Source organism: Hippopotamus amphibius, chromosome 8 (assembly GCF_030028045.1).
Source record: "Hippopotamus amphibius kiboko isolate mHipAmp2 chromosome 8, mHipAmp2.hap2, whole genome shotgun sequence".
Lineage (NCBI taxonomy): Eukaryota > Metazoa > Chordata > Mammalia > Artiodactyla > Hippopotamidae > Hippopotamus > Hippopotamus amphibius.
In genome coordinates, this window is record NC_080193.1 from 140,929,295 (window position 1) to 141,073,473 (window position 144,179).

The 144,179-nt window shown below is 35.5% G+C and overlaps 1 protein-coding gene across 6 annotated transcripts; it reads right to left on the minus strand.

Annotated features, from left to right (window-relative positions):
• Positions 1–21,320: 21,320 nt before the first annotated feature.
• LOC130858752 (sodium channel protein type 1 subunit alpha) lies at positions 21,321–105,028 on the minus strand. 6 transcript variants are annotated; one of them, XM_057745718.1, is made up of 26 exons: positions 104,765–105,028; positions 91,703–91,821; positions 89,755–89,844; positions 88,120–88,248; positions 86,313–86,404; positions 85,023–85,292; positions 82,122–82,185; positions 81,450–81,591; positions 80,572–80,778; positions 78,745–79,026; positions 77,576–77,780; positions 76,037–76,183; positions 74,982–75,220; positions 71,943–72,116; positions 70,086–70,442; positions 68,399–68,881; positions 48,573–48,693; positions 46,581–46,735; positions 44,616–44,789; positions 41,584–41,706; positions 33,838–34,119; positions 31,177–31,230; positions 29,513–29,650; positions 26,600–26,704; positions 24,764–25,034; positions 21,321–22,498 (listed from the first exon to the last, which is right to left on the minus strand). In XM_057745718.1, exons 1-26 carry the CDS (start codon positions 105,026–105,028, stop codon positions 21,321–21,323), a joined length of 5,865 nt encoding a protein of 1,954 aa, XP_057601701.1. The 6 variants fall into 6 exon arrangements, with proteins under 6 accessions (XP_057601701.1, XP_057601700.1, XP_057601698.1 ...); XM_057745717.1 differs by having other exon boundaries at positions 76,037–76,169; positions 77,484–77,780; XM_057745715.1 differs by having other exon boundaries at positions 76,037–76,169; positions 77,433–77,780.
• Between the last annotated feature and the right edge of the window lie 39,151 nt (positions 105,029–144,179).

A 144,179-nucleotide genomic window follows, 5' to 3' on the forward strand; every position in this document is an offset into this window, starting at 1 on the left:
TGAGGAAGTGATCTGAGTTCTAACAGTGTGTTACTTAATCATTCATTCCTTCATTCACCAAATGTTTAATGAGTGCTGATGGCAGAGAATAAAATTCTTGTCTTCTCCTGCTAGAATTTAAAGTCTAGTAAAGGTAGACACATTGAATAGATATTCACAAAAGGACATGAACAAATTACGAGTTGTGACAGCTTTAATAGCTGTTTTAGTAAGTGCGATAAACAGATAAATTGTGTGGTCTTTGCCCAAATTTAGGGATTAATAGATCAAGAATAAAATGAAACTCACATCACTTGTTGCAGTCCAGGGAATCCTTCCGACAATTAACTTCTTTTAGACCACTGAATGATATTTTGCTTTTCTTTAAAAATACCTGAGCAGCTCAGATATCTAACGGCTGAGAACCTCTGATAACATGAAATTCGCTCCTCGCTCACCTGAACTAGCAGACGTAACAAATGTTTCTACTTAAATACCATGACAGAGACTTACCAGGAGTTATTTTTTTCTTGATGTTCTTGACTATATCTTGACATTTCATTTATGCAAAAGTAGGAGAGAGAAAACACAGAAAAATACATTTCAAGAGAGTCTGGTATTTTGAAATAGAAACAATGAATTATTTAAATGTTTACAGCTGTGATATACTGAATATCTTGACAAGATGCCATCTGTCTTTCCTTCTACTCCTTTAAAGAATCTTTTTCTGGTTGATAGAATAAGAACAAAGAATAATGATCCCTCCCCCTCTGCCTGATGTGTCATTAAGGCAGACAGTTTATTTCTTTAGATTTTACTCATTTAGGTCCAAGTCACATCTGAAAAATCTTTCCCAATGTTGAATTCATACTGCACATCTTCCTAGACACTCTGTTATTTCTGGATGTGGATAACCAGAGCTCTGTTCTAGTTTTTATCTTGAGGTGGAGAAGAATTAGGTCTTGGCTTTCTAGGTGTCTGATTCTGGAAAACTTTGTTTACGGCAATGCTTCCAAGCAGTCACAAAACTCCTTGGAGGCAATATGTGCTAATGTCAAGTGTTGAATTTGCAAAAATAAAGGAGCCAACAGCAACTTTGTGCCTGCCCAGTAGACTCTGTTATACAGGATGTTATGCTCTAGCATGATCTTCCTTGGGTATGTCAAATGCAATTCTTCTCACTCATCTTCTTTTCTCTGCTTTTTCCCTTGGCTTCTCCCCTCCCTGAATCCATTTTAGCATCTGTGTCTTAACAGCAACCTCTGCTTCACGGGATTGACTCTTCCCAGCTTGTGGTTCCAACAGGCTTGCCCTAAATACCTCTCACTCCACCAGCCTGACTTCTTTATCTGTAATAAATTAGGCCAGAAGCTCATCAGAGCATCACCTCACACTGATTCACGTGACATTCCCTCTACCCGGACAGCACCTCCTCCACCTCCCGGGGGAAAAGAACCCTCCCATTCAGAGGTATGCCTAGAGGCAGAGCTTCTGCTTGCCTTGCTAGCTGAGTCTTTTTGGTTTATTTTCTCACCTCAAAGTATCTAGGTTTTTTCCCTCCTCACAACCATCTCCTGGTTTCGCAGGCACTGGGTCCTCCTCATCAGCCCTACCACTTGTCTGAATTGGCTGAATTAAAATAGCTGGAGCTCATCCCTCAAGATCCCTCCTCATAAATGCATTTGTAACTGGGCTTTAATTTATGGTTGGATATGTTTTCCATGATTTTTTATTTTGAGAATTTTCAAACATACAGGAAAGTTGAACAGCACAATGAACCCCCCTCTCCTCACCACCAGAGAACTTTCTTGAGATGCTGTATCATATTGTCTCCATATTTTCCATTCACCTGATTCTTGTAGATGGCTAGGCTGTTAGTATTTCTGTAGCAGGGTGGAAGCAAAAGCCTTTAGAAATGTGGCCACTAGCCACATGAAGCTGTTTACCTTATGGGTAATTAAAATTAAAAGTTAGATACATCAGTTGCACTAGCCATATTTCAAATGCTCAGTAGCTACATGTGGCTAGTGGTTCCTGGATTGGACAGGACAGATAGAGGACATTTACATCATTTCAGGAAATTTTATTTTATAGCACTTTAAGCTTTGGGGTCTTTTGTAAAGGATTAAGTTCATTAAAGAAGTGAGTCTGGGTTTCTTGGTAGATAGGAGGAGCCAGAGAAGTACCTTGGACGCAAGAGAGGGAAGGGCTCTTTCCAGAAACTGGGACAGGGACCAAAAACAATAGGGTCCTGTGATTTCTAGGGCTCCACCCCCTAATCTGTGACAGTGCACCCAGAAGGAGGCAGAAGTTCAGAAAAATGGTTGCAGGTGTGAGCTGAGTCTGGAATACTAACCTCAGGGATGTAGTTTGGACAATAAGGATGCGATCAGAGGCTGTGATGGACTTCCTGTTTTCTGAACACCATTTAAGCCTCTTGGGTTCCAGTTGAGTCCTAGGAGAGAAAGTTGTAATACTGAGTGAGATTTAATTTCCTGGCAATCCAGTGGGACTGAGGCTCAGCTTTGGATTTTATTAGACTTGAAAGAAGAAGAAGAGGTAGAAATTTCTTGCATATGTAAATTTCAGGATTGAGTTCTAAGCCCACTAAAAAAAATAGTGAAAATAGTGAAAAATATATTATATATATGTGTTACATATCGTATCTATATATATACAATAGGTATAATTTTAAAAAATAGTGTATATGTTTTTGGCCAGTGAGAAACATTGTTGCCCTATGCATAAGACAAGGAATGCTTCAGAACAGTGGTTCTTGAACTTAAGCACGTGTCAGAATCACCTGGAGGCTTTGTTAAAATACAAACTCCTAGGCTGCCACTTGCAGAGGTTCTAGTTCAATGAGGAGGGGAGGCAAAAATATGAATTTCTAACACATTCCCAAGTGATACTGATGCCATTGGTCTGGGGACCATGCTTTGAAAACCACTGCTTTAACAAAAATTTTAAAATATGATATTAAAACTATTTATTGACCAACCTTCCATCATCATTAGGGTATTATAATGGACACAGAGAAAAATCTGGATGCTCTACTAATAGTTGGACATAGTCGAGCATAAAAAGGTTGTATGTGATTTTAAGGTGTCAATAGTAAGAGCTCTTTAGAAAGTCATAGTTTCTATTTAGTCGAAGTGCATCATTCTATATAGTATGGTGGAAAGGGATCAGCAATGAAGGTTAAGACCGAAAAACTAAATGGCTTCTGAGACACAATCAGCTTAGGTCTAGGCAGAACTTTATCCCTAAACTGCTGATTCAAGAGTTGCTCTCAAAAACTGTACCTAACTATAAAAGTCCCTAAAATTCAATAATCCATTTCCAAATTGTAGTTCAGGCAATACCAAGGATACTTGATTTGTGAGGGTAATCCAGATTTAGGTTTTATTTTACAGTTGTGTTAGAGACTGGGATGTGGGCTCCCTGATGAAATACAGCCTCACAGAGCAGAAAGAAATCATCTTCCACAGATTCCTAAGAACCAGGTGACCTTCTGTAATGTGGACATCTTTTCCCCAGACAGTTGTTACACCAAAAAGAATGTGTAGACAGCAGTTATCCCTCCCTATGAGAAATCATTGTATATTGTCTTAAAAACCTAGAAAACTAATGTGAGGTTTATTTGATTCATCATGTTAGTTATGATAGTTCATTGTTTTATGCCACCAGAGATTGGTGTTATTCTCAGAAAAATAGTTTTTTGATACTAGAATGGACCTTGAAAATTCACATCTTCCAAACACTTCATTATGTAAATAAGAATCCAATGTTCAGGAAATTTAAATGATGAGCTTAAGGTGTTATAGTTTTGGGTTTTTCTTTCCTTTAAGAACTTTTATTAAGATAAAATTGACATACAATAAACTGCATGTATTTAAAGTGTACAATTTGATATTTTTTTTCTTATTAGTAATGTATGTATGGCAATCCCTATCTCCCAATTCATCCCATCCCAACCCCCTCGGTTTTCCCCACTTGGTGTCCATATGTGTGTTCTCTATATCTGTGTCTCTATTTCTGCCTTGCAAACTGGTGGATTTGTACCATTTTTCTATATTCCGTATATATGTATTAATATATTAGTTTTTCTCTTTCTAACTCACTTCACTCTGTATAACAGTCTCTAGGTCCATGTCTCTACAAATGTCCCAATTTCGGTCCTTTTTGCAGCTGAGTAATATTCCACTGTATGTATGTACCACATCTTCTTTATCAATTCATCTGTTCATGGACATTTAGGTTGCTTCCATGTCCTGGCTATTATAATTAGTGCTGCAATGAACATTGGAGTGCATGTGTCTTTCTGAATGATGGAGTTCTCTGGGTATATGCCCAGTAGTGGGATTGCTGGGTCATATGGTAACTCTATTTTTACTTTTGCAAGGAACCTCCATACTGTTCTCCACAGTGGCTGTATCAATTTACATTCCCATCAACTGTGCAAGAGGGTTCCCTTTTCTCCACACCCTCTCCAGCATTTATTGTTTGTAGATTTTCTGATGATGCCTGTTCTAACTGACAACTCATTGTAGTTTTAATTTGCATTTTTCTAATAATTAGTGATGTTGAGCAGCTTTTCATGTGCCTCTTGGCCATCTGTATGTCTTCTTTGGAGAAATGCCTGCTTAGGTCTTCTGCCCATTTTTTATTGGGTTGTTTGTTTTTTTGATATTGAGCTGGATAAACTGTTTATATATTTTGGAGATTATTCCTTTGTCTGTTAATTCGTTTGCAAATATTTTCTCCCATTTTGAGGATTGTCTTTTCGTCTTGCTTATAGTTTCCTTTGCTGTGCAGAAGCTTTGAAGTTTCATTAAGTCCCATTTATTTATTTCCATTACTCTAGGAGGTGGGTCAAAAGAAATCTTGCTGTGATTTATGTCCAAGTGTTCTTCCTATGTTTTCCTCTAGGAGTTTTATAGTGTCTGGCCTTACATTGAGGTCTTTAATCCATTCTGAGTTTATTTTTGTGTATGGTGTTAGGGAGTGTTCTAATTTCATTCTTTTCCATGTCGCTGTCCAGTTTTCCCAGCACCACTTATTGAAGAGGCTGCCTTTTCTCCTTTGTATATCCTTGCCTCCTCTGTCATAGATTAGTTGACCATAGTTTATCTCTGGGCTTTCTATCCTGTTCCATTGATCTATATTTCTGTTTTTGTGCCAGTACCATATTGTCTTGATTACTATAGCTTTGTAGTCTAGTCTGAAGTCAGGGAGCCTGAGTCCTCCATCTCTGTTTTTCTTTCTCAAGGTTGCTTTGGCTATTCGGGGTCTTTTGTGTTTCCATACAAATTTTAGGATTTTTTGTTCTAGTTCTGTAAAAAATGCCATTGGTAATTTGATAGGGATTGCATTAAATATGTAGATTGCTTTGGGTAGTATAGTCATTTTCACAATGTTGATTCTTCCAATCTGAGAACACGGTATATCTCTCCATCTGTTTGTGTCATCTTTGATTTCTTTCATTAGTGCCTTATAGTTTTCTGAGTACAGGTCTTTTACCTCCTTAGTTAGGTTTATTCCTAGGCATTTTATTCTTTTTGTTGCAATGGTGAATGGGATTGTTTCCTTAATTTCTCTTTTTGATCTTTCGTTGTTAGTGTATAGAAATGCAAGAGATTTCTGTGTGTTAGTTTTGTATCCTGCAACTTTACCAAATGCATTGATTAGCTCAAATAGTTTTCTGGTGGCATCTTTAGGATTTTCTATGTGTAGTATCATGTCATCTGTGAACAGGGACAGTTTTACTTCTTTTCCAATTTGGATTCCTTTTATTTCTTTTTCTTCTCTGATTGCTGTGGCAAGGACTTCCAAAACTATGTTGAATAGTAGTGGCGACAGTGGACATCCTTGTCTTGTTCCTGATCTTAAAGGGAATGCTTTCAGTTTTTGCACCATTGAGAATGATGTTTGCTGTGGGTTTGTCATATATGGCCTTCATTATGTTGAGGTAGGTTCCCTCTATGCCCACCTTCTGGAGAGTTTTTATCATAAATGGGTGTTGAATTTTGTCAAAAGCTTTTTCTGCATCTATTGATATGATCCTGTGGTTTTTATCCTTCAATTTATTAATATGGTGTATCACATTGATTGATTTGTGTATATTGAAGAATCCTTGCATTCCAGGGATAAACCCCACTTGATCATGCTGTATGATCCTTTGAATGTATTGTTGGATTCTGTTTGCTAGTATTTTGTTGAGGATTTTTGCATCCAAATTCATCAGTGATATTGGTCTGTAATTTTCTTTTTTTGCAGTATCTTTGTCTGGTTTTGGTATCAGGTGATGGTGGCCTGATAGAATGAGTTTGGGAGTGTTCTTTCCTCTGCAACGTTTTGGAAGAGTTTGAGAAGGATGGATGTAAGCTCTCCTCTAAATGTTTGATAAAATTCACCTGTGAAGCCATCTGGTCCTGGACTTTTGTTTGTTGGGAGATTTTTAATCACAGTTTCAATTTCATTACTTGTGATTGGTCTGTTCATATTGTCTATTTCTTCCTGATTCAGTCTTGGAAGGTAATACCTTTCTAAGAATCTGTCCATTTCTTCCAGGTTGTCCATTTTATTGGCATATAGTTGACTACAGTAGTCTCTTATGGTGCTTTTTATTTCTGTATGTCTGTTGTAACTTCTCTTGTTTCTTTTTTAATTTCATTGATTTGAGTTCTCTCCCTCTTTTTCTTGATGAGTCTTGCTAGAGGTTTATCAATTTTATTTATCTTCTCAAAGAACCAGCTTTTAGTTTTATTGATTTTTGCTATTATTTTCTTTGTTTCTATTTCATTTATTTCTACTCTGATCTTTATGATTCCTCTCCGTCTACTAACTTTGGGTTTTGTTTGCCTCTAGTTTCTTTAGCTGTAAAGAAACTAGATTATTTGGGATTTTTCTTTTCTTGAGGTAGGATTGTATTGCTATAAACTTCCCTCTTAAAACTGCTTTTGCTGCATCCCATAGGTTTTGGATCATTGTGTTTTTATTTTCATTTGTCTCTAGGTATTTTTTGATTTCCTCTTTGATTTCTTCAGTGATCTCTTGGTTATTTAGTAGCATATTGTTTACAGTTTTTTTTTCCTGTAATTGATTTCTAATCTCATAGCATTGTGGTTGGAAAAGATGCTTGATATGATTTCAATTTTCTTAAATTTACCAAGGCTTGATTTGTGACCCAAAATGTGATCTATCCTGGAGAATGTTCCATGTGCACTTGAGAAGAATGTGTAATCTGCTGTTTTGGGATGTAATATCCTATAGATACTTATTAAGTCTAGCTGGTCTATTATGTCACTTAAAGGTTGTGTTTCCTTATTAATTTTCTGTCTAGATGATCTGTCCATTGGTGTAAGTGGGGTGTTAAAGTCCCCCACTATTATTGTGTTACTGTCAATATCCTTTCATAGTTGTTAGCATTTGCCTTATGTATTGATGTACTCCTATATTGGGTGCATATATATTTATAATTGTTATCTCCTCTTCTTGGATTGATCCTTCGATCTTTATGTAGTGTCCTTTCTTGTCTCTTGTAACATTTTTTATTTTAAAGTCTATTTTATTGGATATGAGTATTGCTACTCCAGCTTTCTTTTGATTTCCATTTGCATGGAATATCTTTTTCCATCCCCTCACTTTCAGTCTGTATGTGTCCCTAGCTCTGAAGTGGGTCTCTTGTAGACAGCATATATATGGGTCTTGTTTTTGTATCCATTCAGCCAGTCTGTGTCTTTTGGTTGGTGCATTTAGTCCATTTACATTGAAAGTAATTATCGATATGTATGTTCCTATTACCATTTTCTTAATTGTTTTGTTTTTGTTTTTGTAGGTCCTTCTCTTCTCTTATGTTTCTTGCTTAGAGAAGTTCCTTTAGCATTTGTTGTAGGGCTGGTTTGGTGGTGCTGAATTCTCTTAGCTGTTGCTTGTCTGTAAAGCTTTTGATTTCTCCATTGAATCTAAGTGAGATCCTTGCTGAGTAGAATACTCATCACTTGAACTATATCATGCCACTCCCTTCTGGCTTGCAGAGTTTCTGCTTAGAAGTCAGCTGTTAACCTTATGGGAGGTCCCTTGTATGTTATTTGTCATTTTTCCCTTGTTGATTTTAATAATTTGTCTTTAATTTTTGTGAATTTGACTACTATGTGTCTTGGCATGTTTCTCCTTAGGTTTTTCCTGCCTGGCACTGTCTGTGTTCCTGGACTTGGGTGGCTATTTCCTTTCCCATGTTAGGGAAGTTTTCGACTATAATCTCTTCCAATATTTTCTCAGGTCCTTTCTCTCTCTCTTCTCCTTCTGGGACCCCTATAATGCGAATGTTGGTGCGTTTAACATTGTCCCAGAGCTCTCTTAGGCTGTCTTATTCTTTTCATTCTTTTTTCTTTATTCTTTTCCACATCAGTGATTTTCACCATTCTGTCTTCCAGGTCACTTACTCGCCCCTCTGCCTCAGTTAATCTGCTATTGGTTCCTTCTAGTGTATTTTTTATTTCAGTTATTGTGTTGCTTATCTCAGTGTGTTTGTTCTTTAATTCTCCTAGGTCTTTGTTAAACTCTTCTTGCATCTTTTTGATCTTTACATCCAGTCTTTTTTCAAAGTCCTGGATCATCTTCACCATCATTATTCTGAATTCTTTTTCCAGAAAGGTGCCTATCTCCACTTCATTTAGTTGTTTTTCTGGGATTTTATCTTCTCCCTTCATCTGGTACAAAGTCCTCTGCCTTTTCATTTTCTCTACCTTTCTGTGGCTGTGTTTTTCAGTTCCACAGAACAAAATACTGGTGATACTGCTTGATACTGCTTGATACTACTGTCTGCCCTCTTGTGGAGGAAGCTATCTAGGAGGCTTGTTGGTGCTTCCTAATGCGAGGGACTGATGGTGGGTAGGGCTGGGTGGGTGGAGCTCAGTAAAACTTTTATCTGCTTTTCTGCCAATGGGTGGGGCTGTGTTCCCACTCTGTTGGTTGTTTGGCCTGAGGCTCCCCAGCACTGGAGCTTACAGGCTCTTTGGTGGGGCTAATTGTGGAGGGATTCTGGGAGGGCGCATGCCAGTGAGCACTTCCCAGAACCCCTGCTACCAGTGTTCCTGTTCCCACATGAGCCACAGTTGCCCCCCCACCTCTGCAGGCAACCCTCCAACACCAGTAGGTAAGTCTGGTTCAGTCTCCTATGGGGTTATGGCTCCTTCCCCCCCAGTCCTGGTGAGCACATTATTTTTTGTATGCTCTCCAAGAGTGGAGTCTCTGTTTCCCCCAGTCCTGTGGAGGTCCTGATATCAAATCCTGCTGGCTTTCAAAGTCTGAGTCTCTGGGGTTCCCCCCCCACCCCCATTGCCGGACCCCCAGGTTGGGAATCCTGACGTGGAGCTCAGAACCCTCACTTTAGTGGGTGGACTTCTGTGGTATAACTGTTCTCCAGTTTGCGAGTTGCCCACCCAGCATTTATGGGACTTGATTTTAATGCGATTGAGCCCCTCCTACCATCTCATTGCAGCTTCTCCTTTTTCTCTGGATATAGGGTGTCTTTTTTGGTGTGAGTTCCAGTGTCTTTCTGCCGATGATTGTTGAGCAGTTAGTTGTAATTCCAGTACTCTTGAAAGAGGGAGTGAGCGCATGTCCTCCTACTCTGCCATCTTGAAACATCTCAAGGTGTTATACTTTTTACAACAGTATTTGGTCTTCTGGAAGAGCAATCAAGAAACAGTAGCTTAGGAAGTCTGAAAGGTTAAGTAAATATTTTTAATCTAATGTTACATGTAGTAATAACTCAGGAAAAAATATAAACCAACAACAGTTGTTTTGGGGCTTTTATTTCCTACTACATAAATTTTGTGGTCTTGACTTTGTTACAATAATCATGTTTTCCTATTTTAGTAAAAATGGAGATAATTCCTGTCTTAGAAATAAATGCTGGATTCTCCTTCAATATTTTAAAATAACTTTCTTGCTGAATGAGATAGCTTCTTTTAAGTATAATTGCTCAAAGATAATTTAAATTACATTCTTTATTTCACATTCATAGGATATGTAAGAATTGAATAGCATTGGATGGGCTAATAATATTTGCTATACCTCCTCATTTTAATTCTCAAGTAGTCTTTGTTTTTGAATAATTCCCTCTCTAGAGGCCTGCTGGAGGGGAAAGGGATTCTAGGGAAGCTCTTGCTATCCCTAGAATAATAATATATGAATAATAACATGATGTCATGCAGCTCCCACCATCTGAAATATGATATTGCTGTACATGCTGATTGTGTTGAGTTCACTGAAAAATAAAATGTATTATTGGCTTTCTGTGGTTGATCCTAAATTTCAAGATATCATGAAGGATGGTTTCAGTGCAGTTTGCAATATCTATTCAAGTTGCTAGGTTATTCATTTATTCAACTTTTAAAAAGTGCAGTGCAGGCAGTGTTCTACCATGTAGGATGGGCACGTTTCCTCCCCTTACAGATGTTATGGTTGCAGAATTATTTGGCCTAAAAGCTATGTTAAGAGATGAAAAATTAAAGAGTATCCTCTGGTGACCCCTGCTTCAAGGAGAAGCACCTACACTTAACCCAACTGTCTAATATAAAAATGGAAAATGTGAATACCTTTGACCTAGAAAATCCAGTTTCAAGAATTTATCCAATACAAATATTCATAAATTTCAGAAAAATATAAGAACAAAGATATTCATTACAGCCTTGCTAGCTAAAGAGCAAAACTGGAAAAATCTAAATGTCCATCAATAAGTGATGTTTAAATCTATAGAATGAATGTTACACATTATTTACAAAGAATGAGGTAGATTTCTATGTGTCAAGTGGAAATATATCTAAGCCCTATTAATTGCAAGGTCAAGTGTAGAATGACATAAAAATATTTTATTATTTATAATAACAGACGTTTTCATATGTATAAAACAATGCCTGGACAGTTACTTAGGAAATTGTTCTAAAAGGAGAGTGGGATAATAGTATTTTATACCTTTCTGTAATATTTTAATTTTTTTCCCCTCAAATAATAGGTAATGTTTTGCAGCCTAACCAAAAAGTAACAGCAAACTTCAATGAAGTACCTATGGGTACTTGTCCCATTCCCTATCATAACCTTTTAATTCTCATGTGAATCCTAAGATGCCATTTGGGTGGATAAAGGGGTTCCACAGCCTTGAAATACTAAAATGGTTATTGGCCTAGAAATTAATCTTTTCCTCTGTGATCTCTCTTGGTGTTGGTAGTTTACATCAATAAATGACAAGTTGTTCAGGTTATTCTGCACAAAAGTGCCAGTTGAAATCCATTTATTGAATCCTTTGTCCCAGCACAGGGCTGTTTTCCCTGGAGGAAAAAAGGGAACTTTTCCCTGATTTTTTTAAAGGTCTGTATGAGCTAATTGTGTCCCTGATGTTAGAACTCATTTTCTTTTAGTAAATCTAAATCATGTAGACTGAAGCATAAGCTGTTTTATTCTCTTTATTCAGCTCATATTGCTGGGAAGTCTTTGGTTACATAATGATATCATACTGAATCAAACTCTGTAACTTAGGGATGCTACTTGGTGATATGCCCATTCTGACTTTTGAGTATTTTATTAAGTATGATAATCAACTAATGATGAGTTCCTGAAGGGCTTGAACATTACCAGGCTACCAACCACTAAGACAGGGTTTCCCAGACTTGATGATTATAAGACCCTCCTGGGGAGCTTGCTATAGCTTTCTTCTACCGCACTCTAACAGTACAACTCAATAGACATTTTTAGCCCCTTGTATGGTGATTCTAATTTAATTTGAGATGAGTCTTGGAACTTTATTTGTAACTATTGCCCTGGTAGGCTTTTAGAATTAGAAGTTTTTTGTTTGTTTGTTTTAGTTTATTTTAATGTAAATTAATTTAATTTTCATGCTCTAAGATTATTGAAAGGTAAAAGAGGTTATCTAATAGGCCCAGAGACTTGGAGCCCAGCACATTGAAGTTATCTTCATATTGGTTTGGGCATTTAAGGCATAGTCCAGACAGAATGCCATGGAAATGTCAAGATTTTGCTGTGGGGAAAGAGCTGTATCATAAAGTTCTAAGACATACTTGGTTAGTTTCAGACTAAATTTCACGCAGTTAACTGCCTAAGGAGTTTCATTTTAGCAAATCATAACAGGAAACCTCTGCTGTATTTGAATGAAGTCCTTCCTCCTATCCTTGTCTCTGAAAGAATTATGTCTACATACTTTAACCATCCTCCATAATCCTATTATCCACCTCCTTGCATATTTATAAGACCACAGTCTTAGAGTCACTGTGTTTAGCTCTAGCATTACACCTACTGACGATATCAGTCAGCATAACTCAATAGACATTTTTCCTGAGGTGGGGAAAATGGCTCTGCTTATGACTGAGGTTGATCAAAGGCACAATCTGTTTGCCTTTAGAAATGTGTGTTTTCTGTGACTACAAGAAATACTGCTGAACAAGACGTTTCTTCACCATCCTGGATGAACAATGCACATTAATAATGCAGATAAGAGTCAGGCCAAGTGATATTGAAGAGAAAACAGGGTCCAAAGCCCTAGTTCCTTTCAGAGGAACACAATTTAAATGGCGAGCTCAATAGTGCCATCATAGCAAAGAGCTAGGTGAGTATTATATAATCCTTAAGTTTTAAAGAATCAAAAATCAATGTATGGACTTTATACCTTGGAAATATTTATATATATACATAACTATACATATACCCACACTTATATCTATATCTAGTTCTTTATAGGTAACAGACAGTTCGTATATGTGCTCTTATGGATGTAATATATGTCCACTTAGATATTTATTACATATATCCAGTATTACGATAATATACCATGGTCAATTTTCATTTGTAACTTTTGTGATGTTTTATTATTTTATATCTCTTGCATTTAATGACAGCCCTCTCATAGAGTATATAAGTAAGGGGTAAAAGACCTTAGATGGGTAAATGACTCTTTTAAAAATAGAAATATTTAGACCAATGCTAAAAATTAACTAATTTGCCCTTTTACTAAATATCTAGGGAACACTTTCTCTGTACAAAGTACAATAGAGGACACAGTAGTATTTAAGGCCAGTTTCTGTCAATCATACACTTTCTGGTGTGTGTGTTCTTGTGGCAAAAATTGGAGGAGGAGGGTGATGCGAGGAAGAAAACTGTATATTTAAACCACTGCATGACAGTTTAAGTGCCGTATAAATGGAATATAGTGATGATTCTATGTCCTGCTTTGCCTAGGAGAGTCCTTGTTTATGCCTGTTGCTTTATCATAATTATTAGTAGTCTCTTACTTCACTCTCAAAACTGTCCCGGTGTGAACTTATACATCAAAAATCCCATAAAAGTTCGCAGGAGAGAAAATTCTCTTCCAGTAATAAGATATAAGGAAAGTGTCACTGAATCCTGAAGAATGGGTTTGATTTCAGAGGTAGAAAGACAGATGAGGAAGTAATCAAGGCTTATGTCTCATCATTGCTTGCCTGTATTCTTCCAGTAACTTCTCAAATTATGACCCTGCTTTCCGTTTCCTTTTCCTTAAAGTCAGAATCTGCTCTACCATCTTCACTTCTACCTTTACTTCTTTTACAAATGTCATAAAGGTTCTTCATCACCATTATGTTATGTGATAAGCCCCACCGTGCACTTAGAGCCCTCCCTTATCTAACCCCTCTTGCCTCTCTGTCACTATCGATACCATTTTTCACTTTAGCAATATCGAACTATTGTGAATGCTCTGAACATGCCATCCTGTTTCTGATTTTCATGTGTGTCTTTGGGCATCATCATCATCACTTATACAGTAATTACCATGGACTTGGAACTGTTGATCTGAAAGCTCTACTTATATTAACTCATTTAGTCCCCATACAAAATATATTACCATTTTACAGATGACAAACTTGAGGCAAAGAGAAGCTAAGAGACTTTTCAAAGTTGTTTAGTAAGCAGTATAGTTGCTATTTGAATCCAGGCAATTTGGCTGCAGAATCTATACTTTTGGTCACTTTTCTATAATATTTCTGCTGTTTGGACTGCCCTACCCCTCTCATTCTTCAAACCCAGATTACAGTTTACAGTGATAATTGTCCCTGTATCCTCTTGTAGAGTTACTAATCCATTCCTCTATGTATTCTGTAATTGGTACTTACTTCTTTTGCTGAGCCTGAAGAATGACCCAAACAATATATTGGGGAAGCAGGTTGACTTCTGGCTAGTTTTGCTGGTGGTTGAGGGGAATAGAACATGGTCAAAATCAGTTTTGGAAGTATGAAGTTGAAGATGATAGTCAAATATGCAAGTAAAAAAAAAAAAAAGACCAATAGAAAGTTGGAATTGCAGTACCAACTCAACAAAAAAGGCTAATGCTGCAGAATAAATCTGAAAGAAGAGGGGAAAATTAATAAACAGTAAAGGCAAAGAATCTAAAATGTAAGAAGAGACCTGGAAGAGTTTAGTTTTAAAGAAGGCAAAGGAAGATGCAGTTCAGCGAAGGAGGTGGTGATGACCATTCATTGTCAAACTCTAAAAGCTACCAAATATGATAAAGACTGAATAAAGATCATTGACTTTGGCCAACTGCAGACTGATGGGAGGAGGTGCCAAATTTGAGAGCATTAAAGAGAGTGAGAAGTTGCTTTGGAAGAATAAGATTCAATGTTGGTTAGATATTTGAATCTATTAGTGTCTCTATTTCAAACAGCTTGAAGAAAAAAGATAAAACCTGTATCTTATTACTCTCCAACAACACACACATACAGACACAGTGTAGCAAGCTTAACACAGGGTAGTGAACTCATGAACTCTTAGCAAGTAAATTGAATTTTCTATAATGACATATTTTTAATGAAAAACTTATACTTCAAAACATAATTGAAATATAATTTCCTATAAATTTACTTTAAGAACTTTCTGGTCTCCATACCATCGTAAGTAAAAGCCACACTCCTGGAAGACAAACAAACAAACAAAATGCTGCAGTTAACAATTAAATAGCTCTGTGAACATCTTGCCCTTCTAAGTAAACATTAAATAGAGAAGGTATAATTCATGATAACCAGAAACAGAGTACATATGACTGCTCCACATGGATAATGTTCTTTGTTCCTATATTCACCTTTTGAAAGTATTTTCCAGTCTTTTTCTCATAATGTTATTGAGAAGGATAATAGCTATCATAGCATTTTGAAAATTCAATGTGCTTGTCAACAAGATTATTCATAGCCAAGTTTTTTCATCAATATCATTGGGACCTATATTTCATTTAATTTTAACCAAGAATGAAAGTGGTGAGTATGGAACCCTGATTTTAGAAGGTAATTTTTAAAAGGAATGAGATAATGGCACAGTGGACAAAGATGCATCAGAGTTGAGCAAAGTTATTTTTTAATATTAGAAAATACAGTTTTGAAAGTACAAAGCTAGACAGAAAGAATCAATCACGAAGGAGAGAATAAAGACAGAAGAGATGGAGAATAACATGGAGCAAGGTATCAGAGTATGTAGAAATGAATGGGGGGAAATGATCTCTGCAAAGATATGAAGGTAGGGAAGGGGGGGGTGAAGGGAAAGGAAGAAAATCAAAGAGGGGACAAGGAAGGAAATGGAAGGGAAGTGGAGGGAAGGAAGACATTTTTCATTGCTGAGGGGAGAAGTTGAGGAAGTTCATGACCATGTCCTCATGTTTCTTGGTGAAATGAGAGGCAGAGTTACCTGCAAATATGAGTGTTATGAGAAGGTAATAAGGGACTTGAGCAACACCAAGTACTCAATTGACATTGCAGATTATCTACTAGTGATGTCAAGAATTCCTTGGTGATACAATACTTGATTGCCTGGAATATTTTTTTCCTCTAGTGCTTTTGGTGCCACAATGATTGAACCAATGTTAACTGGCAACCTTGGAGACTATGCCCATGTCCCAGGAAGGACAGTACTATCAGCTGAACATGATCAAAGCAATAATATTTTTTGATTATGAACATTTTAATAAATTCATAATGCCTCAGAAACATTTATCTTCTTACACAATAAGATGAAATTCTAGTACACATATGATAGAATACACAATTATAGGACAAACTTGCAGACTTTAACATAGTTTGTATAGTTTTAATGTCCGAACCTTTTGGTACATGCATACGAACATACCAACCTGTGAGGTTAAGTAGTGATTGTTTATCCCACTGGTTCCTAGACTCTTGATTTCATGTACCAGTAAAATACAAATGGGAGGACCAACGCAGGGTTGCCAATGTTTAATTTGGCCAAATAAAATATTAAAACAACCCACTATCTCATCATCATTTCAAAAAGAGCATTTTAACATAAAATGCTTTCAGTCCTTGGAAATAAAAAATAAAAAAGGCACGGTTTTACAATAAATTTCTTTAAATTGAATATGTTCAGCTTTATAAATATTTATCACATTATTCTTAATTTCCTAGGTCAACTGTGGCATGTGAAAGCCTTGTCATGTGGGTGCTGGCCTGTGTTTGGGGTGATTGGTTGATACACACGATGTCTGGACCCTAGCTCACATAGCCAGTAAGTCACCTTCTGTTATGATATGGGCAGAATTACCAGCGTTTAGATCACAAGGCTCCAATTTAGATCCATCTAGCTTCAAATACTGGGGTCTTAACCACTATGCCAGAGATCTCTGCTAAAATTTTCTTTTTTTTTTTTTTAAGTAATATAAGGATTATAGTGAAGGTCAAGGAATGTAATCATTTAAGTGTCTCTTCAGAAAGATGACTTCCAGGAAATAAGAATAGTAGTAAAAATACAGTGTTCTCTGAAGTAATTTGAGATAATAGACTTCATTTTAAGGGTAGAATCATAAATTCCAGGACACCAAAAACAGGTAATAAGGTGAATACACACACACACACACACACACACACACACTTCAATAACACAAGACCAACATAAAAAACTTCCCTTCCCCAAAGACACACACACATATCTATATCAATCTTTACATACAGACATACACACATATTTATTTTCCTTTGATCCCACTCAAAAGTGAGCTGCAGACATTATCCCACTCATCCCTAAATACATCAAAGTGTATTTTCTAAGAACAAGGATAATACCTGTAATTATGTAATAACCACATTTAGACTTTATAAAATTAAGGAAGTTAATACTTTTATAATGCTAATAGTTAATCAATGGTCCATATTCAGATTCAGCCAGTTTTCCCAGTAATATGCATAATTATTACTATTTTCCCAGTCCAGTATCTAATCCAGAATCACACATGGTATTTAGTTTTCATAGCTCTTCAACTTCAAGCCATTCCTTAGCCTTTCTTTGTTTTTCATGACATTTTTGAACAGTTCAGTCCAGTTATATCATAGAATGTCCTCAATTTGATTTTCCTTATGATTAAATTCTGGTTATGCCATTTTGACTGGATAGGAGAAGTGATGTGTCTTCTGTAGTAGAATTGTCCCTATAATTGATGATGTTATCTTTGAAGGTAATGTCTGCTAGTTTTCTCCACTGTAAGCTTTCTTACTTTAAAACTTTTTTATTTTTAATACAGAAGAAATACTAATACAGAAGAATTACTTTGAGACAATGTAAATGTCCTATTCCTCATCAAACTTTCACCCATGAGTTTTAGTAGGCATTGATTATTCTTCCATGAATCAATTATTATGTTGGTTACCAAGTGGTAATTTTCTAACTTCATTATTTCTTCTACATGTGTTCATTAACATTCAGCTGTAAGGAAGAGATTTTTCCTTTTATCCACTTACTTATATTAGTATATACTTGTGAATTCTTATTTTATTAAGTGGGTGAAAGCTGTTACTACCAATATTTGCTCTGCAAACTAACACCAAAATGAATATGGTGATTTATATATTTATATTTTGTATTTAGAAAGATATCAGTGAGTACCAGTGTGGATGTGGAATATAAAAACAAAGTCTGTAGGGATTATCCTATAATCCTTATTTTTGTTGGTTCGAAATGGGAAATTCTTTTCACCCACTAACAAATCAGAATTAGCTGTTGTGGTGTTTTAGGGCGATGATTCATGAAGAGACAAGGTCAGGAAGTTGAAGGATGGGAAGAAGCACTGTGTGTGACTGCTCCTCTTCCCGTCAAGGTCACATCCCTCTTTCAGGCTTCATAACTGACGTTGTGCTACTCTGATGACAAGTAAGGACTTCTCTTTCCTCATAAATTTAGATGTTTCTTTAGCTGTCACTTTTACTGTCTGGACCACTCCAGTAGCCTCTCCATGATCTCCGTGAATTCTGTGCTTGACGTCACTGTAGTTTCCCCAGTTCCTGCTTCTCTACCTACCAAAGCTGGTTGGATTAAGCCTCCAAGATGACCGAAGGCAAATCTTTGCCTCGTGCCCACTTTCACGAGATATTTAATCACTGTATCATCCAGGCAGGAGACAGATGGCATGCTAAAATGAGGCAACAGAGAACGTTTTCATGAAGGGGCCATTTAAAAAGTTGTCAACAAGGTAAGGGGAAAGCAACGAGGAATAGAGAAGTCCAGCCACAGGTCTTAAGGAGCAAGGTGGAGAGTGATGACCAGATCCTCAACAAAGTAGCTCGCATCGTAGGCGGGGCTGTCTGACCGGAAGCATGCCTATGTTGCTGAATGCGGCCGTGCCAACGCAGAGCAGCCTAGCACAGAGGACACTGGGAAACAAACACTCATGTTCGGTTCTCCCACTGGTGCTTTCCTGATGCTATTTTCCTGCTGAGGCTTCCCATTGGCCACACTGGGATGGAGAGGGTAAGAGAGCCCATTGATGCAGTTTATAAAATCACCCTGACACACAGCAAGATGGAGGAGCATGAAGAGTGGTTCTGGAGGAGCAAACAAAATACCCACTCACACATGGCAACTTTTAATGTTTTAATACAGTTCTTTGTACCTCAAGTGGCCATCCACCACAGCTCCGGTTCCGACGTCCTTTTTGTCCTCCTGGAGCCACCAACTTAGGCTCTAGCATCAGGGCTTTCTCCTAACAGAGACCACACCCTACCGGTTGTAGCCCTAGCCCTTGGTAGGTCACTCCCCCCAGTCCCATTCCTATCCAGGTCTTCTTGCTGTCAGCTCGGATAGACCTGTGTGTGTGTGTGTGTGTGTGTGTGTGTGTGTGTTTAGCTTCCCTTCTCCCCAAATTTGTAGGATAAAAGCATCTTCATCTTGTTATACAACACCATTAACCAAAAGTAACTGGGCAAACAATAAAATAAAAAATGTAATCTTTATTAGTTTTGCACATTTTTAATGTTGGTTAGCATCATTTAGGGTAACAGTAGCATTTTCCAGCATGCAGTTCACAAATACAGTTTATCTAAGTAGTTTTAAGAAAAAAGAGGTGCCTATAGTTTGCTTCTGTAAGAAACACAAAATGTCCTGATGTAACTGACTACGTAAGTTCACTACCCTCTGTTCTTCTGGAAAAAAAAAATTGTGACACTCACATTATATTTAGAGCAATCTAGAGCAGCATGACTCTAAAGAAATGAAAACATAAATAGAAGTTAGAAAAAAAGGACAAAAATGAAAAATAAGCACTACCTTCAATCAGTTAGTGTAGGCACTACCAAAAATGTAAATAAAAATTTATACCTTTTTTCCAATTGCAAAGCATAATTTGGGTGTAAGTTGTGAACCTATTTTTGCCCCTTAAAATTATGAAATAATCTAAAAGTAGCAAATGTAATAAAAAAGCAGAAATCTACAACTACCCAGGCTTGTTTTCACTTCTTATTTAGCAAATTTCTTCCATGAAAAAGTGCTATGGACAGAAAGTAAGAAAGTGATTGTGTTATCAATCTTAAGATAATTTCCTCTTCATATTTATATACATAATGCTGAAAAATAAAATCAAATGACTTTTTACAGTATTTATATTTGCTTATAAAATTCTAAACACATTTTAACAGGTTAAAGCAGTGGTTTTTTTTTTTTTAAACATGTCTGTACGGTCAGGCTATACACCATATATTACCCACTTAAAATTTAAAAATAACCAAAAAGCTGTTAAAGTGCTGCAAACTATTGCTTAATGACTTAAAGAAATGAGATCTGTTGAACAATTTCTTTGACTTTACCAGTGACATGTGGTTTCTCATAAATGAGATTCTGAGCAAGTGGGAGAAACCAGATACAGCAGCATGGTAATAGAAACATGCATTCCTAGCATTCAAACTATCTATAATGATTCAGAATACATTATATTACCTGTGTAAAGCTTGCACTCTACATTTCTTGTGGTACATATTTGATGCAATAAATACTGTGCTTACGTCATTATTTGTTTCCTCAAACGTGCACCACAGGGTAAAATGACTATTTACATAATAAATAGCATTTCATTAACATATAGATTGTCAACCTTGCTGAGCTGAAGATGGCTAAACAAAGTGCAGGATTAAGCAGAAATTTATAAAGGATTCATTTGGTCAATTCCATCTTTAGGGGGGAAGCGATACTCATTATTCACTTTTTTTAAATACAATAAACAGAAACAAAACACTTATGACTCCAGACATTTGAGTGAAGTTTGCACCTGCTAAGATTTAATGAGCTATCCCCCCAAAATGACATACTTGGTCTAGGGGCTGGATGTGACAAAACAAGATCAGCAAAGCACCTCCAATTATCACCTAATTACCCCCCCAGAAACATGGATGGCATTTAAGAACTCATTGTTTTCCTCGTGACTTTTTTTCATGCATGATCTCTAAGTGTAGCATGCCCTCATGCAAACCATGTCTTTGTGCAGAAGGGAGGGCCGTGTGATCGCCATAACCCCGATGGCATACCCGTTAAAGAAGTCCTTTAGTCTAGTTCCCAACAGGAACCCCATTTACAAAAATAGTCACATATAATAAACAACATATGGACTAAAAAAAAGATGAATCCACTAACAGATTTTGTAAAAATGTGACAAATGTGGCAGTCGAAATGCAAAGAGTGGATACAATTACTACACTAAAGTGTTTCATGTTAAACAACCCCCGAATTATAGGTTGCACCCCTTTGAACTGGTCCCTACAGTCTGAGTAGCCATTTCGTCTCTTGTCTTCAGCAGTGTCAGCTGGTAGTGAGAACAGTAACCTCCTGTCAAGGTCGTCTCCCCTTCACACAGAGTCACAGTTTTCCAACAAGGGGTCACTGTCTGATTGTAGGCACTGACCTTAAATAGATTTGTGTAAAAACAGTCAGTTTGGCATTTACCTCCTAAAGGAGTCCTGTTGACAAAAATACATCACCTTCACAGGCTGTAAACAATTTGTCACCCGGTGATTTTTATTTATTTTTGTTTATTTCCCTTTGGCTTTTTCATCTTTGCCTTCTTGCTCATGTTTTTCCACGATTGGCTTTGTTACCCGATCGTAGGAGGGTGGACAAGCTGCTGTGGACATGGTCAGCTCAGTTTTTTCTGTAACCGAGTTTTCATTTATTCTGTCAATTATCATGTCTTCTTTTACAAGAAGGTTAGCCCCACCTTTGATTTTATTTTTGTTATATGTAAATGAAGCTTGTTTTACAGTTCGCTTTAAAAGGTGGCGCCTATAAGCACGCTGAATAATAACAGCAGACACCTCCTCTTGTTTTCGTTTTAAAGTCGTAGTTATTGGCTGATAGGAGACCTTTGATGGGTTGGACGCCATGAATCGTTCTTCCATCTGTATTCGTAGAGCATCCATCTCTCCACTCTCCCCCAGAACCCGCTTCGTAAAAGCAAATAAGATGTCAAGACAGTGGATTCGGTCACCACTGACCATGGGCAGATCCATGGCAATGAGCTGGAGTTTGTTCGGTTGTGGCAAATTGAGGGGAGGTTCAAGAGCAGCTGCAAACTGAGAGAGTTTTTCAAATTCCATGAACTGGGTGGCATCGGGATCAAACTTCTCCCAAACCTCGTAGAACATCTCAAAGTCATCCTCACTCAGGGGCTCTGCACTTTCTTCAGTAGCAACACTGAAGTTCTCCAGGATGACGGCGATGTACATGTTCACCACGACCAGAAATGATATGATGATGTAACTGACAAAAAAGAAAATCCCAACAGATGGGTTCCCACAGTCTCCCTTCACTGAGCTGCCAGGGTTAACTTTATTAGGGTCACAATCAGGTGGTTTACTGTTGAGAATAGGTGCCAGCAACCCATCCCAGCCGGCAGAGGTGGTAATCTGGAACAGGCAGATCATGCTGTTGCCAAAGGTCTCAAAGTTGAACATGTCATCAATTCCAACCTCCCTCTTGACGTAGGCGAAGTTGGACATCCCGAAGATGGCATAGATGAACATGACCAGGAAGAGCAGGAGGCCGATGTTGAACAACGCAGGAAGGGACATCATCAAGGCAAAGAGCAGCGTGCGGATCCCCTTGGCCCCTTTGATCAGACGCAGGATTCGGCCAATCCTGGCCAGACGGATCACCCGGAACAGGGTAGGGGACACAAAATACTTTTCTATCAACTCCGCCAGAAACATACCTATGGATAAAAGGTGAGAGTATCAACCAGCGAAGAAGCTGTCCTTTAAAATAATACTCAAATTTCTGTTCAGGCTCTCAGGTAAAGTTCAGAATTACTGAAATTCAGTTACCTAATCTTAAAAGTGACATATGTAAACTATATAATTGTATATTATATACTATAAATAAACCTTAATTGGCATTCAGCATGAAATTCAACTCGGTATTTGCTATGGACTAAATTGTGTCTCCTCCACCCCCAAATTTATACATGGAAGCCCTAACCCCCCAAGGTGGTTGGTATTTGGAGACAGAGTCTTTGAGAGACAATTAAGTTTAGATGAGGCTGTGAGGTTGGAGCCCTCGTGATAGGATTAGTGCCCTTATGAGAAAAGACAACAGAAGCCTGCTCTCTCTCCCTGCCACATGAGGACACGGTGAGAAGATAGGAAGAGAGTTCTCCCCAGAAACCCATCATGCTGACACCTTGACTCGGACTTCTAGCCTCCGGAACTGCAAGAAAATAAGTTTCTCTTGTTTAAGCCACCCAGTCCGTGGTAATTATTATGGCAATCCAAGATGACCGTGACAGTAGCCAATTCAATAAAGATTTTACAGTACCTTTTGTCTTTGAGGGATATCTCTAGACTAGTTTTAGCTTACACAAAATCCCAAGACTGAATCCAAAAAAACAAGTAAAACATGCTCAGGTCTGTCTGCAGAGCAGCAGCCAACAGGACACGTACGTGTTGATAAGAACACAGTGAGTCCAATGAAACTGCCAAGGTAGATACCCTCTATTCAGTCCTTCCCCATCTAAGAAATCTTCATGTCTGTAGTTTACAGTGCTATTTTCATCTCTCCATGAACTTGATGCTTCCCTAAGCTTCCACTATAGCATTCTTATATCTGTATATTTACATATGCACTGGTGCAATACTAAAAGAGTTTAAGCTGATGCTCTTTCTGGTGTCCTGTGTCTGACACTGATCTCTCAGCTCTCTTCCTTAAAGCGTCTTTCTCCATTTGCCTTTTAAATAATGAAATAATGATTGCGCTGAAGAGGAATTCAAGAAGCAAGGTATCTTTGAGTTACGCCACCTCATTCTGTAAAGAGTAAGGACCAGACCAATTAAATCAGAATAGTTGGAGGTGCGACCTAGGCGTCGGGTGTTTTTAAAAGTAGCTAAGGTTGAGACATATTTCTGTAGAAGTAAAGAGATTAAGGTGTTTGGGAGTAAGTAAAGACCTTAGCCAAGCCACAAGAGTATGAAGAACCGCCACCCCCACAAAAAAAAAAAAAAAAAAAAAAAGGGAGTAAGCATGTGTGTGTGTGTGTGTGTATGAGAGAGAGAGAGAGGGAAAGAGAGGTGAATACAACTAAGTACCCTACCCACAACTAATTACACTGCAGATTACTGTGGGAATTAAAGGCCACATACAGCATAGGATATGGATATAAGATCAACTTCTTCAGAGGGGGGAATGGCATAAAGATCTGCCCAACAGAGATGCTCCATGTTGGATGGTAAAATACTGACCCAATCATATCATCTGGTTTAGGAAAGAACGAATACTTCAGGCACACAGACAGACTTCTTCACTTCACTGCAGTTGGAGTTGTATCTTTAATGAGATGAGCTACTGCTCATGTGACCTGTTACCATTCCAGGCTTTGAAGTGTATGACTGATGAACTGAGGCTCCATGCCACATCACTTCTTCTGTGCACCGTTACTATAAGTTTCAAGGTAATCTAGAAAGTCTCCCATACGCTGTAGTAAAGAACCTACCATCTGCATTTGCTGACATTCTGTTCTTAGCTTTATTCTTTTTTCACTCTATGCTCTTCCTTATTTGCCACCAGCGTCCACTCCTATCTGCATGCTGATGACTCTGTGTCTGTGTCTCTGATGCACTCTCTCCTAGTACCAGACTAAACTTCTAGTCCTCTTTTCAGCAGAGCCATTTAAATATTGTATAGACTATTCAACCTCCACATGTCAAAAACACTTCAATCTTAGTTAATAGCACATTTCTAGTTCAAATGAATGAGACCTTACTATATTGACAAATAATACACCTCGTCTAAAATGGATAGAAAAGGATACAGTACTGTATGCGTAGTAGGAGCCTCATTTTTAAGAAAGAGAAACACACCTGAATGAAATACAGCAAAATATTCACAGTGGTTTTCTCTGAGCGGTCAGATGACCTCTATTTTAAACTTGATTGTTCTTTTACTTTTTTGGAGCTACACTTGAGAGACTTGAAATCCTTCTTACCTACAATGGAGAGAATGACAACCACAAAATCAAAAATATTCCAGCCTATGGTGAAATAATAGTGGCGGAGAGAGATGAGCTTCAGCACGCACTCTCCCGTGAACAGCACGATGAATACCAGGTTGATGCGCGACAAAATGGTAGTTACGTATTCGCTCTGGTCGTCAGTTTCCACCATCATGGTGACCATGTTGAGACAGATGAGGATCATGATGCTGATGTCAAAAACTTGTCTGGTTACGAAGTCAAAGACCATTCCTTGAAATTTGTTCTGTAGAGAGACAGAAATGCTTGTAGCAACAGAGCAGTTTTCCTGGACGCGTTAGATTCTATGTAAATACTTTCTATACTAATTGGCTGTCTAGGGTGGTACATGGGAACCACTGGCCCTGAATTTTGTAAACAGTGGCTCATAGCATATTAACTTTTAAAATTGAGTTATCTCAATTGCTATTTGCTAATATGTATCCCACAGAATAACAATCCCTTCTCAAAAGGGAATTTCTGATAAGAAACACTGCATGCGCTAGGCTTCTCTGTGAGGCACAAAATGCACTTTAATGTATTAAGATTGTGACAAGTTAAGAAACCTGCTTAATTTTATTGTACTAGAATTTCCCATGATCAGTTGGACCATGCAGCAGTTTCAAAATATAGTATCTATTCACATTCCACTTGCCTTACTCCCAAAGAATTGTTATAGGGAACTTGGGATTTCCATGACACACCTATAACACTATGCATTTAAAGCCCACGTGTGGCAATATTGATGTTCTTCCACCAAACAGTCTTTGTTGACATTGTCACACACAGAATGCTGAATCTACACGGGGATAATCAGACCAGAATGACCTTCCTTAAGCTTTGATGTCAAAAAGTCATGTCCTTTGTCATGGATCTGTGGTTCTGCTCCCCGGTTCTGCTAACTGTCATTCACTGCAGGCCATTGTCTGGCCCATTTCCCTAGGCCACTGGGGAACTTTGAGGATATCTTCTGTCTTACATTTTTCCTACATATAGTTGACTCATTTCTACTTTCAGTGTTCAGGCTTAACAGAGAACAGTATCTGTCTTTCGTCACTCTCAAGAGGGCAAGTGTTGGCTAGCACAATAGGAATATGAATGTTCACTAACATCTTATTTCTCAATGCACCCAACAAGTTGTTTTAAGCTCACAGATCATCATCATAAAAATCAATACGAGATAGGGCTCCTCCATTTCACAGCAATTGTTTTGTTGGTTCATCATGGAAACATGACGTTTGTCATTTATTATCATGAATTGTACTTATTGACTCTGACTTCTGCAGACGTTAGTAATTTCTAACTTTACAACTTCGATATGAATATTAGACACTAGAAGTCTTTCCTTCTCCAAAACACCCAATACCTCTAATGAAAACCAAAATGGAAGTAAGGTGTTATTTCAATCAACATGTCATCAATTTGTTAATCTACCGGAAAACTGCCTGTTTCTTAACCCCATCCAAGATTTACTCCTTTCCTTAACGTTACTCAGCAACTACTCAAGTTATATGATCAAATTTCTTGTTCACATCACATTGCCTATGTGTCCTTTGCCATTTCTTTTGGATTCTAGTTGGGTAATTCTAAATGCCTTGAAGATAACGGTACATTTTCTATTTCTTCTTTTTCCTTTTGGTCTCTCCCTTAAAAATTGTTTTTACCATTACCGTAAAAGGTATGAGTTAATGGTGCTCTAAAAGTGGGAAAAATCTTTGCTGCTGGAAATGTTAGCTGCTATCTCTTCTGTGAGAAAACCCATGCAAGTTTTTGTTTTTGTAATTTTTCCCCATATCATTTGGTATTTCTTACTCCTGGTCGAGGTATAGGCTTTTGAGGCTTTTTCGATCCTAATTTTTTCATTGCATTATAGTATTTCTTCTGTTCTTCTGTCATAAAGATGTCTTGACCTCCAAAGTATAGAAAAGAAAATGCAAAACTGGTTAAAACTGTGTCCCTTTGTACAAATTTTTTTTTTCTTCCTTCCTTCCTTCCTTCCTTCCTTCCTTCCTTCCTTCCTTCCTTCCTTCCTTCCTTTCTTTCTTTCTTTCTTTCTTTCTTTCTTTCTTTCTTTCTTTCTTTCTTTCTTTCTTTCTTTCCTTTCTTTCTTTTCATAACTCAAAGCACTTTTATTGGTGCCTGGAAAGTACAGATAGGGTCGTAGTTCCTATTAGCATCTGTCTCTTAGTAAAGGAAATACTAATACCTCACCATAACCTAGCTTGTTTTAAATTCTGTATATGGAAAAAATCGCTTTCGGCCTCTACCCTATGGGTAACTACATCTATCTATTTGGCCAACATATTTTCCATATACTTGTGTATTTAAGATAAGTCTGTAGAAAATATGGTATATTTCATTACGAATGTATGTTTTACGCAAATGGTTATCATACTGGATATTTATTAATTCAATGTGCATTATTCCTATTAGTATTAGGTTGTGGAGATCTTTGTGTGCTAGTACCTATTGACCTGTTTTTGTTTTTTTTAATTGCTCCTCAACATCCATTATATGGATATAACATATTTAGCTGTTCTTCTACTGAAAGACATCTTGGATGTGTCTGTGGCAAGGGAGACACACTCACAGGCTCCACGATCTCCCTAGTGCAGAGGATCAGTAAATGATGGAGACCAGTTATTTGGTGTTGGAGCAGAGTCTGTACAGTAGAACTTCTGTGATGATGCGAATGTTTTCTATGTATCTCCATATCTGTATGTCATGACGTGTATGTGTCCAGTATGATTGGTAGCCACTAAGCACATGTGGCTCTTGAGCATCTGAGATGTGACTAGTGTAAATTTCAATGGGAACTTGTGACTAGAAGCTTCTATAGTGGGCAGCCTTTGCACACAGATTTTAATGTGAAATTTAAAATAGGAAAGGGACAATTAAAAAAGGAAAGGCAAAATTCAACTAATTAGCATAATTATGCCTGGGATTTTAAATTTGAAAAATTAAAAATAGTTTTTAGATACTATAAACTTATTTATTTCTCACAATCATCCAAAATTGACTTTATTATTTCATTATTATTTTATGGAGGAAAAAAAATCCCAGAAACTGAGAGGTTAACTATTTTACCCAAGACCATAAACTCAGGGAGTGGTACAGTTTGGTTCACTGCAACACTAAGTACTTGGTTCCTTACACTGTACGCACTACCTTTCTGAAGTTAAAGACAATGACTTTCTTATTCATATGCAGCAAAGAGTTAGAGTAGTATATTGCACAATGGTTTAGAGTTACTCATGAAAGGCCACTTTCACTCGGCCAAGAATTAGAGCAAAAAGATACAAAAGAACATGGACAAGTTGGTAGAAGAGTCAGGGGAAAAGTCAGAGGTCATAAATATGGCAAGCATGTGATAGGCCAGTATGTACAGAGGACTGGAACTCAGGCTCTCAAGTGAAACGAAATAGCTTGATAGTGATGACTGAGTAATATGAGTAATAATTGGGATAAGGGACAGAAATGTGCTATCATGAAACAGTCTCATACAATGAAAGCACTCATATAACAAGAAAACAGACTGAGCAAGTGAGATGAAGGATCAGTACACAAAGGAAGGAAAATAAATGGCCAAAAAAGGCCTTGAAAACATATTCAAACCTACTAGTAAGAAAAGACATGAAAATTAAAATTAAATACAATTTTCACTTATCCAATATCAAGTACCAAAAAGCAGAATGTTTGATGCCAGTGAAACAGCGGTGACCTGGGTACATCCATACGCTGTTATTACTAGTATGAGTGGCCATGTTATTTTGGGAAAGCAAAACACTTTACTCTGGGAATTTATCTTAAAGAAATCATTAAAAGCTCAAGTTCTTTTGATACAGAGACTTTTGACCAGGCACTATTTAAGTCATTTCAGATTAGAAACAACCTAAATCATCATTCTATTGGAAAATGGTTAAGAAAATTATGATTTTATATATATATATATATATATATATAAAGAGTTAATAAAATGGGAAAATATTTGTCAAAAAAATTTATAATTATAGATAAAATAATTTCAATAATAAGGATATGTGTAGAAAAAGTCTGAACAGAAAAAAAATGTGAATAGTGGTTACTCTTGATTAATGATATTTCTTTACTTTCTGTGTTTTAGATAGTGTGCATATATATTTGGGATGATAAAATGGCCTTCCTAAGTGATAATAGTTAATAAAGAACTGTTCAATTCAAGGCTGCAGCTGATAGTTTGTAATTAATATCAGGGAGAATGAAGTGGGAATATATAAAAGAAGCCAAAAAAGAATTTAAAAATGTGAAAAGAAACATCAGAAGCAGCTTACCTCTCGTGCCTAATTTATTGCAAAGATTCTAATCGTTTGTGCTGGAAAATGTATTTTAAGGAGGGAAGTTTTAGGATAAAACAACAAGTTGACTCTGGGAAATAGGCATATGCCTGGGTTCTCTTCTAGTTCTTTTTTCAATTATTCTTTTTCAAAAGAGAAAACGTGGTCCCTGAGTATTTTGTCTTTAAAGAGGAGAGAGATTTTGTGAGCCTACACACAGGAATATGGAAAGGTCATTCTTGGTTTTTGATACCATGGAAGACATGGGCAGTGAATGGCAGACGGGAGGATGTAAAAATAGATTTTAATATATAATTCCATTTTTTTAGTGAGTTAAAGTACTCATTTGGTGTTGAAAACCCTTCAAATAATTTATCATCTCAGTGGGAGAGAAAACGTTAGAAATACTTATCTTCTTTTTTTGCTGGTTGAAATTATCTATGATGACACCAATAAACAGGTTCAAGGTGAAGAAGGACCCAAAGATGATGAAAATAACAAAGTAAAGATACATGTACAGACTTTCCTCATACTTAGGCTGGAGTTCCACCTATCAAAAGAGAATATTTTGTAAGATACTACAATACATTTGATGCTGGAAGTCATTGGTGCTTTTTCATGAGAATAGAAAAGAAAAATTTAGTAATTCTTAAGCAGTTACTTTTCTTTATTTCCTCTAAATCAGCTACCTCTAAAAAAAAAATCTCTGAAATTAGCCTTTAGGATAATTTTTTTATGTGAAAAATGGGGGTGTTCTTATATGAAAAACACAGTAGAATGACTTGGAAATGTATTTCTTTCTAACTGTAAATACAACCAATATCTTGCCATTTGGACAGTAGTGTACTAAATTTGGCAATTTTCTAAGGTACTGCATTTTAATAATTTAAAAATTACTAGTGAAAAAATTTTACATCCATAAATATGCATAGACTATGTTTAGAAATAATCATTCCCAGTACATGAATTTATTTAGCAAACAAGAATTGAGTTACTTGTTTAGATGTTTGGCATCCTGCCTATAACATTCATTGAATTTTTCAGATTGAGTAGATATAACTGGACATGCCATTTGCTAAATCCTCAACTGATAATTTAATCTCTAGATTGTACTCATAATAAATAAGCATTTGAGCTTTTACTTAGCACTTAGTAAAGAGGTAAAGGAGTCACTATAGATAGTGCCCTAATAGATTCATGTCCCCTTAAAGATAATAGAGTTAAAAACCAACCAACCACACAAAACCAAATAATAAGTAACCAAGTGAAATAACTCAACTCTAGAGGATATCAGGAATATCCTAAAGCCATTTATGGGAAATGTACATCAAGAAAGATAAAAGTGAGTTTATCAGGTCAGTTTAAAGCTTACAGGGGCAAAGGTCATTCGTCATGATTAGACTAAACAGATGGGACTTCAGAATGGAAAGATAAAGAGAAAATACTAAATTTTACAAATTTTGAAGAGCAGAGTTGGAAAAAGCATGGATTTTAATTCTCTTCTTGAAGCCTGAGAAGGGCTGTTGTACGAGAAATCAAAAGAGTAGGTCTCAGGTGATAGAAACTTAAAGGAAACTGTTGATCACGGAAATGATAATAGTATCTGTAAAGGCTCCAGTAAATTTATGGATGCTATAATCATATAGAAGAATGGATTTTAAAGTGACTATTGCAGAAATCTAAGGCTGCCTAGACAACATCCCTAACTCGTCTAACATGGAAGGTAAACTACTGATGGCAACCATGTATATCTTCACATTTGTTCCAGCATGCCAATATTATTATTGATTATGTAATTGGTAGATAAAAAGGAAACAAAATAGAAAAATAGTTAATAGAAGGATATTTGTTAGTTATTAAATATACACGTGTTACTTTAGTTTGACTTCCATTTTGATATGTCTTAGTAAGATCTTTCTGATAAATATTGGTATACTTGAATATTAACTTGAGTCATACTTTTCCCGTTTTGAAAAATTATTGTAGAATCAGTCCATTTATCCACTATGCTCTGGTAAATTAATTTTAGTGCCTAATCAATATTGTGAAAAGACTCAGGATGTAAAGAATACTTACATTTCTGGAATCAACTGCCGCATACATTATATCCATCCATCCCTTAAATGTGGCCTATTAAAAAGGACACGCATGTTTTACTTTGGAGTAAAATTACTTCAGACCTGATGTTTAATAAACATTCTTACAGATATATCTATTTAAAAGGAACATTTTAAAAAGACATCTCAAAACAAATTTTACATGGATTTTGGACCAACAATATCTCAGTAAGTCTCTTCATTTCTAAACCATATAACAAACAGAATGATCATTTGATATATCCTCCTGCTTGATAACCAACTCACAAATACTTCTTAATTCTTTAGAGTTAATGGAATCACATGATTTAAAGTGCTATCAAGATTTGGTGGAATACTTTTAGAAAGCTTTACAAAGTCAACACATTTGGCAATGTTTGTAGCAGCAAAATAACTACAAGTTAGACTTGATGACCATACACTAAAATCTGTCTACAAGATGATTAAAGTGACTGAAAATTTATGATTTCTCTTGATGGTAACACTCTAAGGATCATACAGGTGTACAAAAAGTCAGTTGCAACTAACATTTTAAGAATTTTGAAGCCACTAACACGTTAAGAATTTTGAAACATCTAGAAATAATCCTATATTCTACTTTCTTCTCTGCAATTTTTTTAAAAAATAATACTCCTTGTTTTTGTTTGTTTTGTTTTGCTTTTGGGGTTTTATTTGGCCACTCACGTGGCATGTGGGAGCTTATTTCCCCGACCAGGGATCGAACCTGCACCCTCTGTGTTGGAAGCACAAAGTCTTAACCACTGGACCACCAGTGAAGTCCCTCTTCTCCATAATTTTTGATGAGAGTGAATTAATTTTGGTAAGAAAAGTGAAAAATAGTACAGTAGACACCTGGTATTCCAAGTGTGATAACTTACAGTAATTTGTTTCTTGTTCTAGGACATGAATTTTGAACCCTATGGGCCTGAGAGGATTATTCCTTAGTGAGCAAGTCTAGCAAAAAGCTTTCAGCATCTGTATATCAACACATCTTTGTTTTTATAACACTACCACTTGTGAAGTGGTAGATGTCATGGGAAGAAAGCCAAGTAAGGGTGCTTGCGATGGCAGTGAAGAGAAAGTAAAGATTCTTAGCTAGAAAATAGAACTTATTTGTGTATCAAAGATGGAAATGTTGAATGTGTCAATGGCTGAGGTCAATGATAGAACAAGTTCATTACACACTAGGTACAGGAACAGAAAAAGTGATTCAAGGAAACATTTCAATGAATTGCTAATCAACAGAGTAATGATTCTGTATAAAGCCAAGTATAAATCAGCACTTTAGTAGCAGAATTTATTTAATGGCCTCATGCATGATCTTTACCCTAGATTTTCAGAATTGTTTAGCATTTCAAGTGATTGCTTGAAATTTTCGACTTTTCTTTCTCAATTTTATGGAGGAAATGATACACAGTAGTGATATTTACAAGTGTGATTATTACTTCAGAGTTAGGATAAGTGCCCAAGGAAATATCATCATGTGTCTACTATAATATTTAAAGAAATCATGTGTCTACTATAAAATTTAAAATATTTGCCAGATTATTAAAATCTCTATTTTAATTGCATGAGCATTCAGAGTAAGTCAGAAACATCTACAAGGGAAATAAGAATTTCTAACAAGAAGCTAGAAAGAACTTGTAAAAGAATCACAAATACTGACACCTCTGAAAGAGATGCAGGAGGATTTTGACCAGTGCAGATTGTTTGCTTGTTTAATTTCCTGGGTGAACAATTGAAAACACAATCCTGGTGAAACAAAATAGATTTCTCCCCTAAAGACGCTGCAGAAACACAGGAAAGAACTTATGCAGCTTTTTTTTTTTTTAAGATGAGTTTTCAGTGCCCAAAATAAAACAGTATTTTTACAATGTTTTTCAAACGATCTGGACTCTGTTTTTATCCAATTCTTTCTTGTGATGCAGCTGCAATCAGAAGCAGCATCAAAGAAAAATGTTTAAGAGGCCACTATCTTTTACGTTTTTGTAAATTGTGAACTGTTTTTCAGTCTTAGAGACCCAGTAGTGGAAACATTAATATTTAGGGAAAAAAAAAGTCTTAAGTAATCGTACCCAAGCCCATTTGGGGTGAGACAACGGCTGCTAGTGTTTCATTTCTGTGTCTGAGTGTTACCTGGTATTATTTCATTTCACTATGAAGATCTAATTCTAAAACCTAAATATCATTCCTCAATCTTCAATCCAAATGATGCAATTCAATAGCAGTTAATTCCCACTAATTTGTTACAATCCAATCATGTGTGTTAAGGGTGTGTGTTTGGGGGGAGGGGTGACCCATCAGTGAAACAAGCTTTCCAATTGCAGTAGGAAAAATAATAGCAAATTTATTGATTTACTAATCAACTTGTTCATATGGGAAGACAGAGTGATATGAGAAGAAAGAAAAGACCTTTGGAAAGAACTAAAATACCTGGCCAATACCAACTATGTCTGCACTGCTTGAATATACTAACATTTCTACCCATCTGGGCTCATGAACTTGTACTAATAAGTCAAAATTAGAAAAAGGGAAATACATTGTAAACCTTCTTCTTAGTAACTAAATAATAGCTGTATGTCATCACTTTGTTATTATTCCAAACAATAAACACATTTCAGAGAAAAGAGTGTTCACTTACAACTTGAAGCAAAGAGAGATACCCAAATCCTACATTATCAAAGTTTACTTTCACATTTTTCCATCGGGCAGTCTCATTTCTTTCTATTAGTATTAGGCAATCAGAATGATTATTCACTTCGCTGATGTCAAACATGTCACCAGTTGTGGTGTTAACACAGTGGTAGAATTTGCCAGCAAACAAATTTACGCCCATGATGCTGAAAATTAGCCAGAATATAAGACAAACCAGAAGCACATTCATGATGGATGGAATTGCTCCTAAAAGGGCATTCACAACCACCTAATACACAAATGGAAAAAAAGAAAAGTCAGAATTCTTGTTGGTTAAAAGAAAAGACATTCCCCTAGTAATCTTTAGTCTTTTTTTTTTTTACTATTAGGACTATTCTAAGAAATGTAAAAGCAAAGTAAAAAAGTCTTAAAATGAAATACATTCCTTCATAAGCAATACATTTAGGGAAATGAATATAGATAATATAACAAAGATAAAAAAGTTTTTAAAAAGAGGGGAGAATGTACTAAAAGATTAAAGGGAAAACAAAATCGAGGAATTTGCTGCCAGATGAAGTCAGAAAATTTGTTTATTAGAAAAAGAGAAGTAAGAAATCCTAACAGAGAAGATTAACTCATTAAAAAAGGTAATATATTAAAGAATGAAACTAAAATACTGGGACAAGAGTTGATTTGACTGATTTATTTTAATAAACTAAAAATTCAGATGTATAAATATAAAAATATTATTAAATACCTAAAATAATTTTGTCCTTCATTATTCATGCATTGCTATGACTAATAATAATTTTGGCATAAGAAGCAAGACAATTTAGCATTATGTATTTCATTAGATCATCACATCGTTTATTTCAAGCTCCAGTCATATCAGTAGTTTCATTTACTGAGTTTAATTTGATAAACTTATTTTAAATGAAACATAGTAGAAATTAGTTTCTTAGGAAAATGAGTAAAGGGGGGATGCCATATTTGGGATAATAGTTCCCTAATCTGATGTGACTACATCAAGTTCTATGCTAAATAATTATCTACATTTTTTTTTAATGGAAGCATTTTTGCCCCTCTGAGTTTTTATATTTAGCAACACTATAGGGGTGACTGTCCTTGCTTCCTTCTCTACAGTTCCCATTGGAGATGCACATGAGTAGCTAAGAGAGAGATAAAGACAGGCCCTGAAATTCTCCTAAGTGGCAGATGATGCCTCAGACTTGAACATTCATAGTGAAGTTGAATTCTACCTGTGTACCTCTATCACTGCCAGTCTGATCCAAAAGAAACAACAGGCATCAAAACAGCCTCTATATGCCATTTGATACCAATGTATTTTTAGAACAAATTTTTTGACTGTCTGAAAACAAGATGAGGCAATTCCTTATGCTTCTGAGCTGTGTTTAAAGTCTGTCAATAATTCTAGGCCTTCTGGAGTTAAAATACCGTGTGATAAGTGGGCCAAAGGAAATGATAAAACCGTTACTGACCAAGAGGGGAATGAGAACGAACAAAAGGAGGTCAGTTGAATTACCTAGGCAGATCCAGATGACGTGAGCAATGCAGCCTAGCAAGCTGACACGGCACCTCACCCTTATCTCACGTGGCCTCTGCATTAATACAACTGAAGGAATAAGTCTTCATTTTATACTCTAAATGTGTGGATATGCTTAGATTTCTTTGGATTCAAGATTTGAAAGCTGAAATCAAGTTATTATTTATTTTCCTCCTTTTCCAAATATTTTGCCTACCATCCAGATTAAAAAGCTGTTATCTATTGTGTATATATAAAGCATATGCTAAAATTCATTTTTTTATTTGTTTGTTGTGTTTTGTTTAACCTACAACACCCAAATTAGCCCATGAGCAGAACACTGGCTACCTATACCTATTTCTTGAATTCTTTTCACATCAATCTGTAGGTCTTACACTTTTTTTCTTCAAAATCGTTTTTTGAAGAAAACCTCTCTCACTTTCCCATTTTCATGATCTCCGTCCTAGTTCTGACATCCATTAATACATACTTGTACCATTTTCAGAGGCTTCCAATTTCCTCCTTCCTTTAATTCAAGTAAGATGAATTAATCTTCTCCAACTCTCATATATGTAATGAGGTGGATAGAACTACAGTCTGTCATACAGAGTGAAGTAAGTCAGAAAGAGAAAGACAAATATTGTATGCTAATTCACATATACGGAATCTAAAAATGGTACTGATGAACTCAGTGACAAGAACAAGGACGCAGATACAGAGAATGGACTGGAGAACTCGAGGTTTAGGAGGGGGCGGGGGGTGAAGGGGAAGCTGAGACGAAGCAAGAGAGTAGCACAGACATATATATACTACCAACTGTAAAATAGATAGTCAGTGGGAAGTTGTATAACAAAGGGAGTCCAACTCGAGAATGGAAGATGCCTTAGAGGACTGGGGCGGGGAGGGTGGGGGGGACTCGAGGTGGGGGGAGTCAAGGAAGGGAGGGAATACGGGGATATGTGTATAAAAACAGATGATTGAACTTGGTGTACCCCCCAAAATAAATAAATAAATAAATGAAATTAAAAAATACTAATAATAGTAAAATGATTTAATGACTTCCCACTGATTATCAAATAGTTTCCTTACCTTGATATTCAAATCACTCCTCAATCTACATTTCTAGTTTTAACTTCCCTAGTTACCTAGCCTTCATGCCAATCCAACTAATGTAATTACCATGTGCTAATAACAGTACCAGAGAACTGAAATGCCATTGCCTTTGAAATTCCTTGTCCATTACCTCCCCTTCTGAAACACTCCTTCTTTTCACAAGCAGTAGTTCAAGCAGCGCTTCTGTCATGGAGCCTCGCTTCACCCCTAGTTTAGCCCCCAAAATAGAGATGAGTGTTTCCTCTTTTGAATTCAAAAATCGGAGTTCCAGCACTGGACAGGACTATAGAGATACTGTACTACTGCATTCTCATTTGGTAAATGAGAAAAATCAGCTAAGCTAGGTTAAGTTCAGGATGTAGACTAGAAATGGTACCCAGTGCTCCCCCAACTCGACCTCACTAATCCTCCTTCAGTCGCTCCTACTTATCTGATACCCAGATTGCTCTGTATTAGAGTTAATTGCATTCCCGTAATCTTGACAGATGGTAGGCTTTTTCTTTTTTTTAATTTAAGACAAAAAATATATATTTGTGAATTCCCCAAGGCTTTGAGTACCTTGAACACAGGACTACAAAAATGGTGATTGAATGAATGAATGAATGAAGTAAAGGTTAGCTTAGCGTTTATTGATCAAAACATAATTTTTAAATGTTAGTTCTGGATATGAGATGAGAATAAAGAGCAGAACACAAATAATTTGGGGTTAGCTAATAAGTCTGAGGGGTTTCCTTTGAAACTGGGGATAGGATTTGCACTAAAAGTAACTCTGTGTAATTCATGATATAAGCAAGTATGCGGCAGCAGTGCCTTTCAAGATATGTTTACAATGTTGGCATACATTTGGCCCAGAGAAAAGGTTCATTTTTATGAAGATAAAAGGATTTACTATACAAAAGTCCATTCATATTTAAAATTTCATTAAATTAGGCAATGAAGGATGAGAGAAAGGACTGTCTTTTCCCAAGAGCCCCAAGCCCTTCCTTGGCTCAGCACAGAGCGAGGTGTATGAACTTCTTTCTGGCTCTAGGGAACTGCAGTAATTGGTTCCCAGGTGGTGAAGGCACTAGGCAGAACTGGACTAAATAAATTGGAAAGAACAGATTGAGGTTTCAGGCTACATAAAAGAAGGTGTCTAAGAAAGGAACTATCTTAATGAATTAATACTAGAGGTTGGGTCTCACAAATGTTTTGCAAACCATCATCAAATAGAGTTTCTGCATTCTAACACAACTCTCTTATAGAAACTCTTTCTGTCTCTTGTTCATTGTCTGCTTTTTAAGTAAACCAACGTGAAATAAGGGATTGACAATTAAATATGCAAATTAATATTGGGAATTTTGATACATGCAGAAATGCCCTCTTCTCTGAATGAATTGTCTTTGAACTTCAAATCAATACTACTCATGGATTCTAATGCTTCATTAATCTAAATACTGAAAACTATGTGAATAAAATTCAAAAGTAGGTAAAGTAGAAATCACACATCTTAAAGTAAGAATCTTTTTTAAATCTAATGTCTCATTTGTGTTGTGGGATTTAATTAAAGTATAATAATTATTTTTGAAAGATATGATATATTAATTATCCAAAGAAAAATTCCATCTTTTTTCTCTCCCTCAAAAGTAAAAACTGTCCTTGTACATTATTCTCAAACCTTAAGAATAAACAAAATGTAGATTCGTTTTTATTTAGGTTTTCACTATATCTTCTAAGATACGAAGAGGTTAGTTGGGAGTGATATATTCTACAAAGTAAGTTTATGCATTTAATTCTATCTTAATACACATAATAAGTGTATTTTATTTTTAGGTGGGTGTTCTAGTCTGTATAATTCAAATAAGTGGATGCTTTCATATTTATTTTTTTTTTAATTTAAAACACAAATCACATGTGCTTACTCAGTTCTATCTTAATATATTTTTGCTTTGTTACATTTTGAAAATAACCCCTATAAACTTACACTTAATACAACAAGAGAATGATCATACAATCAATACCAGTCTTATAAAACCTGAAATATGGCACCCTAGCATCTGCTCACACATATCAACAAGGCAAGGAAACCACTGCTGGTATCTTGATGTCAGTTTTCAGGACCCAGACCAATGTGGAAAATAGCAAGTTTCTTTTAAATGCCTCAAACAGCATCATCACCTTGATATGTTAAAAATTTAACGTAACCATTCTAAACCAGGGTCCCCCACCCTCACCCATCAGATCACCTCCCCATAAATGGATAACTCAGTATACACACATCTAGATCATACTCAGTGAAACTCAATAAAGATATCAGCAGTTGGGGTTCAGATCCACAGAGGGTAAATTCACAAAAGGTATTTTTCTCAAAAGAAAATTTAAGACAATTGAAAATAGGGGATTAGGATGTAAATACTGTATTTTCCTTACTGTGGTGCGATAGTACCCTTCCCAGTCCCTCCCTCATCCCACTACACAACGTCACAGTGAAAGGATGAAAGGAAGCAAAAGGGGTAATACAGTACCCATAACAAAGGGCTGAGGGGCGGAACCAGCGCTCCACCCCATCCAAGTTGGAGCAAGATTATCCTATATAAAATAGAAATATATAGTTTGTTATTAGTTAGAAATCTGATATGACAGAACATTTGGTGTTACTTTTTGTATAGGATGCTCTCTGTCTGTTTCCCTATCAATTAAGACTTGAGTTCTTTTGAACAAGAAGGTATTTAAGATTTCCTAGATACGGAAATTAAAAATACAAAATTAATTTTACTCAAGTTATTCATGACATCAATTCACTCAGTTCAGTTTTACAAGTTGAAAAGTTTGGACTGGAAATTTGAAATACAATAAATGTTTCAAAGCTGTCAGCCAGAAATGTGCATAAAACATGCAAAACAGAAAGGGCAAAATGATGATAATTTATTCCTTACTTTCTAAATTCTTATCAAGCACTGTACAGCATGCTTTATTTGGTAATGTTGCATTAAAGCACATGCTTTGAAAAAGTGACAAAATAAAAATAAAATGAGCCCGATTTACATTTTGACATAGCTATTGTGATTTTATGCTGCTAGGGAAAAGAAAAAAAATGAGAGTTTCTGAATATATTCAAAGCTAACTTCCCAATTAGAATCACGATCATTATTTCCATCCTTACCATCATCCATGATTAGATTTTTTACAAAGTCAAAAACTCCAAATAACAGAAACAAAGAAACAAAAACAGAATCAATAATCAGGTTATTTTGTCTCTACAATGCCAAATACACATTGAAATCATTGGCCATCTTAGGCTGTATAAATGCTGTCATTACGAGGCAAGGACCACATTCATAAATCTGATCATTTAAACGATTAGTTCATCTTCTGTCAGCATTTATAAGGATTTTATTTTTTTAAAACTCCAAGTTCCAAAAATTAGCCTCTCCTTATAATATACAAAGCTTCAGTGATCAAAATTATAGATAAGGTTATTTCTGTAAAAATTAAAGGCCCACAGGGTCAATATTGTTATGGAAATAAGCTGTTAAATACACAAATATCTGGTCATTTGACTCATGGATTTAATGAACTTCCAAAAGGTCAAATTTGAAATAATTATAACAGCTTCAACTGCTTAGCATTGTTCAGATTTCCAAAAACTTTTCAAGCGTTTTACTTTGATTCAGCAGAATCAATCAAATGTTTTCCAAAAAATTGAAAAATGTTTTCAAGTAGACAGTATAAAAATTATGTTTTTCTCCAGAACTGAAATTACCAGTCTAAAACAAAAGTGACATTTTACTTGGAAAATAAACTTAATTTTCACATAGCCTGAAGACAATTTCCAATAACATTTTAGTAAAAATATGAGGATCTCTGTGAGAAATAAAGTAAGACTGTATTATATTGTGTTAAATTGTTTCTAGTGAGGAAACTTTTTTAATATATGTTAGGAAAATTGCAGAAGTCTTCCATTGAAGACTTCATCAGGAAGTCTTAAGTTCTTAAAAAGTGGCATTTATAATAAAATTTATTTTAAAAGAATGCATAAGGCTATCAGCAACCTAGAAAATGCAAGTGTAAGTCTACAATACAGCTTTGCTTCTATAAACATAACTAAACCCTAGGCAGCAAAAGAGCAGTGTTTTTATGTTGGACTCACACCTGGTTCAGCAGCTTTGCTTTGGTAAAAGAAGATTTGATTTTAAAAGAAAGAAACTAAAGTTTTATATTATACATTTTATACATTAATGCTTTATATTTTTAAAAAGGCATGGACAATAACAAGTCAATAATGGTCAAATGTTTAACCTGTCATGAATCATAGGGAATGGCTTAATTTTCCTTAAAAGAATAATATAAAATATTGTGTGACTCTTATAAATGGTATTTAAGTTATGGTTAATTTATGAATCATCTATGGTCATTAGTCAAAATTATATTTTCTGTTCATTATCTTATAAAAGTTTAACTTCATTTTCATGAAAAATTGTGTAGATTTATATATAATCTTTGTTGATACTATTCATATAAATTAAGATTAATGCAGTTACAAATTGACGCTATATTAACATAACTTTTTTAAAAAGTTTACAATTCAGTTAATATTTAATATATTAATATTTAATAACCCTTGCATACATTCAAATAATGCAAATTTTGGCATTGTACAGACAAAATTTTGACAATTTAACAGTTTTTTCCTTTACGCTTATATTTAGGCACATGTATGGTTCATATTATTTTCAATAAAATTCATTAAGTACAGTTTAGACCATCACAAATGAGAAGCACATGACGTAGGATTCACTTTAGTTGATTTTCATCATTACACGTAGTACTGTAATAGTGCATCTGCTTTTTTTGTGTACAGCTTTGTAAGGAAACTCCCGAAATGGATTAGGAAGTAAAGTCATTTTAATGAGCACAGCAGATAAATGATATTATATCATTTCAAGGGAGGCCTAAGTTCTCTTGCATATCACCTAGAAGTAAATATGCAACAGATAAAAGTAGCAATTTTGCAAGGACTTGCCATTCCTTTTGCATGCGTGAGTTTTCCTTTTTTAAAATTTAATTTAATGTAATTGTGGCTAAACAGAGTACTTCAGGTTCTTTCATTGTCCTTACCCTCATGCCTTCAAATCGTGATAAGGCTCTTAGGGGTCTCAGAGCTCTTAGTGTCCTGAGAGATTTGATGGCACCAAGTTCTGAGTAACCCAAGGCGTTTGCTGTTAAACTGACTAATGAGACCTGCAAGCACACAAAAATAAATGAATTAAAAAAAATCATGGTCATTCAATTTGTAGTTACTATGTAATGCAACAATTACAATTTTTTAAAAATTTATTTTATTGAAATATAGTTGACTTACAATGTTGTAGTAATTATAATTTTTGTTTATAATTACTCAGAAGATAAATGTTTATATATTTTTAGTAAACCTTTTAAAATTTTAAGAAAATATTTTTAGTTTGATGCAAAGAAAGCAACTTTCATGATGTGAATTAGAAGCTAGTTGAACAAAAAACATTAAATGTCATGTGACTTATTAATGACTCAATTAGTTAGAAAACCTAAATAAAAATTGATTTTAAAAAGGAAGAAAGTCATGTAGAGAACAAACATATAGATACCAAGGAGGAAAGGGAGGGTGGCATGAGTTGGGAGATTGGGATTGACGTATATACACTATTATGTATAAAATGGGTAACTAATGAGAACCTACTACATAGCACAGGGAACTCTACTCAGTGCTCTGTGGTGACCTAAATGGGAAGGAAATCTAAAAACAGAGGGGCTATACTTATACATATAACTGATTCACTTTGCTGCCCAGCAGAAACTAACACGACATTGTAAAGTAACTAAACTCCAATAAAAATTAATTTAAAAAAAAGGAAGAAATCTAGGTATAGGAAAATATCATTGATTATCCTTCCTTTATTTTATTAAGTGCCTGCTGAATTTAGGGCTTTGCCAATGGCTAGTAGTAAAATATAAAAACTGCTATTGTACCAGAAAGAAAGCAAGAAATTGTGTTGGTATTTTCTACTGAGTATAATTGATACCCTCAGAAATTAATGTGCTATCACATTAACTTTGATGTTGATTTTTTGAAGGTGATTTTTTCACTTCTCTAACGTTTATTCCCATGCAAATAATGTAACTTAAAAGTAATTCTATGATGAAACAAATTTTTTATACTAATTTAGAGCTTCTGCCATGGTACCTGGCCCCAAATGGCCAGTCAATAAATATTTACCAAATAAAGAAATAAACTAACTTCATTTGCATGAAATATGCAAGTAAGACTAAGAAATAAAAATTTTAGATGTCTAATTCTCTACATAAAGACCAAAACTTTATATCCAAACAGAGTTGGAATGTCTTTGATTTGAGAATTGCTAGTATTGGATAGTTCAGAATATACTGGATACTATTTTTGCAAAATTTTTTATGTTTAATTGTATTAAATTTGCTTATACTTAATGTGATTTTTATATTATTTGAGATGGGCTATAATTCCTTTTGTCTTTTTTCAGAGCGATACACTGATTCTTATGAAATAATTAAAATAGAATCTTGAAAAATAATAGCATTGTTATTGCAAAACTATAAAATTCTCTTTAGAAGTATTTTCCTAAAATATTTCGGAAATTGCTATAAAAAACCAACTTGTAATAATAAATAAAATCATCATTTTTCCACTAAAAGTTTCAAACATGGAATAAGCATACTAAAGAAAAGCAAAGCTCAGGAATTTTCAAAAGGATTAAATATTTAGATTTAAAGCCTAGTATGAAAAATTATGAGGAGTTGAAACATGACATAACTGCTAATGCTTGAAATCTCAATATTAGAAATTTTTCTCTTTGTGATATGCTGAAGCAATTATTCTTTTGAGGTTTCTTTTTTTTACTGAGGTATAGTTGATTTATTGTATTATGTTAGTTTCAGGTGTACAACATAGTGGTTCAACATTTTTATAGATTGTACTCCATTTAAAGTAATTATAAAATATTGGCTCTATTCCCTGTGCTGTATAATATATCCCTGTAGCATATTTATTTTATACATAGTAGTTTGTACCTCTTAATCCCCTACCTCTGTTGTGCCCCCTCCCCTTCCCTCTCCACACTTAAACCACTAGTTTGTTCTCTGTATCTGTGAGTCTGTTTCTGTTTTGTTATATTGACTGGTTGGCTTTATTTTTACATTCCAAATATAAGTGATAATATACAGGATTTGTCTTTTACTGTCTGATTCATTTCAGGTCCATCTGTGGTGTTGCATATGGCAAAATTTCATTCTTTTTTTATGGCTGAGTAGTATTCTATTGTAAATATAGATTTAAAAATGGGCAGAACTGAACAGAAATTTTTCCAAGAAGAAAATGCAGATGGCCAATAGGCACATGAAAAGATGCTCAAAATCCTAGGGATATGCAAATCAAAACCACAATGAGATATCACCTCACCATGTGTCAGAATGACTCTCTGCAAAGAGACCACAAATAACAAATATCGGTGAGGATGTAGAGAAAAGGGAACCCTTCTATTCAGTAGGAATATAAATTGGTGCAGCCACTATGGAAAATAGTATGTAGCTTCATCAAAAAGCTAAAAATAGAACTATCATATGATCCAGCAATTCCACTCCTGGGTATATATCCAGTGAAAATAAAAACACTAATTTGAAAAGGTATATGCGCCCCAATGTTCACAGCAGCATTATTTATAAGATACGGAGGCAACCTAAGTGTTCATCAACAGAGGAACTTAAGTCACTTACTCAGTGGCACACAACCAATCAGTGGTGGAGCTGGGATTCAAACTCTATTCTGATTCACAATATAAGTAATTTAAACAACATACCCTATTTCACCACTCTCCCTACAGACTTCTGATATGTTTTTTTTCCCACAGTTTATCCTAGATAACCACCACAAATCCCATCTCCCCCATTCTAAATCAGTAAGATAAGCTAAATTAGCCTATTTCTTACAAAAACTAAACTATTATTCAGTGAATTAGTTTAGTGTCTATTAAGCAGCATATCCTGTCAACAGAGAGATCAAAGAAAGAGTCACTATTTTTGAATTAGTTTCTGGATGAGACAAATTACTTTGAATGGAAGACAAAGGTATGCAGGACACTTACATCAACAATTAAGAAGTCTAGCCAGCACCAGGCATTGGTGAAATATGTCTGATAGCCATATGCCACCCATTTTAGAAGCATTTCCAGAATGAAAATGTAAGTGAAAACCTTGTCAGCGTATTCCAACATCGTCTTGATCGTCTTTCGCTGATCAATATATATATCCTCAAATGCCTATAAAGAAAAGGTATGCATTTTAGCTTTCGGAAACTATTATACTATTACAACTATTATAAGCTATTTTTTCTGGCCACATATAAATATTTTTCCTGATTTTATAAAACCGTGTGTGTGTGTGTGTGTGTAGGCATGTGTGTATAACACTTCACTGGAATAGGAGGGGAGAGGAAGAGCAGTGTGCTGTCTTTTCTTTCTCTCAAAGATCTTATAATGAATCAGGTAAAAGTTATGCTCTCTATTGATTTAACTGGAAGGAATATGTAAAAGCATAACTAATGAATTAATTTGACTTGTTCAGGAAATGGTTCTTGATATCACATCTTGATGCTGCTACCCTAACTTGAAGTTATTTATTCCTTTTGTTTCATATCTTTTGCTTCCTCCTGTTGGTTTTTGTTTTTTTGCTTTTTTTTTTTTTTTTGCCATAGAAAGGAGATTGAAGAATTTAAAAGGCTTATATTTTTCATAATGCAGAAATTGTAATTGATCATCACATTGACTGATTTTACTATATAGTTGAGTTCATTTGTCCCCTTCATCCCCTTTATTTTGTTGATAATTTATATTTCTCAGCAAAGATATGGTGCGACAGGAATGGTAAGATGAAATTACTTCTCATTTAGACTATAGTATGTATTCTTCTAATATGAACCTCACTTGATATTTTATATCTAAGTATATATTCATTTAAATGGTGAAAAACTATTTCTTGTCTAAAGTGGTGTGTAGATAATATTTATTTCATCAGAAAAATATAGGTCTGTGTTAGAATTATACACTTTTAAGTTAAAGAAATCTAAGTAATTGTGTTTCAATCAGACAAGCTCTATCATCTTTCCATCCCTATCTATCTGTCTGTCTGTCTATCTATCTACCTACCTACCTGCCTATCTACATCTATGTTATGGCTTAAGAACCCTATTTGTGTCAGAATTTTTTAAAAATGCTATCTATATGCCATACTTTATATTTTTGTAAGTGATTTTCATATAAATAGAAATTGATTCTGATGAAATGAATACCTTTATATAGAGAGAAACCAATCCTTAAATGATCACTTAGGCACACTGCCCAATATTTATTGTTACCAATATTTATTGTTTTCTAAGTAGCATAAGAACAGTGGACACAATTCAAAAGGGACAGAGAAGTGGTCCCTAAGGATTTATGACTATCCATAAAGAGATAATAATATCATTCATAAACAAAATTCATCAGAACTTAGAAGTTACATATACCAGACCACAGGACTTTACTGTAGTTGCCACGCTTACTTTCTTGTTAAAATATGAGTAATTAAACACTCATGTTCTTTGGTTATAATGAATAAGGCAGAGGGACAAATTTTGGGGGTTACTTAATAATAAGCAAAAATTAATAAATAGCTTGTTAGAAGTGTATATATAGATAATAAAAGTAAATCCAGAACTGCATAGTTATACATTGTCTATAGTCTAGAAGGTGTGAAGTGGGATAATTAAAAATGCACTGGAGATGAGTAGAAGGGTGGGTGGGTGGGTATATGGGTGGATGGGTGAATGGATGGATGGATATAGTGATGTACATATGTTTAAGGAAGAATTCATAAATGGAGGTAACAGTCTGCGGGTTATCAAACAGCGGTGATGGCTGATTCCACGGAAATGGAAATGGATGTAGAATGAGGGTTCAGGAAAAAAAATGCATTGGATAATAAAACAACGTTACAGAAAGGATTAATACGTCATCAGCATTAGGTGATTCTAAAACTTAGTATTATAGCATGTTTGCTTAATATTCACTCACCAGAGCACCACTACTGAGAAGAATCATGAAAACAATGAAGGTCTCAAACCAGTTATGTTCAACTATTCGGAAACATGTTCTTCTCAGGTTCCACCATTGTTTTCCTCTCCCTTCTTCCACACTGATTTGACAACATTTGAATCTTTGTACACAGCCTGCAAGTATAATGTTCAAACAGGAGTAGATAAATAACTTCTGCCACTTCAATGATATGCTTTGGTGTGTCCGGGATTCATCTTCTCATTACTACTGCCATCTCTATCTTGCTAGGATAACTCTCTAAGCCTGGGGTAGTAAGAGTACATCCATTAGCAGAGTGGAGTTGTGAAAATTATTCAGCATATTTAAACGGTTCCCTGGATAATACCTGTTTTTTCTGACCCAACTGCTATTGTCCAAGAAAGAACATTGTAAAGTACAAACACATGTCAAGTAGCTTTGCCTTGTACTACTATATCATCCTATTGTACTCTGTTGAAGTCACTCTAGGAAAGGACTTTAGAGTGAAAATTAATGCTAAATAGAAAACTTCCTTTTTAAAGAGGATGCAGAGTAATAATAAAGTTCTCTCCCAACAATGTTGTTTATTACTGTTTAGGTTCTCTTGTGGTGCTCCTAGAAGAGCTTATATAACTTTCAAGATTGATGTAGTCCACTAAAATGTGATTTGCATGGTCTTGCTTTGATGTGGTGTTGCCTTCCCTATACTGCTTTCACTCACTCTAATAAGAATTAAATCAACAGAAACCATAATGGAAAAGAATATAAAAAGAATATACATATATACATGTGTTTCATCTATATCTGAATCACTTTGCTGTACAACAGAAATTAACACAACATTGTAAATCAGCTATACTCCAATAAAAAAATAAAATACAAAAAAGAACTAAATCAACAGATATTTGTGAGCACTTTTGTAATCACCATAGAGGATATTAAAAAAAAAAAGAAACAGAAAAAGAGAAGAAAGGTAAAAAGGTACAGAACATGGACTTTCCCCCCAAAAACCTACAATCTGGTTTTTAGGAAATGATGTAAACTCGAGAACCCTGCCTCAAGCCAAAAAAAACCCAGGTATGCTTGAAGAAAAGGGAGAAAGGAGAAGGGAAAGAAGGAAAGGAAGGAAAGAAGGGGGGAAGGAAGGGAGGGAAAAAGCCAGTAAAGATACGCACAACAATTCAAAAAAGAAAGAGAAGAACTCCCATAAGATAATATGTGATTAGTTATCAGGTGAATTAAATGAATATCTTTATTTATAGCTGTTCAGAAGAATAAGAATTTTCTTTCACCATGATCAGATGAAGGTAGTTTTGAGAACTTTGAGTGATATGTATCATTTATACAGGAGAAGAGGGAGAAAATATATACCAGGCCTATGAGGAAAAAAAATCACAACATAGAGAATATGCAAATATGTTCATATCTTCAAAACTCAAATTCCCAAGAAAATCAGATCATGAGAAATACTAATCATGGAGAAAACAAAGCTCTTAGACTTATTGTCCGTATTGTGCCAGGCTCAACTAGATACTTTGCCGGGATCAGGCATTGGGCAGAGCTTAGTTCCTGTTCCACCTGCCAAGCATTGGAAAAATAATGATTTTGTTAAAAAATACATTTGAGCATTTGTAACTCATTTGACTCTAATAGTCAAAAAGTTATTTTTAAAGCAAATTTTGTATATGAGAATTTTGACTAGTGTTTAAGATGCCAACTTATTGCGAAATCACCATTTTATTTGAAAAATTATAAATTAGTCTTAGTTTTGATTACATTAAAATATCTTTTCTCCATGTTCATGTCCCTTACACATAATGGGCAGATATAACCAAAACATAACATGAGTTTTTAAATCTGTTAGCATATTAGAGGTAATTGAAATAGATTGATCACAAAGTTCTATTCTGAGTGGTCCATTTTGGGTGATCAACAGCTAAAAAAAACTGCACTCTATAAATGGAAGATTAACATGAAGGTCATTTTCTTTACCTTCAGTGAAACAGGCTTCAGGTTCAAGGGTTTCCTCAGGTTCCACTACAGGCTGTTCCTCGGCAGGTGCTCCAATGTCTACAGTGCTGCCTTCAGATGAGCTACTGCTTTCATTAAGTTTCTGAGCACGAGATGGGCATAAAAAGTAAATCACTTTAATTTTGGTAACTAAGAAATAGCCTAACAAGAAAGGATTAGTACTGTAAGCTGATTTTGGCATCTCCTTGAAATGAAGAGATTTTAAGATTAGAGCAAAAGAGTGATTGAATAAGAAGAGGAAATAAAATCATCTATGGTAACTCCTTTACCATAATTGGCAATGTATGAAATCAGACTGCTATGTTGTGAAGTTACAAATGGCCATCAAAACCATGTTCTAAGCAACTCATTGTGCAATGAATTAGAGAAGCCCCAGCGGCAGGAGTGGGAGAGGGGAAGTTAGTACAATTGTCATCATTTTATGCATGATAAAATTAAGGTTTAGCCAGGTTAAGTAACTTGTCTAATGTCATATAATCAATAAGTGCGAAAGCCAAGATTTGAGAGAATTATTCCTGAGCCCAAAGCCCATGCTCTGTCTTCTGTGCAACCACACTGTTTCTGAAACAAAAGAAACAGTGTATTCACAGGCTTATAATTCTTCCATCAGTTTAAAAGTGAAAATAATCCATAGAAAAGATATCAAGGTGAGTCTAACAGATGAAGAAAATCTACAATTCAATCTTGAAGTGATACACAAAAACAAAAACAAAGACACTTTGTTCATAACATAAACCAATAATGGAATTTTACATGATACAAGTATTCAGTATCTTCATGAAAATTATTTCATCAGATGCAAAAAAACTAACTTTTGGGTAGCTGTAGACCTGAGTTCTATTTAATCTTTGTTTATAGTTATTATGTCAAACTAATTATATACTTGCTATAAAGCAAATGTCGTAATAGTAACTTAAGCACAAGCAACAATAAAACATTTTGGTATATAATATTACTTTAGCTCACAGAGAAATTTTTTAAAAGTACTGTTTGAAAAGTCTTTAAAATTTTGGGACAAATCCAGGTTTTGCTTATCACATTTCTTCCCACCTAGTGCCAAATACCAGGCTCCGTATCAAATTTTGTATTCATTACTAAATATCATTATTGGTCACCCAGATTTCAGTTTTCCAATTAGCAACTGTGAGCACTGATGTGAACCTAAAATAATATAAAATTAATTTGTTTATGTCCACAGATTGCCTCCCTAAATATCCTCTCCTAATGTGTCTTGCCTAGATGATGATAAAATAAATTGATACCTTTTTTTATGTATAGTTACTCCAAGTCTTACTGGGTCAGACTTTCTTGAGATGAGAGCTGTTGCCAATATATCCAAACTTATTCTTAAGAATATTCTTTAAAATTATCTATTCTTGTTTTATAACCCAACTTTGTAATATGTTACCAGTTATTATACTTCTAAGTATATTTTTCCTTTAATACATACAGTTGGGAGTCAATCTATATTTTAGAAATTTTAAAAGGATATAAAAGATGATTAAATGCCCATTACTAGTACTCAGATGGGAGATGTACTCTTGGAAAGTTCCCAGGTATAGACAAGTGATTCTCTAGATGTTTACAAATTAATTTTCAAATACGTCTTAAGCAACATAAGTGTATTCCATGGTCTGCCTGGACTATGGCAGGAAAGTAGAAGTGTGCCTAGTGTCACTTAAACTCAGCTTGCTCTTAACTAAAGGAGTGTCTTTTTTTTTTTTCCTGTCCTAAACCTACTTTTTAAACCGAGTTCCTGATTCGGACTGTTTGCAATGTCATTCTTTCAGCACCTAGACTCAAATGTCCTTGTTTATTCTGATTCATTTCAAATATTGACAGTAAAGGCAAATTTAATTCTACCTTTGAAATAACTCTTCTCTCAGTTTCATCTTCCAAATTCCTATGAACTCTGTTCACTCTTGTGACTTCTTTTTTTGGACACTATAAGTTCATCCTTATTCTGGCCTCACCTAATTCTAGACCTTTGTGGACCACAAAGCCTGACTTACGCTAGAAGCCCAATAAATGTTTGGTGAATGAATGAATATGAGTGGATACTTCTGTTTCAGATATTATTACCAAATGAAATTTGTCTCCAATTTAACCTTCCAACCAAATTTCCCAAATCTATCTTCCACAGAAGCTGTGCTTTAGTCAAGATGCTTGCTTCTAGTGGTTTTTGCCCATCACTGTGGAAGAAGAAGAATTACTCTTTCATCTTCACCACTTTATCCACACAATTGTTTCAGCACATACTGCTTTTTATCTAGCCCATCTCCACACTAATTGACTTAATTTCTGGAAGGATGCTACATTCAGGTTGCTTTATAAGGTTCTTTAAAATCTTCGTCCTCTTTGAAATAAACCTAAACTGAGATCATAGTTGATGAATTGCAGGTGTGGCTCATGCTAAAGCAATGATGCAGAACCGCAAACAAAAACAGACCCAAACAAGAGGCCCAAAGAGACATTTTAATGTAAGTATGTATCATTTTTCAAAATGAAGCAGTTTAACGTTTAGAATGGGAAGGAGTCCATATACATTTCAGGAATGGGACATGATTACAGATTTTATTTTTAATTTAGTATTCACATCTGGTTTAAATAATTCCCTAAAGTAACATTTTACAAAAGAAGCCTAATAAGCCACATCCTGGCTGACCTGCTTGATAGACCTTGATTCTCACACTAGTGAGGGAAACTTACCCAAACTTTATCATACTGACATCAGATAAAATGACAAGTGAATGTTAGAAAGTCCAAACCACAGGCAAGTAGGCTCAGGCCAGTTAATCTACTCTAGATAAACTACGCTAACCAAAGAAAAATGTTAGTGCTTTTTCTATAACTTCATACATAATATAAATAAATAGCATTAGTGTGAAAAAGAAAAGAAAAACAAACAAAATAAAACAGATACAGAAGTGACTGAGCTGAAGTGTGCCTAGGCAATGCATGAGAGGCAACAAGATTTTGATTGATAAACTAAATAAAGAACATTAATAAGTAAATTTAAAACTAAATAATAAATGTATTAAATAAAAATAGATTAAAATACATAAAAATATTAATAAATTGAACCCTAGCTTATTGAGTCATTGGTGTCATCTCAGGATTCTGCTAATGACACTAAAGTTTGTGTGTTTCATTGATTTTTTTTCCCGAAGAACCATCTGCTATACTAATATCATCTGCTACATTGATAATTCATTAGTTTCCCTTTATTTATGTTCCCTTTATTTTGTCATTCTTTTTCTAATTTCTCAAAATAAGTTCTTTGTCATGTTCTTTCATCCTTTCTTGATCATTCTTGTTAATAGGAAGACATTCAATGACTGCTTGGTCCAATTTCACAGATTTTGAAAGAAAAAGTTCTTATTTTCTAAGCAGCCATTTATATATTTTATTTTCTGCTTAATCCTATATTTTGTTTGGGAGGAAAATTTTAATTTTTCAAGTGGCTATATTTTTTCTATCATTTTATTATTAATTTCTTGTTTAACTGCATTGTGATTAGATAATAGCCCTATATGATGTCTTCTATCTTGAATTTATTGGGATAATAACCATACAATGTCTGCTTGTTTGAATTTATTGAGACAATTTGAAATTCAGTACGTTGGCAATTTGTATAAATATATCAATACTATGGGCCATTGAAAATAAGAATTCTCTGTATATATAATTTTTGAGATAATATATATTTATAACATTTTTACTATTTGTATTATTCAATATATCAATGTCCTTATTTAATTTTTCTATATCCATCACAGACTAAAAGAATGGTATTCAAATTCTCACAACCAGTATACTTTTATCAATATATTCTTCTATTTCTCATTATTGAAATCAAAGATGATGTGGTTCTAAGTTCTTTATCTGGTTGGAGTAATAACACCATTACACAAAAAGGGAAGGAAAAGATTTTTAGAGGTGTGGAAAGAGTCCATCTCTATATTAGCACATCAGATATGAATTCAGATAAAATACTAAATAAATTGGATAACAGCAAAACTAAAACATTCTCAAATAAGTACTTGTATTGATTTAAAAAACAAGGACAATTAATTTTTCCTTTTTTTTTGTTCTTACATTGAAATTTAATTTTATTTTGAAATTCACCCATTCACATAATGAAGTAATTGGTTCTCATGGTCTTTGAGATTAATAGACTATTTAAATATTCATTTTCATGTTTAGTAAGCCATTAAACAACCTTTAACTTAGTAATTTCCAAATGGGCTATTTCATTTATTTATTTTTTTTAATGAATTGTTTCTTTTTTTTTAAGTCTGTTTATTTTATATTTTTATTGGCTGTGTTGGGTCTTCATTGCTGTGCGCAGGCTTTCTCTAGTTGCAGAGAGTGGGGCTACTCTTCATTGCGGTGTGTGGGCTTCTCAGTGCAGTGGCTTCTCTTGTTGCGGAGCTTGGGCTCTAGGCACATGGGCTTCAGTAGTTGTGGTACGTGGGCTCAACAGTTGTGGCTCACGGGCTCTGGAGCACAGGCTCAGTAGTTGTGGCACACGAACTTTGTTGCTCTGTGGCCTGTGGAATCTTCCCGGCCCAGGGATCAAATCTGAGTCCCTTGCATTGGCGGGGAGATTCTTAACCACTGCACCACCAGGGAAGTCCCTATTCCATTTAAAAATATGTATATTTTCACATGTAACTCTCAATAGCTCAAGTCTATAAGGACTTATATTGTCCACGTTTTTTTGGCAGGCTGACAATAAGAGAGCAGAGAGAATGCAGGAACCGTATTGTGTCTGAAGCATCCACTTTGCCTTGTACACCAGGGCATTCAATAACCACTTAATAACTACAACCCTGATGGGAAAAGCATTTTTCCTCCTCAATGGATTTATGCAACATTTCTTGCTTTTTAAAAATGTTCTCTACTATAGCAAATGATTTTGACCTTGAGGGTGAAGCAAAACAAAAGCAAAGCAAATAGTACACTCTACAATATTTCTTTGAGTAAGTGATTAAATGGGTTTTTGTTGTTGTTGTTCTCTGACTTGATCTTCGGATGTTTATGCTTTTATTTTAGACTTGGTTTGTTACAGGGAGCTTATTTATAGGGTCTACTAGACATATAATGTGATAAAAATATATTAAAAATAAATCTGCAATTTAAGGGTCAAAAGTATACAGAACATGTGTGTATATATATATATGTGTATACACATATATATGTTTCATTTTTGAAAAATTACATATTTTAAAAGCTAGGCATATACTATTTTAAACGTGGAATTTTACTGTCGTTTTACATGTGTATATATATATATACTAACATACATATTTATTTAAGATATATATCTTAAATCATACATAGTTGAGATGCTCAACAACCTCAAAAATATTAGTATTAATATTTCATTGTGTACATTGCACATTAGTAAATATTTCTAGTGTACACTAAGCATATTAAAAATTAAAATGACCTCTATTAAAAACTCTCAGCAAAGCAACAATATAATATCAAAGGAACAGACTCTACTGAGATTTATCATTTCCACAAAGCAGCTAGAAAAGTCAAATATTAACTCATTAATTCCCATATAATCCCTAAAACTCAGATGACTTCTTCATCAAGCTTTATGTTGGAAGGACAACCTTCAGTGGATTATTCATATTTAATAAGTATAAAATTTTCTTATTAATTGTGAAATCTACTGTTAGTCAAACACTTGCCTAAGGTAGGGATGAAGGTGAAGAAACACCGGTCTAATATACTCTGAATTCTGCTTTAAAGTATGTCAAGCATAAGTTTTTATATAGATGACTAGCTATAAGGGAACAAAGGAGACATAACCTCTCATCACATATTGGGCCAAGAGAAAATTATTGTGATTGCAAATGAGTTAGAAGCAAAAAATTGCAAAATTGCATTTATAATTCCCAAGCTAGAAACGAAAATTATAAACCAAATAAATATTTTCCATTGTTAAATTTATTTTGCTGAATGAGCACAGTCCCTAATATTCTTTTGACATTAATTTTTAATGTTAAATGATAACATATTTAACAAATATTTTTAAAGTGTCTACTGGCTAAGGGAACTGTATAACTACAGTAAAAAGGTGAAGAGTTCTCTTTTGAGTCAGACAAGCTTAGGTTTAAATCACAGTTACTGGTTTTATGGACTTTAGGCAATTTTCTTGACCTCCGTAAGCTCTAGTTTCTAATGTGTAACATGATCCCTACTTCACATGGTGGATATAAGGATTGAACAAGACAACACATGGAATATGTCATTTGCTTACTGGACACATGGTAACAATTTTCATAACAGTTATAGTTTGTAATATGTGTAATTGCTAATATTTGATCTGTTCAACTAAAAAATATTAGCATACGCTAAACACCAAAATTAGGACCTGAAAAAATAAAATAGTGAATACAATAGACCCAGTACCTAATGGGTTCAAAATAAGATTAGACAAGAAACAATTGCCACACACTATGATAGGGTCAGTATAGGGTATTTTGAGAGCACCACCTAACTCAGTCTAAGAAGAACAGTGTAGGAAAAAGTGACATTTGGGGCCAGAAGGATGAGTTGGGGTGGGAGTAAGTCAGGTGAAGCAATATGGGATAAGAGAATATCCCAGATTGAGAGAACAGGGATGAAGTTCAGAACTTGATAAAGCATGGGGATTTTCAGGAAACAAAATATCAGTGCAGTTGTCTGGGGAGGGGTGGGAAGTACTATCACATGAGGCTGGAAAGGTCAGTAATGGTCACTTTTGCAGGCACTTGTAGGCCATGTTAAGAAGTATAGACTGGGAGCAATGGGCAGCTCCTGAAAGTTAGAAAGCCAAGAGAGCTGTGGCCAGATTTACCTCTTAGAAAGATCACTTATCATTATGTGGGTAGTGGACTAGTGAGGAGAATATGAATATGGGAGCCCCTTTTGGAGACTGTAGCAGTAAAACTGAGAGATGATGGAGGTATGACATTGGGTGGAAGTGGTGGGGATGCAGCGTAGACAATGACAGGTAGAGTCGGTGGTACCTGGTGATCAATTAGGTGTAATAAGGGAGAGGGAGGTTGGGTATCCATTGCTAGATGGTAGTACTCTTCATGGATAGTAGTTGCCATCTCATAGGGATCACGGGCCTGAGGAACTATATAGCTCAAGACAAGGAAATAGACAAGGGCTGAAGGGACAATCGAGGACTGAGGGAGACTGAAATTCTGCTGGCTGTACCATTAACCTGTGCCCAGTGACGAGGGCTTGGTAGTCAACACCAACTCTACAGTGGACACCTATTCTTAGTTCTTCAAGAAACAGTATCACTCATTTCAAAGAGAGGTCAGAGATAGTACCTTTTCAGACATTGCTAAAGAAATTTAATGTAATGTTTCAGAACATAAACTGTAACTGACTGCCTGGATTCTAGGCCAGGATCAATCCTTACTATTTGTGTGACTTTGGAAAGCTACTTAAACTCTTTGCATTCAATTTCCTTACATCTGTAAGTTTGGAATAATAGTATCTGTTTCATGGTGTGAAGATTGAATGACATAACACGACATGTGAAGGCCTATAAATAGTGCTTTGTCCATGGTGAACATCCAACAAATGATATCTGTTATTAACATGAACTATACTACAAAGACTCAGGTGACATTTTTGCTCACTCTGGAGCTCACTCATTGCAAAAACAAGGGTACTTTTTCCTAACTACTTTAATAATATGTTGTTTTTATTCCAAAGAGGGCTAAGTTTAATAATTCATTTTAAAAATATTTATTGAAACAGATTAGAGTAGTAATTTCACTATCACTACTGTATATTTTTGAGTCCTTTTAACTTCCAAACAGCTTTTAGATCCTCATAACATTCCTATAAGCACCACAGGATGGATGTACTCCTATTATAAATCAGGAAACGGGATAATATACAGTTAGTGATTGCCCATAATAAAGCTAAGGCCACCAGACTCTTAGTCTAGTATTCATACAAATCAGCCCAAACTCAAGAAGATATTGAGCCTTTATTATGTACCCAACATTACAGTAGGTGCTTCAGAATTTTAAAATTACATAAAACACAATTCATTGCCAAAACAACTTACTTTCTAATTGGGAAGATACGATTTTATTTGTCTTTGCATAGTCTCCGCAATTTTGCCCAGCTTTCAAAGCTCTTCAAAATCTGTCCAAGTCTCCATTCTTTACTATTAACTTTCAGTGGAAATCCATATTTCTAGCTATTTATTTCCATGAGTCAAGAAAACTTTCTGAGGTTTTAAAAACAGTACTTTAGGTTATTTGAATGTTCTTTGAAGGTTGGGGTCCATTGGGACTTAAAAAGGTGATGAAATGTGACCTATGCTATGCCTTTTCTGCTTTGGGGGACCCAAGGAGGAGAGTATAGAAAAGATAGCCCCCAAATTTGTCCTGGAATAGGGTACAGTGATGCATGAGTATATACCTTATGGACGAGGTAAAACAAGTACCAGCCTCCATTTTCCAGTGTTTCTTCATGTCAGTCTACTCTCAGTTTCCTGGAAACACTATCTGTTCCTTGAAAGCAGACACCTCTGCTTTCATCTGGATTTTACGTCCCAGCAACACCAAACTGCTAATTATTTCTAAACACACCCTATTATCCATAGCTCTAGGTTGTTACTCATTTATTCTTCCTTACTGGAATGCCCTTCAGAAAAAGAGTTTTCTTAATATTTTAAATGAGTTAACCATTATCAAGAATTTAACAAATACAATTTTAAAATTAGACAGAAAATACTAAATTTATCACTCTCTCCAGATAAACATGTAAAACAGTTTATGACAGAGGGCAGAAGGCAAACAAAAAATAAGAACAAATAGTAGAATATGTTACTAGTAATTCTTAATAGAAAACTTACCAGGAACAGTGTTGGGAATGCTATTAGTAATGATAATAATAATAACAACAACAGCTTATTGAATACTTACAATTTGCCAGACACTGTGCTAAGTCCTTTACATTCACTATCTCATTTAATAACATTCCCCCGAAAGTATGAAGTAGGTGATTTTTATCCCATTTTTGAGATGAAGAAATTGAAGATTGGATAGTCAAGTAAGGCCACACAGTATGTGGCTAAAATAGAATTATATAACCCAGTATTTGGCTTCAGAGAATACTCCACTACTAACAACTTTATAATTATGGCCTCATATGTCTAAAAAAATGCTTCAAAAATGGATAATAAACTATGAGTACTGGTAAAGACCCCAAATACCCAAAACAATCTTGAGAAAGAAAAATGGAGCTGGAGGACTCAAGCTCCCTTACTTCAGACCATACTACAAAGCTACAGTAATCAAGACGGTATGGTACTGGCACAAAAACAGAAATACAGATCAATGGAACAGGATAGAAAGCCCAGAGATAAACTATGGTCAACTAATCTAATGACAAAGGAGGCAAGGAAATACAATGGAGCAAAGGCAGCCTCTTCAATAAGTGGTACTGGGAAAACTGGACAGCTACATGGAAAAGAATGAAATTAGAACACTCCCTAACACCATACACAAAAATAAACTCAGAATGGATTAAAGACCTAAATGTAAGGCCACACACTATAAAACTCCTAGAGGAGAACATAGGAAGAACACTCTTTGACATAAATAACAGTAAGATCTCTTTTGATCCACCCCCTAGAGTAATGGAAATAGAAACAAAATAAATAAATGGGACTTAATGAAACTTCAAAGCTTCTGCACAGCAAAGGAAATGATAAGCAAGTCAAAAAGACAACCCTCAGAATGGGAGAAAACATTTGCAAACGAATCAACAGACAAAAGATTAATCTCCAAAATATATAAACAGTTCATCCAGCTCAATATCAAAAAAACAAACAAACAACCCAATCAAAAAATGGGCAGAAGACCTAAATAGGCATTTCTCCAAAGAAGACATCCAGATGGCCAAGAGGCATGTGAAAAGTTGCTCAGCATCACCAATTATTAGAGAAATGCAAATCAAAACTACAATGAGGTATCACCTCACACCATTTAGAATGGGCATCATCAGAAAATCTACAAACAGTAAATGCTGGAGGGTGTGGAGAAAAGGGAATGCTCTTGCACTGTTGGTGGGAATGTAAATTGATACAGCCACTGTGGAGAACAGTATGGAGGTTGCTTGCAAAACTAAAAATAGAATTACCATATGACCCAGCAATCCCACTCCTGGGCATATACCCAGAGGACACCATAATTCAAAAAGACACGTGCACTCCAATGTTCATTGCAGCACTATTTACAATAGCCAGGACGTGGAAGCAACCTAAATGTCCATCAACAGATGAATGGTTAAAGAAGATGTGGTACTTATATACAATGGAATATTACTCAGCTGCAAAAAGGAATGAAACTGGGACATTTGTAGAGACATGGATGGACCTAGAGACTGTCATACAGAGTGAAGTGAGTCAGAAAGAGAAAAACAAATATCGTATATTAACACATATATGTGGACTATGGAAAAATGGTACAAATCAACTGGTTTGTAAGGCAGAAGTAGAGGCACAGATGTAGGGAACAAACGTATGGACACCAAGTGGGGAAAGCAGGGAGGGCTGGGGGGGAATGAATTGGGAGATTGGGATTGCCATATATACATTACTAATAAGAAAAAAAATACCAAATTGCACACTCTAAAAATCTGCAGTTTACTGCATGTTAACTGTATTTCAATAAACATTCTTAAAAAAAATGGATAATAAACTATGAGGACCAGTTATTTTAACCCAAGGCACTAATGTAATTTCAATAATGTCCATTGTAGATAAGACTCATTATTGAAATTTAGGAATGGAAATGTTAATATATTAAAGTGGAATATGTCTAAAAGAGGTCACGACAGGTAATATTTTGAGTCAATAAAGTATGTCCCAGTATGGAAATTCATATTTAAAGGTCAAAAGTTATCTTTGTAAAATGCAAATGTATGTATGCATGTATATACATGTATATGTGTATTTGTATACATATACATTTATGAAGAGAGTCATCTTTCTAAATGCATATATGTACATATATAGGCAGAATCATGGCTCATTTGTATCCTTCATTATATAATACATTCCTTAACACATGGTTACTGCTGAATAAATGACGGTAGGCAAAAGAATAAAGGCCAAAACAGAAAAATCAAAATGGCAAAGTTACTTTAACATATTATAGCCTGCATTCCTAATGTAGAATAAAGAATCTTCATCTTTTGGGGTATCTATTTTCAATTTAATCCCACTAAAAGCAGAGCATCTCATGATTTGTGCCTTGCTTTGATGAAGTGAGTACAATATAAGACTAGGGAAGCAATGAAGAGAAATAATTTTGTATGGGTTTATTTCTAACCAAGAAGGAAGACATGGTAAAGAAAAGTGCCAGGAAATTTGGGAAAATATGGTAATCTATAAAAGAATATTTATAAAAAGCCAGATTCAAAAATGAATGGAAGAAATTGAAATGTTATGGGGATGAATAGAAGGTTCAGTATTTAATATAAAAATATCAGTGGGATGAGAAACAACTGTATTTCAACAGCAATTCATGGGAAAAAGACAAGGATTATTATTTTCCTAGAAGCTCAATATAAATTGACAAGATGAAATGTTTAACAAAGATAAAAACAGCAAAATTCAATGTTAGATTGAATCAAGAAAAAAATGGAGTCTGAATCATGGGAAATAAAACTATATTTTCAAGAATGCTATCATCAGAGTAACTGTGATGAATACCTTCAAACTGCTTCTATTAAAAAGAGTTAAACGAGCTGCAAAAGTTTGATTTGAGTGCCTACTCTCTACCAAAAATGTATAAGTACATATATCACAACATAAAAGGAGAGACATGCATGCATATCAGTGGTTATAATACTGTGATATTTTGTAAGATGCATGAGCCTAGAGCATGAGTTGTTTATTACCCATACTTTGTGCTTTGTGTCTCTGGGAACCAAAAAAGAAGCCATACATTCTGCCTATGGTCAGGAAGTCTCCATGATCACTACCTTTAAGGAACTGAAACAGTGTTACTCACACTTAAAGAACTCTTAAATTCAGGCCCTTCACCAATGGACCTAGTGGTTGTACTCTAATTAGAAAAGCAATGCATTATAGTTCAGCACAGGCAGCAAAAGATTTAGTCACTAGTTCTTCCTAAATGTGCAATGTTCTCTGATATCATTATTTCATTTAATTAAATTATTTTTAAATTACTGGTATGATAAATTAGTTTATCAACTCCTACTGGGTTATGACTCATAATTTGAGAAATAGTGCATTAAATTATCTCTAAAGTTTCTACTAACAACATTTAAATTATCAATTAATGCAGTGTTTGAAGATATAAAATGACAGAGTATTAAGAAACAGAACTTCCTCCAGTGGTTCAGTGGATGGTCACTTAATAAAGAGATTAGTGTTTCTGCTAGCCCTGATCAATACAAACAAAAATGTATGAATATAAATCATGTCAAGTTTTTGCAGAATAGTATTTGTTATGGATGATTTTTATACTAAAACAGTTTTGTGTAATTAAAATCTCACAACAAACAAAAGTCCACGACCAGATGACTTCACATATGATTTCTACCAAACATTTAGAGGAGAATTTACAATGTATCCTTCTCAAAGTATTCCAAGATACTACAGAGGAAGGAACACTTCCAAACTCATTCTATGAAGCCAGCATCACCCTGATACTAAAACCAGACACAGATATCACTGATGAACATAGATGCAAAAATCCTCAACAAAATACTAGCGAACCAAATCTAACTATACAGTAAAAGGATCATACACTATGATCAATTGGGATTTATCCCAGGGATGCAAGGATTTTTCAATATCTGCAATCAATCAATGTGATACACCACACTAACAGACTGAAAAGTAAAAACTATATGATCATCTCAATAGATGCAGAAAAAGCTTTTGGTAAAATTCAACATCCATTTATGATAAACCCTCTATACCCACTTTGTGGAGAGTTAACACATTTCAACATAATAAAGGCCATATATGACAAACCCACAGCTAACATCATACTCAATGGTGAAAAGCTGAAAGCATTTCCTCTAAGATCAGGAACAAGATAAGGATGTCCACTCTTGCCACTCTTATTTAACACTGTTTTGGAAGTCCTAACCACAGCAATCAGAGAAGAAAAAGAAACAAAAGGAGTCCAAATTGGAAAGAAGTAAAACTGTCACTGTTTGCAGATGACATGATGCTATACACAGAAAATCCTAAAGACACCAGCAGAAAACTACAAGAGCTCATCAATGAATTTGGTACAGTTGCAGGATAGAAAATTAATATACAGAAATCTGTCATATTCTTATCCAATAACAACAAACTATCAGGAAGAGAAATTAAGGAAACAATCCCATTTACTATTGCATCAAAGAGAATAAAATACTTAGGAATAAACCTACCTAAGGAGGCAAAAGACCTGTACTTGGCAAAAGAAACTGAAGATAACACAAACAGATGTAAATATATACCATGTTCTTGGATTGGAAGAAATGATATTGTTAAAATGATCATCTTACACAAAGCAACCTACAGATTCAATGCAATCCCTATCAAAATACCAATGGCGTTCTTCACAAAACTAGAACAAATAGTTTTAAAATTTGTATGGAAACCCAAAAGATCCCAAATAGACAAAACAATCTTGAGAAAGAAAAACAGAGCTTGAGGAATCATGCTTCCTGACTTTAGACTATACTACAAGGCTACAGTCTTCAAAAAGTATGGTACTGGCACAAAAGCAGACACATAGATCAATGGATAGAGAGCCCAGAAATAAGCCCACACACTTATGGTCAGTTAATCTATGACATAGCAGGCAAGAATATACAATGGAGAAAAGACAGTCTCTTCAATAAGTGATGCTGGGAAAACAAGACAGCTACATGTAAAGAATGAAATTAGAAGATTCTCTAATACCATATACAAAAATAAACTCAAAATGGATTAAAGAGCTAAATGTAAGACTTGAAACTATAAAACTCCTAGAGGAAAACATAGGCAGAATACTCTTTGACACAAATTGTAACAATATTTCTTTGGATCTGTCTCCTAAAGCAAAGGAAATGAAAGCAAAAATGAACAAATGGGACCTAATTATACTCAAAATCTTTTGCACAGCAAAGGAAACCATTGACTAAATGAAATGACAACCTACTGAATAGGAGAAAATATTTGCAGATGATATAAGGGGTTACTATCTAACATATATAAACAGCTCATGCAACTCAACATCAAAAAATACAAAAACAAAAAACTAGCCACATTAAAAAATGGACAGAAGAGCTGAATAGACATTTTTCTGATGAGGAAATGCAGATGGCCAATAGGCACATGAAAAAATGCTCAACACCACTAACTCATCAGGGAAATGCAAAATGAAACCACAATGAGATATCACCTCACACCTGTTAGAATGGCTATCATCAAAAAGAATACACATAACAAATGTTGGTGAGGATGTGGAGAAAAGGGAACCCTGTTCACTGTTGGTGGGCATGTAAATTGGTGCAGCCATGTGGAAAACAGTAAGGAGGTTTCTCAGAAAACTAAAATTAGAACTACCATATAGTGCAGCAGTTCCATTCCCAGGAATATATGTGAAAAAAACCAACAAAAAAAACCTAATTTTAAAAGATACATGTACTCCAATGCAGCATTATTTACAATTCCCAAGATATGGAAGCAACCTAAGTGTTCATCAACAGATGAATAGATAAAGAAGATGTGGTACATACATGTAATGGAGTACTACTCAGTCATAAAAAAGAATGAAATTTTGCCATTTGCAGCAACATGGTTGGACTCAGAGAGCATTATGCTAAGTGAAATTAGTCAGAGAAAGATAAATACTGTATGATATCACTTATATGTGGTATCTAAAAAATGCCGAAAAAACTAGTGAATATAACAAAAAAGTTCACAGATATAGAGAACTAGTGGTTACCAGTGGGCAGAGGGAAGAGGGAGGGGCAATATAGGGGTAGAGGAGTAAGAGGTATAAGCTATTAGGCAGAAAATAAGCTACAAGGATATATTGTAAAACACAGGAAATATAGCCAATATTTTACAATAACTATTAATCGAGTATAACCTTTAAGAATTGTGAATCACTATTACATTGTACACCTGTAACATATAATATTGTACATCAATTATACTTCAATAGAAAAGTAAAAATATTTTAATGCAACAGATAGTATGTAGTAGTTATTAGTCTTTATCAAATATTAAATAAAGGTCTGAAGATTCAAGAAAAAGAAAATCAGACCAGGAAGAATACTGCCAAATTTATTTTAACAGAACCTTAGGACAAATTTTATAAATATAACAATTAAAAACATCTCCAGCCTCCTAGATTCTTTAGCAAAACTCAAGCTTTTAATGAACAAACTTTGAACTGAGAAAATATTCAAATTAAAAATGCTGAAAAAATTCCATGATGCTTTGCAGAAATGATCTGTAATTTTTTTCTCCTAAATTCATTTCCATAGACATGTGAAATGTAATGAGGATGTACCCACAATTACATCTCTACATGCTTTCTCTCCCCATATTATTACACAAATCTGATTTACCTACGAAGACCACAGGCTGGGGTCAAGGCAGCAGCTTCTAGCTCTATAATTAGCCCCACTCTGAAGAGTAGTTGATGACCTACCCTATTCAGAGACTTAATATAAAAGCTTGAAACATCTTTAAAGGGACATAAGCAATAATTCAAAAGAATGTCACATGCTTATGATATCTTATTTGAACAACTGTCAAAATGCATTACCTTGGACCTGGCAATATTCTAGTAGAACTGTATCCCTAATGACATATCTTTGATAGTCTTTGATCCTCTGAATATTTAAATATTTAGTATTTAAAGTATTTTAAAATATTTAGACCATATGAATTAATATAATCCATCACATCAAGAGTCTAAAGAAGAAACATCACATGATGATATCAGTGGATGCAGAGGAAACATTTGACAACAAACAGTACCCATACATGATAAAATCTATCAGTTAACTAGGAATAGAGAGAAACTTCCTCAATTTGATAAAGACCATCTGCAAAAAACCTTCAGCTAACATTATACTTAATAATGAGAAACTAAAAGCTTTCCTAAGATCAGGAACAAGACAAGCATATCCCTCCTCACTACTCCTTTTCAACACTTTACTGGAAGTCATAACTAGTGCAATAAGACAAGAAAAGGAAACAAAAGTATACTGATTAGGAAGCAAGAAGTAAAACTTTGTTGGCAGATGACATGATTTTTTATATAGAAAATCCAAAGAATCTACAAAACATACCAAACCAAACAAAACAACAACAACAAAAAACCCCCAAAAACCTCTTGGAACTAATAAGTGATTATAACAAGGTTGCAGAATACAAAGTTAATATACAAAAGTTCATCACTTTCCTATGGACTAACATTTAACAAGTGGAGTTTGAAATTGAAAAATACCATTTACATTAGCACCCCATAAATAAAATACTTAGATACAAATCTAATATGTACAAGATCTATATGAGGAAAACTCTAAAACTCTAATGAAAGAAACAAAGAACTAAATAAACTGGGAAATATTCTATGTTCATGAATAGGAAGACTCAATATTCTCAAGATGTCAGTTTTTCCCAACTTGATCTATATTGATCTATTGATCAATGCAATCTCAATCAAACTCCTGGCAAGTTATTTTGTCAATATTTACAAACTGATTCTAAAGTGTATACGAAGAGGCAAAAGGCCTAGAATAGCTAACACAATAGCGAAGGAAAAGTACAAAGTCAGGATTGCCACTACCTACTTCAAGATTTACTATAAAGCTATAGTAATCAAGACAGTGTGGTATGCGTGAAAGAACAGACAAACAGATCAACAGAATAGAAAAGAAAGCCCAGAAATAGACCCACATGAATATGATCAACTGATCTTTGATAAAGGAGCAAAGGCAATATTATGGAGCAAAGACAGTCTTTTCCAACAAATGGTGCTAGAAATATTGGATACAGACCTTATACTCTTCACAAAAATTAACTCAAAATGGATCACAGACCTAAATGTAAACATGCAAAGCTATAAACCTCCTAGAAGATAACATAGGAGAAAATATAGATGATCTTGGACAAGGTGATGACTTTTTAGATACAATAGCAAAAGCATAATACACAGAGAGAAATGGTAAACTAGACTTCATTAAAAGTAAAAATATCCGCTCTGTGAAAGACATTGTAAAGAGAGTAAGAAGACAAGCCATGTTAGGAGAAAATATTTGCAAAAACAAAGCTAATAAAGGGCTGCTATTCAAAATATACAAAGAATTCTCAAAACTCAACAATAAGAAAACAAACAACTTGCTCAAAAAATAGGTCAAAGCTCTTAACAGATATCTCATCAAAGAAGACATACAGATGACAAAGAAGCATATAAAAAGATGCTTCACATCATATGGCATCAGAAAATGTAAATTAAAAAAAAAATGGGACTTCCCTGGTGGCTCAGTGGTTAAGAATTTGCCTGCCAATGCTGGGGACACAGGTTCAAGCCCTGGTCCGGGAAGATCCCACATGCTGTGGAGCAGCTAAGCCCGTGTGCCACAACTACTGAGCCTGCACCCTAGAGCCCACGAACCACAACTACTGAGCCCACGTGCCTAGAACCCGTGCTCTACAGCAAGAGAAGCCACCTCACTGAGAAGCCCGTCCACTGCAATGAAAAGTAGCTCTCCGCAACTAAAGAAAGCCTGCATGTAGCAAAGAACACCCAACACAGCTAATAAATAAATAAATTTAGAAAAATAAAAAATAAAAAAAATGTGGTACTACTACACACCTATTAGAATAGCCAAAATCCAGAACACTGACAACACCAAATACTGTGGGGCAACAAGAGCTCTCATTCATTGCTAGTGAGAGTGCACAACTGTACAGCCACTTTGGAAGACAGTCTGACAAAATATTTCTTACAAAATAAAACTTCTACTTAGCATACCATCCAGCAATTGCCATCCTTGGCATTTAACCAAATGAGTTAAATACTTATATACACACAGAAATCTGCACATGGATGTTTATAGCAGCTTTATCCACAATTGGCCAAACTTGGAAGCAACCAAGATGTTTTTCAGTAGGTGAATGGATAAATAAACATTCAGACAATAAGACAGTACTTAGCACTAAAAGAAATGAACAAAATCAAGCCACAAGTAGACATGGAAGAAACTTAAATGCATATTACTTAGTAAAGGAAGTCAGTCTGAAAAGGCTACATTCTGTATGACTCCAACTATATGACATTCTGGAAAAGGCAAAAACAGTTACAGATCAGTGGTTGCCAGGGGTTAGTATAGAGGGAAGGATGAATAGGCAGAGCACAGAGGATTTTAGACCCATGAAACTGCTCTGCGTGATACCATAATGGTGGATAAACATCTTTACACATTTGCCCAAACTCACAAAATGGACAATCCCAAGAATGAATCCAAATGTAAACTATGGACTCTGGGTGACAATGACACATCAATGTAGATTCAGCAACTGTAACGGCTATACCTCTCGGGTAGGGGATGGTGATGATGTGGGAGATTATATATGCGTGGGGCCAGGGAGTGTGTGGAAATTCTTCTGCCTTCCTCTCAATTTTCTGTGAATCTAAAACTGTTCTAAGAAATAAAGTCTTTAAATATATTTTTTAAAATTTGGACTACGTAATCTAAAGTACCTTACCATTTTTGAGACTTCCACACAATAAGTAGGAAGTGAAAGTGTTTTGTTCTAGACTTCTTTGGAATTATTTTTAATATCCGTTAGAGTTTTAGCTTAATATTTCTAAGTCGGTTGCTATGGACTGAGTTGTATTCCCTCAAAATTAATATTTTGAAGGCCTAACTCCCAAGGTGACTCTATTTGGAGATAAGTCCTGTCTAGTAGTGACAAAGCTTAAGTAAGTTCATAAAGGAGAAATCTTAATCTAACAGGGCTGGTGCTCTTATAAGAAGAAGAGAGACCAGAGCTATTTCTCCACACCCACGCGTTGAGGAAAGGTCACATGAGGACACAGAAGGCAGCTCTCTGCACCCCAAGAAGAGAGCTCTCCCCAGACACTGACCCTCCGAACACCTTGACATTGGACTTTCCAGTCTCCAGAAATGTGAGAAAATACAGTTTGATTGTTTCAGCCATCCAGTGTGAGGTACACTGTTATGGCAGCCTGGAAAATTAATATGCTGATCAATGTAATTTTAATCAGAGGAATGACATAGACTATTTCTTGCTATGTTCTCCTCCATGCAGTGAGCTAGTGAGATGCAGTGTAAGATATACAGAACTCATAAACAAAGATTATAAATTCAATTCTCAGCTATACCCCCTCATTAGCTATATGGCCTTAAACTTTCTAAGCTAGTTTCTTATCTGAAAAGTTAGAATAATAACACATTCTTTGAGTTTATTATAAGGATTAAATCTGATGATTCTTGTTCACTTCTTGGATCCTTCATTCATCATCTAACAAATATCCACTACGTAGGATGAGAAAACTTACACATACACTATATTATTCTTAAATTTATTAATCACTTCACTGAGCTTAAGTCTTTGGTTCTTCGATGTAATAATATTTTATATTATGGCAAAAATATTCTACATGGAGAATATATAATCATAAATTCAGGCAATATAATACATGTACATACATATACATTTATACCCACCCACATCTGTAAAATCTTACCTCTTTGCTTTCTTCCAGATCCGATTCACTACTGAAGTCCTCTGTGTTTAAATTTTCAAAGTCAGACTCTCCGACAGCAATTGGTACAGTCACAGTGAGGCTGGGGTTGTTTATGAACGACATGTAATCACTTTCATCGATAATGTATTTTTCAACACTGCTGCCGGTTCCTATTCCACTTGTGGTTCCATTTACATCTTTAAGATAGTCAAGATCTTTCCCAATTTCTGCTGTATGATTGGACATACAATTGTCTCTCTTGTTGTTTAGATCATCAAGTGGTTTAATTTCATCTAAAATCTTTTGTTTTCTCACAAAGGATTGTTGAATAAATTCATAGATTTTTCTCTTCACAAAAGCTATTCCCTTGTGCATCCTATCCACAGCAATTTGGAGATTGTTCATTTCATTATCATCATCAGTGGCTGCAAGGTTGTCTGCACTAAATGAACTCAGGAGCAAGGCCAAAAAGAGGTTCAGGACCTTAAAAAGAATACAAACACGATTATAATTTCATCCCGATGTGAAGAAGAGCAGATTAGGATCACTTATTCCTTGAACTGAGGAGGAAACTATAAGTTCTAACAACCAGACGAGAAAGAAACATCACAGCACAGAGATCAGAAGCGGGGTGATCTGAATTTGTGATCTGGCTTGACAGCTACGTCACGATTCATCTGTGGGGAAAGACATGATATCTGTTGGTCTCAAGTTCCCCTACTTACAAAACGAAGATGTTGAATGAGCTGACCTCAGGGGTCACAAAATTTAAAATTGTATGATTAAAAGAAACAAGATTTATACATGTTCTATATATGAGTTCTAAACTTAAAATTCATTAGTGTTTAAAATTATGCATTTAAATGCATTTTACAGTTTCTTTTTTGATGAAGAGAGATATTAAATTGGATATTAATTGAAAAATAACCATTATGACCCAGAATGAGAATTATTCTGGGCTTAACATAGGCATCAACGCATGTGTTCTTGACCTATTGTATTTCTCATATTCCTCCGCTGACTAATTAGGACAACTTTTATAAACAATCACTAATATTTCCATGAGACTGGCATATTAGTGTACATATCCTTTGGAGTATATTACACATTTCTATACTATAACAGTAATATCCCAAACTTAAGAGAGAAGATTGGTCAGTTACTCCATTTGGGTAACCTCAGGCAACAGTAGCCAACGTCTGTTTTGACATAGAGCCACTAAAGGATTGAGTAACCCAGGTTGGTTCATGCACCTGCCACATGATACAGAGTGACTGAATGCTGTCTACCATGAATGGGCAATAGGAACATTTAAAAGTACTGCTTTTTAGTCCTATTCTGGCAAGTAAGGTAGGGTTTACTCTCAATTTATTTTTTCAGATTTCTCCCTTCCCTGGATCTGAATTTGTAAGATGTTCCCAACATATCCTTGTAGACCTGTCTTCAATATGATACTCTACAGGAATTCACATAATAAATGTGATGAAGTGACTGACAAAATGAAGCTGAGTATAAACACTGCAGGGTCACTGCTATATGGTTGGGTTGTCAAAGTGAGACTATAAGTGTACCCAAGGTAAGAGACTTTTAAAATTAATAATCATAGTTTCTGTTCTGGACAAAATGGTCATCATTTCATTATGCTCTTAATCTGTTTCTGTAACACAAATCTTAAATGGGTACATACCACTAGGTTTCCAATGACCATGACCATCATGAAGACAGTAAGGCACATAGCTTGGCCGGCGACCTCCATGCAGTCCCACATGGTCTCTATCCACTCTCCACACAGCACCCGGAACACAATCAGGAAGGAGTGGAAGAAGTCATGCATGTGCCAGCGCGGGAGCTCACACTCACTGTTGATCTTGCAGACACAATCTTTGTAGCTCTTACCAAAGAGCTGCATGCCGACCACGGCAAAAATGAAGACGATGATGGCCAACACCAAGGTGAGGTTCCCCAGAGCCCCCACCGAATTGCCAATGATCTTGATCAGCATGTTCAGGGTGGGCCAGGATTTTGCCAACTTGAAAACTCGGAGCTGGAAAATAAAACAAATAATATATATTATTATGATCAGTCTGAAAAAGCATTACACATATTGAGGTTTACCAAGGAATGACAATTAAAATCAAACTAAGTATGGTGATGGATGTTAACTGGATTTATTGTAGTGATCACTGTGCAATATATACAAATATTGAATCATGTTATATGAAACTAATTTAATGTTATTTCAATTATACCTCAATAAGAAAGATATATATATAACAAAAGACATTAAAAACAAAAACAAAAAAAACTAGTGGATGTCCTGGACCACTGATTGCAGAACTTACAATCTACCAATCTTGACTGGGGAAATATGCAAGAGCCACCTTGCATTCTTACACTTTGCTTTCCAGACTTTTAAATCCATCTACCTCTGGACTTTAACCAGTTAAAAATTACTTGGGCCATTGCGTTGTCATAGCACCACTCTCCTAAGCAAAATGCGTAGAAAGCAGGCTGTCTGGACGTCTTTGTGCCAATGCTTGGCTTTACTCCAAGACACATTTCCTAATCTATCTGGGACAGAGAGCTGTGAGCAAATGTTTCACTTTACCAACAAGCAGTAAAGGTCTTCCCATAGGGAGCTTCATATCTTAAAAAAATAAAAACATCTGCCTTATCCTTGATCACTTTCAGGCTCATGGCTAATTTTTGGACCCACCTAGGAAGAATCTGATTCTTCCACATTTTAACCATGTAGATCATTTTCCCTGAGAGTGAATTTTTAGTGATTACTTGGGGACCAACTGTCCTTAATTTGTTTTGTGAAGGTGGTTTTAAGGCATACCAGGCTTGACACTAATATTAATATCTGATCTTAATGATCTCTGCCCAAAGATACTCATTTGTCAATAGCATGCAAAGTAACAACACACTGAGCCCTCCTATAAGTAGAGAAAAGTGCTTATTATTCATAATGCTCCTTTGGAGAACTGACATAACTAGATGCACCTGCATTTAAAATCTTGGAATACTTCCCATTACTATATAATTCTTTCCCTGATTGCAAGGACATATATGTGAATCAGTGGACACAGTAAGTAATCCTACAGATTTCACTCCTCTGATTTTGGGAGGAAGCATATTTTCCAGAGGTAGAATTAGGAAGAGTTTCTACATGCACGTCTTGTATCTGATTGTCAGCCACCACTACAAAAGGGTGTTTATATTTTCAAAGTACTATTAAAATGCAATACATTTTCATTAAAACATTTTCTTAGATCCAGAAATATTAACTGTCATCATCTCTAGAAACAGTTAATCAGAATGGTAACTGAGTGATACTTTATGTGACTATGATTTTTGCAATAAAGTTTTTTCTAAATAAGTGGGAATAATTTTTTTCCATTTAGGGACTATTTTTGACAATGCAAATGTTACACAAAAACTCAAAATGTTAATGGTGTGTGGTAAAACCTATAATGCAAGAACCCTGATTGCTGGAAAGGTTTTTGTCTTTGTGTTGTTTTTTTGTTTTTTGTTTTTTTACCAATCGGAATGAACGGAGAACTGATAATCCTTCCACGTTGGCCAGGCCAAGTTCTACCAGGCTAAGTGTCACAATAAAACCATCAAAGATATTCCAGCCTTCTTGGAAATAATAGTAAGGATCCATGGCAATGATTTTCAGAAACATTTCTGCTGTAAAGATCCCAGTGAAGACCTAAGATCAAAACAAAGTTACTCTCATTTCATCAGATAGTGATGAAGTAGAATGACATATTTCCTCTTAGAACAAAATGTGTACACTAGTATTAATTCTATGACTACCTTACATTTGCATAGTAATTTACACTTGATGAAAAGCTCTCATATATGTTATTTCATTTTATCCTCAACAGAAATGCTTTTAAACACATACTGCAGGTATTATATTACTTTACTGATGAGGAGAGAAGTCTTCAGATGGGTGAAATGACTTGCCCAATATCAACTAGAAAATGGCAAAACTAGGATTTGAGAGCAAGTCTATTTTTAATCAGTGTTCTTCCCATTACATCAAACTGCATTTTCCTCCAGCCTTCATATAGCACAGGTACTGACAAGATTTTGCTCATAAACAGTTTTAATTCCCTATAAGCTAAAAATTCCCATTTCCATCTAATCAGATAGTTATCATTATACATGTGTATCTATATTACATATGTGCATTACTGTTAACAGGATTTGTTATGCACATGAAAAAATTAATTTTACTTCCATAGTATAAATACTACACCTTTAGAAATAGGAATGCTATAATTTAGGATGCTTTACATGTTTTGCTTTCCACCATCAAAAACCTTAAACCTCAAAACAAATATTATGGAAAATGCATACATTATGTTAGAGACCATTCTTTCAGCAAATAAAAGCTAATATTCCTAAGTTGAGTCAACAAACATTTTAATAATTTATGTTTTTTAAGCACAGAAGAGAAAGAATTAAGTGGCGACCTTCACCAAAAATGGCCTTGCTGCCACAGTGATCAAGACAGTATGGTATTGGCACAAAAAAAGAAAGGAAGATCAATGGAACAGAATAGAGAACCCAGAGGTAAACCCAAGCACATATAGGCACCTTATCTTTGACAAAGGAGGCAAGAATATACGATGGTAAAAAGCCTCTTCAATAAGTGGTGCCTGGAAAATTGGACAGCTACATATAAAAGAATGAAATTAGAATACTTCCTAACACCATACACAAACATAAACCCAAAATGGATTAAAGACCTAAATGTAAGGCCAAATACTATAAAACTCCTAGAGGAAAACATAGGCAGAACACTCTATGACGTACATCAAAGCAAGATCCTTTTTGACCCACCTCCTAGAATCATGGAAATAAAATCAAGAATAAAAAAATGGGACCTCATGAAACTGAAAAGCTTTTGCACAGCAAAAGAAACCATAAACAAGACAAGAATACAACCCTCAGAATGGGAGAAAATACTTGCCAATGAAGCAACAGACAAAGGATTAATCTCCAAAATATACAAGCAGCTCATTCAGCTTAATACCAAAGAAGCAAATAACCCAATCCACAAATGGGCGGAAAACCTAAATAGACATTTCTCCAAAGAAGACATACAGGTGGCTAACAAACATATGCAAAGATGCTCAACATCACTAATCATTAGAGAAATGCAAGTCAAAGCCACAATGAGGTATCACCTCACACCAGTCGGAATGGCCATCATCCAAAAACCTAGAAACAATAAATGTTGGAGAGGGTGTGAAGAAAAGGGAACCCTCTTTCACTGTTAGTGGGAATACAAGTTGGTACAGCCACTATGGAAAACAGTATGGAGGTTTCTTAAAAAACTAAAAATAGAACTACCATATGATCCAGTAATCCCACTTCTGGACATATACCCAGAGAAAACCATAATCCAAAAAGAAACATGTCCCATAATGTTTATTGCAGCACTATTTACAATAGCCAGGACATGGAAGCAACCTAAATGCCCATCACCAGATGAATGGATAAAGAAGATGTGGCACATATATACAATGGAATATTACTCAGCCATAAAAAGGAATGAAATGCAGCTATATGTAATGAGGTGGATAGACCTAGAGACTGTCATACAGAGTGAAGTAAGCCAGAAAGAGAAAAACAAATACTGTATGCTAACTCATATATATGGAATCTAAAAAAAAAAAAGGTACTGATGAACCCAGTGACAGGGCAAGAATAAAGATGCAGATGCAGAGAATGGACTGGAGGACACGGGGTTGGGGGGGCAGGGGGCAAAGGGGAAGCTGGGATGAAGAGAGAGAGTAGCGTAGACATATATACACTACCAACTGTAAAATAGATAGCTAGTGGGAAGTTGCTGTATAACAAAGGGAGATCAACTCGATGATGGATGATGCTTTAGAGGGCCAGGACAGAGAAGGTGGGAGGGAGTCACGGGAGAGAGGGGATATGGGGATATATGTATAAATACAGCTGATTCACTTTGGTGTACCTCAAAAGCTTGTACAAGAGTGTAACGCAATTATATGCCAATAAAGAGCTTAAAAAAAATGGCTTTGCTAATCATATAATACACAAAATGTACTGGACGTTTTCAATATTTTATGGTTTTGATCTAGAATAGATGGATTAAACAATATATACCCTACCTAGATCCTGGAAGTGGAAAAGCTGAAGACATTTTTGAGTTGTTAAATTATTGCTTATAATGATGATGACTAAGCAAGATAAAAAGACCTGCAATTTCATTTTAGCCTTCATTTCAAAAACTGTGTCCTTAAACTATGAACTGCTTCTGTACCTTGAAATAGTTATAAATATCAATATTGACTTTTCAACTAGTACTGTACGCCTGTGCCTATTGTTCTCTTTCTCAGTTTCTGCTTTGATCTTAAGTGCTGTTATTTCTGGCAAAAAGTAGGCTGTAGCCAGCTAGACATAATTTCCATCTTTTGAGAGCCAGGAAGTAGAAAGGGTGGTGGAAAGACTGCTGTAAGATATTAAATGTAAACAGTTTCTCAAACTGAAAATTTGAAGACTGAACACATTTACCTTCCAATATGCTTACCAGATTTCCTACTGTAAGCACATTATTGAAATGATCTGTCATGGGGTAGTGCTCCATGGCCATGAAAAGAGTATTTAAGACAATGCAGATGGTGATGGCCAGGTCAACAAACGGGTCCATCACAACCAGGTTGACGATATGTTTCACTTTTAACCAATATGGCGAACAGTCCCAGATTAGAAATATGTTGGAAAATTTATACCAACAGGGTGGGCATTTCTGCCTGGATTCTTCAAGTTCTACATTAAAAGAAATAAATAAAAACAACCACCAAAAGATATTTTTACACACACATAGTCCTTTTTGATTGACTAGACTTCTTTTCAGTAACCAGCACATTTTCATTTGCTAGTCAACCTCTTTTGTATTTGATTAAAAAAAAGAAAACTATAGGATTTAATCTTTAGACTCCCCCAAATATTTCTTCAGATAGAAAACACAGAATAGGGCTATCAAAGAAAGGTTTTCTTCTCTTATACATTGTTACTGTGATTCCATATTTGGCTTTAAGTTACATGAATGGTCTTTTAAATGAAGTCTCAACAGGAACATGGGTTAGGGTAATGAAGATACTGTGTGTAGTCTTGTGTTAATGTCTGGCTATGCTGTCATCCTCAGGCTATAAAAGATAGGATGTAGAGATAGGGTAGAGCCAAGAATCATCTTGTTTTTATTTTGGAGAACGACCCATTCCTCCCCTCCAGCCTTGAGAGTATTTAGGATGACATCAGACGTCCTAAACTAAGTGGAACAGAGGAGAGGATCACCATGACTAATGGGATTAGAAACCCGTCACAGAAATATTTTGTTCTGCATTTTCAAGGAGCTGCCACACACAGGACACATTCTTTAGAGTTCCAATAGCACGTAGTTTAAGTAACTTTTTTTAAAGCTTCTAGAATGTAGCAGTAAATATAACAAACAACTCAAATAATAACTGTTATATTTTCTTTAGAATAAATACAGTGCTTCCAACTCACAGAGACATTTGTTTCCAATGAGGCAATATAAATTCAGTGAAAACAACAGAAACGGAAATGGAATTTGTTACACACCTTCTACTGTATTTGTTAAAATGCTGGCTATGCTCATTGCTCTTTGCCTTTGAGAAGGATCTTCTAGAAAGTCCATGGAAACATGAAAAGAACTTGACCTTCTCTTTCTCATTTCAGTTTCAGTGGTTGTTCCCTGTAAAGAAAATGCTAATGCATTAAATGATTCACTTGAGCGATAGGTAAGCAAACAACTAACGCGACAGTGAAATTCATGAGAAAACATGCATCATGCACGTTCATATTTAACTGGTGATGGCAGATATTGCTGACTTATTGTATCATTAACCTGGAATGTCCAAACTGTTCACCATTTAATCACACAGCAAACACTGAGGGTTTACTTTACCCTCTGATTTCATAATTTTATGAGACATAATGTAATTTTGATATAGTTGATAAATCTCATGAGAGACATATTTAACAATTTCCTTATTTCTGAACTAATAGTAAAAAGTACAAGTAATAACTTAAAAAGTCACCTAAATGCTCAAGGCATTTTATTTTGAGAAGGTAGCCCTTTATTTTTAAAGAAATACAAATAATTACAACACATGTAGCTGCCATCTCATTTTCTGGACACAAGACATAGATGGTCATTGACAACACAAACTGAATGTTAAAAACAAAAAAAACAATACATGCTGCATGGACCACAGTTTCATCCAGGGTACCAAAGCAATAAGTCATCTAATTCTGACTTAGTCATGCCCCATCATGCTGATATATTTCCAAGCCTAATAAGAGGCAGCATGTGTTTAGAAATTCCTCATCTGGGTATACATTCACAAACACATAACATACCTTTGCACACAGACAATTCTTTTATCTGTCTGTATTAATAATTTTTTGTGTCTCTTAGATTAGTTTTGAGAAGACCTATATCAGCATTTTTTTAATAAGACAAATATGAGTACTGGAAGTTTTAAGGTAATAATGAAGCTATCTATTAAGGCACAGTGTTCTTGAAAATCTTCTAAACTAAAGCAGAGCTATACTGAAGAGTCTGTTGGAAAGATTTATTATATACCCTTTACACTTAAACATAGGAATCATTCATTTACTCTTATACCAGGGCTTTAGTCCAACATGGGTATATAGCAAATCCTCCAACTGGAGGCAGTCATTTACTATTGTGTCTAATTTATCCTTAGCATGTTTAATAAGTAAGTGCAGTCAGGTGTTATGCAAGAGAGTGTTGAGGCCTTAAGTTTTAGTTGGTTAGTCTCAAAGATATTACAAGATGCAGGTGCATTAACAGCTTGACCAACCAGGAATCATTCTCAAGGGGTTCCATTCTGTAGAAACACTGGCTGGTGCAGCAATAACGGGCCAGCCATGCCTGAACTATTTAAAACTTCCTTACATTGTCATCAGTAGCTGGCTTATCTATTATCACCTCTGGCAGAAGCTGTCCAACAGGCGATGTAGGAACTGAAGGTCCACCAACCAAGGAAACCACACCATTGCAATCCACAGTGCTGTGCATCTTCCCATTGGCTGGAAGCCCGGCCAGCATCCGGGATGACCTACTGGTCTGACTCAGGTTACTGTTGCGTCGCTCTCCGTGTCGTCGTGGCACAAATAAGGAGTCTCTCCGGCTCTCGTTATCCTCGAAGGTGCTGTGCTCATCGTCCGCAAAGTCATTCTCTGATCCCACATCCTTGGCCCGCCCTCTGAAGCTGAAAAGGCTTGTTCTGCTATTTCGCCTTGGAGAAAATAAGGAGCCACGGATGCTCAACAAAGACTAAAAGTTTGAAACCAAAAAAAAAATAAATAAATAAAATCATATTAATATGGCCATTTGGAATGTGCTTTTATTTTGCAAGATTAAGTTGGAGAGGACTTGTATAACAGAATGTGACTCATTCCTTTTGATTAACATTCTTGTTTCATGTGCATTCAGATTAAATTAAATTAGCTTTATAAGAGAAGGTTTCTAGCCCTTGAGGTTAATGACTGGAGCGAGAGATTGCAACTTAAAGATATTGAAAAACGAAACCCTGAACCACTGTTTTTCAAGTTCAAAAGCAAGCATCCTTAGTACCTTACTATGGACATCCTAAACATGCAAGAAACATCAGCAGCATGACCTCAACAAGGGCACATTTGTTTCCGTTGCTTTTTCTGTTCAAGAAATTCCAACACTTTTCACAAATTATTTTACTCTATCTTTCTAAAATCACTTTAATTATTATTCCTGTTGCAGCTAGAAGGCACAGTGTTGTTGGAACATGAAGTTAAGACTTCTGAAATTCAGAGTGATGTACTTTTTGATAAAGTATACCATGACAAATATCTTCAGAAGCAAACACGATGGTTTATAAAGAAGTCAGGGGTAAAAAACAACATAAAATAACCAAAAAGGCATTACTGATCAGTTCATCCACATTTTTTTTTTTTTTTTTGTAAAAAAGGCTGCGGACCAGAAAGATGAAATGTCATCAGTTACAAGTACCCACAGACAGTTTCAGGTGAGAATCCAGGTCTCCTGACTTTCAATGCAGTGTTATCTCAACTATACCAACCTGCAGATTTACATATATGCAAAATAAAATTTTCTCATAACTGTACAGAGAGGATAGACTTAAATATTATTATATTTAGCAGTCAATTCAGTTGATAAAAATTCATAAGTTGTATTTGATTCTCCCCCTCTCTTCAGTGTTCTAATTTTCACCCATGCATCATTTAGCTCAGTAGTGCCATACCTGGTGTGGGGAGGAGTACCTCTTTTCATATGTCAACCGATTCCCTTCGATGGAGAAGCGAAACCCTTTCCTCCTGATGCTGTCTTCAGATTCGGATTTATGGAATTCATCATCATCTTTCTCTTCTCCACCAGACTGCTCTTTCTGTTTTCTTTTCTTTCTCCTATTTCTTCTTTCCTTTGCACTCTTGGAACTCAACTTGGAGGCTTCAGATGAACTGTCTGAGAGCCCGCCTGCTGCACTAGGTTCTCTGGAATGCTCTGAGGCAGTTACAGCTGCTGCCTGCTACATTGAGGAGAAATGGTTTTAGCATGGAACTAGAGAAGACTTTACCTTTTTAAAAAAATGGCTCAAGTATTTGCAAAGCATTTAAAAAAAAACTTAGTTGACTCCAGCTAGTCTTACATCGAAGAAACTCTGCAAGTATAAGAGCACATTTTTTGTCTTCCCATCTAATAAAGGCTTTTAGAGTTAATTTGGTTTTCTCTGTGCTAACATTTATTACATTTGTATGATGCTTTACAGACCACATTTTCAAAAGAATCAATCAGACATCAAGAAGAACACAAATTTATATTACTTTTGGGATTTGATTTACTCTAAAAGTTGGTATTTAATTAGCACTGTCTTTTTTTTCTCTGGAAAAAACTGGAGCATGGAAGAAAAGCTGATGAATAACCTGGGGTCAAATCTAAAGATCGGAGGGAAGAGATAAAGAGCTGAGGCCCTCTTTCCAGTTATTGAAACAGGGTTGTCTAATACCCTCACAATACTATCAATCAAATTTGTGGAAGGTGGTGAAATCCCTTCCTCACCCCTCCACAATTCTCTTATTCAGAAAACTGGAGAAGGGAGGGTCAGTAGTTTCTGCTAAGCAAGACAAGATGTTCCGTTCTCTGAAGATCATCCCCAGATTCTTTAAGTCAGTACTGGTTCTTGCTGGCCACATGGTCATGGGATAAAAACAATGCTTTTTGATAACAACTTGTACTAGCACGAGGTTGGCATTGTTTGATAGTTATCATTGTTCCAAGAGTACCCTCAATACAAGGATTCTCGCAAATAAACTAATACTCCCCAAACAACTTTCTTCTGTAGTAAAGACAGTGAGTTTCAATGCTAAACAGATAGAGTAAGGAAAGATGGAAGTGATAGGAAGGGTATTTTATTGTACTGTGTGTACTGACACCGCACTATGAGAACAAGTAATTCTTTGCTTCCCCGATCTCCATAAAATTGGTGACTTTCGTATGCCTATTGTATACTGCTGTGTCAGAGAGCATTACATTATTTGATCACTTCCTTATTTATGTAAGAAAGGCAATTAAGCAACCACATTAAAAGACAATATATTTTTGGTTAAAGAAAGTAATAGACAATCTTCTAAGAACCACATGAATATCTTTTTATATAATAACCAATAAACTTTTTTTCTAAGAAAATATAACTTCTTAAGATTTTCTTCTAACGCCAGTATACTCATTCAGTAAAAGCTTCTCACCTGAGAAGATCCCCAAATCACATTTCCCCTTGTGTTCTAAAATTCTTAAGATGATTAAAATAGCATGAGAGACTTCTACTGTGGTCCATATTGTAAACATCTTAGAATAATTAAACTAAATGATTTATAGATGATGAAAATAATGTAGAAATCTTTACTAACCCCTATACTACCAGCTTCTCTTAAGCACAAACAATTACCTGTCTCTCACTTTCTCTCCAATATTTTTGTAACAAACAAAACAATAATAAAAATAAAAGGTTCATACCATGAGACAGGACACATTTGACTTGGTGGATTTACCTGAGCTGATTTGGTGAATTTACCTGAGCTGCTTCCTGTTGCTTTTTAAGCTGTTCAAGCATCTGCTGAAATTCAGCCTCTTTCTGTTCAGCTTCTTCTAAGGTGGCCTGATTCTGTTCCTCATAGGCCATGGCCACCACAGCCAGGATCAAATTTATTAGATAGAATGAGCCCAAGAAAATGACCAGCACAAAAAATATCATGTATGTTTTTCCAGCAGCACGTAATGTCTGAAAATAAGAACACCAACATTATTTTTTTCAATATTATTTCACTAACTGGTGGTTTTACTTGTCCCCAACTTACTGTGTGTCTTATAGAACTCTGATATAAATAACAATTATGAAGGTCACATCCCCTTCTACCTCGTTGACTGTCTGTTTCTTTAACCTCATCTTCTTTCTTCTCCCCTAACTCATGTGTTCAACATTCTGATCTGTAAGAGGGAATTCTTGGATTTATCAGGAATAAAGCAGAGTCAAATAAAATACCATGGAGATCCCCATCAAAGAGTTGAGGCTTTGAATCAAGTCAAGGAAGAGACCAAAGTTATCCTTCTACATCTGCTTATTCATTTCCATCACCTGTCATCTAAAGTATAATATTAATACTTTGAGTGGGTAAACAGAGTTGGGGGGAATGTGTGCCTTCTGTTTAGGACGATCTGTGTCTGGGAAGGGTGGGAAATAGGTTTGAGCCAAGGGGAAATGAGAGAGAATTGCTGTTCCTGGCACTGCTATGCCTAATATGTGTCATAATCAATAGGATAAAAAAGTCAATTCTGCTGATTTCAAGGTCTGCTCTTTCCATTATATTATAGTGTGGTTTGGATTTCATAACTAAGTTAGCGTTCTTATTATACTTCCAATTAAACACAACATGTGTCTCTTCAGGTTCTCACCAGCTGGTAAAGATTTTCCCAGAAGTCCTGAGTCATTAGTCGAAACAGGGACAAAAAAGCCCAACTGAAGGTATCGAAGCTTGTGTAGCCATAATTGGGATTTCTACCAGCTTTCACACACATGTATCCTTCTGGACATTGGCTGTAAACATGGCAAAAGAAAGTATTATAAGAAGTTCTGCTGTCTTTTTATTCTGGTAGCATGCTATATTTATAATATTGTCTAGCCAGGAAGATTTGCTATTTCAAGGGATAAAAGTATGATAAATAAGTAACTAACACATTTCCCAACTTTTGACTTCACATAATTTTACTATCCACTTGACGTCATCATTAAAATATTGCATAGCATTTCTAGTAATGTTTTACAAAACTATTTTCTGTTGGTAATTAGTGTGTTAACATACATCTAGTGCATTTTCCTACGTTAGATATTCCAGAATCAACTCATAGCTCACGTACACTCATCTAAGGGAAACAGCATTAAAGCTAAAATAGACCTTCTTGTTTTATGAAACATGAAAGCTTGCCTAATATTTAAATAATCCCTCACCTTATAAATAAACTTAATTATAGCAAGTTAGTATGAATAAAGTTAGTTGGCTGTTATCTGTCAGTTCGTACAAAAAAAGAGAAAATACACACACACTCACACACACGCGATTGGCTTACCCTGCATCTGAGCTATTTCCACACAATAGTGCATCTGAAAAACCCTCCAGAAAATAATGATATCCTGTTTAGGAAAAAAAAAGTCACATGATGAACATTTGTATGACGTTGCAAAATGAGAGTAAGATCAGGCCCTGCTTTTAAAGTTCACAATTTTAAGTACATTATTATAATTTTAAATACTTTATATAATTTATTCAAAGGCATAAGTATTACTCCCTCTAAATATTAGATATTATATTAAGGGGATTGGATACTTACTTAATAGTACAAAGCATATGTTCTTTATGAATGTAAAATTAGTGATAATCACAGGTACTAACAAAGTATTTTAAAAGGTATCAGTGTTTTTCTACCCTCCTCATGAAAAATAAAAACTTCATTCTGTAAAAGTAGGTAAAAATGATAGGGATTTCTTTGCTTTCTCAAAACAGCCACATATTTCAAAATAAAGGGATTTTAACTTTTCTAAACGGTCTTCTGTATTTTTTAACACTTTATAAATGACTAACAATTAATTATAATTTACATTCCACCAACTTATAGAATATATCATAGGCAGATTATAGTAAAAGATGTGTAAATCATGTCAACTGCTAAAACAAGTGAAATAAAAGTACTAAAGCTAAAATAATTATTATAGGTGAATATTTCATTATCTCAAAACTTTCTGTCTGGCAAATTCGTTAGATTTTTTTCAATATCCTGTTGCAGTGTCACTTCCTCTGTGAATTATTCCTTGATAGCTTCTACTTTCTTCCCACTGAAGAGTGGCAAAATTAAGAAATCCTCTCACTGTGCTACCAGTAACTTGTATATCCATTACATACTGTTCCTCCTTGAAAAAAAGTCTAATCATTAATTATTTCCATATTACTAGTGTTTGGGACCCAGTAGCCTTTCAATAAAGTTTATTGAATGAATAAGTAATAGGATGACAAAAAGAGAAACACATGGAACAGAGTCATTTTATAAAAAGGACAATTTTGGATTTGTAGGAAAAAATATTTTCTAGATGCTAAATTTTCTGAGAAATGTATTCCAGGTATAGTTCTGTAAGAGACACAACAATACGTATTGGAAATATTTTAATTTTCAATGTCTTTACTTCTCTGAACATAAGAAAATTAAGATACAATTTCTAAACTTTTAATTAAACAATGTGAAAGGAATATGACAGTTTCTGGATAAATTTTTGATACCAGATATTTATAAGTGAAATTTGTCCATTAAACTCAGTGATCTAGAAGTTTAATATGAAGAAAATGTAACTTTCAGTCATAATGTTTATATTTAATTTTAATAAATTTAATTTTCTATTACTTTCAAAGATAAAACATTTTATTTATATTTGCATTTAGTTTAAAATAATCTTTTTTCAACAAATGGAATATGATTAGAGAAAATGATAAGAAACAGATTTTTAATGCTGAAAATAGCCTCAGATATTTTTGACTTCTTTTATTTTCAATGTAACAAAAATGGAGTCCAATAAATTTTCCCTGGAGTGAATAAATCCTAAGTGATATCCTCATAATCGGTTTCTTGATCTCAGATTAAAAAAAAAAAAACCAACAGATTTCAGGGAGCTGGTGACAGCAGTGGGCCTATAAGGTGACAGCAGTGGGCCTATAAGGATCATATTAAGTGAATAAGGGACATTTCAAGCATTCCTCAGACATGTATTTTAAGGCATTTTCTTAATTCAGCGATCTATAATTATTTGCAAATTATTTGTTGGCATGTCACTAATATCATGGAAGAGTTCATCTGTATCAACCAAGGTATTGTCCAGATCTACAGCTATAGAAAGATACTGATTAGTTTTTCCATGATGCTATCATTACTTTAAGAATTGTCAAATCACCCGTAAGCAACCTTTATGACTAAGCCTACTTGTTCCACATAACCAGTCACTAAGACTTTCCTTCTTCTTTGATTTTTTTGCGGTGTTACTCATCACCTTAAACTAATAAAGATACAGCTAAATTTAAGCACATCTAGCATCTAAGTCTTATATATTTAATATTTTCCTTGAAAAGGACATTCCCTTTCATGAATCATGTTCTTTCTCTCTGCTTTTGAAACACTGGTACTGGCAGATACTAAAATTATATGATAGAGAAAGAAATTGTTACTTTTATCGTCACTTTGAAAAGAGAAGGGATATTAGGCCAATTATTTTTTCATCCTTCTAGAGGAGATTATTTAAACGTTTGACTATTTTGTCTAAACTCCTGAAATGAAGATAAACTGATTCCCATAACTTCACAGATTTATGACATTTTTAATTTCTCTCTCCTAAACCTTGACTCTCATGTCCTTCTTTTTGATGTGATACTACTTTTAATTCTTACTCTACAAAGGTAAGAACAATGTTTATCTTTAGGTCTCACTGGATTTCCATAACATAACAATACAAATAACCTATTCAACTATAAGCCCCCGGAATCATGTGCCGTCACCATTAGTTTCCCAGCATCCTGTGCACTTTCTGGTACACAAAACATATTCTGCAATTAGCATTTAATGCGTTACATTTGCATAATACTTTGGAGTTTACAAATGCCTTTCAAAGATTTTCTGTCATTTGATCGTCTCAAATGAGACAAGGTACAGCACTGTACATTGTGATGAGAAGAATGCACAGCAACCCAATATCCCAAGAAAATTTCTTTCTAACTGAAATGTTCAGCCTCTCATAGGATGGCACAACAGAAAATGGCATTTAAGAGTCATGATTAGAATAGTTATCAACAAAATAATTAAACATATGTGCAAACCATTATAAGGTGATTAAGAGATCACAACCTGTGAGGCAATCATTTAAAAATTCTTCCATGCCCAGATAGAAAGAAGATCAACAAAGAAAAAATAAATCTACATAACAGTAAATCTTACTGGAATCTTGAATATACGATTTCCAGTCAAACTCGAAGTGAGTTTCGTTTACAAGCGTGCCATTGCTATTTATAGTTAGGTTCTTCTCTACACTGTGCTCCTCCAGGGAAGCGTTGGTGGGGGGCCATTGTACACATTTATTCCGCAGGTTGCCCATGAACAGCTGCAGCCCAATTAGAGCAAACACGCTCAGACAGAACACAGTCAAGATCATGACGTCAGACAGCTTCTTCACCGACTGGATCAGGGCCCCCACGATGGTCTTCAGGCCTGAAAGAAAGAAGGTCATTACTATGAAGACTTGGAACATCTGAAATAGCAAAAGCTTCACACAATTTTCTTGAAAACATAGATTCCACAAACAAGTCTGAAAATGTCTGCAATGCTGGTAGGAAAGCAACACTTCATGGAAGGCTGAAGTGCTCATGGAAATAAACTGTGGAAATGTAATGACCCAAACAATGAAATAAAGACCCGCCTCCCATCGCGTTGGGAGAAAATAGCTGGAAGTTTATGGCCTTCACAAAGCCTGTATTAAGGAAAGGGTCTTGTATTTCTCCATTTTGCTGATGAACATACTTTCATTCGGGTCAGTTGTCAGTTTTATGACAAATTAGCTGAATAAAAACATTTTAAAATTCCTATTCATAAGTAGGAAAGGTTTGCTATAAAACTGGAAGTGGTTTGGAGTATAATTGCACTTTAAGATAATAATTCCTTGGGGAGTTCTCTGGTGGTCCACTGGTTAGGACTCGGTGCTTTCACTGCCGTGGGCCAGTTCAATCCCTGCTTGGGGAACTAAGATCCCGAAAGCCACATGGCGCGGCCAGACAATAATAATAACAATAAACCCTCCACGCAGATCCATGATATTCTTTATTTTCTTATTCCCTTGTCTTTTTAAGCAATATTAAGATTTACATTGTATATACATTGTCATCAATGCCTAAAATGAACAAGAAATTATAGATTGGTACATTTGGTAGGGAACAAATCCTTGGTAAGACTGATGTGGAGAAAACAGCCCAGGACATCTCTAAATGCACATAGACTGTATATTACAGCATCTCATGAAAGAAATTGTTAAACTCCAAGGCTGATGAAAAATGTGAAGCCATAAAATTTTATGTTCAAATAATGAGTCATTTTCTGAGTAACACCCAATTTTGATTATTATGATTTTGATGATTTTAATGATTATGACTCCCAATTTTCTGGAATGCTGAGCATCAAGAAAATAGATAGTTGCTGAAAAAACATGATGAGTGAGCCTCAGTGTTTAACCCTCACCTGGAATGACTGAAATTGTTTTCAGTGCTCGGAGAACTCTGAATGTTCTCAACGCGGAGACATTGCCCAGGTCCACGAACTCTGTCACGTATCTGTAATAGGGAGTTCACACACAAACACAATAACAGGATACAAAGAAAGAGCTGTAGGTACAAGGAGCCTTATGCTTTTCACTGATCACTTCTTACCTGGAATTACAGAAATAGTTTTCAAAGCTCTCAAGACTCTGAAAGTGCGAAGAGCTGAAAAATTGCCTAGGCTTACAAATTCTGTTACATACCTGTAGAATTAAATCAGAGTTATTCAAGATTTAAGCAGGATTTATATTATTTGCTTGGGTCTTTTATAAAGACCTTCTTGGTGATTTTGAATGATAATATTATAACAATTTAGAAATTAGGGTCTATCACTATGGTTTTCTTTATTCAGATAATTTAAAGCTGTTAATTAGGTATAAACTTCATAAAGTATACAATCCTCTTACCATTTCAAATGCAATACAATCAATATCATGTGTAATTTAGGAGAATTAAGGAAAAAGAAAATAATTCTTGGCTATAGTTTCAGCATTTTAGTTTAAAAAAAAACACATGAAATCATCCAAGAGAAATTGAGACAGATTGACGTGTTGCCTACCTGTATGTGATCAGAATTTCCTAGTGTAACTCTTAGGTGAAAGTGAGGAAAAATTAAGAACACTATTTTATGGGGGCCCAATGGTCACTCCTGCCATTACTGCTATTTTGTTCTCAAGAAATGGTAGCCCCAATATGCCTTCTTTTGAGCTGTGGCCAGAGGGAATGGTGAAGAGTCAGCTCATCCTGACTAGATATAGAATTAAGATGAGACAGGCAGCATTCAGAGCCCTGAGATCGGCAGCGCCGTTTCTCCTCTGCCCAACCATCCACCTCCTTACACCTGTAAGAGGCCAAGAAAATCTGCTCCTGAAGGATGAGAGTGAACCCTATTGGTCCACCTTCGTTCACACTCTAATTTCACCTGCTGCTGAGTGGCCTTCTGTTGCTTTTCTGAGTCTCTTCTTCCTGGGGGAAGTTTATCACTAGACAAAAAAAAAAAAAAAGAAAGAAAAACAGCGGGACTCCAGAAATTGAGCATATTACTAAGTGTATCTGGATGGAAAATATGGATAAGAAGGTTTCTATAAAGAAAAAGATGAAAATTATAAAGGGAAAGAAGAGAAGAAGAAAGGAAAGGGATCAGGTGAGGAATAAGAAGAGAGAGTGTGTTTGCTTATATGTCTTAATTATCAATTTGCTGATAAAATAATTTAATATTAAATATATAATATATTAACTACCTTATTTTTTCCTATTAGCTTGATTTGCCAGAATGTTTTGATGTTTATTTTCTATTATTCTACCAAAGAAGCTGGGGGAGTGCATGATGTGGGTAAGGTCGATGGAAAGTGGTAGGGCCAGCAGAATTGTTTTTGGCTGTAATTTTAAAAAGCCATTCTCACAGATGTATTATGGATACATTTGTGCTTTCATATTAGGGTGTGTGTGTGTGTGTGTGTGTGCGTGCGCCTGTTGAAAAAGCAGCATGTATGAAATTTGCTGACAGATGTTTGTTACACGTGAAAATTGTAATTTCAATTACTGCAAAGCCTTTACGCCAAAGTGAAATGCCACTTTGACCTCTGTTGCACCAAATTAAAATCCGGAGCTTAAATGTATAAATCACACTGAAATATTCTACAGTTAAAGCAAGCTTATTCTTTAAAAGCATGAGCACTCACAGAAGCCAAAATATATTCTCTTTTGAAGCTTCTGAAAAAGGCACTTACGCAAATGTAATGACAGTGAAGTCAAGCCAGTTCCATGGATCCCGAAGGAAAGTAAAATCTTCTAAACAGAAACCCCTTGCAATAATTTTTATGAGTGATTCAAAAGTATATATCCCTGTGAAGGTGTACCTAGAGACAAGTATCCAAAAAGAATGGATAAACTAATCATTTTCTTTCACAGCATATCAATTACTTGTTACTCCATTAGTAGAACAGATGAATATTAAAAAAGGAATCTAAGCAGGTTAATCTTATTTTCAGGGAAATAAAACATAGCCCCCAATTTAAGTTCAACTCCATAACACAGTTGTTTTTCAGTTGTCCTAAGAGCAGAGTGAGAAATACATACCGTTAAAGTGTATCTGAAATGTCTTAGTATTGATATAAATGAATAGAGCCTCCTGAGAATTACCAGTACATTCACATGATGGAGTACCCAATCAATAATATTGCAGAAACATAAAATGATTTTCCTTTAGAAAGTAACAAAACTCATTCATGTTCTGTGAATGAGGTAACACTGACAACTTAGTACGTCTTAAGTTTTTCTCTTTCTTTAGGATAAGCTAGGTTAACTTACTTGGAAAAAGAATTTTGTTAACATCAAAGTGGATAGGTCTAAAGTCATAAGAGGTAAAAATTTAATTTAGAATAAAATATTGAGACTTATAGACTGGAAACTTAGATGTTTCCAAAATTGAAATCTTCTACTCAGTGTAAATGAGCAGAAATTTAGATATTTCCAAGTAGATGCTTAGATGTTTCTAAAGTTTTAATCTTCAACTCAGAAGCTGGAGAATGAAATCACAGAAACTAGGGTGACTTGAGACCTGTGGGCCTCACATGTTAGCTTTGTATATAAATTTTTTATTTTCTTCAGAATCTTTAACCCTTTTTTGATTGCCCCCTACCTGGAAGTGTCCAGGAAGGGAAAAGGCCCTTGGGAACATCCCCATGGTAGTTGTTTTGAGGGTCAACAGGCACAGAGCAATATGGTTACCCCGCCGGCCATGCAAGCAGCCCCAGCGAGCACGTCTCACAAATCTGGCCTCTCTGTCCTCAAACGTACCCCAGAACAGAGCCCATCAATACAGTTAGCAAAGCCTCTGGTTTCTGAAAATGCTACCCGAACTTTCACTTCCGGTAGCTTAGCCCTCCGTCATTTGAATTTTCAAGTTTGAAAATCACAAATTTCGTGGGGTTTTTTTCAGCCAATTTTTTGGTGACCATCATTAGAAACTGATATAGGCCTGGCATGGAGTGGCTGTGCCTGATGGAAGTGAAAACTTTGTGAGGCTCAATATCATCTTTTTAGGGCAAATGTAAGACTAATTGAATTCCTCTGGAAATTAACTGGGACCAAGGTCTACCATATTGGTTTCTTTTCGCGATGACTTTCCTCACATTTGCTTTGGTCACTGTAGATCCTAAAGGAAAAGTGGTGAATGTCCAAGAATTATGAGCTCTGGTAATCATCAAGTACACGTGAAGGAGAGCTCTTAAATCCTAAATACACATATATAGATATATGTCTATACGTCTAATGATCTACACACACACACACACACACACACACACACACACACACACACATCCCTTCTCATGTAGGTGGCTTAAAACATAAGTTGAACTTACTCTACATTCTTTGTCCAGTCAGGAGGGTTACTCATTGTCATAAACACACAATTCGTCAAAATAGTGCACATAATTAGCATGCTGAATAATGTAGGTTATTGTTAAGGAACATACAACAGAAAACCCAAATCCCTGCAATTATATTATAGGAAACTAACATTGAAAAGCTCAACCTGCAGTTTGGCCAGGACTCAGTGACAAATACCCTGTGGGCAAGTCATCTTATCTCTTTAAATTTCATTATTGTCATTCATAAAATTTGGATAACAACATCACCCTCACAGAGTAGTTGTATAGATTGAGATAATATGTGAGAAAGCTTTATAGAAGCATAAAGTGTGGCTTTTGCTAGTAGTATCAAATCAATCTATTTACCTTCCAGAAGAATTTAGTGGGAAAACTGTGGGAACTCTGGAGCTGTACAGTTTTTGAGCAGAGAGCACTGACTTGAACTAATTTAGTTGATTAAAATAGTAAATTGTTGAGGAAGGCACATCCCTGCAGAATTGTAATTTCTTAAATACCTGTGATACAATATAGTCGAAAACATTACAATTTATATAGTCAAACTACAGCATGGTATTAAGTGTGGGGTTGCTCTAGTTCAACTGAGTTTGTAAACATATAGCAGCATTGGATAAGACTGAAAGTGAATATTCTTCAAGGCCATGACTTCACATTATGTGAATGTGATTAAAAGTCAACATACAGGGATCTTAGCAACATAAAAGTGACTGGGGCAAGTCACTCAGCCTCTCTGTGCCACTAAACCATGGAATTATGGAGCTGAAAGGCACCTTGAAAAACAACTGTTTAATCCCTATATTTTAGAAATCAGAGAAATAAGGCCTAACCTCTAAGGAAATTAGATAACTTGGTCAAGGACTAAAACACAGGTTTCCTGCTTTCACATCCAATATTCTTTCCACTACAGTTTACTGCCAAAAATTTTCCATAAGTGAAAAAAAAAAAGTTTTCATCAAATGACCACATGATGGCACCAGGAACACAAACTAGGATAAGGAAAAGCTCTAGGTAAAACCCTGAACATATAAATTTTATGTTTCAAATCTTTGAATTTTAATAATACCATATTTATATGCTAAGCAATCCCTTGCTATCAGTTTAGAAATAGAATGAGTTTTTAGGTTTTAGAATCTTTTTTTCTAAAAATCAGGTAGGATAAGTTTATGATAATCACCACCCTATTTCTATACTTATTATTGCCAAAGCCATCAAATGAGACATCATGAAAAGGGAAGGTTTTTGCCAATGAATATGAACAGATGAGTTTAGCTGCGGAATCCTTTGTTAACACCAGTGAGAATCACAAAGCCAAATCCCTAAAGACTGGAAACACAATCTCAGCGTCTTTCATTAACTTCCAGAGTCTTTACTAAGCAATCAGTTTTGCGCAGCAGAGTCATAATTCAATGACTTAAATTTGAAATTCAGCCAATATTCCAGTACTTGCTCATAGATTTCATTAGCAAAGTTCAAAAACCAGCTACATATTGGCCAAAGCCCCCTGATCTTCTCCCATGGAAAACATGCTTAAAGGTTAATGCTAAGGTACATTAAGATGCTTTGTATTATAGATACATCTATACTTGGCTCTGGATGTAAATTTTTTGTTATTAGATTATTATTCATCGCAAATTCTAGAAAATCAGAAACTTGTACAATATTGTAAAAATAAACATGGCTATTTTACACTAGATTTGATACATGTAAGTGTTCTTAGAAAGATATATATAATATTAAAGACTTTGTAAGTTTCAGTGACATCTATGTAATTTTAAGAATAAGGCTTATATGAAAAAAAAATACAAAATGAGAGTGATAAAACCACAGAATGTGGACATTTCCCAACTTAATTTTATATTTAGCTACAAAACATTTATAGATCACGTACAAATAGCTAATATTGATTACTTGAAAAGGATATGAATGTACCAAAATCTTAATAGCTATTTTCCTAAGAGGATTGAAGGGAGTTAAAATGTACAGGGCAGAGGTGGCACTGAAGCGGAAGATGGCCTTCCCTTTATTCAATACTATAAAAGTCTGTAAGATAGGAACACATACAAGTATAAAAGTACAAACCATTTAAACTCTATTGCCCACGTTCTATTATCTGTCAAAATGAATTACTCCAATGTTGCAACTTTTTTGACGTGCACCACGAAGACAAACTGTTACTGGATCTCTTCTTAACTAGATACGACATCCAGTGGTGTTACTTACCTTTGACCTGATACTCACCTGCAATTTTGCTGTATGTAAGACAGTTAGCCAAGAGAATTTATTTATTTTCTTATTATTTTAAATATCTGAGTTAAATGAAAGTCTCAAATGGGTGCACAGCTGATTTCATTCTACAGATCTTGACACTACATTCCTTTTACAGTGATTTCAGCTTTCCCATTTCAAATATCTCGAATATTAATGCTGTAAAATGCAAAATCATTCGGTAAAACAAATAATATTTTTGAAATATTCTTTTACCATTTCTGCTTATAAAATAAACATTACCACTCTATTTGTAATAGGAAATAAACAGCCACCATCAAACCCACTCTTGCGTTAGATGGATGTAATCTAATAATCGATTTCTGGAGGCCAAGTTCCCTGGAGAGTATCCGTTGACCAGGAGCGCTAAGTTCTGTATTGGGATTTCTGAGTTAGCTGACACATTGAATTCTAATCCCAATTGGCTGCCTATCTCATGCAGTGCTTTCTTAGCACAGGGGAAAAGCTCAAAGCCCCTGCAGAATCTAGGATCCGTGGATGTGAATGGAATTGGCATTCCAAAAATTAGACATTTTTGAGCACAATTAGCAGTGTGTAGACAAAAACAAACAGCAACGAAAAACAAAGCAGCAACACACAATCGTGTATCAGGGATTCTGCCTCAGTGTTTCCTAAGACCCCTATGTAAATTCAGATGGGGGGAGGGGTCCTATTTCTCTATGAAGAATACACCTTGAGAAGGGAACTCCAAACCTTCTAAATTTAAACTTACCCATTCTTCAAAAATACTGCTTTCTTGCCTAAGGATGCATATCTGTGTAGATCACACTATGACATAGCAAGCATTAATCTTATGTTTACTTTCTACTAAAAATCTTTGACAAGGGTTTATTCTCTACATTTAGTCTTCAGGTCATTTATAGATTTCTCATTTCTTTTCCCCTCTAACTTCGGGGTTTTCTAAATTGAAGTAATTATTCCAAAACATTTACTGCGTTGCTGTCTGAAAATAGCACTTCCTGGCTGGTATACGTAGAAGTGCCCTAAATCAGGGTTGTGAAAAGGGTCCCCCAACCAGTGCTGGCCTCCAACTTGTTCCTGATCTGTGACAAGATTTGAGAGTAAGTATTTAGAAACTCATAAGACAATGTGACAAGTTAATTTTACATCTGTTGAATGTAATAATAAAAAGGAAGGGTGCATTTTCCAGGTCTGCTTTTCATTTCAATTTTCTGGAAATTAATTTTATTGTATTTTATAGAACAGCAGACTCATCTTCACAACAGAGAGTTTGAGATGCATTGCTCTACATCTAACTTTGATTCCATGTTTCCACTTTCATCTTTGATGGACTGTGGGTCCAGAGTACAAGGAAAACTGTATCACCACATCCATTTACAGGAGGGGAGAGTTTCACCTGTGCTTACTGGAGGAGCAATCACCTGTGTCTACAATACTTAGTGCCTTCTTCTCTGGTTCACTCATTGCCCCTGTCCCTAAATGACACTGTGAGATGATCATAAAATGTGAATAGACTTGTGCAATGCAAACGCCTCTGCCCTGAAAGTACACACATGCAAGAACAGAGAAAGGCCCTGAGTGAGCAAATTCAGGACTGAATATGGTCCATCTTGTAAACTTCCTGCCTGTGCTCCCTTTCCCTAAAATTATGCTGAGCGAAACCTGATAGAAATATCATGGCCTAGGAGTGGGGGAGCCACTAAAAACATAACATAGAATGTATCTTTTAAAAATAAGAATTCCCTCATTTCAAATAATATTACAAGCCTAATTTTGGAAAAGAATAAGTTACGGTCCATACAGAGCCTAAATCATGGACTTGAGGGAGATGAAGATGGTGTTGATTGTAGCTCAGTGGACAATAATCCAGCTCTTCCTGAGCAGGCAGGGCCACATGCAGAAAAGATCACCTGTGACCCCGGCTGTGGGACCACCCTCTGGCCCAAACCGCAAGCAGACCTAAGAAAAGAGAAGTAGAAAAGATGGAGAAAGGGGGTGACGAAGCCAAAGGCCAAGCTGCAGAGGCCAGAAGAAGGGAACTCCGCCTTCAGGACCAAGAAGAAAAAGAAGCAAGACTGAGAAACTGAACCAAGAGGAGCCCCAGAAGGCAGAGCCAAGTCCCGGAACTCAGCAGCATGAAGCTAACGAAAGCCAGGGCACCCTTGATGTTGATAAATAATTCTCCATCTAAAAGTCCTTTCACATAGAGGAATTAATACTTTGACACAAAAGTTAAAGGCAAAAGGACACAATTCCCAATTGTTCAAGCCTTACCTGGAAACTTTTACTGATTTTAGGGTATATTCTCTTTATTTACTTATAAAATTCAAAGAATGTATTTTAACTTCATATTTGTAAGAAATATGTGTACAGTGTGTGAGTGCTTACAATTAGAATGTATAATGGAATTAATGAGGTTTTACTGTACAGCAATGTTTGTTCTCCTTTGATTTTTCACAAGCTGTATAGATAGATAAGACATCCTTGATAGAGTTCCTAGGAAGCTGACTATAAGACCAGCATCAAGGGACCATTTCAGAGGGTTTCTTCTGTGAGGACTCTGCTATTCCCAGGTTGAGACATATATATTTACATACAGACTATTCAGATGTTGCTTTAAAGTGTTTATGGATTATTGTAAACAGCTGACTTATAGAGCGCTCCAATATTAGAATCTTGAATCTGTTACCATTTTTATGTCAGTAAGTTCCATTTAGAACTTCATATTTGCTATTTGTAACTGATCTTATATCTATTTCCTCATTTATCTGTATCCATCCTCCTTAAATTTACTTGCACAGAGAAGAAGCCAAACATTTAGTTTATAAGTGTTAAGGATTAATGAAAAGATACTTGCCCCTAAAGACTCTCAAATACACATTTCCCCAAATAATGGTATTGATAGTACTGAAGGGAGAAGAGAGTCAGAAGGGAACACTGTTTACTTACAAGTGGTCAAGTAACTCCAGAATTTTCAAACATATAGATATTTGCCTTCCTCATTTCACAGATGAGAAAGGGATAAAAAAGGAAAGAATTAAAAGTCTAGCCAAGATGTTACTGTAACCCCCCTTACCCATTTTTTTATTGTGATAAAATACACATAACATAAAATTTACCATCTTGACCATTTTAAGTGCACACGTTCAGTGTTGACTTTTGGAAAGAATGTACTGAATGGCTTATTAGAGGAAAGTATCTTAGTATCCTTTAAATCTAATTAGTTTAATAAAAAAATCATTAACATAATTACTCAGGACAATTTTTATTGCATTAAGTCATTTCAACAGAGAAGAAAAACTTCAAAATCGGTGGAGGAGAAATGGCTGATATTGTAGTATTCAGCTTGAAATGGGCTTCTTTTCTTTTTTTCTTTTCTTTTCTTTTTTTTTTTTTTTATAGCCCAAGGCTGTAGGAAACTCATGAAATCATTTTAACCTGAGAATAATATCGTGCCTCGGAACAAATTTCAAAATAGCATTTTGACTGAATTAGAAATGAGATTCCATATATAAAATATCACTTTAAAGACACATTTGTAGGAATGTGACTCTTCATATACTAGATGTTGATCAGGCTTATCACTCATCTCTTCATGTATAGCTACCAAGCTCAAGTTGCATTTAGTAAGTCTCTATACAATAAGCTGTTGTTATGCATGTGTTGTAGTCACCTGGAAAGCAGCCTGGATCTAATTCTCAGCCCAATTGTTAATTCAATTGACTTCAATGCAGAAGATGTGTGTTAAATGTTTAGCACAATATTTGCAAAGCTCTGTGCTAAAGCTTATAGGGAAAACAAAGACCCCAAGTAGTTTGGGGGTAAATAGTAAGTTATGACCGCAAGAAGCTTGAAAACTGGTAAATGTTCAACTATCTATACTAATAGAAGAAAATCTAGAAGGGTAAGTGAAGGTTTGCTTACACCAGAGCTGCCCCATAGAAGTATAATGTGAACTACAAATCTGAGCCACGTATGTGATTTTAAATATTCTAGTAACCATGTTGAAAAAGAAAAAGAAGCAGATGAAATTAATTTGAATAATGTTTTCTTTAACCCCATAAACCCAATACACTATCATATATTATCATTTGGGGATAAAGTCAGTATTAAAAATTATTGAGATAATTTGCATCCTCTTTTCCTACCAATTCTAAGTCTTCAAAGACTGAACTCGCCCCATTTCAAGTACATTTCAAGTACCATGGCCACACGTGACTGATTTCCACTCGAGCAGCACAGACCTAGGCGTAAACCACTCATTGTGGTGCCAGGTCATACTCTCTTCAGCAAGCCTTACCAGGTAAGAATCAATTCCAGCTTCAAAAAGAACAGCAACAAACAGGTAAACACCCTTGGTAATCAAAGTCTGGAAAGCAACATGAGGATATATGAGTAGGGTTTGTTTTAACTTGTGTATTTATTAAGGGTGCGGACTCTGGAATTGGATGCCTGGCTCACAATCTGGCCATGTTGCCTCCCAGCATGGAGAGCCTGGCCTGGACCACTTTTCTGTGATGCATCTGCCTCTTTTGAAAAGTGGGACTAAATACGCTAAGTTCACAGAGGTGTTGTGATTCCAATTCGGTAGGTCAGATTCTGATGTCTAGTATTTTGTACTTTTAATAAACAACTCAGGTGAGTCTGCAATAAGAGCGCTGTGGATCTGTTTTTGTTATCAATGCTTGTGTTGTGCACCTGAATTAAAATCTTTCCCCTTTATATAGCTACATAGTCAATAGGGAAACACAGGTTATAATAATTCGGTAGGATTGCTATTTATGAATCTGTGCTTGTTACTATTTAATAATCTTTCTTTTGTCTCTGAGTTTTTAGAAAGTGATTTGCTTTTTTTTTTTTTTTAACTCGGGATGGACACTGAATTTAACAAGTCATAGTTTTCCAGTTCCCTTTTAAAAATATGTCCATTATCTTAACTTTTCTTTCCATTTGGAGGTCTTGCTCCTTAAATAGTTTAAACCTAAGGCCCAGCTTTGTGTTTATCTAAATATTATTGAAAAATTTCCAAATCACAGGATTAACTCCAAATTTACTGCAATTTTACTGTTCCTAAAGTAAACGTACTGGCAAAAGCAAGAAATAACAGAGGAAGGTGAGGAATGTTCATGAACAATAGAAAAATGCAGAATATACTATTGGTTGATTCCATTCATGCCTTAGCCTCAAAATTTAAAGAGGCAATTTTCAACTTGTACTTACACTGTGATCCAAAAATGTGTTTGGAGGTCAACTGTTTGGAACTTTGAACATATTTTCCCAAAGAAAGGAGATATATATCACATATACTTTTTACACACAGGTTCAAAAGCCTATGTAATTCCTAATTAAATAGAATTCTGTACAATGAGAGTGTGAAACTTTATCCCTGTGTATAAGCAAGTGTGACTCTGAAAATGGTAACAGACTTCTAAGTTGGGCTGCAAGGTATAACTCTCTCCCTTTGATGTTGCCCTCGTATTCACACTAGGGAAATTCTCTGGCTCTATCTTCTGCCAGAAGTGGGGTCAACCTTTTTCTAGCTCTAAGCTGCTGGCTTAAGAAGAGGTTCTAGCGGGAAAGGGCAGAATGAGACCACACAGCAGGAGGAAAGATGCTTCAGAGCTTTGGGTGTAAAGAACTGCAATAGAAAGTCAAGAGACTCCGATTAGTACACATCTCCAAGCATATCTCTCATTCTGGGCCAATTCCACGGCATTTAATTCTTTTTTTTTTTTTTTCCTCATGAGCTTTCTAAATGGTCTCACCCACTTTCTTGCCTTTTTTTTTTTTTAATAACCTGTGTACTCAGGCCAAGATTTCCCTCCATTTCTGGCTCACTGAGGGATGGAAAGCTTTCTCACAGGTTCTCTACCTGACTCTAAAGTGAGTATGTAATACTTTAAAAAATGTTTTCTCTCCCAGTCTTGTTCTATTTTTCCCCTTAGATGAGGGATAATCAGCCTTAAGAACAACTTATGGACTTGTGCCTGCCTTGTGGCTCACCAAGCTTTAATATCCAGTCCTTATCTAATTGCACAGGGGTCTTGAAGCCAGAGATCACAAACCAAAACCCCCACAGAGGTTAAGCAGTGCAAGAGACCTGCCGATTTTTGGCATGCAAATCAGTGATGCCAGATCTGATATTGTATGAGAAATCCGAAATATACATGATTATACGTGTGTGTGTGCAATCTTCTGATTTATAAATCTCAGGCATATTCAAAATGCTAAACAATATTACACGAGGCCAACAAAAATGTGCCTGGGGGTTCAAGGCCTCACAGTTTTGTTTTGTCCTTTTTTTATCTTTGCTTTAAGTTCATGCGAAGGAGAAAAATTTGTACCCAGAAGAGTCTGTAAAACTGCTTGTTCCTAGGCTTTAGCTGGGTAGAATAGTTGTAGTGGGGCCAGGGCTGGAGATAACCCCATAGGAGTTCCCTGGCTGGGCTCCCCTCAGCCAGGGTTACCCATGCTTCTGCCTCTATCTTAGAGAGAAAAAATAAGCACAGGTGAAATGAGAAAATTGGGGGTCAAATATTTCTCATCCCTGTTATCTTCAGCCCATAGCATGCGTGTGGTACACTATTATATGCTCAGTTAATTTTTTCATTGACAGAAAAGGACTAATTGGCTCCATTGTATCGCTGACTTTGCTGTGTGTGAACTTTGGGCAAATCATTACGTGTCGATTTTTACACCTGAATGGAGAAGTTTATAACAATACTAACCTCAGGGTTGTTTAAAAGATGAAATGAGATAAAGTGAAATAAAACATGTGAATCCCCTTAACGAGTTCCAAGTGCCATATAAACACAAGGATTAAAGGATTAAAAATATGTGTCTCTCTGGTTTGCAAATATATATCCACACAAACATTTGTGTATTTGAAAGCAGTGCCAATTTCACACTGGAACTTTGCTCCTCAGCTTCTTTCCTCCCAAATTTCATATTCAGAAAACAATGCCATCCATTTGCTCCCATCTGATACTTAAGTATGACAGCTCCAAAATAGATTCTGTTCCCATCCATTATTCTTTACCTTCATTGTCAAAAATCTAGACGAAGCCTCCATAAAGACTCCCAACTTGATCTTGAAAAATATAAAGTGGACATTGTCACTTCTCTACCCAAAGCCTTCAGAGAATTCATTTTGCCCTTAAACTTCAAATTCTTTAAGATGGACTAAAAGGTGCCTTGATCTAGCCCCAGTCCCACCTCCCTAACCACATCTTACTCTCCTTTTACTTATTATAGTCCTGCTTTGTTACATGTCTTTTTATAGGCTGTTCCCTTTCCATGGAAGACTTCTCTCCTCTCTTCTTTCCGGTCTTGAGATCCCAATTTAATGGCATTTCTTTACAGAGGCACACAATTTAAATTTCCCAAATCTGTCCTCTTTGAAAAAAAAAAAAAAAAAAAAAAACAGGTACTTCTCACCCTATTAGAATCTGGTGGGAAATGTACTTTTCTAATTATTTTAGGAGCTGATGCACTGAGTCTCAAAGATTTTAGTTTTTATAAAGGCAGGGGATGGCCCTGTTGAGCAGAAGCAATGAAACAACAAGTCAGGTTTGGGAAATACTGCCAGCCTAGGAGACAAAGAGCATAGCTTGCAAAGTGGCAGGAGTGGAGGGGCAGGAAAAGCAGCGACAGGCTTTCTTAGATTCTATCACTGACTTCTCTTCTCCACTGGTACCTCTAGTGTGACAACTGCAAGCCCAGAGTAGCATGGTGTTGAGCCATGGAAGCTGACAAATCTGGCTTTAAATCTGGTCTCTGTTACTCAACAGCTTTATGATCTTAGGCAAATTACTTTATCTCAATTTCATCATTTTAAAACAAAGATAAGAATTATCTTGGGAGGACATGTGGGTTAAATAAGAACTGTAAATTTCCTAATGCATAGTGCCTAGGGCAGAGCTATTGTTTTTGTTCGCCTAGCACACCTTCTCTAAAGTCTCCATCTCTTCCTTTTAGAGAAAACCTCTGCCTCACTGTCTGGCCATATGGCTTGGGTGGAGCTGACCCACCCCTTGGTCAACATGTGACACTGATTTGGCCAATGGGATCATCACAAACCCTTGGCTGCGGTGATTGGTTCAGAAGAGGCCATGTGACCTAATTAGAATGAATTCTAGGACTTTTGCAAGAAATTCTGAAGAAAAAACAAGCTCTTTTTCTTGGGGTTACTAGGCTGTGGGATGTTCGTTTCATGCTACTGGTGGTTATTTCTACCATGTTGTGGGAGGAGCCAGCCTGTGAATGCAGCCAGCATAGGTGAAAGTAGAGCCAAAAGGACGGTGTCCTGCTAACTTTGTGTTAGGTGCTGGACCCTTTGATATTAAGACCAGATTTACCCACACATATATTCATTTGTTTGTTTCTTAGTTTGTTTTCAAAAACTAGTTTCTGTTGGTTTTTGGTCACTTTCACTTGAAGGGAAACATTAATATGGCAGGTACTTAATAAATGTAACTGTTATTTTACTACCATCCTCATCATTTGGGGATTGTTTCTGAGGTGGAAATGGGGAGGTGGCAAAGAGGAAAGGGACATAAGGAAGATATAATGGGTGGGTAGGAGAAAGATTTGGAAGTGAGCTGTAGTGCCTCGGAGGTAAGTGAAAGCCTGGGTGACTGGTAATTCTAGAAGAGCTAATGATATATAAAGAAAAATCTTAAATATGAAAATTCATGGAATCCTGAGCTTTTACCATCAACTTCTCTGATTTTCTTTCAAATTACTTTTGCAAGAAAAACTCCCTAATCCCAATTAAAAATGAAACAAACAACTCTCCCTACCCCATATAACAATTAAAAACTTCTGTGGCAATGACAAACCAGGCATGAATTTAAAAATCACAAGTTCCTGTATGATTCTTCATGCAGCCCCCCAAAGGAGGGAGCACCCATCTCTTTCGAAAGCTGATAAAAAGGGAGAATAAACTGTCCTTCAATGGTCGATGAGACAATCAAGGAAAGAGAACATTTTTTAAATGGATACATTTCTACATTCCATAATTAACAAACATCCATTTTCACTACAGATCTAAAATACCTCATTCTATTTCCAGTACACTGTCACACCGTCAAAAGGATACTTCCTTCCATGGTACTAATGAGTCATCTGTAATTTTAAGAAGAGCATGAGAAGGAAGAAGTTTTCTGCAATAAAGAATGGGTGAAGAATTTGAATGTAGAGCCAAATAATGCACAATCAACCAAAGCTACGAAAGGAAACTGTGAAAAAAAAAATCCCATGAGGAAATAAAGGTGTGTTCACAAGCTAAAGTGTGCCTTGCCACACAGATACAGTAAATAAACAAACAAAAGGAACCCAACCTGGAATCATGTTCTGAAGACCACGGGACAGAGCTAACATGGCGTGGAAAATTCTGTGACTGTTATTTTATTCCATAGTTCTTACCCCAGACTTCTGAAGGCTTAAAACATCTGAGGGTCTGGAGTTGCTTCCATGCACCAGGAATGTTCCTGAGACAGTTGCTACTATTTCTTTAGTTACTACTATAGTATCACTGACTGTGGATTAAACTATTTCAACAATTTCAGTAGAAATTTTGAACATTATATAACTTGTACATTTTAAACTGGGGCAAAGGAGATAAAAATATGTGGGCATATGCCATCCAAAAAAACACCATCAGCAGTGACATTTCCATAAGCTCACTGACATTGTCTTTGTAGAAGATCATAGAGAGCTTCACTGTGGTTTGTGTCCTTTCTCTTCTTTACATGTGAATTCCTTACATATATGTATCACTATACTTTAACCCAAAACATAACATAGATTCTGCAACCATTTTTATAATAGGCTTGTTTTGTTTGTTCCATATATTTTTAAGAAAGATACTAGAGACTTGGTATATAGATACAAATGACGTTAAATAATGTACCTGAGTTAAGGCTTAGGGGAGTCATTAGCCTGATTAATATTTGCATATTACAACCCACTCAGGCAATAAAACCCACATCCCCAATATCAGTGATGGTGGGAAATCTCATCCTAAGAAATATTTTCCCCAATGACATTTCCACCATTTAGACCCTTTATTTATGCTGGGAATACTGTGCGTGTGTACTGCATTGTTTAATGACGATCTCCCTGCCAACCTCAGATACTAAAGTCACTAAAGTGAAATTGGTCATCAAATAGCAAAAGAAATATTCATTATTTTTAAAAGGTCATTATTTTTCTAAGCATTCCAACTTCAATCAGAGGAAACGAATTCAGAATTCAAGACTATTCCTCCATACTGAAATAATCCAATTATGAAAGAAAATTTAAGACTAGAAAAGAGTGTACACACAACTATAAAAAGTTTTAAAACATGAAAATGCAAAAGAAGGAAATTTCAAATGCATGGCTCAATCATGTCCTAAGCATGCCATGTTAGTTTTTTTTTTTTTTTTTTTGTTTTCTGTTTTTTTTGCCATGTTAGCTTTTAAGGATTTCAGTCCTGTAAAAAGTTTCACTTGTGTATCTGTTGAATGACTTATATTTGGAGACTTGCTGGATGTCAGCTCAATGTGAAAGCAATGGATGTGCCTTGCCTTGGGGAAACCTCCTTCCTGATAACAATATTTCTCTTATCAGGTTGTGCTTCTCGCACACTGTGATTTGTTCCAAAATGCCAAAATGTTTTTCCTTCCTTACACAATGTGCATTTGAAGATAAGGATAGATGTTAAAGGCAAGTCTGAATGTGAACCTAATAAAGTTTATAAGGGTTACTTCAGCACAAGAATCTGACCGAATGGTCATTCCTTCAGAGCTGGGCTTTCATCCTCAGTTTTAAGACCTTTCTTGTAACTGTTTCAAAGGGTTTGCATCATTTTGTTTTCCATCTGCCTTTATATCCTTTGTTATATCTCATTCATTATAAACCAGTTGTGGACTGCTTTGTTTGGGGACATTCCCTCAAGATGACAATTTTTATCAGTCTAAAAACTCTTTAAAGGATAAGATTGATTGGATGATCTGTTCTACTTGAAGAACAGCTGCCCTTGTCAACATGCATTAGCTTGGTCTTTCTCAACATATGCATTTATTGTTTTATAGGTAAGGACACAGCATAGGAGATGGGATGCTAGATTTCAGCCCTGTTTGATGAAGTGGTAGACTCTGGATGGCGTTAATAATTTTTAGATGGTGATTAGTACCTGAGAGGGCGGGGGCTGGATGTCTAGGGGTAGCAAAATGCCTGCTGAGCATGGAGCCCACTAAATAGATTGGATATGTCCAATGGCTATAAATAAAGTAACATACTTTAGTGTTAATGAATTTCTGGCTAGAACACACCAGAGTCATTACTTCAATAACAGAGTAATTTTAAATAAGTTAAAATGTATGAATAATTGGATTATCCACATTTTTACTTTTTTATACAAATATACCCCTCATAGTCTGCTTAAGCTTTTCAGATATCATATTAACTTAATTTCCAAAGGACTGATTAAATGATAAAGTGCGATTTTTCTCATAATTTAAATGGCAGTTATGAAACAGATAATGGCTTACCTACTAAGATTTAATAATACAATGTCAAAAAAATAAAGTTAAATAAAAGATAATGAATCTATGGAAAATGATTAATCTCTTCCTTTACTGTAAAATGGGCAAATCAGTTTTTAGAAAGGAAAAGTGTGTTACACTTAAACCAGCTATATCCTGAAAAGCTTTTTTAAAAAATCTGAACGTAATTAGGTTTTGACCTCTGAAAGCTGTAGTCATCAATGAGAAGTGATTTACAAAACTGTCTTGAATCCATATACTAAAATTCCAAACTTATGCACTTTTTAAAAACTAACATGATAACTGTACCAGCAACCAAAAGCATCCCTATATGTTTTGGGGGTATTTTTAAGGTGCATGTTTAACTAAAAGATTTCATTTGCTTAATTACAAATTTTGTGCTGTACCTTTCCACCAAGAGTTCACAAATATATGGTTCTAGGTGAGAAAGATAAAATATTGCAAGTTAACTAGTCTTAAATTTAATCTAAAATCAAGACAATAATCTTTTTGGATTTTATTTTTTTCTACACTTTTCTTCTTGGTTTGGTGAAATCATGGTGAGAATGAAAGGCTAGGTGCTTACCATATTCATTTCAAGCATGGATATTCAAATATCACTTATACGTTCTTCAGAATGCTACATTTTTGTTAATCCTTACCAATATCAATATATTTCCACCAAAAGACTAAATAATTTTTTAAACTATAGTTTGTATCTGAATGTTTTTTCCCAATGAAAAAAAGTTTCTTCAGGAAGTTAACTGATGTATTATATATAACATAATATTTATACATAACACAGAAATTGAAAACCCTTATGGCATCAAATTTTGTTCCATGAGAAATTAATACCAATATTTTTGAGGTCTTTATAACTTGTGATAATTTCAGGATTTTCAATTATAGAAGACCCATAAATAGTAAATACGATCTCTGGGGAGAAGTTTTTAATTTGTTAAATTAGCTGCCTACAACTTACATTTATTTTTAGGTATCTGTTGTGGTGCATTTAGGACAGCTCCATCTGTTATGATATAATCAACTTATTTGTCATGTATATGCATAAAACATATGTAAATGTTTTATCTCCTAAACAGAGGGATACTTAGACTTTGTGCTAACCTAGCATGTGTTGGTGCTATAACAGGTCAAGGTATACTATAAGGCAGTTAGCAGTGAAACATGCCTGGTAAAACACTCACTTTCTTATTGATGTAGTAGGGGTCCAGGTCCTCCAGCGGCTCTGACACCATCCCTGGAGGGATGTCGCCATAAATAAAAGGAAGGTTCTTTCCAGCTTCCAAGTCACTATTTGGCTTTGGGCCATGTTCATCATCATCTTTCTTGTCTGGTTTGGGATTCTTAGCCTTTTCTTCTGCAATGCGTCTTTCAATAGCCGCAAGAGATTCTCTGGTGAAGAAGTTGAAGCTGTCAGGTCCTGGTGGTACAAGCACTGTTTGCTCCATCTTGTCATCCTGCACATTTTAATTACCATTTACTCTGCATATGAAAGTCCTAAAAAAAAGAATACAGATATTTTAAGGAAATTAAGATTTTAATATCTACAAACTCCTGTCATGAAATACAAACTAGAGGACTGAAAGGTTCGTTTCCAATTAAATCCAAATGGAATTGCTAAATACAAATTCTTTTTTTGTAGTAAGAACATTTAACTTGAGATCTTTAACATGATCCTTTTAGCAAGTTTTTAAATATGCAAGTCAGTGTTGTCAACTCTAGGCACGCAGTCGTACAGCAGCTCCCTAGAACTTATCCATCTTACGTAACTGAAACTTTATGCCCAATAAATAGCAACTCCCCATTTCCTCCTCCTCCAGCTTCTGGCAACCACCATTCCACTTTCTGCTTCTTTGAGTTTGGCTTAACAAACATGTTTTCTCTCTCGGGTTTGTTAAGTGTCCTGTGTTTATGAATTCTCGTGCTTTGCCGAGATAGGAACTGTGCCATACTTAAGAAAGTAGTTCAAGTATAGCCTTAATTAAAGCACATTAGCTAAATACCACCCTGTCCCAAATGGGCTGTTGATTCTGTGAGCCACCCAGAAGATGAGGATGTAGCCCCGTAGAGCCCGTGGTTAGCTCATCAACAGGATGAAGTGGAAAGGGAGCTGTCTCTGAGAGGATATCAGATCCAACCCTCTAATCCTCACAAGTGGCTCCTGCCCAAGCCGGTCAGAACAGTTTGCTGCAGCCAGATTTAATGACCAGCCAAATAGCCGCTGCTGTCCTGATTGAGCCTTCGTCTGTTCTGAGATACACACAGCTGGAACTGTGACCTGTCACGTCATCAGCCACGCTAGGGCTGGCTTACTTAAACACGTGCAGAAAGAGACGGTGTGCGGTTAGACAGACGCCATTTAGATGACTAAGAACGAGAGAAAGACTAGGCTGGAAAGAAATGACTAGGTTGCGCTTCAGATGGAAGAAGATAGCTGTAGGTGCTGTAGGAGACAGCTGGATTCTCTTATTTCAGGAAAATAAAATAATCAGAAAGAAGACAGTCCCATAAGCTTAATAGGTGTTTTCCTTCACTAAAACAATAATGATATTCTTTCTGATTCTCTAGTCCTATAGTGTGAAACACATTATGAGGACCTGAGGCAAAACTCTAGCCTCTGTGTAGCAGTCAGACTTGACCTGATGCCAGAGGCCAAATCCCAAATGTATTGTTTTAAGGCATATTTAATATCAGCTCAAATTTCACGGATATTACTGAGCCAAAACTTCTCAGAGCCTAAGCTATCATTTGGCCACAAGTTTTATTTGGGCACTACATTATTTCATTAAAGTCAGCAAGCTATGATACAGTTAATTGCAGCTTTGGTGTATATGAACTGCAATAATAAAATTGCTGCCGTAACTACTGTTGAGAGGTTTTAAAAGGATCTCAAATTTCACTGAAGGAGATTCCTATTGCTGTGAGGTTTATGACCATATTTTTCAGGGAGTGGAAGTCTAAACTTATACTCTCCATCCATTAAGTGAACTAACGAAACTTACAGAGGTTCTTACCATCTACCTGCTACTCAACTTAGGGTCTGGAAGAATAGAAAAATTAAATCAGTACATTTAAATCAATGGAAAAAGAATAGTTTGCCTTAAAATTCTACCTGTCCTATAAGGCATCAGCAAAATACTGGCATTTATTTATTTGGAAATAAAGGTTTAGGAAAAACATTTTCTAAGGGAGGCATTTTCTAAGGGAAGCATTTTCTAAAGGAAGCATTATAACATTGACGTATGTATGGTTTTATTTTTAACTAATTATTTTTCGAAGAAAATATGTAAATGATATAAATTCAAACCATTAAAAAAATAAGTGTAAACTTTCCCTTGCATCTTGTTCTCCAACAATCAATTCCTGGTCCCAGAGGTAACCACTGCTATCTGTCTACATATATTTTTCCAGATATGTAATAGGTATGTGCTAATCACATGGATGTATATATACTCACACGTTTTCTGTTTAAAAACATATACTTAGAGTATCTTGCTATACAAACTTTTCTGCACCCTTCATTCTTCACTTAAAATATATATTAGAGTTCATTCCTTATCAGGTTTTATAGATTCAACTCTTTTTATCAGCTGCATGGTTTTCCATTTGTTGTACATACTATAATTTATTGAATCAGTTATCTAGTTATGGGTATTCAGGTTGTTTTCAATCTTTTGTTATTATAAATGAAGCTTCAATTAACATATTTTATACATATAATTTCACATATATGTGAATATATTTATGGTATCAATTTCTAAAGTTGGACTTAGCTGTGCAAGAAGTGAATCTTTAATTTTAATATTATCACAAAATAACTCCCTCTGGAGGTTGAACGAATTAATTCTCCTGACAGCAATGTAACATGGTACCTGCTCATCTACATTCTCACCACATAATGCATTATCATATTTTCAATATATTCAACCTGACTAGGGCAAAAATGGGGTCATAGCATTGTTTTAATTTGCATTTGTTTGAAAATGAGAAAAGTTGAACTTATATGAACATATATGAGCATATGTTTAAGAGCTATATTTTCTTTTCTGTGACTACTTATTTAAATAACGGTCCATGTTTTCATTTTCTTTTCCTTTTTAATCTATAACACCTTTTTAGATACAACATGAACCATTTAATTTTGGGATGTGGGGGCTTTTAAAAAAACATACAGTGTGTGTATTTTTACTTTATGTATTTCATGCTACAGATTTTAAAAATTTTAGTTAAAAATGTTTAATGTTATGTGACGATCAGACTAATTCTTTGGTTTCTAGATTTTGTGTCATGCTCAGGAAAGCAGTCATGTCCCTGGGAGTGTGCAGCGACATATCATATAACACATTTCCTTCTTGAATTTTTAGCATTTTAATGGGTTAGTTTTATAAAGTTAAATCTTTGATCTATTTGGAATTTGTTTTCTATCTGGAGTGAGGTAGAAATTCATTTTTCCCAGTTGTTCTAACACTAATTACTGAATAAGCTAACTTTTCTCCTCTAATGCACTACATACATATAGTCAAGAACAAACTTTACAAACTCTAGATATATTTTCATTCAAGAAAAAAATCAACACTATACAAACCAATCCAATTGGATGTGAGAAACAATTACACTATTTAATAAGGATGAAGTAAAATACAGTTATTTGCATATTATATGATTGTATGCCTAGAAAACTCAATAGAAACATCTGAAAAGTGCCTAAAAGTGGTAAAAGAATTGAGGTGTCTGAGTTCAAAAGTAACATAAAAATTCAATAGATTTCCTTTATAAGAAAAACACAAGTTAAAAAATACAATGGAAGAAACTAGAAGCCTTCCCACTTAGATTAGAAACAAGGCAAGGCTGTCCCCTCTCACCACTTTTCAACATCATACTGGGAGTTCTAGCTAATCCAATAAGCCAAGAAAAGGAAATAAAAGGTATAAAGATTGAGAAGGAAGAAATAAAAATGTCTTTGTTTGCTGATGACACAGTTGTTTATGTATAAAACTCCAAAAGAATTAACAAAAGAACTCCTGGAACTAATAAGCAATTATACCAAGGTTGCAGGATACAAGGTTAACATACAAAAGTCAATTGCTTTCCTATATACCAGCAATGAACAAACAGAATTAGAAATTAAAAACATTCACACAAAACCATTCACATTAGCACTCCCCTCAAAGAAACACTTAGGTATAAATTTAACAGATTAAGTTCAAGGTCTATATAAGGAAAATTATAAAACAGGTCAAAGAAATCAAACTACTAATTAAATATACAAATGGAGATAATACCTGTTCATGGGTAGGAAGATTCAATATTATAAAGATGTCAATTATTCCCAAATTAATCCCTATTTGTCTACTGATCTAGTGATCAATGAAATCTCAATCAAATTATTTTGTGGATATTGACACACTGATTCTAAAATTTATATGGAGAAGCAAAAGACCCAAAATAGACAATAAAATAGTGAAGGAGAATGAAAAATTGACAGTATCTGACTTCAAGAAGCTACACTAATTGAGACAGTGTGGTATTGGTTAAAGAACAGACAGATCAACGTGAATACAGTCAACTGATCTTTGATAAAGCAGCAAAGGTAATAATGGAGTAAAGATAATTATTTCCAACAAATGGTGCTGGAACAACTGGACATCCACATGCAAAAGAATGAATCTAGACACAGACCATATACCCTTCACAAAAATTAACCTAAAATGGATCACAGACCTAAACGTAAAATGCAAAACTAGAAAACACATAGAAGATAACATAGAAGAAAATGTAGATAATCTTGGGCAAGGTAATGACTTTTTAAATAAACACAAAAAGCATGATCTGTGAAAGAAATAATTGATAAGCAGTACTTCATTAAAATTAAAAATTTCTGCTCTATGAAAGACAACACTAAGAAAATGAGAAGACAAGGCACAGACTGGAAGAAAATATCTGCAAAAGACAAAAGCTAATAAACGACTATTATCCACAATATACAAAGAACTCTTAAAACTCAACAATAAGAAAACAAGCAACTAAATTAAAAAAATGGGTCAAATTAACAAATACCTCACCAAAGAAGAAATACAGTTGGTAAATAAGCATATGAAAAGATGCTCCACATCATATATCATCAGGGAAATGCAAATTAAAACAAGGATGAGATACCACTACATACCTATTAGAATGGCCAAAATCCAGAACACTGACAACACAAAATGCTGGCAAAGATATAGAATAATAGGAACTTTCACTCATTGCTATTTAGAATGCCAAATTGCACAGACACTTTGGAAGAAATATTTTCAATTTATTACAAAACAAAACTCACTCTTAGCATATGATCTAGCAATTGTTTTCCTTGGTATTTACCCAAATGAGTTGAAATCTTATGTCCACACAAATGCCTACTTATAGCAGCTTTATTCATGAGTGCCAAAATTTGGACACAACAAAGACGTCCTTTAGTACGTGAACGAGTAAGTAAACTGTGGTACACCTAGAAAAAGGAATATCATTTAACACTGAAAAGAAATGAGCTATGAAATAACATGAAAGAAACTTAAATGCATATATTACTAAGTGGAAGAAGCCTGTCTGAAAAGGTTACATCCTGTATGATTCTAACTATATAGCAATTTGGAAAAGGCAAAACTATGAAGACAGTAAAAAGCTCAGTGGCTGCCAGAGGTTAACCTGGGAAAAGAAAGTCGAACAGGTAGAGCACAGAGGATTTTTAGGGCCGTGAAACTTCTCTGCATGATATTATAATGATGGATAAATGTCAGTATACATTTTTCCAAACCCAAATTTGAATTTTCAGCACCAAGAGTGAAGCCTAATGTAAACTCTAGACTTTGGGTGATAATGTGTCAGTGTAGGCTCATTGATTGTAACACACACACCACTCGTGTGGGATGTTGACAGTGGGCAGTGCTTGTGTGGGAGCTGGTCACATATAGGAACTCTATTTCCTGCTCAGTTTTGCTGCGGACTTGAAAAATGGTCTATTTAAAAGGGGGGAAATACAATTGATGAAAATTTCCTAAATACCATGTAAGAATTTCTTAAAAACTTTGAATAAACCTAGAGAAAAATATAAATGGATAGGAAAGCATATCCTATTCTTGGATAGGAATACTGTATAATAAAGATACAAAAATTCCCTACTGATGAACCTAGGGACACAACAAGAATAAAGACGCAGACGTAGAGAATGGTCTTGAGGACATGGGGAGGAAGGGGAAGCGGGGACAAAGTGAGAAAGTAGTACTGACATAGATACACTACCAAATGTAAAATAGATGGCTAGTGGGAAGCAGCTGCATAACACAGGGAGATCAACTCAATGCTTGGTGATGACCTAGAGGGATGGGATAGGGAGGAGGGGAGGGAGGACCAAGAGGGAGGGGATATGGGGATATATGCATAAATACAGCTGATTCACTTTGTTGTACAGCAAAAACTGCACAACATTGTAAAACAATTATACTCCAATAAAGATCTGAGGAAAAAAAATCCTAAATTAATAAGTTAAAGGCAGCCCCCACAAAAATAACAAGAAAATTTTAGAATTACACAAACTTTGTTAAAACTTTATATGGAAAAATAAACAAACAAAAATAACTGGAAAATTCTTAAAATGAACTCCAGTTTCAAATTCCTTTTTACTGTGAGAGGTGTGAAAGATAAAGTGCTTAAAATCTCCAAATGATAGATTTTTTTTTCCACTAATTTATTTATCTATGTTTAGTTTAATTGCATTATAATTCAATAATATAGCTTGTATCATTTCTGTCTCTTGGAATATACTGAGATCTTTTTGTCCTAATAAAGGTTATTTTTTAAATAACTTCACCAAGAACACAGAAGAGAAGCTTATTCTTTGTTTTAAAGCTACAGAGCTCTGCATATCTCAATTAAGTTTACCTTTATTCTTACTTATTTAGATTTTCTATATCTGTACATGTTTTTGTTCTAGTTGATCTATTATGAGTTGTGAAAGGTGAATTAAAGTCTGTTTTTAATGTGTTTCTATTTTGCTTGTAGTTGTAATTTTTGTTCTATGAAATTTAATGCTATATTATTTGATGTGTAGATATTGCTTATAATCAGATCTTTGCAATGGATTGAAGCCTTTATTACCTTAAATAATCTTCATCTTACTTTAATTTCTTTCCCTCTGAAGACATCTTTGTCTGATATCATGTCATGGCTCCTACTTTTTTCTCATTTGCATTTATCCTGTATGTCTTTGCCCATCCATTTGGTTTCATTCATTTCACTGCTTTAACACTTTCCTTAATGTGTATATGTTTAGATTTTGTCTATAGGTATATTTTAAATATATATGATCATTTTGGCCAATTACTATCTTTCAGAGGGAGTGCCACATTAGAGATCACTGTCCATGAAGTGTGTGGATGGAACAAAACAGTGACTAAAAGCCTTCCTCTTCTCCAGAAATAGTCCATTTGAGAAAAAGCCCTCCAGGAAAATCTCCCTGATTACTGGCTGTTAGTGCTAACTGGAGAAGTAAACAACCAGGAAGAAAGAAGAAAAGCAGTTTACACTGACAAATATTACCACTTCAAATGCATTACATAAAAGTATAAATTAGTTGAGACACTGGAATTACATTTATATTTGAGCAATTTTATCCATATTATAATGACATCATGCTGAGTTAATGAAATTGTTTCTTCAACTCTAGATCTTATATTCAAATATTATCTAAAAAATGTTTATATTACATTAATTGTAAGAATAAATGACATTTTAAAAATTATAATCTATCCCATAAGTTTACTTAGGGAATAACTAAAAACTGTCAAATACAATAAAATGTTAATAGTTTATCAGCAACATTATAGGGAAAAAGTTCTAGATCATATTGGAATCTATACATACTTTGCTAAAAAAGAGAGAAATAAATCATGAGTTTTTCATTTACACTTGAAAAGGAACTTTACTCTTCAGTGTAAACATTTATAACTGCATACTTTAAATGGTCCTAATTTATGGGTGGGAACTCTGAATATCTGTGGTTTTAGTTTTGGCTTACACCTTTCTCTTTACATGAGAACCAGCATTTATTTATTTATTTTTTAAATTTATTTATTTATTTATTTATTTTTAAGAATCAGCATTTAAATATGTCTTTGGGTTGACAGAGGAGCCCTTCCCCCTTTTGAAAGAGACAAAACAATATAACTTTCTTGGTGAGAAGAGACTTTGAAGAGACAGAAGTATTTTCAAGCTGAAAATATTTATACAAAATTTAGAAAAAATTTAGAAAAACATTTAGAAAAAATTGGAAAGAGAACTAAAAAATAGAGAGAGAAAGGTAACTAAGTAACCACAGCTGGGGAGGGAAAACAGGAAATGTATGATAACAGCAAATCTGAAAGAATTTTTTTCAAAAGTTGGGAATAAGTAGTGTAGCGGGCAAGAGAAAAATGGAAGGAAAACAATTCTTTAGGAAGACAAGCAAGACAAAATTAGAAGCCAATTAGATAAGAAATCCTAAAGACGATAAGGAAAAAAAGAACCCAAGAGAAAAGAAATGGAAGCCAGAGGCTGTGAAACAAAAAAGTTGTAAAAAAGCAAAGTAGAATTTGTGAGTGGAAAGAAATACTAAAGTAATAGCAATCGCATAACCAATGTTAATTAATGTGAGTGAAAGAAGAATAAAGGAAAATTTATTAGAATGTGCAAGTATAAATGAAAGAAATGATACATCCTGGTGATGCCAAACTGATGTAAAAAAGGGGGAGCTAAATCCACAGCATTAGAATTACATGTTAGTAAAATATCACACATTCTTGGGGGCCTTTGTAAGATCACAAAGTTAATGATAATATTTTATGTCACTTCTAAGACTTTCCTAACTCATTACATATGTTATTATAATAAGTTTTATTACCAGATAAGGTTTTGCTTCTTGACATTTCATCTCTCTCTTTCCCTTAGAAGATGACACATACATTACATATTGCACTTGAGTAAGCATTCATCACAGCCAAAATATTTTCCCAAGGTGGCTCGGAGGTGGACACTATGGTTTCGGTTACCTTCGTGGTACAGAGAGAGGAGCTGCAATTAAAATAACCTTAACTCATGACATCTCACAGTTCAGATGTCTTTGGGCACCTGAATTGTTCTACCCAAATAGAAATATCTACAACAGCTCAAATGAAGCATCTCATTTTCAGTGTGGCATTTCACATGTCTTAAACATGAAGGCAATCTTATAAATGCTTTATACTTTAAGAAATATCAAATGTTGAAAGAAAAATAAGAAATCATCTATTCCATCCCTCTCATTTAATAGAAAACAAACTGACTCAAAGCAAAATTGACATTTCTTTGTTTAGAATTTGTGGGATTCCTACTTCCAAAATAATTTGTCCAGGGTCACAGCTTATTAATGAACTGGGTTCAGAACTATATTTCCTCCCAAACCACTGCCTGCCCATTTTTAATAGTTATGAAATAATTTTTAAGTACTTACATGATTTTAAACATAAATAAAATGTACGCTAATATAAATTAGCTGTGTTAAAGCAGTATTCACTCAATGAATTATATTCCTTGGAAAAACCTAAAACAAATCTAGTAAATGAAGTATTTTGACAGAAATGGAAACTATTTTTAAAAATCTGAAAAACAGGAGACACCAAAAAGGGAAAAAAAGCGATCATAATATTTAAATTTAGAAATTGTGTCATGCAAGTTTGAAACCTGATGAATTACCTTTCCACTGTCAATTTATATTTTACTTCTATAACTTTTTTATGTTTTGCTAAACCCATTTCTACATACCACTGAGCAGAACACTTTGTATCATCAGCCCCACTGAAAGGTCTTCTTTCTTTCTTTCTTTCTTTTTTTGCATTTCTAAAAGATAATATTTCATTTAAAAATACCATTATCACAACCTAAAATAAATAACAAAAATTTTAACTTTAAACATGCTAAAGCAGAATTTCAAAAACTCCTTTAAACAACAGGACACCATCAATGATATTCAGAAATTCACACTAGCGTAGTGGTTCAAGGTCTGGATTCTAAAACCAGATGCCACTTTGCAGTGATGCAGTGTGGGGAAAGGCACTCACCCTCTCTGTGCTGCAGTCTCCTTACCTGTAAAGGTGAGGATGTTAGAAGTACATACCTCCTAATGTTGCTGGGAGAATGGTCTGAGTTACGATGCAACAAAGTGCCTAGGACAGTGCCTGGCACAGGGCAAGTATCAGCCAGTGTTAACAGTGCTATTCACTTCTTGCTCCTGTTTATATTTTGTTCTTGTTAGAGTTCTTGTACTCAGAGGTTTTCTAACCAAAGTTAAAATGTAACTATACAACATTGATGTGTCTTGACCACCTCATACTATATAATTTGAAGTGGGGAAAATTCATATATATCTGCAATTCTGTCTTTAAAATGGTTTCATTTTCAAACTGAGGAGAAACCAAACAGACTCTTGCCAAAATGACTGCCAGCTCCTTACAGCATCCCGTTACTATTCTGGAGACATAATCCATGTTGGCATGGCAGTTCGTGAGGAAGAGTTTCAGTTGATTTTGTGGCATTTCTGCCGCCCACTTTACAAAAGAATGTTACTGCCAATAATAATAAAAATAACCGGGCAAAATGTTATTCTTACGGTTGTGATCTCACATCATTATTTTTTTTAACACCCAAGAAAGGAACTGCTTTTACACAGAATTTCACAAGCCGAGGAAATATTGTTTTATGAATTTCTTTTCTAGAAATAATTGGATTTGGTATGTTTATTTGGTACATGAAAGTCTTTATTTCATGTGGGTTTTAATGAGACCCATTTTTAGTATTACAATTGGGATTAACTAAAAACTTATTTCATCCATATATTTAAAACATTTACATCCTTTCAAAACTTTATTAACCACCCCTGAATTTTCATGCTATATGCAGATTACATTTAAAACAAGGTCACGTACCCAACATATGTCTACATGTACATTTGTTCATTTCAAGAGTACTTTTCAGGGCATCCAAATGATAAACTGCAAGCTACAAAATTCAGTAAATCCCCTAGTGCCTTTGTTGATCTAATATCAATAAACTACTTTGTTCAAATTGACATCATTTATTACTGTGTTGAATAAATGGTCTATATTTACTTCAGATGCTAATGCAACGTTAACACAAAGAGTGCAATTAAGAAGTGCTAATTGTTGAACTAAAATAAAACACTGCATTCTAGGCATGTCTGGAATCAAGAAATATGTAACTGTCACTTTTTTTATTAAAAAAATTGTGCAATTATTGGGCATATTTTGCCTCACTGTACAATTATTGAATTAAATGTTTAGAAAAACAAAATATGAGAACTCACATCACATCAGCTGGAGTTAAGTTTGAATGTAATCCCAGTTTGGCAAAGTGTTTGAAGTGGAATTTGACAAATTAAAAAAAATACATAGACTCATTTGTATCAGTTCCCATAATGTGCTTGACCATGCATATACTTCTGGAGCCGACAGGCTTATACTCTCACCCCACAGAGAACTCACCTTCTCAAATTTAGCTCTAATAGAATACCATCCCGTCTTTAATTCTATCTTTCTTTTCCCAATGGGAAATTTTATTTGGCAAAATAATTAATTGGGTCCAGTCTTACGAGCAATTGCTGTTTCTGGGCTATGACTTTATACTTTTAATTTGTTTCCTGAACTCCGGAAACCACTACCTAGTATAAGACATATCTTGCACTTAGTGGATTCCTGAGTAACAAGATGCTTTAACAGTATGAAGTGCTGAAATGTATGTGTCCTAGACTTGGGCTGAGAGCCTAAGCCATTAGAAAACTCATTAAGTGAGAGCACAGTTTAGTGAAATATGCCTGTGTGTTCTGTGTATACATGTTTCTTTCTCTATCATTTCAAGTAAGTTGAACTGTGAGGTCTTCATTAATGCAGGAATTTTGGTGGAGCAGTAAAGAGGAGCTGCTTGAAGTCCATGCTCTTGGTAAAATCTTAGTCTCTTGGTAAAATCTTAAATGCATGGCAGACTAGAGGTTAGAAGTGCCAGAGCAGGGGAAACAGGAGAGAGGGTTGTACACGTGAGCTGTGAGAGTCTCTAGACAGGGAAGGAGACGGTAGTGCCCTACGCAGGTGATAAAATCTCAAGAGGGGACAGCTGAGAGGCTAGATCCTTGGCAGTGAGGTTCTTAGTCTTACCAAAAACTCCTATACGAAGCCTGACACAGAGTAGCGGATTTTATGAACTTGAAGGAGTGATTTGGGCGCCATGGTGGTATTCAGTTATGGTAAGAGGCTTATACATCCCCACCCGCTGCCGTGCTGTCTTGCAGGCCCTTCCAGTAGGTGGGGTTCCTGGGACGTACTTCATTGCCCCATTGTCCATTCGATCATGTGACTTGCTTTGGCCAGTGGAATGCAAGATAAAAACAGAGTCTTCAACCAAACAGAAGCTTTCCAGGCAATCTTTTGTGGTCTAAGATAAGACTCTTATTCTTTTCCCTCTGCCCGGAGACTGACAAGTCTCAAACAGGGGCTGCTGCCTCTGTCTGGGTCCTGGGATTGGAGGACACATGGGACATAGCCACCAGAGCCAACCTGCAGCCACTAACAAGTCTGTAAATCACTGAGACTTCAGGGTTGTTTAACAGGGCAAGGCTAACTAACCTGTCTGTGAAAGCCACTAATCAATGACCAGATTGCAAAATTGATTAAACAAATAATAAAGAAACATGATATCTCTTAAACAACTTTTGACTGAAATTCAGCCTATCAGGATCTACCTGTAGTTCTGTCATGAAGAACGTAAGCATCATTAGAACTTTTTCTTCTTCCCTTTGAGAGATGTCAATTATAAAAAGTCAGATGGCGGATAGCCCACATCACACACCTTGTGAAATTCAGGTTCTCTTCTTGATAATCCTACTCCGAAAAACCGAAGGGAATTCTTTGGCACAGCTTTGATTCATTTGTATTAAGAATACAATAATGGCTTTAACAATAAACAAATTATTTAAGTTAAAATCTTTTAGTAAAAGGAGTCTTCCATCTTAGAAATAATCTTATTTTGGTGGGTGAGTGATCTGGTCATAGAGATTTGGGAGGATATAGAGAGTAGAAGACTGCTCATGGCTGTGTCTGTGCTTACAGATTTTGAAAGACCGTAAGGTGAAGGGCACTAAAAGCCCACGTGGGCCTCCCATGCCTGCTTAAATGGGAATGAGGGAGGCACACCTCAATCCAGGCTCTGAATACGGGCATCTGCTGGATTGCAGAAGTGCAGAGGCCCGTCCTGCTGCTCTGCTCACCTTTTCTGCCCCAACTCTCCTTGATTCCCTATTCCCTTCCTTTCCCTCAGCCCCCACCTCCCTTCTGTCACTCATCTTCCTCACCCTCCTCTTGCCTTTGCAGAAATGTCAGGAGTCCATTCAATTGTTTTTTGAAAACCACCATCAAAAAGTAATTTAATATAAACCCCGCAAAGATATAGACAGAAGGGATGCCGTTAGTCGTGCTGCTCTCTCTCAGGCAATGCAAGCTATTTGTGCCGAGAGCCCTCATCAAGGTGGGGGTTCTGCAGCTACAAGCGGCACCCAGAGGACACGGGGCTAGGGTCGGTATGTGTCCTTCTATGGCTCTGGGGCAATGAAGGGAGAAAAAAAAAATCAGGCTTACTTGTACAATTCCCCCAGAAGGAAAGTAGAAGCCAGCACGAGCATTTTGACACTAAGATGTAGGAGGGTGGGGAATGCTTACATTCTCTCTTTGCAAATATCTACCTTGATCATCTTTTCGGTGAAAGAGTGCAATATTTTCAATCAGTATGTAAACACTTTGAGGATTCACAGCACACATAATTAGACTCTGTTCCTGAGAGAAATAGAGTCTATCTCTTTGGTCGCATCTTTACTAAATGTCTAGCTGTTCTTAAGAATTCATAGTTACGTTTATTTGTATTTTGAGAGGACTTTCACCCTTCACTCCTATGAGTGTTTCCTGACAGCTCAGGGTATGAAAGAGTTCAAGAGAAGCCCCCGAGCTGCTGCAGCCAGAAGGGTGTGGAGATGGTGTCACACAGGAAGTAGCCTGGAGGGTGGACTTCTCCCCCAGGGGCTCCTCTTTAGCAAAACAAACTCCTCCTGCTCAAAGGAATTTGTCTGACACCATCTTTTCACAAAGCAAAACTACCCAGGGCAGCGTTGATACATGGGGAAATATAGCACAGAACTGAGGGGCGGCTGGGTAGTGGTAGGACAGAACCATAGGGGGAAGAAAAAGAGAAAAAGATGGCTGTGGGGGGGGGGGGGGGGCAGGGAGAGAAGAATTTTGCACACAAATCAAAGGCCCTGGGGGAGGAGGCTCTGCTGATGGACACTTCTGCTTTTCAGAACAGCCTGAATACAAAGGGAACCTCCCTGAGTTGTGAGGAATTGAGACCAGGAGTATCAGAACTGCCAAAATTCAGTTGAAAAAGATTCTGTATACCTAAGATCTGAATGTCGAACAATTACAGGCAAAGTAAGACTACCATGTGCAATTATTACTACGGGCTCCTGTTCAAAGAAAAACCATATCGGCGCACAGCAAGCTGAAAGAACTTACAGAAAATAGATCTTGACTGATGAAAGATGGAGGTAATTTCCTGATTCAAAAATTCACTACATTAAGTTTTCCTTACATGTTATTTTTCATCTGAGACCTACAATTATGATTCCCTGTTATATACAATTATACGTATGTTAGCTGCTTTATCTTTCAGTCTGTGGTGTGAATTCGGTCATTCTCACTACGTTCCTTCTGTGGTGTGCGGGTCGGGGTTAAAGTGAGCCTCTAGCTATTGCTATAGTTTTATCTAGATTGAGTGCCCACCAGCTGATGATGAGCACAGATTTGTACAGCGCGGACCCGACCAGATGTCCTGAACATCTGTCACAGCAGAGCCTTAGCCGGGACTGTTCCTGTCTCTCCGTGCTACACATCATATGTGTCATCAATTGTGTTCGTTCTTCAAAGATTTATGGAATGTATACCCTGTGCAAGGCTCTAAGCAGGGCTGTGAAGGATGTAAGTTAGCATGTGGAAAAGAACACTATTGGGAATACTGGAAGGTAAGTAAATTCCTTTCATAACCTACTTTATGAAAGAGCCTTTAGGCCACGTACACCTTGACATGAGAATTAGGTATGTTTTGCTATTAATGAGTTCACTTTTTTAGTCCCAGAGTAAAAAGAAATAGATGCTGAACACTGAAGCACTGAAAGGTGAACATCTCTCTCAACCCCACAAGTCAAGAGATGTGGGGGTGGGGGTGGGGGTGGGGAGTGAGCTGCAAAGCTGTTCTGAATTATTACTCATCAACCATGTTTTAATAACTGGGCAACTATCGTGCCATCTGTATTCACAGGCTCCCACAAACTATCAGGCCAGAGTGATTTTTCCCTAATCTGGATGTCCATTTTAACACTCACTTCATTTAAAGATATTTTTGGTACCCCAAACTAAATGTTAATAAACCTGTGAAACAAAAAACATAAAAGGCAATGCATGTCCTGCATTCTTTCTACCTAACCACTTTCATGGCGCCAATGTCTTTTATCCAGGTGTCAGTGAAGAGATAGTTAAAACGAAAATTCCTAAAGAGAAAGCAAAACGCGTGCTTTTTAGATCCATTTCTGTTCTTGCATCTCAATATACTTTCTAACATTTAGGTGTTGAGAAAAATCTCCCTTTTTGTTATACTCCAGAGCAGGTGGCAGCTGAAGTTGTTTAATTACATGCTTTGTTAAATAAAACCTTATAAATAATGTAAAGACTATTATTACATTCAACTAAAATTTACTCTCAAATTATGTTTCCTTCTGCTTCAATTCCCAAATATTTTTCAACTGCTACTTCACCCCCAGCCTCAACAAAGTCCCAAAGCCCCTGGCTAGGCAGGGTATGGTTGCTTTTTAAAAGTTACAGAGTTGGTCTAGATGAGTGCTTGACTTGTTGAGAAGACTGCTGTTCTTTTCTGGGTGGAGGGTTGGGTGGAGGAAACATGATGGTGTTCAAAGATCAGCTCATCAACTGGGGCTGGGCTGGCAGATGGGGCAGCGAGGGCCAGGGCCAGCTTAAGCCACGGAGGATACTAGCAGCCACCATGAGGATTTGAGGAATCTGAATAGGGCTGACGGAAGGAATATGTGACACCCGGTTCAACCCGAACCTCAGATAAACAACAGATTCTCTTTTTCAGTATAAGCATATCCCATACAATATTTGGGGCATACCTATTCTGAAAGATTATTCCTTGCTTATCTGAAATGCAACTATAACTGGGTATCCCATATTTTTATTTGTTAAATCTGGCAACCCTAAATGCAAAGAAAGGCCTTCTCTGCTAAAAAGTCTTTTCACATTGCCTAACATTCAATTAATTAACATTTTTGGATCCGTTAACAAGCATTCTCTTTTAAAAGACAAATATCTCTGGGAAGTATATGAGTCGTTCATGTCAGTGTGAATTAATTTAAAGAGACTGCTTACTTCTCAATGTCTAGCTCATTTCTCTGAATCAAAGCGGGTCAATCAGTCAGACCGAGGGGCCAGGAATTCTTTTTTTGGTGGGAAGAGGTCGAATGTGCAGTTGGGCAGATACTGTTAATTTCAGAGGGGGGACACTTACGGATGAACCAATTTTGGTGGTCATTTTCTGACAGTTATCAAATGCCATGGAGAACCTATATAAAGGATGGAATGGGGCTAAGAGTAGAAGGTAGTAGTACAGAGAAAACCCACTTATTCTAGAGTTTTTCTTGAGAATAGTATTTAAATCATGAGGGGTCTCAGTAGTGGGTTTTATTTTTCAAAAGTGGAGAATGATAAATAGTAAAACCAGCGGCAAGTAGATTTTCACAAATGGTGAAGAGAAGGCAATAAAAATAAAATTGCAAGACAGATCAAGTTAACTAATTTCATTGTGGCCTCAATATGTGTAAATAATGGTGGTTATAGTAAAAACATAGGCTTCCATTTTAAATGGAATTCTCAAACAGAAGGTTCTGAAAACCGAGCTCTTGGCATGGATGTTGTTTGCTTTCTCGTATCCTGTATAGTCAGATCACTACGATGAAACCAATAAACCTGAACAGCCATAATAACAAGGAGAAAAATGCTCTTACATATTTGCAGGAGTCATAAACCTATAAACTTCTGAGAGATAAAGCAACTATAGATTCCCTTCAGTCTTAGATGTGGTACAATACATTCCTAGCAAAAGTGAAAGCCTTCCAAAATTTTTGATTAATTGAACAACTGTTCATTAAAAGTGAAATATTTTAAAGTGAAATTCCCCAAAATATCCTAAATTCCAAAATCTAATGTTTTATATTAACAATTTTATATTAACTATTAACTATTGCTTTAGTCATATTGCTATTTGTTACTTGTAACCAAATAATCCAAGTTTAAAATTTCATTTTCCTAAGATTTGTGTTTTAATAATGCAATTTACCAAAATTAATTCAGACTACAATTACATTCTATTTCAATTATTGTTATTGTACCACAGTCTGCATGAGACAGATGTCAGAACATAATGATCTACCCTGCATTGGATTTTCATTTTTTGCTTCCTCTTGAACCATGACTTTCATGGGAAACACAATTAAACAGCTGTCTGACTGATGGGGAAAGTTATACAATGCACAGCTTTGCAGCAATGCACTAATGCAGTACAGAAATGCTGCAGAGAGGCTAGAAATAAAATCATTTCTTTCTAGAGCAGCCTTGCTGGCTCGCAGCTGAGATGAAAAAGAGATTTTCTTTTCCTTTCTTTCTTTTTTAAAATTCATGTAACTAATCTAAGAGTAATTCCTTTAAACACTGGCTACAAGGAAAGAAAATTGTTGACAATTTTTAGAAACTAAAGACATGGTGCTTTTAAATATTTTTATCTATCTGGTAACCAAAGCAGAGAATCCTTACAAGAGGGACTTAGATGCTACTGATTCGAATAAAGGAAAAAAAACAGATAAATTTATTATATGCTTTAATTAGTTTGAGCTTCATTTTGAGCCTAGAAACAGGGTTATGAAAACTTCAGGGATTCAATAGCCCTGGTAGAGGATGTTAACTGAGCTGCAGGGAAGGGGTTGACAGGCCTGATACGAGTGCAGGCATTACTCAGCACTTTGGGCATCTTTATAATCTGCCAAATCTTGCTGGCTGCATAGGTGAGTCAAGACCCTTTTTGCTACCGCTCAATTGTTTTTGTTTTTGTTTTTATTTTTTGTTTTTCACCAAAGAGAAAGGCAGAAAGGACACATTCAGCATTAAAGAAAAATGCAAATTGCTCAAACATCTAATAAGAACTAGATCTCTTGGCTCCTATGTTTTCCCCCAACTCTCCTAGAAGTATGGGCAACATCATTCTGTCTGATACATGGGAGAACCAAAATGTGTGCCATGTACGGTGTTCAGTAAATGTTTTCTTGAATGAATGCGTAAATGAATGGATTCAGAATCAGAGGCTGACCCCAGGCCATCGGCTCCATCACAGGTTATTGGAAGGGCAACGCTAGTGTCCTTCTCCCACATCTCATTCTCACATGTATGTCATTGCCAAACTAAGGGAACTTAAACACAGAGTGATAATAAAAATTTTCAGAGCTTGACTCAGATAAAAATTCTGCTTTCTACAGTTCAAGAATGTAACAAAGTTTAATTAAGTGAAGATTTTTTAATTTGCGGAGAACTAAACTAATATGGCATATTGCTTATTTATCTAATAGACACTGAACCTTGAGGATATAAATGATTTTATTCAAAAAAATCACCTGGGGAAGCTTTTTGAAAACACAAGTCCAACACCCATCCCAAGATTTTGTTTCAGAGGTCTGAAGTTGGGCCTGGAACACGTTTTTAAACCACCTGTCCAGGTGATTAAGATGGAGGGCTTATACTTAATGGGCAAGTGTTGAGAGACATTAGTATGGACGAATAGACTAGGTAAGGCATTCTTTATAAATATCAAAAGCAACCATTTTGTACCTAAGGAATTCAGGTACTTCCTGTGAGTATCAGTTTATTGATTAGAGATGAAGCCATGATTCAATAATTTAAATGGGGGAAGGGTCATTTCTGACCTGGAGGTTTATTTTGTCAACCATGAAAGTTTTGTGGTAAGATCATTGGACTTAGAATGAAGATATATCCGTTCAAATTTTAGTTCTAATCCTTAACAAAATTGTGACATGGAAAATAGTTTCTTGACCTCCCTCAGTTCACATTATAACGTGTGAATAATTATAATAACACACTCGGGGTCCTTACTCAGTCCCATGTGTAACCTGGGCTAAAAGATGAACCTAGACCACCATGTGTGCACCACCTGACTTTCCCATCCCTTCCCCACAGCCACAGCCTGGTAGGTGAAATCAGGACACGGATCGCAAGGGAACCCATCCATAAGCTTAACTGAGACAACAGAGCTTTCTTTCTGCAGCGTGAATACATTGGCATGAGACTGAGTGAGTCAGAACATTACGGGAACCTGAACAAAGTGACCCTGGGTCGAGGTTGGGAAGTGCTATCTGGCCACGAGCAAGCAGAGGACAGCAGCCAAAGCCACAGAAGACCCTGACACCTCCCCCGCCCCCCCACCCCCCCCCCCCGAATGTAAAAACACTTTGCACATAACAAGATTCTTATAATTTTATCTTAACTGTCTACCTTACTGAGGCGAAAACGAAGTTTCAATGAAGTCAAGCATCACAGCTAATGGAGTGGCAAGTCCCACTCAGCCTGTAGGAAGTCTAAGACTTGAATCTGGGTCTACTGTTCCGTAGATCAGTGCTCTTGTTATAAAACCAGAAATTTAGGCAGCAGGGCTGATATTTGGTTAGAAATATGAATTGTCTCCACATGTTTTCTCACTGAGAAATGGAGGCATCCTAACTTTTCCTAAAAGTAGACTGAAAGAATCCTTCCAGGCCAAATCTTCCTCAACAAATGGGCTAACGTAATTTCAAGCACTTGGACGAATGCCTATGTGGGACATCGGAACTCTACGGTATAAAGAATGGATGAAAATCTTGACCAGAAAAAAAAAAAAAAAAAGGCAGCCATTGTAACTCTAACAAACATTTTAAAAGAAAGAAAAGCATACCACTTGGAGACTGACTGATTTTGAGGAGACTTTAGGTCTGTTCGAAGGGGTTACCTACAAATGGAATCTCTGGGCCACTTAATGAGTTGAGTGCTTGAAAGTGTCCTTCCAAATGATCGATTTAGACCTTGTAGAATATCTGATGGCATAAGTTTTAGTACAGGTGACACTAAGTTGTGCCCAGAATATTAAATTGAGCCAAATTTATTTTCCACATGAAGCCACAGTTTGATGTGTTATTATATAATCTTTTGGCAGAAGTAAAGGAACAACATTCAGAATGTTGCATTTCAAAATTCAAAGAATCCTAGTATAAAAATATCTAGTGTTTTAGATGTTTCAAAGTAGGTCCAAATGCAGAAAATAAGCTGCATGTGATAAAAATAACAGAAATTTCTACTTAGTTGGCATAGACATACAGTTGTTAGGCATATAGTAGAATGGAATTCAACAACAAAAAAAGATCACTAAATACCAATCAACCAATTAATCAACCACCAAAGAAACTATTTAACTGCAAGCGTGCTCAGTTACATGCTAGATGATGTAGAGCTAGCAGAGGTGTGTAGCGTGCTCCCTTTTATTAACTTTCCTGTGTAGACAATGGGGTCTATTTATGAACCCATCATGACCCTCCACCCTTCCCCTTTCGCTGTTAGAAGCACAGAGCTAAGTTCAGAGCCAGGTAAAAATCACGTAACACGTCAGGGTTTGGGAACATCTAATTCACCACTCCTTTTAGCTGGTTTGGTCTTTATTCTTTTGATTTATACTATATTAGATTTTGTTAGTCAGACACAATCACTTTTGGAAGTAGAAAAGAAATAAACAAATGAAGTTCTCCCTTGCTACAGTTTATACCCAGTTCCAGTGATTTATCTTGCCACAGGGATAAAAAAAAATCCAACCAGATACTCTACTTGTGACAGACATACATATATTTGAAGACAGTTACCATGTCTCCCTTTAGTTTTCTCTTTTCCAAACTGAAAATTTGTCAGTCTTTAAGCCCCTATCATGGATGCTATGTAATTATTTGCATTTTTCATTTGCTCCTTTCCAACTTCCGCCCAACTTCACTGATGTGCTTATAAACTCTAAAGGAATAATAGTAATAGGAATAGCATAAAGGTGATTCCTGACTTTTGCATACATTTCCTTTACAAATTACTGGGTCAAGTGTTTCAGTAATAGGGTATCTTTCTTCATTTAGCCTATATCTTTGCACAAATCAATTTGACATTGAAAAAGGACTGAAACAATAAAATCGATCTTTACATATAAAAATATCCTACGATCCTCTTCCTGCTATTAACCAGAAACAACAAATATTTACTGACTTCCTATTAAACATAAGGGTCCCGATTCCACCAACTTGTGACTAATTAGTTTTTCCACCACCTTGTGATTTGTATAGTTTCTTCTTGATTCAAAATATACTACACCTTGGCTCAACTTTACACTAGATTCTGTCTTGCTTTAATGAACCAGTTTCTAAAAGTTCCAAGGATATTCTGTGTCCTATTGCTGTATCTCTCAGAGCTATTAACATGATTTACTATATAGCATTTAAACTTTTATTCCCAATTTCAACATCAAAGTCAGTCAAAAGTTATTAAACAGTAATGGTCTCGGGATTGATTTCAAAAGTGTAATTAATATATTTCTCCCTGATATCATGGAATTATTGTTAACCATCTTGAATCACTTGAACATTACCTTAACAATTAATTTTAAATTAAATTAAATTAATAAGCCAACAATTGCAGGAAATCAGGTTCAGAGTTATCGTAAAGATTCTAAGAATCTATAATGCCCACTTTGGCTTTTGATTCATGCTGAATACAGGCCAAGTACACTCTCATACCATAATCTCTTTTAATTATATAATTATATATGGTAGTACTTAATAAAATATAAATTCTTTCATAGATGTCTTTGACAGTCAAAGTGTATTGTTAGCATCAACAGACACTGAAAGTTCAACTTCTTTGATATGGTGGTCCTTCATAATTCTTATGCAAAAGTTGGGAATTAATAATAAAAGATCATATTCAGATATGCAAAAGCCTCCCTGAAACACAGATAAGTGATACCAATTATTTTTGTCTTAATCAACATGACTTTTTACTTTGTCACAGAAGGAAATTAAATTGGTCTGACACAATATCGATTCACAAGGCATTAATTGTTTTTATCTGTATTATTCTAGGTGACTATCAATTTCAATAAATGTGTGATTTTTATTGTTTTGTTTTCTCATTTTTTAAGGCTCTCTCAAGATATTGAGTGAAGGTGAAGGTCGTAAAGTTCTTTAATCACTTTTCTCAAACACCCTGAAATTTGCCCTTTCACAGAACTCACAAAATATTCTATGTATTCACCCTCACCAATGGAAATCTTCTAAAAATATTATATACTTTTTCTCTTTTTATTTGAGTTTATAAATACGTGGTAATTATGCTTTGTTTTTACTTTTAAGTTCTTCTCTCCCCTTCTTGCCTACAAGAGAATGCCTAATTCTGGATATCTCCATCTCTATTTCATCTTCTAGTCCCTATTAATTTGCTCTTTCCAAATGCCAGGGTTTAAAAGAAATGTGGTTTTTTTGGTTTGTTTTTTTTTTTTTTGGCTGCGCTGCGCGACCTGCAGGATCTTAGTTCATCACCTGAGGATCAATCCCATGCCCACACTGGGAGCATGGAGTCTTAACCACTGGACCACCAGGGAAGTCCCTAAAAGAAATGTTTTAAACTGGAGCCTATTAAAAAAAAGTGTATATGTGAAGCCATCTAGACTTCAATTTGAAGCAAAAGATATGAAAAGATATTTGGAATGTTCAAAATCCTATATATTCAATTTTTAATTGGAGGTTGAGTTCTAGAGGTGTGGAGAATCAGAAAACTTATATCCAGATAAATGCCGTTAATTGTAGAAATATTTATATGCAATCTGCATTGTTTAGATTGCTTTCTTCTCAAATGCATATACAATGATTCACAAGAAATATATATGTGTATATATATATATCTGTGTATATGTGTGTATGTGCATGGAGATTAATATTAGAGAATTATATCCTTTGAGTTAGTGATAATGAATGTGAGATTTGTAAGCCTTTACTAATTAGGTTACATGAAAGATAAGTCGCATTTTACCTTCCTCACTTATAATTACAAGAGCCAATAAGTGAATTTATATGTTTGAATATTAAAACTATTTGCCAACCAAACATCTTTTCCATTTCTATACTTTAGAATACTGACATTTCAAAAGTTTTGTATTGGCTCATTACATAAAATAATAACAAAAATGTATTATATTAATATTCAAAATGAGAACGGCTATATGCCTAGACAGCAATCTGGCCAATACTTAATTTGGCACATATGTTCAAAGCTAAAAAAACATTGCCTGAAATTTAAAACAATGATATAAATAAGAAATATTTGAGTTTTTAAAAGTACAACATATAATGAAATAATCTTTTTGTATTTAACTAAATCAATGCTTTTGAAAAAACATAAACTCACATTAAGACTGAAGAGTTCCATTATATTTTCGTATAACTTTGTTAATTTAAAGACAACATGTGGACATTTTAATATGATGGTTATCTCTAAGAAAAGTATGTAAAACACCTATTCATAATTCAAAACATACATATATTAGCATTCAGAAGATGCACTTAAAGATACAATTTTTTCCGAAATATGTGCAGAATTATTTAGATAATGTAATTAGAAATACATTATATCTCATTGTTATTCAGATACATGCTCAGGTATAGAGAAAAAATCAATCAACAAATAAACCTCCAGCAATTTTTGATGCTATTTTGTGTATTAAGCAAGACTTTTGAATCTTAAGGCATGGTTCAATTCTATCTAAGAATAATTAATTCTTGACTTGGCTAACAAGTTCCAAGTCTGATTTCGAGTTTGAGATACACATATGAAACAATGGCTTCTGTTCAAGAAGAGCGGACAGTCTACGAGGAGAAACACATGCCAACAGATGACAATATTGTGTATCTTTAATAGGAAATTATCCATGGGACACAGAGGAAACACCAAAGAGGCCATGATCAATTCTTTTAGGATAGGGATAGGAGCAGAAACATTAGTAAGAGAAGCTTCCTAAGTAGGTGAGAGCCGAAATGCGTTGTCTAAAACAGAGGAAATTTGCCAGGAAGACAAAGGAAAAGGGCTAAGAACATGTAAAGCATTTAAAATTAACATGGTCTTTTTGATCACTTAGAAGTACGAAAGAGAACGCTAACAGTGACTAAAAGCATCTACTAAGTGCCAAGCATCGTACTATGTACTCGATAAACATGAACTTTAGACTTTACCACACAATTTGCAAATATATATTAGTATCATACTTTACAATGAGAAAACAAAAGTCAGAAAAATAAACCTTAATCAAAATGATACAATATACAGCTAGAGCTGGGATAAGAATACTGATTTGTCCAAGTCCAGCCCCTTGGTTCCTTCTACTGTATCATATTTGCTGGAAATACATCTCTGTTGGTGGCATCGTGCCTGGCACTATGCTTATAAACATCTCCTGAGGGAAAGAATGAGTGAATGGCTTGATATCAAACTCAATTCAGTCAGTTAACTTTATCAGTGATACTTATGAGTAGTAGAGAGAAGAACTGAGCAGAAAGACTAGAGCCATGAATGGACTTGTTATAACTTTCTAAGGAAAAGAATGAAACTAGACACTAGTAAACCAGGAATATTTTCATTCTTAAAACTAAACAGTTAATTTTTACAGAAAACCAAAGGAGTAATCCCCACTTTCTAGAAGAGAGAACCAGGGAAGAAATTGTAAGAAAGAGACAGTGATCGACACTGCCTAATGTTACAGCATAATCTAGTAAAGTAGGAACAAAAAAGAGTTCATTGGATTGTCAACATGGTTGTCCTTAGGCACCTTAGTGAACATATAAAAGTTCTAGGGTGCTAGAAATATAAAAATGATTGTGGTGCTTTAAAAAGTAAGTGGGAAATGTGAAATGGAGATGCTGAGTCTCTTCTCAAGAAGCTCAACTGTGAATAGGACAAGATGTTACTGTAGCAAGAGGGAGAAGGAGCATTTTGATAAGAAGGGAAATACATCTTATTATATGCTGGAGAAAAAGAGCTAAGAAGAGGATCAAGACCTCTGAGAACATGGGTGTGAAGAAGACAGGGGAATTGGGAGGTTTATATAGAAGAAGAAGAGATGGTTCAAAATTCAGATCTTTATTTTGGAGAGCAGGAATACATCATTTCACCTCTCCTAATTTCTTTTTCATCTATAAAATGTGAGGTTGGACAACAAAGGACAAGAGAGTCTCATAAAAAGAAGGGGTGGATCAGATCATCTCTAAGCCTCTACCTAGCACCCATGTCCTTTTAACATTTTATATTTCTCCCCCTTAGGATAATCCCTCTTAAAAGTAAATTAAGGTGCATTTTATGTCTGGGATCTTTAACTGATATTTCTTGGTCAATAGCCCTTAACGAAAAAGTTTCTTCACCTTTGAAATGAATTGGTCACTTTGTCTTCCCAGCTTGTTCTTTATAAGAAAGCTCAGGGCTGCTTGTGAGAAAGGAGACAATATCATGATCCTGAGAAAGTACTTCCTCTGGAATTAAAAATAACAGAAAATACTTTATCTTTGGTGAACACTTCTAAAAGGAAATGAAACAGTTTCTCAATTTGTTTCTGACGTGTTTCAAAGAACTTCAGTGAAATCCTAAGGGGAATATCTTCTATCTTCTATCTTATTTTTTAGGATTCTTGCTATAGAGGAAAGAATATGAAGTTTTCTTAATTTAATGTTTTGTATAGATTTGCTTGGTGTACCTCACCCCTGTCCAGTGGGCATTCTTTAGAAAATGGTAAATATTCTCACTTGTAAAAGATCCCTGAATTAATGGACTTGTAGTCTGGCTGTTACTCTTTTTGGTTGTTCTTAAAATCTTTGAGCTAAAATTGCCATTTGTGAATTAAAAGAAATTAATCATGAAAATTAAAAAACTGCTTTATCCAGGGTTTCCCCCTTTTGTCAAAGAATCATAAGCTTAAGAAAGAGGGACTGAATTTAGTTATTAACATGGCTAACACCAGGCCTGAATGTAAATCAAGGCTCTGGCAATTAACAAACCATTTTGTGAATTACAGGCCTCATATATCTTAAAACTTCTACATACATAGTTATGCATTATTGAAAGCTTTTACATTGGTCATCACATACATGACCATATGAAAATAGTTTAAAGCTATCTCTTTTGGTTTACTTTGTCCAAATAGTCAATCTCTACAAAATCTGTTATATAGACAACACAATATGAAACTAAGCATTTGAACTGGAAATAGGATGAATGACACTTGATTTGGTCAATGAATGCCTAATTTTTATATATGAATGGGATGCTAGACCATTGCAATATTCACTAGCAAAAAAGCCATCTTCCATGATGCCATGTGAGGAGATATGTCACACTTGTCTACTTCTTTTCAGGGTTAGTGATGTGAAATCAAGCCTTTATCACTCTAAACTGAGGAACTGGAAAATCAACAATATTAACTGAGCAGATCTTATAGCAATAGGTACCAGTTGGGGATCCAATCAAGAGATAGAAACCACATATAAATTTAAATAGGAAAACTTTAATATGAAAGATTATTAAGTTATTATAGCAGAGTAACTACAGAGATGTAAGAAAAGTCTAAAGGGTATTCTAGGGTTGAGGGAGAGCACCCAAAGGAAGATAAACAGAGACGGGTTCCTCTTCTTAAGGCTGTGGTTCAGACCTCATTGGAAATGTTCTAAAACTAAGTTGTAGTAATGGTTGCACAACTCTGTAAATATACTGAAAACACTGAATTATAAAAGAAGCACATACCACGCTGATAATCATGGAAACAGTGATAATTACTGATTCCCTTTCTTTTCTGTTTGTGAATCAGAATGTCTTGATCATTTCTTTATCCTTTACTCCTCTAAAGGAGTTCAAGAAGAATTTTATAGAAACAGTAACTTCACTACTTGAATGATAAATGTATTTCTTTACATAATTTTGTCTTTGCCTAAAGTCAAAAATGATTGTTCCTCACAGAATGTCTATTAATTACCTTTGGTGTTATGTTGCCATTACAATAGAGAAACACCTTTGTTCCAAATTTAAGTTGAAATTTTGAATCCCATAATTACCAAACAAGGCACAGCACTGAATTTGCATTAAAAGAGTAGTACATGTAAAGAAGAATATTGATTTATTTTAAGATCAGTAATATTGAGCTTTAGAGATGGTATGCGATATATTCAGAATCTCAGAGATGTAATGAATTCTACATTTTTAAAATAATTTTTTATGTACCCAGCTTATATTTCTTATTTAGAATTCAAGTACTTAAAAGATGGTATCTTGAGAGCGTTATATGCAGTAAGTTCTCAACACATATTTGTTAAGTGGGTGAATAATAAATGAGAAGATGAATGACTGAGAAAATTATTTCTTGCTCTTTCCAGCTTCCTAACTGTTCTACTCCAAGGCCCAGTAACTGTGAATTCTAAAACATTTAGCATTTACAATGCTAAGACAGTATTCTTGGTCACTGTTTCCTTCGTCTATCAGATTGAGCAATCATTATATATATTAATCATAAATACAATATGGAATCGATTTACTATAATTTTAAGTAATTTCAGACAGTACTATACAACATTACATTTTATATGCCAGTCTGATGGTTTTTCTTTGTTTTTTTGTTTGCTTGTTTTTCAGTTAGGAAGTTTTTGGCTTCAAAATGGCTTAAACTAAGGAAGTCCATAGGAAGAAAAGGATTCAGGGTTGGTTCATTCAATAATTTCACCCAAGACCCAAGCTCTGTTCAAGCCTCTAACCCACCACCCTCAGTGATGGCTGAGCAAGGTCGTCTGCAACAGCGAAGGGTGTCACATCTGGAGAGGTAACACCCAGAGGAAAAAGAAAGACCATCTTTTCTTGTGGCTTTTTCTTAGGTGAGAAGCGAGTTTTCCTAGAAGCCCCGTGGTAAATGTCCCTTAAATCTCATTAGTTAGTATATGAGCCCACTGCTAAACCAAGCATTGGCAATGGCAATGAGATCACCCCTAGGCCAATCAGCTCACTTCTAGAATTGGGTGAGGAATTGGGATTTTCCCCTGACCCTTGAATGTCCTGGGGAGGGACACCTGCACAGAATTAGAGTTATGCTAAAAAGAAAGAAGGTGACTACTTGTCTATTACCAGTATCAAACTCAGGAGAAGAAAGAAATTTTTCACAGGTCATTTTGAGTGACCTTGAAAATAGTAACTACTTTCAAATCTCTGATGTATAGATTATGTTCTGAGAACTAGATGCATACACTGAGGTTTATTACTCAAGGATATAAATTACTAGACTTTAAGACAAAATGATAATTAAAGTTGTTTTTAATACTGTAATGTTACCCTGGTTTGGGGATATAATGTGATTCTTCCATATCATTGAGAATATTAATGATTCTTTCTTCGATAATATAAACTTATAACCACATATATTTGAAGAATAAATGAGAACTGTAAAACCTTTACCATTTCCTTACCTCTCTTCCAAATCTCATATTATTCAATATGCTCGTTAAAGACATTTTAATGGACATTTTAAATCCCTTCAAAACTGTATCTGGATGTCTAACAAGAGCACTATTTGCTACTGGAAAGAGATAGAAAAATCAGAAACCAGTAAGACAATGCCATGGTTTTTGTGTAGTTGTTCAATGTTAATATTTAAATTATTTTGTCTCTATTTCTAAAAGTAGGGAAAAGTTTGGGAAAAATTAACGCAAAAGGATATATTTTGAACAAACGGCAAGAGGAGGAGTGAATAAAAGCAGTGAGTCAAGTCCTATGTTCGATCTCTACCCTCAGTGGGGACCAGGAAGAACCAAAGATGAAGGCTAAGGAGTCCACTGCATGAAACCACGCACCAGGAATTGTTTGCTCCGCACGTGTTAGCTGACTGTACCTTCTTCTTGTGTGCACCACATGGACACTGTGTGAGTTCTGTTTCCTAATCAAGAGAAGCGTAAGTTTTTGGCTCTGTCTTATACAACAAAAGATCTTATGACTATTAATAGAAATATAAAATGCTTGGTACTTTTAATATTTATTTAAGTTTACTTCAAACGTAATTATCCAATTAGAAAGAAAGTAAATTTCTATGATTGTTGGAATATTGAAACAAATGTAAAACGCTATGATGGAATACTATGGAGCCATTACAATTATCTTTCTGAATTATTTCTGACAGCATGAAAAAAATGTTTAAGATATAACACCTGATAGATTAAAAATTGCAAACACCCTAGGAATCCCAAGAAACAACAAAACAAAATCCCAAAAAGCAACAAAAATAAACATTATTTAGAGGAGAATATTAAGTATCAAAAGCAATACCTTATTATTCCTGTGGGCAAAAAAAATCACATAAAATTTTATAAGATTGTGAATATTGTTTTCTTTATACTTTGTCAATATTCTAAGTTTTCTGTAATAACTATTACTATTTTTTATAACTATAAAAGATAATACTTGGATAATTTTTCAAAAAATTTGACTGACCCAAACCCGAAGTATGACTCCAAATGATTAAAAGGAAGTAATAGAATTTCTCAGCATTGAATCATAATAAAAGCTAAAGTTAAAAATAAGAAAAAAAAATTCAGAATCACTTTGAAAAGCAGTGTTGAATCACAACATAAATGGGCTCTGTGATAGGAGTTTGGAATTTGCATAAAATATTAAAATTATTATGGGCTCCTTAAGTGTATTTTTACAAAAGTAGCATTTGCAAAAACATTATTTAATATATAAATTGTCAGGTACTAAAGATTACCCTGCAATGTTTTTGTTTTGTTTCATTTTCACTTTCACTTAGCAAACACCTATTGAGTACTTCGGCGCCCCCAAACTGAACGAGGCAGTGGCGATGATCCTCAGTCACATGAGAAAATAGACGGCACCGTATTGCAGAGAAGGCACAGTGCAGCACAGGGAGGCCGAGGAAAAAGCACAACAACGTGTAGCTGATGTTACGATCGAAGTCTGCACTGGGCACAACCGCAGCGCAGAAAGGAAGTGAATCATTCTTGAGGGAAGAAGAGATCGTGGCTTTTCAGGCAGAGAAAGAAGCAGTAATACAGGCTTGGAGACAAACATCTTCAAATATGCACAGAAATGCAGTTATTTCTGCAGGACTGCTGGTGGAGTAGATAGGCCACGGAGAAGAGATAAACCTCAACAGCTCCCAGAAGCCAGCCATCCCGAAGAAACGGGGCTTTCTACCCCTGGACATCACTTATACTTTTAAACAGTGCAGATCTAATGCCTGTTAGATAGGTCACTTGTGACTGCGTGGAGGGCAGATTCTAAATAGGAAAGGTGGGTATTTGAAAAAAAGACCAATAGGGAAAATTTTACATTGTTTTAGTCGAGGGGTGATGAAAATCCAAACAAGAGTATGAGAACATTTATCGTTTATAATCTCTGATTTGTTTTGCAACACTTTTTACTCACTTTACTCACTTACTGAATTCAGCGGATATGTGTGCTCATCTTACAGTAATGGAAAACACACTAGCATAATATGATAAATATTTTCCTTACTCAGAATAACTTCAAGGGACTCAGTTACCTGCGCTATAATAATTTCAACTAAAACATGTCCATAGTGCAGCAGACATAAATGTACCACAGAATAAGATGAATTATCATATAATTCATCCTTGTTATATAAATATTTGGTCTTAATTTCAACTAAACATGTCCATAGTGCAGCAGACATAAATGTACCACAGAATAAGATGAATTATCATATAATTCATCCTTGTTATATAAATATTTGGTCTTAGGACCTCTTTATATTATTAGCATTGTTGAGGACCCCCAAAAGCTTTCGTGTATGTGGGTTAAGTTTATTAACATTTACCATATTAGAAATTAAAGAAATCATGAAAATATTTAATAACTAATTTACAAATAACAATAAGAAAGCAATAACATGTTAATATTTTAGGTGAAAAATAATCATAGCCCTAAAAGAAAAAAATCTACTCAGATTTTTAAAAATTTTTTTATTTTATTTTATTACTTTATTATTTTTTTATTTTATAAATTTTCAAATCTCTCTAATATCTGGCTTAATGTCTAGATTCTTAAATTTGCTTCTGCATTCAATCCGTTATAATTTACATTTGAATGAAGAAAATCTGGCCTCACATGGACATGTAGTTTAAAATTTTTAACAGCCTTTTCAATATATGTTCAATATAATGAATATATTCACTATGTATTTCAATACATATTCAGTAATAGCCTGTGAATAGTCTTCTTTGTTGGCCTAGCAAAACTAGACAAATGGAATCTGAAACCATATCAATGAACTTGTTGTACTCTGTACATTAAAATCTGTTGGTTTATCTTGCACTTTGAATGGATCTACTATCCATGTGTGACTCTGTGTCATCCACTGCTTATTTGTAAAATATTGGTTGACTGAATCATGATCTTTGAAACGTTAACATCACCACTCATCACATCAGAAAATCCTTTAAATTCTGAGGAGCAGTTGAACTTATGGTGGCAGATACAAGTTTGCCAAAATTCCAATTTTTCTCTTGAATGTTCAAATGTTGTCCTTGGTAACAAATATCCTCCATTGTTTTTCTTGAAATGACAGGCTCACTTCACTCAGTTTCAGAAAGTCATCTGCCAGGTAGATATCCAAGTCTAAATAACCACAATTTGCCTGTCGGTCATTCTTTCAAGTAAAAAATGGTATTCCATAGAAAAGAAGCTAGTTCAGCTTGCAACTCAAATAATTGCACAACTGCTTTTTTTTTCAGTCAACCATCATCATAGTTTGGTTTGTGGAAGCTATTTTTCACACATACTTCCCATTTCAGCACACAGAACATTAAAAACATGTGTACTTACATGTCTAGATGAAACAGAATTAGTACTTTTTTCCTGCTTCATCTTTAGTAAAACTGGTTTTTAATTTTACTTATATATTTACTTACTTATTTTTACTGAGGGTGAATGGTTGTGAGAAATACACTGACTACTAGTGCAGTTTGGTACCACTATCTTGGTAAGTGTTAAGGCTAGAAGTTTTAACTGCTCTTGCACCCTCAGTGCAAATGCTAATACAGTGAAAAAGGCAAAAAATATTTTCTTTTTATGAAAATACTCTTGCCCTGAGGGACTCCCTAAACGGTTTCAAGAGAACTCAAGGAGGTCTATGGACCATACTTTGAAAATAGCTGCTGAAATCGCGTTAATAAGTTTTCTACTTTGGGGACTGCATTCTATATGCATCAAAGGCTTTGAATATACTAAAAACACTACTGTGGAAATATTTTCACATAATGCACGGAATGGAGGGAGGGTTAGAAATGAAATGCAAAATCTGAGGGTAAAACAAAATGCCTAGGAATGAAAAAAAAAAAAAAAAATGGGAGTAAAGGAGAGTAAGGTAAGTTTTGGCTCCAGAGAAGAGAGAGCTGAGATTGCATTCTTTGTCATAGAGAGTCATGGAGATCACCCTCTCCTTTTCTTTGCTTACCGACTTTCTATTTAACTTCTTAACTATGTTCAAACTTCCTTTTTGGAATTTCTTCAAATGGCACGCTTGTCTTCAAACATACAGGTTGATCTATAATCCTCTAAGTGTCTTAAATATTGGTATGCAATCTTCCAGACTCCTCAAATCACCCGAAACCTGAAACGCCAAGGGCCAGGCAGCACAGAAATTATGGTATTCTAGACCTGAAACCAGCCTGTTGCCTCTTTGGTTTTGTACCAACACACTGACACACAGAGCCCAAAATATCTGGCCTTTGTAAATGGCATATCACATTCCAGGGTAAAATCAAAACTGCTGCCTGCGAGTATCTGTCAAATCTCAAAGTAACTCGTCCCAGGATTTTCAAATCCACTGAATTTCTTAGATGCAAATATTTTATGTGACAGAATTCTCTTAGTTTTCCCTCCTCTTTGAATACATACTTAGAAACACCAAACGCTAGTTTCTTTTTATTCAATATTTGTCTTTAATTTTTAAATTCTTAATATTTGCTTTAAGATAATCTAGATATTGTCACCTACAGTTTGTCATTAACCATCTATTCCTCTTCACACAGATTCCTCCCACCCTACCTTCAACACAAATAATTTCACACCTCCAAATGCAACCAATACTAATGGTTACCTTCACTGCTGCATCCTGCCATCTCTGGCTCAACAGGATAAACTGTTAATTTGCTCTTGTCCTCGTTCCATTTGGTAACGACGATAACCTTGTAACCTGATTTTCCTAATTTGATGAGTTATTCTAAACAGCTAAAAAATTTATATGCATACTTGTCAGTGTTTACAAGGTTTTTTGTTTGTTTTTTAGTTCTCAATCTGAGGTCAGTTCTTACTAATAGAATCCATTGCAAATAGTAGGCGCTCCATGAATATAAGATCACTTTCCCCAAATTTTGCTGAATTCGAAAGGGAGAAGTTGGATTAGCAAATCCATTTGACATTTCAAAACTAACTTTATGTTCGATCCTTTTCCAAAAGTAATCGATTTGTTACAAGTTTTTCAAAAATACTATAATATTATTATCGAGGAGTTTTAAGCTGATAAAATATTCAAATATTCAACTGTTTCCTAAATAACTTTGAGTTTACAGTTTTGATTAGAGATACAATAAATATCTTTGTACAAAACAGACTAATCCAATTCTATTTGAAAAATAATGTATGCTAACGTGTATGCTGATTTTTAAAGCAATACATGCTCATTTTAGAGACTTTGTACAAAAAAATACTTTGGTATTTAAAACAAATTATTAACATTGATAATTTTGCATATGAAGAGTGGTAGGGGTCATTTTATCATTTATTCTTTAATACTTTCCTTTTTGCTGTATGTCATTAGCATGTGTTAATTTGTTATTAGAAACATAAGATGTAATATTTTATTTTTTAAAAAGAAAATTTATAAAAAAGAAAATTGAAATTGCAATCCCATAAACTGGAGATAACTATTACACTATTTCCAGGTGTTTTTTTTTTTCCTAGACAAATGTGCTTTTTTTGTTTTCTGTTTTCCATTGAGATCATACCAGATATCTATGTTTTTATGTTACTTTTTTAGGTACCATTATATCCTGAACAGTTTTGCATAGAAGTAAACACACCTTGAAATATGGAGGGTCTATAAGATCTCATTATTTGCATGGACTATGATTTATTTAACCTTTCTTCTAACATTGTGTATGTAGACTGTCTTCAGTTTTGTTTGGTGGAATTACTCTTTCCAAACAGGGAACAAGTTGGTGGGACTATCAGTCAGGGGCCCAGTTCACCCTTAAACAAAGGGACAGAGTCACCATCTAACCAGGACCAATCAGATGCCCACTTTCTGGAATTTTACTCTTAAACCTGAATGTTAAAAAAAAAAAAAAAAGCCTGAAAACAGCCTGAACTGATTCACCCCAGAAGATAACAGCTTGTTGCAGAAACCATCAAAAAGTCCAAAATCTGGGCTACCTGACTGTCATGGTTTTCCTTACTCTTGTCATTTCCAGTGTCTAGATTTTAGCTACCGCTCAAGTCTAATAACTTTCTGAGACATTATACTAAGAAAACCTCAGTCTCAGAGTCTCAGATGTGTCCCAACTGAGACTGAGGTTAATTGAAACACTTTGAAATTAATTGCTTTATTTATGTTTCTCCTGAATACCTAGTATTTTATATGCCTTTTTGTCACTTTTCTCATTGAAACAAATAAGAACCTTAGCTTAGTAAACTTATCAGAGATTGTAAAAATGAACATAACACTACAGGCATAAAAGTGGAATTAACGTCACTGCCATTTTGCTTCTGTGGACTTTGTTATTCACCATGCCTCTTTAAATGCACATCTAATTAATTGCCTCTATTTGACTATTAACAAAAACACAGACAACTCCTTATTATCCAGTGGGAAGAATGCATGAATAATGAAAGACTACCATTAATACAACAAAACAATGACAATAATTTCATTGACAATAAAAGATGACTTATCAGTTTCAATCATCTTTGCTCATTATTTTAGCAGTCATAAGTGTAGCCAAGGCAGCTGCTATCAGCTGAACTGTGACACCTTCAAAATTCATGTGTTGAAACCCTAACCCCTGGAACCACGGAATGATTGTATTGGGGAGATAGGGCCTTTAGACGGGATTAAATTAAAATGAGGCCATTAGGATGGCCTCTACTACAATCTGACTGGTGCCCTGATAAGAAGAAATTTGAACACAAAAAGAGACGCTAGGAATGCACACACACACACATACACAAAACAATATGAGGGCATAGCGAGAAGACCGCCATCCACAAATCAAGGACGGAGACTTCAGAAAAAAACAAATGAATAAAGCCTGCAGACACCTTACCTTGAACTTCTAGCTTCCAGAACTGTGAGAAATAAATTTCTGTTGTTTAAGGTATCAGGTCTGTGGTACTTTGTTATGGAAGCCTCAGCAAACTCATTCAACAACTAACCCTATTTGAAAGGCACACCTTTATCTCAAGTTGAACGTTTTCCTCTCAGTGGTGTTTAGGAAGCAAAAGCAGACTAGCAACGTATGTTACACAGATAATGTTTGAGAGAGCACGTGCAATACAGAAGAGATGTCTCTTAAAAAGAACCAATAAGTAATCTTTCTCCCAAAATGTTAGCTCATTATTGAACTCCATACCATCTCCTTACATTTCCAGTAGAGTCATTAATGAGTATGCTTTCGATTATAATTTAGAAATTTGACATGAAGTTAGGTCAAAAAAGTATTTAACAGTTAAAGGCATATGGGCCAATTTTCTCATACTTTAAAGTTATATGGATTCTCCAGAAGAGAGAATCTCACTGCTGTTTTTTTTTTTTAAAGTCTCCCTTATTACCCTGAGTATGAAATTATTGCTAATAGTAACATGCTAAAAATATAGATGCACTTAAATATGGCATGGCCAATAAGATTAACAAGACAGTTCAACGGGGAAAGAATAGTCTTTTCAACAAATGGTACTGGGGCAATTGGATGTCAACATGCAGAAGAATGAAGTTGGACCCCTACCTTATATTATATACAAAATAGATCACAGCCCTAAATGTAAGAGAGAAAACAATAAAATTCATAGAGAAAAAAGAGAAGTAAATTTTCATGACCTTGACTTAGGTATTGGTTTCTTACATTTGACATCAAAACACAAGTGACAAAAGAAAAAACTAAAGCCAAAAAGCATAGACACGTCATCAAAATTAAAGTCGAGGTTGTAGACGGAACATCAAAGGAGGAAGAGGCCATAGAGGAGGCGGCAGGACTTCTTACCACTTACAGGGATAAACTGAGAAGCAAGGTTTATTCTAAGTTAGAAGAGAAACTCACATTGGCCAGAAAGGAACTACCATGTTAGCAGCTGACTGAGAGAGAATGGGAGCAAATAGCCAGGAAATAAAAAGATAAACCAGTAGAATGTGAATTTTGAAACAGAAATATAACAACAGAACGTTTAATATAGATAAAAACGAAAGCTGATCCTTGTGTTTTACCATATTATTTTTAAATCACATTAATATGAATTCATTTGCAAAAAATGATTCGTTCAAACCCTCTGAACACCTACTGTGTCGTGACCCCTCTAGGGGATGTGCAGACTGGTCTCCATCCTCCATGTCTGCTCCCAGCCCACACCTCCTCAATGTGGTCATTTCAGGGGGAAAGTTCTCAAGCACAAGCAAAACTGACTGGGTGATGGGGCCAGCTTTTTATTTTAACTAATATTTTATAGCAACCTAACCAATGATCTTATTCAAGTGGTTTTTTTTTTTTTTTCTATCGAAGAGTGTCTTTTAAGTACTTTCCAGCCACTTTCACTGCATACCAGGAACTATAGCATTTTTCACAAAACTTTACAAATTGTTAAAATTTTGTATATGTGTGAAAATGACTTGGTTCTTTTCTTTTTTTTAACTTAGTAACTTGTTATCATTAAATATGGGACTTAAATTGACGTGACATTGTTCCTTGATTTGTTTTTTATAAAGACCAGGGACAGTTAGAGCCCTAAGCACACTCACTGAGACTCCACAGATCTGGCCCCATTTCCTTCCATTTCTCCTGCTCTCGTGATCACTCACGAGGCAGGTGCCCTTCCTAATACCTGTCAGACACTGTGCCCTCTGGGTCTTCTATGTTTCCTCCCTTCCCTCTTCCCAGAATGCTCTTCTCTCACCTCGTTCAGTTAGAAATTATCGTCTGCACCTCCTGAACGCTGTTTTCTCTCCGCATGCCCCTCTCATCCTCGCTCTTGCCTTATGCTGCCTTCTTTTTCTTCGAAGAACATGTATTCACTATTATTTCATTACACATTGATTTGTCTACTGTCTAACTGCGTCTTTAGACTGAAAGCACCATGTGGGAAGGAATTTTGTTTTATTCACCGTATGCCAGCATCTAGAGCAGGGACTCTCCAATAGTATAGAAAGGTACATTTAAAAAAAAAAGGAATAAAGGTAGTAAATATAGAGAATCATTCTAAACCAAAGTATTTTGAAATTTTGGCATGTAAGAAAGCAGATGAATTATAGCTGCCAGGTGCAGATGGTACCAACCCGAGTGTTTACTATCTGGGCTAAGCCATCGCTCTACCATCACACAGGTGAGAAGGAGTCGTCAAGAGCACAGAGTTTGCAGCCAGACAGCCTGGGTTCAAGTTTGGGCTCTGCCACCTACAGACTAACTAAGGGCAAGTTAATCTGGCAGTGCTTCCTTGGTTTCCTCATCCATAAATTGTGGTTAATAATAGTACCTACCTCACAGAATTAAATGAGAAACTATTTTGAGGTGCTGCTTAGAATAATGGCTGGCACAGAGCAAATGCTATACATCTTTGTTAAATACATTGATAAATGGGAACCTGGACAAAAGAAAAAGTTGGAAAAGCACAGTTTGGGAGAGCTTCGGGAAATTTGGCTTCATTTTTTTTTTGTAATCGTAGTTGCTCTGAGAATGTCTCTTCTCTACCCATACCCTAAAGCAGTATCATATAAATTGATCTGTGAAACACGCTTAATTGACTAATCAGAATTTCAAAGGGAAGTGATTACTTTACAGATCCCAGCCCCATTGACCCTGAGGTTGAAGATGGCAAGAGCTTTAATAGTAGATTCTCACTCTGTCTCCACACTCCCTTTAATCTCTTCCTCTTCCCCTCCCCCTTCCCAGGCAGGTGGGAGATCTAGCCAGTGCTCTTGGTATTTACCTGGGGAGGGAGTGATGGGTTCAGCCTCTCCAACTACCCAGGAGGAAAATAATACCTTATATGGGACCCCAGGCTAAAATTTGCAGGCATGCTTCTCTGTGTGACCTCATACCAACATAAACCAGCAAGGACCGCTTGGTCTCTAATGTCCCAGAAATAACTCCAAACGATTTTCCCCTTGCTTGTCTGCAACACCCAGAGAAGATGCTCTTCTATTTTCCCTCTCTGAATCAGTGCCCTCTCCACAAGGAATGAGTACGTTCCTTACTGGACACCTCTTGTGAGATTACAGAGTCTTCATCCCCTGTGTTGATGGCAATAGTTTACTTCTGGATCTCTGGTCTGTCCCTTTGCCCCTGGTATCACTGGTTGGTAAAACTGAATCCTGGCCAAGATCCCCAGTGTCTTCTTGGATACTGTATAATTAATTAGGCCTCCAACTGAGCCTTCCCATCCTGTAGATGGAGAAAACCTCTCCACCAGGCCTTAAAGTGAAACTGCCCTAATAAATGAGTCTCCAGATACTAAACTTCCCAGCAAGAGGGGGCCATGTAAACAGAGACTATAAGTATTGGCAGCGAAACCCGGCATATTATTTTTACTAGTATGAGCACTCCGGATGTACTGGCTGCCTAAAGAGATATTTGAAAAAACAGACCAACAATGTGAAAAGGGAAGAAAGGAAGAAAAGCATCCAAACAAGCTGCAGTGAGTTTCATGAAAACTAATTCCCTTGCTCAGTTCCTGTGATATAACCAGCCACGGGCGCTCTGTGCTGGTGGTTTATCATGTTACCTCACCCTCTCCACGAAATTGTTTTCCCGTAAATTTCAGTGGCCGTCCATTCCTGTCTACATATTATGTTCCTAAAATAGACACCATCTAAAAATCTCTTCAAGGAGCTTTGTGGAGGAAGGCCTGAACTGCAGCACTGCTCCTGCAAGAGGGATGCGATGGCTTGACAGCAATTACGAAAGCAGTGACCGCAAGGAGAGGCTTAAAGGAGTCTTTCACGGGAGTTATTCGGCTTCCCAAATATACAGATGAGGGGAAAGAAAAGTGTCAG

Coding starts and splice junctions, on each gene's coding strand:
- LOC130858752 (XM_057745712.1), bottom strand. CDS start 105,028: ATGGAGCAAACAGTGCTTGTACCACCAGGACCTGACAGCTTCAACTTC. Junction 82,186..85,022: donor ATCGTATATTCAAGATTCCA/GTAAGATTTACT, acceptor TTTCCTAAACAG/GATATCATTATTTTCTGGAG. Junction 81,592..82,121: donor GGAAATAGCTCAGATGCAGG/GTAAGCCAATCG, acceptor CCATGTTTACAG/CCAATGTCCAGAAGGATACA.